Source organism: Manis javanica, chromosome 10, assembly GCF_040802235.1.
Source record: "Manis javanica isolate MJ-LG chromosome 10, MJ_LKY, whole genome shotgun sequence".
NCBI classification, from domain to species: domain Eukaryota; kingdom Metazoa; phylum Chordata; class Mammalia; order Pholidota; family Manidae; genus Manis; species Manis javanica.
In genome coordinates, this window is record NC_133165.1 from 73,543,410 (window position 1) to 73,687,588 (window position 144,179).

The 144,179-nt window shown below is 42.3% G+C and overlaps 1 pseudogene; it reads left to right on the plus strand.

The window, feature by feature from the left end:
- Positions 1-11,518: 11,518 nt before the first annotated feature.
- LOC108408315 (FYVE, RhoGEF and PH domain-containing protein 5-like) lies at positions 11,519-89,958 on the plus strand (annotated as a pseudogene).
- Positions 89,959-144,179: the final 54,221 nt, after the last annotated feature.

Consider the following 144,179-nt stretch of genomic DNA (forward strand, 5'->3'; position numbering starts at 1 on the left):
TTTTTTTTTTTTTGAGAGGGCATCTCTCATATTTATTGATCAAATGGTTGTTAACAACAATAAAATTCAGTATAGGGGGGTCAACGCTCAATGTACAATCATTAATCCATCTCAAGCCTAATTCTCGTCAGTTTCCAGTCTTCTGAAGCATAACAAACAAGTTCTTACATGGTGAACGAATTCTTACATAGTGAATAAATTCTTACATGGTGAACAGTACAAGGGCATTCATCACAGAAACTTTCGGTTTTGATCACGCATTATGACCTATAAACAATCAGGTCAAATATGAATATTTGTTTGATTTTTGTACTTGATTTATATGTTGATCCCACATTTCTCCTATTATTATTATTATTTTTATTTTTAATAAAATGCTGAAGTGGTAGGTAGATGCAAGATAAAGGTAGAAAACATAGTTTAGTGCTGTAAGAAGGCAAATGTAGATGATCAGATGATCAGGTCTGTGCCTGTGGACTAAGTATTAATCCAGGCTAGACAAGGGCAGAAAGACATCCACGGATGCAGAAGATTTCTCTCAAAGCAGGTGGGGTGAGGTTCTGAGCCTCACCTCTGTTGATCCCCAAATTCTCACCTGATGGCCCCCCTGCGACTGTGCCTGTCTTAGGTTGTTCCTCCCTTGAGGAATCTTACCCGTCTCTGGCTAACTAGTCATCTTCCGGGGCCATACAGGGAAATGTAAAGTTGGTAAGTGAGAGAGAAGCCATATTGTTTGCAAAGGTTAGCTTTTTACTTCTTTGCAGATTTATGCCCTGTGGCTTCTATGCCCAGCACTTGTCTCGAGGTATCTTTACCACCTGGAGGAATTATGATACTCGGTAAATTCGATATGAGGCACGAATTCTATTTAAGGGTTGTAATTAGGAAGGAAGAAGAAAAGCTATAGATGTAGCATATGAAGGAAACATGGGAGGATTGATTATTTCTTTGACCTATCTTCTTGTATAGTACCTTAAGTATGTATAGGTTTTAAACTACTAACTAATTTGCACACACATATTAACATAATAGGAATGCGGTGACATAAACAAAGCAAACCTATAATTACCATCCATCTCCAGTGAAGCCAAGAAAACCATTTAGGCACCCTAGGCATTTGTGAAAATTTATCTATGATATGATGGATATTGTCCAACTGTACTTGAACCATCAGACAAATTAAAGCAGCCCATTTCTGGGATCTGTTCACATCCCATATGTTCTTTTAACCATAGATAGTCTATAGTCATGAGATTTTGGAGTGCTACAACTTGCACCCCTCCCAACTCCTGGTTGAGTTCCAACAGTACAGATCCGGTCAAATTCGTTGTCTCACTGTATGCACATGCCAGCCTAGACATCTCCCTCCTCATTCCTATGGCAAGTCCAGGAGATGGTGGGCTGGATGCAGCCACAACCGCAGCATCGTCCGGATCCCTGTGGAGGCTTTTTGATGATCATCCCCCGGCACAAGTCCTCCAGAGAGTGCTGATGCCGGAAGCTCCTCCTCATATCGTATCTTAGTTCATTTTCTGGGTATCCAAGCTAGGCCTTGATCTTCTGCATAGAAACAAACAGACCCTTTGCCCACACTTTGACATGCCCTCTATACCACTGTGCAGAACTCATTGGAGGTCAGCACACAGTAACTGCTTTTTTTTTTTTTTTTAAATTAAGAGAAAGGAATATTATCAGAAAAGAGTACCTCCATAGCTGATCATCTGACACCCTTTAAGTGATCAACATTAAGGATATTTAAAGCATGTGTTGATCTTTGATTTACCAATAGTTTTATCCTGTTAAGGAGTAATCCCCCTTTTCTTTCTTTCTTTCTTTCTTTTTTTTTTTTTAATTTTTAATCTACACTTACATGAAGAATACTATGATTACTATGCTCTCCCCTATATCAGGTCCCCCCTAACAACCACATTACAGTTACTGTCCATCAGCTTAGCAAAATGTTGTAGAGTCACTACTTGTCCTCTCTGTGTTGTGCAGCCCACCCTCCCCTTTCTCCCTCCCCCCCATGCATGCTAATCTTTATACCCCTCTTCTTCTTCCCCCCCCTTATCCCTCCCTGCCCCCCCATCCTCCCCAGTTCCTTTCCCTTTGGTACCTGTTAGTCCATTTTTGGGTTCTGTAATTCCACTGCTGTTTTGTTCCTTCAGTTTTTCCTTTGTTCCTATACTCCTCAGATGAGTGAAATCATTTGGTATTTCTCTTTCTCCGCTTGGCTTATTTCACTGAGCATAATACTCTCCAGCTCCATCCATGTTGCTGCAAATGGTTGGATTTTTCCACTTCTTATGGCTGAGTAGTATTCCATTGTGTATATGTACCACATCTTCTTTATCCATTCATCTACCGATGGACATTTAGGTTGCTTCCAATTCTTGGCTATTGTAAATAGTGCTGCCATAAACATAGGAGTGCATCTGTCTTTCTCAAACGTGATTACTGCGTTCTTAGGGTAAATTCCTAGGAGTGGAATTCCTGGGTCAAATGGTAGTTCTGTTTTGAGCATTTTGATGCACCTCCATACTGCTTTCCACAATGGTTGAACTAATTTACATTCCCACCAGCAGTGTAGGAGGGTTCCCCATTCTCCACAGCATCGCCAACATTTGTTGTTGTTTGTCTTTTGGATGGTAGCTATCCTTACTGGTGTGAGGTGATACCTCATTATAGTTTTAATTTGCATTTCTCTGATAATTAGCGATGTGGAGCATCTTTTCATGTGTCTCTTGGCCATCTGTATTTCTTTTTTGGAGAACTGTTCAGTTCCTCTGCCCATTTTTTAATTGGGTTATTTGTTTTTTGTTTGTTGAGGCGTGTGAGCTCTTTATATATTCTGGACGTCAAGCCTTTATCAGATCTGTCATTTTCAAATATATTCTCCCATACTGTAGGGTTCCTTTTTGTTCTATTGATGGTGTCTTTCGCTGTACAGAAACTTTTCAGCTTAATGTAGTCCCACTTGCTCATTTTTGCTGTTGTTTTCTTTGCCCGGGGAGATATGTTCAAGAAGAGGTCACTCATGTTTATGTCTAAGAGGTTTTTGCCTATGTTTTTTTCCAAGAGTTTAATGGTTTCATGACTTACATTCAGGTCTTTGATCCATTTTGAGTTTACCTTTGTATATGGGGTTAGACAATGGTCCAGTTTCCTTCTCCTACATGTAGCTGTCCAGTTTTGCCAGCACCATCTGTTGAAGAGACTGTCATTTTGCCATTGTATGTCCATGGCTCCTTTATCAAGTATTAAGTGACCATATATGTTTGGGTTAATTTCTGGGGTCTCTAATCTGTTCCACTGGTCTGTGGCTCTGTTCTTGTGCCAGTACCAAATTGTCTTGATTACTATGGCTTTGTAGTAGAGCTTGAAGTTGGGGAGTGAGATCCCCCCTACTTTATTCTTCTTTTTCAGGATTGCTTTGGCTATTCGGGGTCTTTGGTGTTTCCATATAAATTTTTGAATTATTTGTTCCAATTCATTGAAGAATGTTGCTGGTAATTTGAGAGGGATTGCATCAAATATGTATATTGCTTTGGGCAGGATGGCCATTTTGACGATATTAATTCTTCCTAGCCATGAGCATGGGATGAGTTTCCATTTATTAGTGTCCCCTTTAATTTCTCTTAAGAGTGACTTGTAGTTTTCAGAGTATAAGTCTTTCACTTCTTTGGTTAGGTTTATTCCTAGGTATTTTATTCTTTTTGATGCAATGGTGAATGGAATTGTTTTCCTGATTTCTCTTTCTATTGATTCGTTGTTAGTGTATAGGAAAGCTACAGATTTCTGTGTGTTAATTTTGTATCCTGCAACTTTGCTGTATTCCGATATCAGTTCTGGTAGTTTTGGAGTGGAGTCTTTAGCATTTTTTATGTACAGTATCATATCATCTGCAAATAGTGACAGTTTAACTTCTTCTTTACCAATCTGGATTCCTTGTATTTTTTTGTTTTGTCTGATTGCCGTGGCTAGGACCTCCAGTATTATGTTAAATAACAGTGGGGAGAGTGGGCATCCCTGTCTGGTTCCCGATCTCAGAGGAAATGCTTTCAGCTTCTCACTGTTCAGTATAATGCTGGCTGTGGGTTTATCATATATGGCCTTTATTATGTTGAGGTACTTGCCCTCTATTCCCATTTTGCTGAGAGTTTTTATCATGAATGGATGTTGAATTTTGTCAAATGCTTTTTCAGCATCTATGGAGATGATCATGTGGTTTTTGTCTTTCTTTTTGTTGATGTGGTGGATGATGTTGATGGATTTTCGAATGTTGTACCATCCTTGCATCCCTGGGATGAACCCCACTTGGTCATGGTGTATGATCCTTTTGATATACTGTTGAATTCTGTTTGCTAATATTTTATTGAGTATTTTTGCATCTACATTCATCAGGGATATTGGTCTGTAATTTTCTTTTTTGGTGGGGTCTTTGCCTGGTTTTGGTATTAGGGTGATGCTGGCCTCATAGAATGAGTTTGGGAGTATTCCCTCTTCTTCTATTTTGTGGAACACTTTAAGGAGAATGGGTATTATGTCTTCTCTGTGTGTCTGATAAAATTCCGAGGTAAATCCGTCCGGCCCCGGGGTTTTGTTCTTGGGTAGTTTTTTGATTACTGTTTCAATTTCTTTGCTTGTAATTGGTTTGTTTAACTTTTGTGTTTCTTCCTTGGTCAGTCTTGGGAGGTTGTATTTTTCTAGGAAGTTGTCCATTTCTTCTAGGTTTTCCAGCTTGTTGGCATATAGGTTTTCATAGTAGTCATTAATAATTCTTTGTATTTCTGTGGAGTCTGTCGTGATTTTTCCATTCTCATTTCTGATTATGTTGATTTGTGTTGACTCTCTTTTTCTCTTAATAAGTTGGGCTAGAGGCTTATCTATTTTGTTTATTTTCTCAAAGAACCAGCTCTTGGTTTCGTTGATTTTTGCTATTGTTTTATTCTTCTCAATTTTGTTTATTTCTTCTCTGATCTTTATTATGTCCCTCCTTCTGCTGACTTTAGGCCTCATTTGTTCTTCTTTTTCCAGTTTTAATAATTGTGATGTTAGACTATTCATTTGGGATTGTTCTTCCTTCTTCAAGTGTGCCTGGATTGCTATATACTTTCCTCTTAAGACTGCTTTCACTGCATCCCACAGAAGTTGGGGCTTAGTGTTGTTGTTGTCATTTGTTTCTATATATTCCTTGATCTCTATTTTGATTTGTTCATTGATCCATTGATTATTTAGGAGCATGTTGTTAAGCCTCCATGTGTTTGTGAGCCTTTTTGTTTTCTTTGTAGAATGTATTTCTACTTTCATACCTTTGTGGTCTGAAAAATTGGTTGGTAGAATTTCAATATTTTGGAATTTACTGAGGCTCTTTTTGTGAGCTAGTATGTGGTCTATTCTGGAGAATGTTCCATGTGCACTTGAGAAGAATGTATATCCTGTTGCTTTTGGATGTAGAGTTCTATAGATGTCTATTAGGTCCATCTGTTCTAGTGTGTTGTTCAGTGCCTGTGTGTCTTTACTTATTTTCTGCCCGGTGGATCTATCCTTTAGGGTGAGTGGTGTGTTGAAGTCTCCTACAATGAATGCATTGCAGTCCATTTCCCTGTTTAGTTCTGTTAGTATTTGCTTCACATATGCTGGTGCTCCTGTGTTGGGTGCATATATATTTAGAATGGTTATATCCTCTTGTTGGACTGAGCCCTTTATCATTATGTAGTATCCTTCTTTATCTCTTGTTACTTTCTTTGTTTTGAAGTCTATTTTGTCTGATATTAGTACTGCAACCCCTGCTTTCTTCTCACTGTTGTTTGCCTGAAATATGTTTTTCCATCCCTTGACTTTTAGTCTATGCTTATCTTTGGGTTTAAGGTGAGTTTCTTGTAAGCAGCATATAGATGGGTCTTGCTTTTTTATCCATTCTATTACTCTATGTCTTTTGATTGGTGCATTAAGTCCATTTACATTTAGGGTGACTATTGAGAGATATGTACTTATTGCCATTGCAGGCTTTAGATTCGTGGTTACCAAAGGTTCAAGGTTAGCTTCTTTAGTATCTTACTGCCTAACTTAGCTCGCTTATTGAGCTGTTATATACACTGTCTGGAGATTCTTTTCTTCTCTCCCTTCTTATTCCTCCTCCTCCATTCTTCATATGTTGGGTGTTTTGTTCTGTGCTCTTTTTAGGGGTGCTCCCATCTAGAGCAGTCCCTGTAGGATGCCCTGTAGAGGTGCTTTGTGGGAAGCAAATTCCCTCAGCTTTTGCTTGTCTGGGAATTGTTTAATCCCGCCATCATATTTAAATGATAGTCGTGCTGGATACAGTATCCTTGGTTCAAGGCCCTTCTGTTTCATTGCATTAAGTATATCATGCCATTTTCTTCTGGCCTGTAGGGTTTCTGTCGAGAAGTCTGATGTTAGCCTGATGGGTTTTCCTTTATAGGTGACCTTTTTCTCTCTAGCTGCCTTTAAAACTCTTTCCTTGTCCTTGATCCTTGCCATTTTAATTACTATGTGTCTTGGTGTTGTCCTCCTTGAATCCTTTCTGTTGGGAGTTCTGTGTAATTCCATGGTCTGTTCGATTATTTCCTCCCCCAGTTTGGGGAAGTTTTCAGCAATTATTTCTTCAAAGACACTTTCTATCCCTTTTCCTTTTTCTTCCTCTTCTGGTATCCCTATAATACGAATTTTATTCCTTTTGGCTTGGTCACATATTTCTCTTAGTGTTGTTTCATTCCTGGAGATCCTTTTATCTCTCTCTCTCTGTCAGTTTCTATACGTTCCTGTTCTCTGGCTTCTATTCCTTCAATGGCCTCTTGCATCTTATCCATTCTGCTTATAAATCCTTCCAGGGATTGTTTCACTTCTGTGAACTCCTTCCTGACATCTGTGATCTCCTTCCGGACATCATCCCACTGCTCTTGCATTTTTCTCTGCATCTCATCCCACTGCTCTTGCATTTTTCTCTGCATCTCATCCCATTGCTCTTGCATTTTTCTCTGCATCTCTGTCAGCATGTTCATGATTTTTATTTTGAATTCTTTTTCAGGAGGACTAGTTAGGTCTGTCTCCCTCTCAGGTGTTGTCTCTGTGATCTTTGTCTGCCTGTAGTTTTGCCTTTTCATGGTGATAGAGATAGTTTGCAGAGCTGGTATAAGTGACTGCTGGAAGAGCTTCCCTTCTTGTTGGTTTGTGGCTTTTTCCTGGGAGAATAGCGACCTCTAGTGGCTTGTGCTGGGCAGCTGTGCGCAGACAGGGCTTCTGCTTCCTGCCCAGTTGCTTTGGGGTTTATCTCCGCTGTTGCTGTGGGCTTGGCCTGGCTGGGGCTGTTCCTCCAAAATGGTGGAGCCCCGTTGGAGGGGGAGCAGCCGGGAGGCTATTTATCTCCATAAGGGGCCTCTGTGCTCCCTGCTTCCCAGGGGGTTAGAGTGCCCAGAGATCCCCAGATTCCCTGCCTCTGGTCTAAGTGACCTGTCCTGCCCCTTTAAGACTTCCAAAAAGCACTCTCCAAACCAAAACAACAACAGCAACAATGAAAGAGGGAACAGAAAGGAAAAAAAAAAGAAAAAACAGGTGATTTTGTTTTTTTTTTTTTTTGTCCTCAGGTGCCGGTCCCAGGCACCCGCTCCCTGGTCCTGCTGCCCTGTCTCCCTAGCACCAGGGTCCCTGTCCTTTCAAGGCTTCCAAAAAGCACCCACCCACTGGTCCCGCAGGGAAGGAACGCTCGATATTCTTTGTCCTCAGGCACTGGTCCCAGGCACCCGCTCACCAGTCCCGCCGCCCTGCCTCCCTAGCACCGGGGTCCCTGTCCCTTTAAGGCTTCCAAAAAGCACTCACCAAAAAGAGAGAAAAAAAGGGGAAAAACGCGTGATTTCCTCTGTCCTCAAGTGCTGGTCTCAGGCACCCGCCCCCTTGTCCCGCAGGGAAAAACGTGGGATATTCTTTGTCCTCAGGCACTGGTCCCAGGCACCCGCTCACCAGTCCCGCCACCCTGCTTCCCTAGTACCGGGGTCCCTGCCCCTTTAAGGCTTCCAAAAAGCGCTCGCCAAAAAGAGAAAAAAAAGGGGAAAAACGCGCTATTTCCTCCGTCCTCAGGCGCCGGTCTCAGGCACCCGCTTGCTGGTCCCGCAGGGAGAAACGCGGAATATTCTTTGTCCTCAGGCGCCGGTCCCAGGCACCTGCTCACCGGTCCCGCCACCCTGCCTCCCTAGCAATGGGGGCCCGTCCCTTTAAGGCTTCCAAAAAGCACTCGCCAAAAAAAAAAACCACACCGGTTTCTTTCCACCCGCCAGGAGCCGGGGGGAGGGGCGCTCGGGTCCCGCCGGGCCGGGGCTTGTATCTTACCCCCTTCGCAAGGCGCTGGGTTCTTGCAGGTGTGGATGTGGTCTGGATGTTGTCCTGTGTCCTGTGGTCCCTATTTTAGGAAGATTTTTCTTTGGTATATTTTCATAGCTCTATGTGTTTTTGGGAGGAGATTTCCACTGCTCTACTCACGCCGCCATCCTGGCTCCGCCCCTCAGTCAATCTCTTTTTTAATTATGAAATTCATCCCTGTCCTTGAGCATGCACCCCAATGCTGCCTCTTCCCTGGGTCTCCAGGCAGAATTGGTCTGAGGCCCAGATAACTTTGTACTGAAGGTAAGGGCTCTATCCCCTTCCTTTTTGGAAGGGAGCAGAGCTAGAAGCTCTCACATTCCTTTTCTTTGCTCACTCCTTGGCCCTGCTTTTTCCTTTGTCCACCCTCATTCACTGGTAATCTCACCAGGTTTGTGCCTTAAATTCCATCTCTGTGATGGATCCTTCCAGCCAGGCCTCTGCTAGGACCCATCCAAGAGTCCGCTTGACATCTCCACCTCAGTGTGTGACAGGTAACTTGGATTTAATGTGCACATTTCTAATTTTCCCTCCCCAGCACCTGCAGCCTTCCCCAATTCAGTTGGTGGCAATTTCACTTTTTCAGCTGCTCCAATTCAGAACTTTGATGTTGTCCCTGACTTCTCTCTTACACCCCATGTTCAGACTGTCAGCAAATCCCACCAACTTTACCTTCATTTTTGGAATTCTGACACACACCCCTTTTTTTTTAACCACTTCCACTCCTACCAACATGGTCCAAGCCTCCATCATCTCCTGCCTGTATTACTGCAAGAGCCTCCTCCCTGGTCCCCCTGCCTCCATCCTCACTACTTCTGTTTATTTCAACACATTAGCCAGAGTGGGCATGTCCTCCGTCTGCTCATGGTCCTGCATAACCTACACCTTCCCCATAAGTTTCTGACCTCACTCCTGCCTCTCCCCTTCTCTTGCTTGCTCACTTCTAGCCTCTCTGGCCTCCTTAAACATGTCCTGGCTTCCCTCACCTCTTTCAAGTCTTTGCACTCATGTCCCCTCGGTGAGGCCTACCTGGGTCACTCTATTTAAAATTGCAAAAACCTCCAACTCCTAATCTTTTTCCATAGGCTTTGTGAACATCTATGATATGTAATACACTTACCCTTTTTATTGCTTATCTCCCACCAATAGAATGTAAGGCCCACAAGGGACAGGGTTTTTATTGTGTTTAGTGAATGAGCCAAAGAATGTAGATGAGTGTCTGGCACATAGTAGGTGCTCAGTAAATATCTGTTTAATTGAATTGGATACAGGAAATTGGATGGGAGCAAATGAAAGCCAGCCATTCACCTTATGGTCAGTTTGTACTTCTGAGCTCTGGACTCAGCCTTAGGTAAGTTTCTCACATAGTTAGCTGTTGCTGGTCTCTCTGGCCTCAGTTTCCCTGCATTTTACTCTTCTGCCTCACTGGAACCCTGAGTCTCCAACATAGAAGAAATGCTCAGTGGCAACAGGGTAAAGTCAGAGGTTCAAGTGAATGGATCAGGAAGCAGGAAACCACACTAGCTGGGCCTTGCTCTTAATGTGCTGAGTAACCCCAGGCCAGCCTGCCCTCTCTGTGCCTGAGCTTCCTCATCTTTCAGTGAGGGGTGCCACCAGGCCTTTCTGATTCTGGTATCTTCTGATCTCGGGGGAGATGCCAGTGAAGCGCTCTGATCTTCTGAGCTTGGAGCAGGGCATGGATGCTCCGTTGTCATTCCTAGGGGCTCCTGTGGGGAAGGCATTTTCTTGCAGGCTCATGCCTGAGACACCCAGTGTAACCTTTCTCGAGGAGATGGTGCCCACAGATCAATAGCTTGATTGGATGAAGGATGGGGTGGGGATGGTGGGGATGCAGCCAAGGTGACTCTAGTTTTTCACTGTCTCTCTGTCAGGCCTCGTGGTGCCCTTGTGAAATACAACCTCTTAAAGATGAGAAATGAGGATCCCCACCCCAAGGAATAATGTCATGCCAACACCTGACATCTGATGCTGAGATCTTGAAGCTAATGTCATATAATATATGAGTGGAGAGCAAGGCTTATACCAGGGTTGTGGGGTAGGCAAAGACTGACTTTATTAGAGCAATAATAGCTACTGTTTATTGAGTACCCCTATGCAAAGGCCTGCTGCTAAGCACTCTTAATATATTATATATGTTTTAAATTTCATAATGACCTCCTGGGAGTAGGAGAGTACCCATTTTACAGAAGAGGTAACTGAGGCTGGGTTTCATACTTCGTAAGTGGCCAAGACAGGATTTGAACCCAGATCAGCATGCCTCCAAAAGCTCACTCTGTAACTCGGTATTAACAGGTAGCTGAACTTGGCTGTTGAAGCTCCAAACAGTTGTTTGTTTGTTTGCTTTTTACCAATTTGAACAGGTATTTTTCTAGAGTAGGTTGTGTATTTGATTGCCTACAGAAACAAGGAGTTGGAAAGTCCCTCATTATCTCTTGAAGACTCTGGGTTATTATCTGGATGTTAGTGGCTGGCCTTGTTGTTTATGGGGATGAATTAGGTGTAGGTTAGAGGGTTGATGCCCTGGGGGCTTTAGTCTCTAAGGTCTTGACATTGGTGCCTCTTCTCCCTCTTCCTCTCTGTCAGCCGTCACATCTTACAGCTGGCAGTGCTCCTATTCTAACTCAGTTAGAACTCCCCTGCCCTCATTAACTGTGCACTGGGAAACCAGAGAGCCAAGTTCATTAGATTTATGGGCAAAGCCCAAGTAAAGAGGTTCTGAAATCAGGCCCTTTCAGGAACAGAGTGCATGGGTTTTATATACCTGTATTATTGCTGCTCCAGGCTTTTTTATTTCCTTTGGGGCCTCCTCAAAGGAAGTACACAGTCCTGCTAGTTTAGGGGAGCTGATAGTGACTTTGGCCTCAGACATATTGAAATTGGGGTTCCTATTAATTAGAGCTGTGCTAAGTCAGTACACAGCCACCACCCACATGTGGCTGCCCACCACTCGAAATGCAACCAGTCTGAATTGTGAAGTACTGTTAAACATAAAATACACATGTGGGTTTGAGGACTTAGTATGAAAAAGAATGTCAAATATCTCATTAATAAGTTTCATACATTTATTATATGTTGATCCAAACATGATTCATTGATTACATGATGATGTCCAAAGGGATAAAATTCTGGTTATATAAAGTCAAAAAATGTATTGCTGAAATTAATTTCACTTGATTCTTTTTTACTTTTTAATGTGGCTATGGGAAAAATTTAAATTACACATGTAATGATAAACATGGCTCACATTGTATTTCTGTCAGACAGATGTAGATTAGAGATGGCTGGAGTTAGGTGCTGCAGGGACTTAACTGCGAGTCAAATGCAGGGGGGAGAAGAGTTTGCTGATAGACCCCCAGGCCCTCTGCTCCATCTCACTTCTGTCATGCACCAGGCTGGCATTCTGAGGCTGCTCTGTGTAAAACTCCTGCCCTAGTGGGGATGGAACTAGAGATGAGACTGGCTGAAGGGGAAACTCATGCATCCTAATCCATGGGCCGGGATGCCAGGCAGTGCTTTTGAAGCCAAGCTGTCAGGATGGAGTTGTATCCCTGGAAACTGGCATGCCTCACGCTGCCCACTGTGTGCCCAGGGGCTTGGAGGCACAGGCAGGAAGCATGGAGGTTAGGGCTCACTTGTGGCAGGAGAGATGCTGACCTTGGAAGTGGGTGACCATTCCCTTGACTCTTCTACTTGTCCAGTTCCCTCCCAGCAAAATTCAGCTGAAATATCACCTTCTCCAAGAGGTGTTCCCTAGTCATGGCAACTCTTGCTTCTCTAACTCCATTTGTACAACATCTGTTATTTTGCCATGATCCTTAACATCCACAGGGGAAGAGACTTTTGCAAATATCCACATTGGGAAAGACCACATAATTTCTTTGCAGAGCAGTTAGCTGCACACCAGTCTTGAAGCACATAGAATTCAGAGAATCATACATCAGAAGAATCATACATCCCTGCCCAAACCTTTGATGTAGCATTCTTGAGGGAATGAGATAATGCCTATTGAGTCATATTATTCCAAGGGTCTGCAGTTCTGTCCTGCAGTTGTCCTCTTAGTCTTGTCTCCCTAAGTCAACTAGAGGTATTCTTCTCTTCTTGACCCTAGAAGACCGTACCATGTACAGTGCTATGTGTTTACATAGTAGGTATGCAATGAATGACCTGTAGGATGAATGTGAGCTCTGTGAGGACAGCAGGGGTGGTGACTGTCAAGTCCAGCACTGACTTATGGGTACCAGGCACATAGAAATTATTTCATATGTAGATGTTGAAAGGCTGAGCACAATGACCTGGACACCTTTATTTGAGAGGTACAAGGTACCATTCATTTGGGTTTTGTTAGCTGGACTATGTATAGAAGAAAGGTCTGTTCACTTTGTTTACAGAAGGAATCTTTAGTGCAAGGTCAAGGAGTTTTAAAGATGACGGTGGAGGGCAGAAACCTGAGACAGAGCACAGTAGATTGGGTTCTCAAAGGCTGGGAAATCATCTTCTGTGTTCGCTCTCAAAAATGGGAAGTAGGAGACTCTGAGTGGAAATAAAGGTAACTCTACTTTTGTCTCCTTCTTTTCTCCATTTTCATCCCTTACATTCACCAAAACCAACAGTTGCTCCCAAGCCAAGGACTGCCAGTCCTCTCACGTCAGAACAGCACCCAAATTTCCTTGGTCACCCCGGCCCGATAGTCCTCACAGTTGTAACTCCATGTCTAGGGGGCCAAAACCCCTCATCGCCCCTAAACCCAGGCTGGCCGCCCCTGACTAGTGGAGAGCCAGCATCTACTTGATCAACAGCTTGAACAAGTGCAGCAACGGGAAGTTGGCGTGTGTGGACAGGGGGCTTTATGAAAAGCACCTGTCCAACCCAGAGTGCTCTGAATCCGAGGGGGATGAGGATTGCATCGTGGTCCCTGGGGCTCCCCCAAAAGAGGATGAACCCAGGGATGGGGGCCCTGCAGAGAATGCAGTCACGATGCCTCTGGATGCCACTGGGGAAAAAGAGTGTCAGGAGGGAGGTGGGGAGTGTGACATGGAGGGAGCAGGAGCCGCTGAGGACGTCGCAGCCCCAGCTGACCTGGTTCTGAGTGGAGAGGGTGATGAAGCCCTCACTCCTGAGGACTGTGTCCCTGACCTGGGTGCAGAGGAGCAGAAGTTAGCAGTTAAAGAAGAAGTGCAGCTGGTAGAAGGACACAACATGGACAGCCTGGCGGACAGGAGCTCCTGGGATGGAGAGGTGGTGCTCCTGAGCTATATCATCCTGACTCACATTGATCTAGAAGATTCGCCAGCTCACTGGCGAGGAGCCCGGGCCCCCCGGGACACTCCCAGGGGCGGAAGAGGGTGGTGAGGAAGGCTGCACTCATGTAGAGCCAGGGGCGCCAGATGAGTGCGTGGATTCAGACAGGCCAGCCAAGGGGGATGTTGAAGATGCTAGTGAGGCCCCCTCAGAGAATGACGGATTGGCTGTGGGCAAACTGGAGGCAGAGATGGGCACACACAGCCCTCAAATCTCCAAGGAGTGTGAAAATGCCACAGGTGGCAGCAACCACAGTGATGAGGATGAACCACCTGACTGATGTGAGAAAACCAGCCAAGAAGAAATGGCAGCCACCCTGGAGGCGGGAGGAGACCCCTGGGAAGGTGAAGACCCTGTGCAGGAGGAACCTACCAAGGACAGCTGCCAGATCGTTCCTTTTGAGAATGAGTGTGTGGACAACTTTGTGACTTCACTCTCAGCAAGTCCCTATGACTTCTTCCCAACCGAGAGCACCTCCTTCTGTAGCAAAAGCTACTCCCCCTTTCTGGAGTCAGCAAAAGGCCTAGAGTCCGAGCAGGAAGCACAGCCAGGAGAATGTGCGGAGCAGGCCCCCAGGGCTGGGGTGCTGCATAGTCAGCGTGGCTCCCCTGCAGGGTGGCACTGGGAAAGGCCCCTCTGTCCCTCACATGGTGGTCATGCCAGAGGGCAAGGATGCTGCTGAAAACACAATCGCCAGCCCCTATTAGATGAGAGTCAGCCTGCCATGTGGGGCTGACCCAGGGGAGGAAGAGAAGCTGGGCACACAGGCTGCCCAGGATGGTCACGGCACCAAAGAGGAGATGACCTCGGATGCTGAGTGTGGGCTGGCCGCCATCAACAGGAAGAACATGATCCCAAGGGCCAGGCCCCACTCCGGGAAGATGTCAGGCTATGTCCTGGAAACTGTCCCTGAAGAAACCAGACCAGAAGCTGACTTGTCAGCCATTAGCATCAGAGGTGCCACCAAGAAGCATGAAAGACGGTTTTGTCATTGGAGGGGAAGCCGCTGGAAGCTGGCAGGGCCTTGCCAGCAATGCCGAGAGCCTTCACTTTGTACCTTTGGTCATTCTCCATGGAAAGCCGAGAGATTCCAGTCTCCTTGTCCCGGGAGCATCCAGCTTAGAGGACCGCAAGATCAAAAGGAAGGACGACACAAAGAAATAATCAATCTTCCCATGTTTTCTTCTGTCTGCTACTTCTATAGCTTTTCTTCTTCCTTCCTAATTACAACCCTTTAGTAGAATTCGTGCCTCATATCGAAAATTACCAAGTATCATAATTCTTCCAAGTGGTAAAGATACCTCGAGACAAATGTTGGGCATAGAAGCCACAGGGCATAAATCTGCAAAGAAGTAAAAAGCTAACCTTTTCAAAGAATATTGTTCTCTCTCACTTACCAACTTTACATTTCCCTGTATGGCCCCAGAAGATGGCTGGTTAGCCAGAGATGGTAAGATTCCTCAAGGGAGGAACAACCTAAGACAGGCACAGTCGCAGGGGGACCATCAGGTGAGAAATTGGGGATCAACAGAGGTGAGGCTTAGAACCTCACCCCCCCTGTTTTGAGAGAAATCTTCTGCATCCGTGGATGTTTTGTTGCCCTTTTCTAGCTTGGATTAATACGTAGTCTATAGGCACAGACCTGATCATCTACATTTGCCCTCTTACAGCACTAAATTATGTTTTCTACCTTTATCTTGCATCTACCTACCACTTCAGCATTTTATTTAAAAAAATATGGGAGAAATGTGGGATTTACATATAAATCAAGTATAAAAATCAAATGGATAATCATATCTGACTTGTTTATAGTTCATGGTGCGTGATCAAAACCGAAAGTTTCTGTGATATGACTGCCCTTGCACTGTTCACCATGTAAGAACTTACTCACTATGAAAGAACTTGTTCACCATGTAAGAACTTGTTCGTTATGCTTCAGAAGATTGGAGACTGTTGAGATTTAGGCTTGGGGTTGATTAATGATTGTGCATCGAGTCCCCTATACAGAATTTTATTGTTGTTAACAACCATTTGATCAATAAATATGAGAGATGCCCTCTCAAAAAAAAAAAAAAGCAGGAGGCACTTTATCCAACTCCATCTGCAACTAGCCCTACTTCTGGATTTTTCAATCATATGAGACAATAAATTGTTTTTATAATTAAAAAAAAAAAAGGAGGGATGACAGCCTTTCACTGCCTGGTGTGATTGGCTCCTCTGGGAGCTTCCCACAGGTGGCACTCTCCCATCCAGTGGCACCTCCACACTGTCTTCTGTGGTCGACGTCCCGCCCCCTTTCGACCTGGGCTGCATCACCGAAAAGCCCATCACGAAGAGCTCCCACTCCCTGCTGATAGAGAGCGAGCCCCTGGACAAGTACACCAAGAAGAAGAAGTCGTCCTTTAAGCAGTTCCTGGCACTGACGTTCAAAAAGAAGATGGAGAACAAAGTGCACGTGGATGTCAGCGTGTCCTCTTCCAGGTCCTCTTCAGAATCTAGCTACCACAGGCCTTCCAGGCTTCTGGAAATTGACCAGAGGAGCCTCAGCAACTCTCCCCAGCTTCAGGCTCAGACTGGCAAGCTCCGGGCCTCCGAGTCACCCTCCTCCCTCATCTTCTACAGGGACGGCAAGAGGAAAGGCGTCCCTTTCAGCACAACGGTGTCCAGGGTGGAGTCCTTCAAAGACTGATCCCAGCCCCCCTTTCTGCCCTTGCCCCTGACCAAGCCACAGTCCATCTCATTCCCCAACCCTGACACTTCGGACTACAAGAACATTCCAGCCATGAACTCGGACTATGAGAATATCCAGATTCTGCCCCGGAGGCCTGCGAGGGCTGGGACGTTTACAAAGCTGTTTGAAGAGCAGAGCAGAGCCCTGTCCACAGCCAATGAAAACGATGGCTACATGGACATGAGCAGCTTCAACGCCTTTGAGAGCAAACAGCAGAGCGCAGACCAGGATGCAGAAAGGTACTGTGAAGTTCTGTTTTCTTTGTTGTTGGGCAGGTGTAACTATCTGAGCGGCAAGCTCAGGTGCAGGGGACAGTGGACTTGCTTTTCAACCTTAGGCTCTATTCCTTTCTAGCTGTGTGACTTGGGTGAGTGGCTTTACCTCCCAGAGCCTCAGTTACTGCATCTGTGAAGTGGGATTCATGCTCCCTCACAGAGGGTTTGAGAAGATCCAAGTAGATAATTTCTGTAAAGGTGTTATCTAAAATGCCAAATGTGGTACAAATGTAAGCATTTGTGTGGAATTGATGGGGTTAATACATGATTCAAGTAATATAGAAATCAAATGTATAAGTACACATGACTTGATTGTTTTTCCCACATACTCTGTTGATGTGTAATCAAGGACAGAGTGATGAGAACCAAAGCAGTTCTCATGGCTCGGAGCCGCCTTCACACAGTTTTGGTATCCTTGAGAAGCGTCGTGTCCTTGGGCTAGACTCAAGGCTGGATAGTGATGTTTGAGTTCACTGCAAGTTCATTTGCTCAATAAATATGAGGAGTGCCTTTTCGGCATTGCTCTTGCGCTGTTATGCCTTGAGTCGCCTGGCTGGCCCTTTCAGATCTTCCATATCTCATCGAGTCTCCTCCCTTGTCTGCCACTCAGAAGCAGGGAGGGGACCAACAATTTGTATTTCCATTATTTAGGGAACATTTCTCATCTCCTAGGTAGATGGCTTTGCCACTCCCCTCTGGAAAAGTTACCAAGAGAGAATGTTCTGGAACCTTGCCAAGCTTAATATCTTTCACCATCAGGAAAATACCCTAAATTGAGATTGATACCTTTTTATTGTGTAAACATACCCTCTATTCAAGGGAATGAGAAGCAGCAATTTATTTAAATTGTTTGAAAAGCTAAGGGTGCCCTGAGCTAAATTTCTGAATAGAGGTCTTCAGGAGGTGCACCCAAGCTGATTTTGTTTTTTTTGGACTCATTCAGCCTGGTTATAGGAGCGGAACACTGAAATTACTGACAATAGCAGGGATTTTCTGACCCCACCATCCCAAGACTGACTGAATGCCTCTATTGATCATCCCAAATGGATAATTACCAAATCTTGCTATTCCTTGTACGTTGTGGATGCATCTTAAAGGCAACGCTGTTCAGCCTCCACACGGATGCTCTTTGGGGGTGCCTGATCTGAATGAGTGAAAGCCAAACGGTGGTGATTTTAAAGGGTAGCCTGATTCTTTCCCCCATGTCAGCATCATCACCTACTCCCACACAGGCTGTTCCTCCTAAGAATTCCCAGGGCACCTGCAGTAATGGATAGAAAAGAATGATTTGCAATTAGCATTAGCGCGTGCTGGAATATAAGTGCTAAGAAGTGTTTGTATGGTTTATTCTCCTGAGTTTTTTTTACCCGGTTCCGCACCCTGGCTGCATCTGCTCCCTGCTGAAAGGGCTGCAGCAAAGGTAAACACCAGCCCTGCTGGAGGGGTGAGTTTAATTTGGGGAACGTGGACATGTGCAGACTCTAAGGGGGTGAGAGCAGTCCTGCTGACAGTTTATTGCATTAGTAGTTAGCAGCAGGGTTTGACAAGACCCAACCCTAGCTGGGCGCCTGCTAGCACTGATGAAAATGGAACCAGCTCCAAAACCAAACTCTCCAGGCTGGAAAGGACCTCCTCCAGCATATGGCCAAACTTCCCATCTCTAACACTGCCTGGGCTTGAATTCCTCAAGCCATGGGGAACTCACCACCTCCCACAGCTGCCTTGTCTGTTGCTGGGTATTCCGATGAAGTTTTTCCTTCCAACCCAGGCAAAAGCTGTCCCCCTGAAATATTCCTGCCCCGCTCACACTGGCTCTTCCCTCTCAGTCAGGCTAGGGAGCTCATTTCCAGTTTTGAAGGACAACTCTTTAGAAATTGAAATCTGCTTTCTGTAGAGTCACCAAATTTTATAGCAGGAAGGGAACTTTGACAACCTTGGATCCTGTTACAGAGGAGGAAACGGAGGCACAGAGAGGGAAAGGGACTTGCCTAAGGCTTCTCAGGGATTTAGTGGAGAAATCAGTGCTAGGACTCAGATTTCCTGACACCTGGTTCAGGCGTTTGCAGTGAATTACGCTGAGATGTCCGGTCTGCTTGTTTAAGCTGTGCACTGCACAGCCCCAGGGCCACACCCTCTTTCAGTCAAGCCCCTGCGCTGTTTGACCATATGCAAAGGCCTATTGCCTTGATCTGTACTTTGTTCAAAAACCGAAAGTACCTTTGTCCAAATTAACATAACAATAAAGGAATAAAATACTCAAGAAAATGCTAATGCTACCATATCTTGACTACTTACTGTATGCCAGGCACTGGGCTAGTTCTTCCCTTATGTCACCTCTTGGACATCAAACAGTGAGCAAAGCTTTCTCTGTCTTTCTGCATGAAAGAGGTGCAAGCAAATGGGGAGAAAAAAATCCCTGCTTTGGGCTGGAACAGGTCTGGGCAAGGGAGGTTTCAGACACATCAAGCTGAGCATAAGGGACCTCCATGGGGCTGTTGGCCCTACTGCTTCTTCGCCGGAATGGGGACTTGGAGAATTAGGTGGCTTTAGGTTGGATGGGATGGAATAAGAGGATGGGGAGGCAGTTCTCTTTCCTCTTTCTGCTACTTGTCCTACCCCACACCTTGCTTCACATGAGGCTCAGAGGCAGAAGCTAAAATAAACATCAACAGCCCTGAAGTAGGGCAAGACAGGGCATGGGGAAACCTGGATTCAAAGCCCTCATGATCACTGACCTGCTGTGGGGTCTTGGAAAAGGCTAGGACACAGTTTGCTCATCTGTAAAATGGTGAATTGGAGCAGATCTCTAGTTCTCAGTAGCAGTTTGCTTTTCCTGGACCACCTTTGCAATTTCTGTTTGACCACCTGTACTATCACTGTTTTCTTCAATGCAGTCCATCTTTTTTACTTAAAAATATTTAGAAAAGGAATTTTATGTCACAGTTGGGAAGTGGAAAAAACACTCTCAGTTGTACAAATAAGATACAGAGAAAAAAAATAAGCAGGGTAAATTCTCATTTGGGGTTATTACTTGCCAAGGCTGTGAGCTGGAAGCCTGAGCCCTTTGTTAAGCAGGGAGCGGTGTTAAAGACATCCTGGCACCATACAGAGGCCTTTTCCGTGTAATCAGAAGGACTCAAAAGGATTGAAAAGGGAATAACTCTTTCGTGGTGTGATTCAGTGTTATTTAAATCCAAGTCCTTTTTCCACTCAAAGTACCTCCCTTCAAGAAACTGTATATAATAGAGTTCAGAGAGCCCTTAGAGATCCCTGAAGCAGAGCAGCAGCTCAGGGGCTTGGTGGATGATGATAAAGGTTCTTCTATGAAGTTACTTCCTTTGAAAACTGTGCACACAGATAATAACATTTTAGGGGCTGCAATGATATTCTTATTGACAGTCTTCTATCTTATAAAATTGGACTCTTCTGTCTTACATACACCTTTCCCATAGTATGCAGAAAAGGTTTTATCACTCTTTAGGTTAAAGGCTACCCCCAAAGCATTCTTTTTTTCTTGAATTGACCTTCATGCAAAAAACAAAAAAAAAAGGTGGAGAAATGTGGTCCAATCCTCTTACTTTTTTCAAGCAGGATGTTTTAGGTCCTCAGTCAGTACTCATAGTTGGGGGAACCTACTCTTTACTTCTGAATATCCCATGATACCTCAGTATGTTGGTTATGCACTAGGAGCTTAATAAGTGCATGTTGCTGACCAGGGGTTTTATGATCCCATGCAAGCTGGTGGTTTTGAGCTTCACCATGGGGCTGCATATGTCTTCGGCAAGACAGTGCTAGGTGTTAGCATCCATTTACTAAATTCCATTTGAAGCAAAACACTGCACCATCCGGTTTGTCCTAAGATTCTCATTGAGATTCTCATAATTGTGTGGGGGTTTTTTTTTGCATTATGACGAGTCTACTTTAATCACTCAGCACTATACACCAACACAGATCCCTGATGCCTCTTATCCCCATCCCATTATGAAAATATCCAAACTTAGAGGAAAGTTGAGTTGTTAGAGCAAATGCCCATATACCCACCACCTAGATTCACAATGAGTATGTTGCCCCACTGTTTTTGTTCTCATCTCTCTCTAGCATTCTCTCCAACCATTAAGGCATATTGTTTTTGATGCCTTTTTGGTGGCTTTTTATGTTCAGAGACAGAACACTGCAGCCCAGGGAGAGCCTATGAGAGCGTGGTGGATGAGTACACAGGCTTTAGCCAAGCTGCCTGGGTTTTTAGACTGCACTCCTCCACTTACTCTCTGTGTGACCTGGGACAAGTTACATACCTCTTTGTGCCTCTGTTTCTCTACCTGCAAAGGGCAATGATAATAGTGCCTGCCTCATAATGTTTTTAAGGCCAAATGAGTTAATATAGCACATAGTGAAATCATCAGTAAGTCTTAGCTGTTATTAAGTGACATGATCAAGGTCACATAGCAATGGATGCAGGATTTAAATTTGATTCCAGAGGTGTCATGGAGAATCTGGTCCTTTCACTGTGGGGTTCTCTCCCCTTCCTGTGACTGTTCTGCATGTGTTTTATTCAGTGTGGAGGACATCACATCAGCAAAACTGGGACCACAAACTTGCAAGCTTCAGCTATTGAGGGTGGTGTCAGCGTTACCTCGAACTCCCACAGTGGGGTCACAGCTGCTGACAGCAGGCTGAGTGAGACTGATTTGGAGTCATTCACAGCATCTTACACCAAAAACAGCAGTATCAGGAACTTTATGATTCTGTAACCATAGTAGGACAAATGTCCATCTCTGTGACCCGGACTATAGCTGTTATTTCTCTTATAATTCACAATTAGTTAGACATATGAGGAGTTTCCATGCCCCATTTTCCAGGTGAGAAAACTGAGGCCCAGTGAAGTGAAATTAACTTTCCTCTGTCGCACAGGTAGTAAGTGGCCAAACTAAGATTCGAACCCAAGTCTCTCTGACTCAGTCCACTCTTTCCACTACTACATGTTTCCTGTGATTGAAAAGTGCCATGTTTTCTGGTGGTCTTTGTCCAGCAGCTGCAGAGTGTCTGCCATGCAGAAGACAGGCCAGCACAGCCACCTCCATTGCTTTGCTTGTTGGCCCAGAGGGCTCAAGGAAGGGTGGAAGGAGGCTTTGCTTTCCTAATGGCTGCTGGCGGGTTTGTGCATCCATTGACAGCTCATCAGGAAGACTGACAGGCTTTCTTGGAATTGCTAATGAGCTACTCAGACAACTTTCCCTCCCCCAGGGCCATGGTGGGGGACCCTTGCCCTCCTTTGGGCAGCTGTGCCTGCAGAGCCACCAGGAGCTCTGGCTTTGGAGCAGGCCATATATTTGGGATCATACTGCTCGTTAAGGGAGCTTCAGATGGCTCAGCCCACTCAAGAGCTGCAGTTCAGGAGTGCTTGTGTCTTCCAGGGAGAGCTCTGGAAGATGGAGCTCCAACATTTCATGACTCTCTTCTCCCAGCCCAGGATCCTTACAGAGCTGTTTATTGTTGGAATGCAACTCAAATTACACGTTTAACAGTTTGTTGATTGGCCTAAAATTGTATAGCCTGCTAGAGGATAAGGAGTGAAAAGATCCAGGTAACCCCAGTGATTTGGCTAACTGATAGGTGCCATTGGAGAAATGAGTATTCCTGGTAAGGAGTTGCACCAAGTGAAGTGTGGAAGGAGAGAGAGGTAGACCAGGTACCATCACTGACCTTATAGTTGGGAAGTAGGAAAAGCACTCAGACCCAAGTCCCTGAAATCCCAGGTAGAAAATGCTTAGGACCTGAAGAGCAGGCATCCAAAGGAGGGCGATGGCACCATGGATGAGGTGGCATTTGAATGGACACTGAAGGACAAGTAGGATTTTGACATATGGAGGTAGGAGAAAGGTCTATGTGAGAACATGTAGAGAAACATAGTACTGTGGTTTTAGCAGGTAAAGCTGCAATCAAAATGACCTAATCTTGGTTCATAAGGTACCTTGATATCTTTATTTTGGCAGACAGTTCCCATCATCTACAGACATAGAGACTATAGGAAGCAGTTGGGTTGAAAAGCTCTAAGGACTAAACTCAAACACCACTTTTTTCTAATTCTAGTTCTTACAGTAGAATGCTGTTGCCCCAGCTCACATGGTGCACTCACCCTGCCAACATTTGTTCAGCATCTACATGTCAGCTACTAGTCCAGGCACCAGCGGGATGAAGGTGTCTGCCCTTACAATGCCTTTCTGGCTGGCGGGGCGGAAGGCTGGTGGAGGCCACTGGGACCTAGTGTGATGCAGGCTTTGGTAAAGGCCTGTCCAGACAGTTCTGGAGGAGAGGCAGTGGGGAGGCTTTTGACTATCTGGGGGACACTGAGGCAGGTACCGCCAGTGGAATAGGAGTTCCCAATGGAGACAGACAGTCTAGGAGGAGCACGAAGTATGAGTCTGGGAGTCAGAAAGGACCGTGATGTATTCAGATGGAGCTCAGTGCACCGTCTGGGGGATGAAGCTGGAGAGGCACACTTGTTGGCCGAGACAGCTTGCCTTGTACACCAGCCTGCTGAGTCAGGCCGTTCCCTCTGGGGCTGGGGAGGCTCTGGGGGGCTTTCAGCAGGGGTGTGCGTGGCAGGGAGGGGGACTGACACCAGCCACTCCTTGGCTGGTGGAGAGTGGAGGGGCTGGAGAGTTGGGAAGCAGGGAGATTAGCCCAGAGGCCATTGCAACAGCCCCTCCAGAGACAACGAGGACTGAGCAGGGCTGTGGCAGGCAGCATGGGGGGCACTTCCAGAATGTGCACAGAAGCCCAGTTCTCCAGTACTGAGCAAGTCCAGGACTAGCTGGGTCTGCCTTTGCTTTTCTCTTTTTGTCCTTTCATTTCTGTTACAGTCTGTCCAGTCCCAAATACGTAAAAGATCTGAGTGGGTTTCCAGTAAAAGACACAGCAAGAAACAGTAAGAATTCAGTCCTGAAAATAAAGTGGAAGGACACAAGTCATAACAAAGTTGGAAGGCGGGTAATGGAATGGGCAGTCAGACCAAGGACAGCAGCTGCAATTAAAATTTGGAAATGCAGCCCGGAATCAGGCCTAAGAGCCCCTCCCTCTCTCCCATCCCCAATCCCTAGCACACCCCCTGCATCCTTAGAATACCATAAATATTTTGCTGAAGAGATTGCCTGGGAGAGAGAATGAAACCTGACTTATATTTTTTACAACCTTAGACAGTGGTGCAGCAACAAATATATGCATGATTGTAAAACAAAGGTGATTTACAGCAGCTCTAAGTCCTTGGGTGGGTGTACTGTGGAGCCTCAACCGAACCTCCTGCTGACTGATGCCACTGGTGCTGAGAGCTGCCGTGGCTGGAGTTTTGGCACATTTTAGCCATGGTATTCATTCATATCTTCGTATCTGCCTGTAAACTGGGAGCCTTCCTATTATTATGTATTTGATAAATTAACTCATGCAGAGTTTTCATTAAGTTTCACTGAAAGGACCTAGAAATGCCAGAAAAATTATTATCAGCTCAAAACCATCACATTCCTAATGTGTGGCTGTGCTTCTTATTGAAATTGACTGATGAGAATATTCACTTTTTAATTTTCTGACTAAAGACCATCTGCAGCTGTTTCTTTTAGCAGTAATTTTTAATTAAATGCAGTAAAATTTACAGGGAAGGACCCTAATAAGAAAATCATGTCAGGAACACACTTACTGTAACATTTACTAGTGTGATATTAAGGCCCCCAACTATTTTTTTTCCCTTTAATAGCTAGCTGTAATATAGCTGAAATCCTGATTAAGTGTTAATCAGAATGCAGTTTTACCTTCATAAAGTCAGGGTATCCCCCTGTGGGAGGTGTGAAAATAATTCTCACTAATAGAAGACAGTCTTGTTGCATGAGTTGTTTGGTGAAATTTCAGCAGGTCTTCTTGGGCAGCTGTGCCCCAGTGGAGGAGTGAGGACTTTGTTCCAGCCTGGGTTTGGATGGGGCTTGATTCCCTGGGCCTCACCCACTCCTCCCCACCTCAGGGTTGGGCATGAGCACATCACACACAGGATGCAGCCAGAGAGAAAAATCATCTCTGTATTTGTACATTTCTTCAGTGTATCTGCATCAAGTGCCTACTGTGTGCCAGGCGTGGTTCTGTGAGCTTTGGCGACAGGAGGGAGCAGACGGATTAGGTCCCTGCTCTGGCAGAGCTAATATCCCCCTGCGGAGAGGCAGACAGTGAACATACTAATAACTAAATGAGATAATCATAGACAAACAGGTCATTCTTTTGTGGTGAGATGATTCTTTTGTGGAAAAGAAAAAGGAATGTGGTAGAAAGTGACTGGTGGAAGGGACATTTTAGGGTGGTTGGGGAAGGCTTCTTTAGGGAGGTGACATCTGATTGAAACCTGAATGATAATCAGACATCATCAAGGGGAAGAGCATTGCAGGCAGAGAGAACATCAGGGACAAAGGCCCCAAGGCTGGAGGCCCCTGTAGGGTTTGTCGGGGGGTGGGGGGTCCAGAGGCCAGCATGGCTAGAGTACAGAATGCCATAGAGAATGATGGGGTGTGGGGTGGCGGGGCCTTTGTAAAGTTTTTGATTTTACTTTAATAGGCACCATTGGATGGAAGCATTAGGATCCAAAAATGTTTAAATGATCTGAACTCTCCGGACCATTTCATAGGCCTCATACATTTAGTATCAACTCAACAAATAACTTGAAAATGCAGCAGAGTATATGCTGATACTCAAAATGGTTCTGAAAGCTTAAATTAAAGGTTTGAATTTGGTCGCAGCTCTGTCCCTGGTTATGTGAATTTTGAGATCCGGGTCTCAGGTCCCTGTCCCCGCTGTGACTGCTCTGGAATGGCTTAGAGACAGTGGTTCTAATGTTCCATGTGATTGCTCTTTCCAGAAGAGGGTGGTGGCCCAGAGGACTGAGAGGAGACTGACCCAGCCACCTCAGAGGAGGGGAAGAAGGTGATAAGAGTGGGAGGTTCTTGGAAATGAATGTGCAGCCTTTGGACTTGTATTCCCTTGGTGAACTAATTTGATCTGTGAACCACAGGGAGCTATTGAAGGTTTTAGAGCAAGGGAGCAACACGATCGGCTAGTGCTCCAGCAGTCATTGCCAGCTGTGTGGGGTGGAATGGAAGAAAAGAAGCCAGCCCAATGAGGTGTGTAAATGCCCAGGGACCTGGGTATGGCAACAGGTTCCAGCATCTTCATTTCTGTACTGTGATGGCCTCCCAGCTGCAGCTATTGCAGTCACGCAGAGCAGAATAAACCAGACCTCTGGCTATGCTGCAGCTCCCCAGCAGAGGAGTTCTCAGGGTGGTTAATGGCATTTAGGTGGCATGGGTGACAGAACCAGAGAGGCAGCATGGTGTGGCAAGAAGAGACAGTGAGCTCAAACCTGGCTCTGCCCCTTAACCTTGTCATCTGATCTGAGCCTCAGTTTCCTCACCTGTTGAAGGAGCACAGTGTGACCTTCATCACTGAGGTGACATGAGGAGGCAGAGATAATGCCTGTTATAAGGGCTTTGCCAGGTATTAAAAAATCACACTGTCAGTCCTGGACTTGCTGGAGGGAGCTGAAGTGAACATACACAGCTATGCACTACAGCACGTGAGGCTTTATGGAGTGTTCAGTGTATGCCAGGCACTGCTTTACACCCTCTGTATGTATTAACTCAGTTAATCTGAAAAACCACCTTGCCACAAATATACTTCTTAAAAAATCTATACTCAGCAGATGACGAAAATAAGGTTAAAGAAGTTAAGTAAAGGGCCCAAGGTCACACAGCTGGTCAGTGACAGAGCCAGGATTTTAGCCCAGGCAGCTTCCAGCACTTGTGCTCTCAATTATGCTGTGAGGTTTGTTCTCACTTTTGCACATCATTTCATTTAATTTGCTGAATGCCCTTTTGGGAATAGTCACTCAGTTTTGCTTTTTACTAGAAGAGGAAGCTGAGGTTCAGAGTAGTGACAGGACTTGTTAGCTAATAAGTGATAGATCTAGGACCAGAAGGAGGGTGTCTCTAGGTATAGGTTCTTCCCTCTGCTGGTTCACGCCCTTTGAGAACTTCCCAGCTGGAATTGGCTTTCTAGGTGTCAAAGGTGAGGACATACAGTGGGGTCTGAATCTTCAGAATGGAAACGTCCTTGTTATGGACATTCAGAATGGTCAGCCTATAATGACTGTCCACTTGCTTAGATCTGCATGGCCAGGGATGATGTAAAAATTATAAGCAGAGAGAACAGCGCATACTCTTGCACTGAAAATCAAAAGGATGATATTATGCAGGAAGTTGACACTTCCTTAGATTGCCTGGCTAGGCGCAGCAAGGGCCCTTGGGGAATTTATCATCCATGCTCACAATTCTCCAGGTCAACAGGACAAAGAACCCATAATAATTTCTGTGTGATGAATTAATGTGTTTCATCTGGATCCTTGAGGATACCACAAGACTTTCCAGCCTCCGAGAGATGAAGGCAGACACTGAGCCATGTGTCAGGGAATTCTGAGCCTGCAGCTGTGAACTGCAGGGTTTCCCTGTCTTAGGCCTGTGTCTTTGGCTGTTTTTCTGCAAGATGAATGTCTCAGGGTTGGGATTGTTTTGGGGGATGATGTGGCTGGTCTCTATGTAAACACCCATCCTCTCTGTGCATGGGGTTGGCCTGAAGCCCCGGATGGAGCCCAAGAGAAGTTTCCTCCAGGTCAAGGCATGACCCAAACACTTGAAAATTCAGGCTTGCTTGTATAATTTTAATTAAGAAAACAACACACATGCACACACACAGTCCTGCCTTACAGAATCTGCTCTGATGCCTCAAGTTCTGCTCTACTCCGTTATGATGAGGTGTTCTCCCCGAGAGATGTGTCCAACTGGGATGTCCTGTGAGACGGTGAGCTCACCATCTTGGTCAGTGATTTAGCACACGTGGAGGGGATACCAGAATCTATCAGGAGCCGGTTGTGATTTGCCCAGGCAAGGAATTCTGAGCTCTTGGGATCATTTTTGACTGGGAAGATAGAGTTCTGAGAAGGTAGGTCGGCTGCTGTAGGCACCACCTCAGCCCCTGAAAGGTGTCCAGCACCTGAGGCTAGAGAAGCCCCAGAAGACTTTAGGAAGAAATCATTATCCAGAAGATGCCCCCCGGCACAGTGAAACACATTTTTCATGCCTAAAGCCCACTGCATCTGAATCCTAAAGTACTGAAATGCTGAAAGGCTCCCCTGCAGAGAAGGCAGCACTCAGAGGGGTGGTAGTCCCTGGGCTCTGCCTGCCTCAGGAGAGGGTAGATGTCCCCCTTCTTGAGCCAGGGGCCTGGCCACATTGAAGAAGATGGGCAGATTGGTTAGTTGGGGCTCCTTGGGGGCTCCCTCATACATTTAATCTCAGTGGTTTCCAAAGGTTCTGTTGCAGCAGGAACCATTTCAAGTGAAATCTTACTTAGAACCCCCATGTAGAAGGCAAGGCTTTGTTACTCAAATTCTCTCCAATTTTTAATACTTCACAGGAAAACGAATGAGATTTTCATGATGAATGGAAACCATGGAAATTGGGAGTTAGGGATGGTGGTGCTGTTCTTACAGCCTAAGGAGGGGCAATGATTATGCCAAGTGTTATATTGTGGGGGCTAAGAGCATGTTTTCTAGAGCAGGTGGCTGGGTTCTCATCCCAGTTACTAGCTGTGTGTCCTTGGGAAAATTACTCAGCCTCTCTGTGCTTTTGCCATCTCATCTGTAAAAACAGGGAAGCAAACACTACCTACTTCAACCTCAAGAAGTTGTGAGGTTTGAATTTGCAAGGAATGTAGCTGGGGTGCGGTGCATTCTGAATGCCCAGCACTTTAGCTGTCGTTACTAACACTGTAGCAGTGTCTGTGTCCCGGAAAGTCAAAGCAGACGTTTGTGACTCTTTGCCCATGGGAGCCTAGTGTTTCTGAGGAATGCAGTTTGAAAACCCCACTTCATCTCATACAGTCTGGGCAGGCTTCTTTTAATAAGTGTATGTTTCAGGTGTACATATTTATAAGTCTTTTTCACCAATAATTTAATCAGTGGTTTACAAAACCCTGTGCCCTCAGATACAGTAGGGAAGGTGGAGAAATGGTGGTTTCTGCTTATCTTTAAAAAACAGGCCTTTGTTATTTGAGGAGGAAAATGTGTCAGGTTATGAAGCAGTTTAGGGGTAAATAACGATTTGATCCTTAACTCCTAAATTTGTAAAAAACCCCTCACAAGGGGTTTTACAAGAATGGACATGAAATGAATGACATGAATGGGGAAAGGGAGCAATACTCAGTAGGTTCCCCCACCTATGAATATTTTATATACATCAGTACTTGATGTATATTATTTCACTGATTATCACCCCCATTTTATAGGTGAGAAAACTGAGGCTTCAAGGTATAGTGGGGCAGAGGCAGGACAGAGACAGGGTCTGAGAGCTGAACATAATGCCAGGACCTGCAGGGAAGGCACAGGCAGGCAGGTCCTGGCTCCACTGAGCAGTGTGCTCCTGTAGGAGCTGCCTTGCCTTAAGAGGCTGTGATTCACCCTCAGGAGCCATCCTGGGGAGCCCTCTGTGGCCCAGAAAGCTAGACTAGAAAACCTAGAAAGCTCAGAAAGTCATGAAACGTTGATGTGGCAGCCATATACTTGTGCTCTACACTTCACAGTAGCTGCATTGATTCTCCCAACAACCACCATTCAGAGCAGGCAAGACACTGATTCAAAGCAAAAGTTAAGCAAAGACCTTCTGAAGCAAATTTTTCTTGTTTTTTATTTAAGAAGGAGAATAGTAGTAGTGAGGCAGAGTTATTTTCTGTGCGGGGCCTCAGGAAAGCCACTTTCCTGGAAAGCTCCTCCGTTTCCTCACTGTACAATGGCGATAAGAAGTGGTGGCAGGTATCTAATGGCTAACAGTACCCCATGCCGAGGGCCTGGTGTGAAATAGGTTCTCAGTGACTCTAACTGTGGTTATTGCTCTGATTGTACCTATTATGAAGAAAGGGTCTGGGGAAGTACAGCAGGTGAAGGTCCCTACAGACAGAGGATTGGGAAAATACCAGGGGAGGGGTGATGAGGAGCAGGAAGATAACTGGAGGCTGAAGGAGGTTTGTCCACTCACATAGCCTGCAAGTGGCAGTTTGCACATAAGAACTCAGGTGTCTGCTGCAAAGCACCGTGCCAGGGATTTAGGTAGCAAAGCTGGGCCCTGGGACTGAACTGGGCTGGGTGTGGTGGGTCCTGAGCAATACCTGGAGCTGCTCTGGGTGATGATAGGAGAAAAGAGGGTGATGTCATGCTGCTAGAGATTGTTCTGGACCTGCGCTCTCCTCCCAGGAAGCTCCTTGTAGATATTGCATCTGATTTCTAGGGGGGTCCCTGGTCCAAACCCAAGTTTCCTTGTAGGCCTAAGGCCAGAGGTCCAGGCTGGGTTCAGAGCTGTGGAATGAGTCAGTACCTTAGTGGGGATCAGAGTTTAAGTGGCTGCTCAGTGTCTGGCATGAGGAATCCCCCTGCCGCCCTTCCACCCCCAAAGTTCCATTAGTGCTCTGGGTGCCTGGGCAACAGGAGAATTGAGGCAGGTTGATATGAAATGCCTGATTGCACAGTTAATTATTTAAATTCAACTGTGCTAAGCACTCCAAAGAAGTACAGGCAGTTTTAAGAGCTTCTAACAGGTGCCCTGACCTGTTTGTGGCTGAGAAAGACCTCTGAGAAAATGAGATTGAACTTAGTATTGAATATGATGAGGAATTAACTGAGTAGAGGGAGTTTAGACAGAGAGAGAAGATCAGGAAGGACCCTGTGAGAAAGGTACATTGTTCCCATTTTACGAACGAGGAGACTGAGGCTCAGAGCAGGGACGTGACTTGCCTAAGGCCACATGGGTATCAAGAGGAGATGCTGGGATTTACATGCAGATCTGTCAGACTCCAAAGCCTAAGGCAGGAAGTCTGAGCAGGCTGTGATGGCATCCTAGTGCCTGGGGCCAAAGCCCTTCCTTCCGCCTCACTAAGATGGGACTCCACACACTCCCTGTACCCAGGGGCTCACCACCACCAGCTCCTTCTGCTCTCATTCACTCTGTGCCTCGCCTGTCCTGGCATCACTGTGTGACCCGGGTCTCTGTTTCCCCAGCTGTGCAATGAGAGTACCAGGCAACAGACTTTCTCAGGCTCCAGACAGTCTGGGATTTTACTACATATAATTCTGACCTTGGGAAACATTCATGAGCCTCATGTCTAGAAAGAAATACACAAATCAATTGAAGGAGCATTCACTGAGCATCGACTCCATGCCAGTAAGATTGGGAGCTGGGGGAATCACAGATGGAGCTCAGACTTCAAGTCTTGGTGGGCGGTAGATCCCTAAAGAGCTAACTGGATGCTATTATAGGTACAACAGGAAAATGAACCATATTATGGCCACACAGAAGGAGTGGTCAAGAAAAGGCTTCCCTGACAAGTTTGCAGGGTTCCAGTTGGACATTTGACCTGGGCTTGAAGGGCAAGTGAGATCTGCAAAGTGAAGAAGCCTGGGAAGGGCATTCGGAACAGAAGAGATGGCAGGCACACAGTTGTAAAGGACCAGTGGTGTGCAAAGACTGAGGGCGAGCACATGGTGGCCAGACTGTACGTGGCAGTGGGTGACGAAAGTGAGAGCTTAAAGCCACCAGCCTGGGTGAGTGCAGAGGCTGATGGTGCAGGTCAGGTGCAGGGGACTCCCAGGTCTGGGCTCTCCCTGCCCTTGTTTCCTTCATCAGATCAGCCCCTGCCATTTTTCAGCCTCCATTGAAATTATCTGGATTATGTGAGCTTCACCCATCATAAAAGGGGAATGTGTGGCTGTAACAGCGTCTTTTGAGGCTGGGGTATGGTCTGCCAGTTATAGCTGGAGAGGCAGGTACTCAGCACACAGAGCTTCATTTTCAAGTTGCTTCTGATCTGCAATGCCCTGGTGACAGTCATAAATTGGAGTCCTTTTAATAGTCCAATTAGAGCTAATTGCTGGAGCAGGGGGCGGGGGGATGTATTTAGGTGTCTTTGGCCCAAGGACTAGCCTTCTCTAGGTTGAGGCTTTTCAGAATCCTAGTCTCTGAGTCAGCATCTGCTTGTCCCATTCCTATCTCTTTGGCCGGAGGAGCAGCTGGATTTCGTATAAATAAAAGTCTAGCCTGGGTGGACTCCTCCCAGATAGACGGAGGCAGGCTGGGAACTGCTTGCGGGCTCTATTTGAATCACCATGTCTAGAATGATTATGGTCATTCATAAAGGTTTTCATTGTGTTCCATGGTTTAGTGTTGGGCTTAGAGCCCTGAGCCTCCCTCTGAGAGCAAGAAAACTGTCCTGGAACATTTGGACTCTTTTGCTGTGTAATCTTTTTGCTGTGTTCTGCTTTCTGGGCCTCAGTTTCCCCATTTTCAAAACGAAGGATTCAGGGAAGTGATTTCTGAGATGACGTATTAGTTTTGTATTGCTGCTGTAGCAGTTTACTACCCACTTCTATTGGCTTAAAACAACATCCATTTCTAAGTCACAGTTCTGGAGGTTAGAAGTCCAGTGGGCTGGGCTGGGTACACTGCTTAGGGTCTCACAAGGTTGAAACTGAGGTATCAGCTGGCTTGGGTTTTTATCCGGAGGGCTGAGAGGAAGAATTCGCTTCCAAGTGCATTCAGGTTGTTGGCCCACTTCAGTTCCACACAGGACTGGGGCTCTATTTCCTTGCTGGCTGTTGGTGGGAACTGTTTTTTGCTCCTGGAAGCTGCCTGCATTCTGTCTCATGCTTTCCTTGGGGTCCCTGGAAAAAGTAGAGTCTTTCTCACACTTTGAATCTCTGACTCCAACCAGAGAAAGTTTTGTTTTAAAGATCAGTGTAATTTGATTGGCCCACCCAGATAATTCAGGATAATCTCCCCATTATAACATCTGTCACTGTAAATATACCTGCAAAATATCTTTTGCCATATAATGCACAGTTTCCATTCATATGTTCCACTATTAGGGTGTAGACATTTTAGGGCTGTTACTCTGCCTACAATAGTCTGCCCTCTGACCTCCCAAGATTCATGTCTATCCCAGATGAAGAATTCACTCCAAGTCCCCAAAGGTCACATCCCAGCATCAGCTCAACATCAGCCCAGAAATCCCAGATCTCATGTCTAAACCATCTCATAGGGATTGGTGAGGCTCATCCAGCCTGGGGTGTAATTCCCCTCCATTTGTACACATGGGAACACACAGAAATTATCTGCCCCCAGATTCATGGTGGGACCAGTTACAGACATCCTGCTCAAACAGGGAGAAAATGGAAAACAGAGTTAGCCGACGCCGAGGGGACTCATACATACGCCTCTCCCAAAACTGTGGAGAAAAAACACAGCAGAACCAGCCGCCTAGCCCCTCCTCACCTCTGCAGAGAGTGGTGAATATATTCTGGCCTTATCTTTGGGATTTTTGGAAAAACATTTGCACAGCTTTGTATCAGTTAGCTAGAAGCAGTAGAGAATGTGGTTGAGATACAGCAGAAAAGGACTTAGGTAGGACTTAAGATTGATGTTTGCTAAGAAAAGGGATTCTTAGAATCCAGAAAGGAAAAGCATGTGTTTCTAGCACCTTCCCTTCACTTTTCTCACTAGGAAGTGAGAAATGCAGATTTTTTACATTAGGGCTCCCACTTAGGAGCTAGGTGGAATTAGGGAATTCATTTCACCTTCCTGAGCCTTGGTCTCTTTCAGTGTAAAGTGGAGATAGTACTGCACACCCCATGGACTTGTGCATATCCAGTGGGAATAATATGTGAAGTGTTTTACAGATCTGGAACTGTTTGCAAGTAGTAGCTGTGTTTGTGGTCTGAGCCCTTCTGTGCCCACCCAGGGAGGCCCCAGGAGGTTTGCCTGCCATGGCACCTTCTCCTCCTCCTTTGGAATATCGCCCCCATGCTAATTGGGTTAACTGACAAGTATCTAGAGGAAGAGGGAGCAGGATCCTATCTTGGGGGGCACAGCACGAGGTGCAGGAGGTCACTACAATGGCCAGAACTGTAGCCACAGGGGAAACCATGGTATTGGATGGTCCTCTGAGAGAGAAATTTGACCAGTCCATTTTGGTTCAAAAACCACTTCTAAAATGTTTTACGAAAGGCAACATGCACTCCAAAAATTTAGATCTGCAGGGAAAAAAATCAAATTTTGCATGATTAAACTCTTGTTCTCCAGCCCCTTCCCAGGTGTTTATGTGTGTTCAAACACACAGTGATACGCAACATACACACATACATATTCATCTCCTGACCCTCGACTTTTTCTAAAATAAGTGGAAGAGTATTGCATGTGCTCTTCTGGACCTTGCTCTTATCACTGCAGACATTGTCCCCATTCAAAGCATATAGATCTGCCCCAATTATTATTACTTTTTGTATCATTAATATACAATACATGAGCAACATTGTGGTTACTAGATTCCCCCCATTATCAAGTCCCCCCCAAATACCCCATTACAGTCACTCTCCATCAGCATAGTAAGATGCTATAGACTCACTACTTGTCTTCTCTGTGTTGTCCCGCCCCTAAATTATGTGTGCTAATTGTAATGCCCCTTTCCCCCCTTATCCCTCCCTTCCCACCCATCCTCCCCAGTAACTTTCCCTTTGGTAACTGTTAGTCCATTCTTGGGTTCTGTGATTCTGCTGCTGTTTTGTTCCTTCAGTTTTTTTCTTTGTTCTTATACTCCACAGATGAGTGAAATCATTTGATACTTGTCTTTCTCCTCCTGGCTTATTTCACTGAGCATAATACCCTCTAGCTCCATCCATGTTGTTGCATATGGTAGGATCTATTTTCTTCTTATGGCTGAATAATATTCCATTGTGCATATATACCACCTCTTCTTTATCCATTCATCTACTGATGGACACTTAGGTTGCTTCCATTTCTTGGTTATTGTAAATAGTGCTGTGATAAACACAGGGGTGCATATGTCTTTTTGAAACTGGGCTGCTGCATTCTTAGGGTAAATTCCTAGGAGTGGAATTCCTGGGTCAAATGGTATTTCTATTTTTAGTTTTTTGAGGAACCTCCATACTGCTTTCCACAATGGTTGGACTAGTTTACATTCCCACCAGCAGTGTAGAAGGGTTACCCTTTCTCTCTATCCTTGCCATCATTTGTTGTTCTGCCCCCATTATTTTTAATAAATGCAAAGAATTCCAATATCTAGTTACCTATTGATGGATAGCTAGGTTGTTTCCAATCTTATGTTCTTCTGCAAATGCTAAAATTAATAACTTTATACATACATTTGCACATATTTACAAATACATCTGAAAGTTACAAAACAAAGACAATGCCACCATGTGAACATTATCGCTGTTAGCATTGGGTTGTATTTAATCTTTTCTTGTGTGACTGTACCTAGGGGTTACTTAACATGGATACAGTTGTCATGTGCATAAAATCCCTTATGTTGCTTATTTTATTTAACCAGATATTATATTTGCCTGTTATTAAATGACTTACTAAATTAATAAAAATTAGTATGAGAGAATCTCCACGAGGCTTTGCAGATACAGCAGCCCTGAGGGACCGCACATATTCCATTTGAGTGTTTGCACCCAAATTAATGTACTCATTCCCTTGTGTATTTTGGGTGTTTGTAATACCTTGCATTGTAAAGAACGCTCAGGTGGACATGTCTCTAATTAAAACATTTTCAGCATTTGGGTTTATTTCCATAGGAGAGGTGGCAGTGGGAAAAGGGACTCCATGTTTCTCTCCAATGGGGCTGCACCCATAATCACCTGGGACTGCTCAGGGAGTCCCATTAAAACACAAACTGTGGTGTGGCCAAGAGGCAGTGGGGAATAATGGTAACACCTGCTAGTAAAAGCCAAGACAGTGGGAGTTACAGAGGGAAGGTGCTATGTATACAGAGTTAATGACTGCCTACGTTTGGGCAAGCTGGAGTGCGGGCACTTGCAGAGCACCAGGGTCCACGGGGTTGAACTTGTTTGCTCTGCCCTGATTCATATCAAATTAGGGATGGCTGTTGAGTAGAGATGGGTTGGTGTGAATAATTCAAGATTCTCAGACTCTAAAAGGACTGTTGAAGGGAAGGAGAGGCTCAGTTAAGGAGAAGATGTATTTTTTTAAAGGATAAGATTTCAGAAAAGATACAGAAAAAGTTAAACACCAAAGGACATGGATGTAATTGACAGTTGTCCTTTCTCCCTTATCTGGAGAGAACGGCGGGGGGGCCTCTGTGGATCTGGGTGCTTGAGGAAGTGCTGTCACCAGGCAGCACTGACCCCGTGGGTCTGATGGAGAGGTACCTGGCCCCCAGCAGTCCTCTCCTGCTTGCCTCCCCAGCTCCTAGCCACTGCAGAGTGCTCAGGAGCTCCCCACCCAGTGCAGTATGCCGGGTCCCAGACTCTGGCTGTCTGCAGTACTTTTTCCCCAAAGAGGTCTCAGGCAATTGCTAAAATCCAGGCATTTGGCTTCCATCTCTTCTTGGCATAGTGCTCAGCCTGACAGCTAAGTTGGGTGTGCTTTTTTCCTGGGAAGGCATCCCGACTTGGGGAGCTTAGCTCTCTGGAACCCAGAGAAATATAACTATATGCCCCCATGTTGATCCAGCAGTGTTCCTGGCTGGGCCCCTGTTCCCTGTAAGGAGTCTGAGGGGAGCAGAGCCATTACCCGCAGACCTCAGGATCACAGCCGTCCCTCCCCCCTCAGTATGCCACCAGCTGCTGCCTGGCAGCTGGAAACGGCTTTCCGGGAGTGCCGGGCACTTTTCACAGTGGGCGCTTCTCTGATCACTAACCAGAGCAGGTAGGCAGGTCTCAGGAAGTCCACCTAGCCAGGGCATTTGTGAGGCCCGCATGGCCTTTCCTTAGCCCGGCTCTTCCCAGCAGGGCCCCAGAGCCTACCTCCAGGCTGTGCCAGCTTGTTGGGACCCGTTTCTCCTAATCTCTCTCTGCTGCTCTTCCATCCATCAAGCAGAATGCTTTCTGGTCCCCTGACAACGTGCTGAGCTATCTGGCTTCCCTGACTTGTTCACACTCTCCTTTATGCTCAGCTACTCGGTTCCTCTTTCTGCAGGTTCTAAGGCTTCCCAGTGACACTGTTTGGTCCATTTTAAGTACCACCTTCTCCTTGAAGCCTTCATCACATCCTCTGGCTATTAGTGGTACCTGATGTCATCTGAATTTTCCCAGTAGTTTATCTGTCCTCCTCCTCTGGCTGCTGGGACTCAGGCTGCCTTCCCTTGTGCTGTGGCTGTGTGCACAGAATGGTGCATAGTTTTCCCACTAGACCAGACCCCTAGTGAGCAGGCTTTCCTCTCCCCACATTCCCTCCCTATCTAGCAGGGGCACCGCATGTGCATACCTGTGTGTGGATGTGAAACAGGGTGGTGGTGGGTGGGCAGGCACATGGGTAGGTGGGTGGGCAGGCACATGTGTAGGCGGCTGGACAGGAGAGGGGGTGGCACACACTGGTCCCATGGACTGTGGTGTCCGTGGTGTCATTTTGCCCAAGACTGATTGCCCCAGGTCAGCCCCTGCTGGGTTCCTCCCCACCATCTCCCTCCCCACTATGAAGATAGAATTCAAATATATTTTTAAGAGTTTGTTATATTTGTCAAATGAATTTGATGTTTCTTGTTCTTAATTTAAAAATCCTGACAGCAGAATACTTAGTATTTCTTCAAGACAAATAGAATCTACAGTGAGCTGCCTTTTCCTCATGTTCGACATCTTGCCTGATTGGTTTTTGTCCTTTGTAGACTCGGGCTCTCCGTGAAAGCAAGGGCCCCCATCCTAAATTCAGCACAGCACCTGCCACACAGCAGAGTCTCTGCAAATCCTGAACTAAATTGCACGGTGGGTGAGCCGAGGAGCCCTTGGGCCTCTGCCGCTTGGAGAGGGCCCTGTAGGTGTGCTAAAGGGGGTTCTCAGCTGGGCAGAAGAGTGAGGCTGGTGTGCCTACCAGATGTCCCCTCTGCTGTGGCCGCCCCCTTTAGTCTTGCAGTCTGGGACCAGGCTCCCCTCTCCCTCTGCAGAGGCTCCCCTGGGGGCAAGCATGGACTCAGACCTGGTTGCAGATGGCCCTCCCCACTAGGACTGTGCAGTAGGCATCACTGGCAGAGCACCATCTGGGTGCCAGGCAACTCGCCCTGCTGGGGGGATGTGCCAGGTCCACCCTGCCCCCTCTCCCCACCTACCCCTGCTGTTGAGGAAGTCACAGCCAGCCACTCCCCACCAGGGAGTGGTTTCCATGGACAAAGCACCAGTTTGGTGGCTGGAAGAAACCCAGGCCTCTTGGGGTCTACACATGTGTCCAGAGAGTTTTTCTAACTTCCTTTGATCCTCATAGCAACTTGGAAGGAGGGAAGGGGTTCTCACCTGGCAATGGAGAAACTGAGGCTCAGAAAAGAGAAGTGGCTTGCCCAGGCTTGCACATCTAGGGGAGCTGGGATTTGAACCTCAGTGTCTTGACTCTCTTAACTCCAGCATTTCTCAAATATTAATATGCCATAAAAAAAAAACTCTTAAAAATGCAGGTTTCTAGGCTCTGTTCCAAGAGATTCTGTAGTATGGCCCAGAAACCTGTATTTGTAACAGATTCCCCCAGGTATTCCCAGTTCTCTCTTAAAGAAACTCTCCCCTAACCATATGGCTTCTCCTTACATAGCTGCATGGAGAAATTGCCTCCCCCTGGGTCAGCTCCATTCTGGAGGGGAGGCAGCCTCGGAACCAGGCAGACTGGGTATGAGACTCCGGCTCCATGGTTGGGCAGCAGCGTGATGTGGAGTTTGCTGTCTCATGTCTCTGCACCTCGGTGTTTCATTGGTGAAATGGAGCTAATAACTCCAGTCTCACAGACTTGTTGCGAGAACTAAGTTAAATAATGTATATAAAGAGCTGTTTATGTTGTGTTTGACTAAAAAAAGAACCCAAATTTCTCCTAAATAAGTCATGTATCTCTCTTCATGCCCCTTTTTTGTGGCTTTTCCTTCCTGGAAACCCTTTCCCCCATCTCTCCTCGTAACTAAGTGTTGCTGGTCCGGTCAGTTGTAATAGCCCATGACTAGTGTCTCATTACCTTCTAAGGTGTGCAAGGAAGCCCCCACCCTGGGTTTTGGACAGGTGTCTACCTCCGCTCAGGTTCTAACTTCTGTGCCTTCTGGAGTTTGAGAATTAACAGAACTGCCTTAGCTCACTCAGAAAATGCCTAGAACTTCTAGGTTTTGTTTCGGTTTTGGTTTTTCCTTTTCTGTAATTTGTACATGTCAACAAAATCCTCCTGATGCCTCACAACCACCCACCCAGGTCATTTCCTTTGTAGGGGTTCTGAAGGCAGACCCTGTAGGTTGAGGTGGACTGCAGGAGAGGTTTTATCCAGCTGCATCCTGAGTTCATTCTCAACTTGCTGGCTTCATCAACCCATAACTTACTTTGCTGTGGGAAGTCTGAATTCAAGCTAGAGAAGGTAGACACTCTGGGTTGGAAGGAACTTTGGAGATCGGGACACCCTGTGCCTCGCTGGACACTTCAGTTGTCGATGGGCTGGTGCTTGAATTCCTCCAGGGATGGGGTTCTCATCTCCCCATGGGAGGCAGTGGCATCAACTGCAGTTTTATGTGTTGATTCCTCCTGCTGCTCGGAGAAGTTCAGGAAGTTTCTCCGAACCAGGTATTCTGGGAGCAAGTGGAGCAGGCAGGGTGAATGTAGTAGCACATTCTATTTACTGAGGCTGGGATGTGCCAGAGTTTATCAAGATAGGCACGCAGACTCTGGAGTAGGGTTATAATGTGAGCGTGATATCAAACAGCAGATGGGCTCTGGAGTTGGATCACCCCAGCACACTATCTCTTACATAGACTTTACAGTTTGATAACTGCCTTAATGCACTTTACGTTCAGACCCTGCAGGCCTGAATGAAGTCCCCCATTCCTCCCTGACTAATGGCAGAATGAATCCTAGAATCTGGAGAGGAGCTATGGCTGAGGTTGGGAGCCAGGTGGTCCAGTGGGTAGAGAGGAAGGATGAAGGGATGCAGAATTGGGTGCTTGGAGGATAGATTTGGGGCTGGGTGGAGGTACAGAGGTACAGAGGACTCAACTGATCAAGTCCTGTAATTTGTTTCAGTAAAGGTGAGTTGCTCTTCCCAGGTGATGATACTTCCAGCTTGTTTCATATAAGATTTGTCTCCTGAATCACTAACTAGGGACAAACTCATCATTTTAATTGAAGTGGGGTGCACAGAAGAAAATGTTTCAACTGGTTTAGGGGCTCAGGGTTCCTCCATGGGGGTGGGGGCTGAAAGATGGGATTTGGGAGGACTAACTGCAGGAGGAGGACAATGTGCTGTCCTCAGGGGTTCTGTTTTCCAGCTCTTTGCCTCTTTTTCAGCACTTTCTTTCAGCAGTGGAATTGGAAATACTCATAGAATGGCCTGTGTGATGGGTGGTTTCTCCAGCCTGCCACTGTTGTAGACTCTTTCCTGGGCATGTGGGGAGAGGGCTGTGCCAGCTGGCATTACAGCTGAACTCTCAGAACCCACATTTCAAAGCAATCACTGACAAAAAAAATTAGACTTAGCTGCACAGCTCATAAATACTTCCAGATACACGGCCACAGGCCCCCCAAAAATGCTCACACAGTACCCTGGGTCCATGGGTGAGTTGCCATACCTGCCCCCACGCCATCCGGGGTCCTCTGGGGGCATTACCATGTGAAGGGGAGAATTCTCAGCCTGGGGATCAGACACCCAGGTTCTTGTCCTCCATTTCTAATCCCTTCCTGTGGGACCCTGGGCAGGTCACTTAGCCTCTCTGGGCCTCATTCTCTCCTCTTTGTTGGAAGTGATGATGTCTACATTATAGGTTGGTGGGAAGAATCAACTGAGATGAAGTATGCAGAGGTGTTTATAGACTGTAAAGTGCTGGGCAGATCTTAGCTGGGCTATAAGGAAATCCTGTAGAGCCCATTCTTAGTGCCTAAGCCGTCAAGTTAAAGACAAATCAGAGGCTAAACTTAGGGTCTCACTCCCCTGGAGGCAGCATGTGTAGTCTCTCTGGAGACAGAGAGTGGTTCCAGGCCTCCTCCACTGCTTCAGGCCTTGGTTTCATCATCCAGGACATGGGGTAGTACTGCCCCACTCGGACACCTGTCATGAGGAGTGAGCAAGAGATCATGCAGGTGGGTGCTCGGCCAGGGCCTGGTACGCAGGTGCAGCTGTAACACTAACACTGTACCAGGAAGGACTTTGAGAGTTTATCACTGAAGATGAGGTTCCATGATGATTTGTTGGCGACTGCTGGCCCCTGATTTAAACCCTTAACATACTGATTTGCTTCCAGTCTTTTGCTCACACAGACAGTGCTGCAGTGAAAAAGCTAAGTTCACCTTTTGTTTTACGTTGCTAGACGTGGTTGTGGTGTGTCAATTCAGCAATAAATATTGCTATAGGTAAAGATACCTATGTATATTGCTAGATTCTCCCTGTAGAGGTTGCACATCTTCATTCCCCATAGGATGTGTTATCAAACTGTGATCTTTGCTTCTCTGTGCAAAAATACACACACATCTCAAAGAAACAACACGTTTCACACATAGCTAGCTGCTAAAGTGGCAGCAGGAGGCAAATGGACTCAGGGCAGCGATCTCCTAGGGGGAAACAGGACATAGGAGGAAGCTGGGCAAAGTCCCTATCTTTCCTCCCTCATGGTCCTATGGGCTGTTCAGAGGCACATCTGTATTAGTTCCCCTGTATTAGTTTCCTGTGGCTGCTGTAACAAATTAGCACAGATGGAGTTGCTTAAAACAACAGGAACTTACTCTCTCATTTTTTCTGGAGGTCTTCAGTCTTAAATCAAGGTGCTGCTAAGGCTGTACTCCCTCTGAAGGCTCTAGGGGAGAAATCTTCCTTGCCTCTTCCAGCTTCTGGTGGTCCCAGACATTCCTCAGCTTGTGGCTGCATCCCTCCACTCTCTGCCTCTATCTTGACGTGGCCTCTTCTCTGTGTGTCTGTCCAAATTGTCCTCTTCTTTCTCTTAGAAAGACACCAGTCATCAAATTTACAGCCTGCTCTAAATACAGGATGATTTTTAGCTTGAGATCATCCACTAATACATCGGCAAGGACCCTATTTCCAGGTGGACAAGAATTCTGGGGGAAGCAGACATAATGTAGGAGGGGGCACGGGGAGGGCTGTACAATGCAGAGAAGACAAGTAGTGATTCTATAGTATCTTACTACGCTGATGGATGGTGACTATAATGGGGTATGTGGTGGGGATTTTATGATGGGGTGAGTGTAGAAACCATAATGTTGCTCTTGTAATTGTAGATTAATGATACCAAAAAAAAAAAAGTTCTTGGAGGAAAAAAAAAGAATTCTGGGGACACTGTTCAATCAGTTATACAACCCACCTGGACAAGTGCTGCATGGGGAACAGGCAGCACCTGCTTTGTCCCCTCCCAGCTCATCCTGCATCAGTAGCTGTTGAGGTAACTCACTGCATTAGTGTTCTAGGGCTGCCATAGTCAAAGACCATAGACCGGGGTGCCTAGACAACAGACATTTGTTTCTCACAGTTCTGTAGGCTGCAAGCCCAAGCCTAAGGGGTCCCACATTTGGGTCTCCTGAGGCCTCTCTCCTTGGCTTGCAGATGGCTGCCTTCTCACTGCCTCCTCATAGGGCCTTTCCTCTGGGCATACCCATCCCTTACATGGCATCTCTTCTTATATGGACAGCATTCAGGTTGGATTAGGCCCACCCTAATGCCCTCATTTTAACTGAACCACCTTTTTAATGACCTCACCTCCAAATACAGTCACAATCTGAGCTATGGTGTCTCGGGTTAGGACTTGAATATATGAATTTGGGGTGGGTGGGGAACAACTCAGCCCACAATACTCATTATTTGCATTACCTCTGATCTTCCTTGGTGACTGCTTCTTGGAAGACCCCAAACTAACATCAGACTCTCTTCCCCCAAACCCACACTCACCTCTTTTATTCTGTATATTAGCACCATCCCTTTTCCTTAATAGCATTTCCACAATTGTATGTACTTAATTTATTACATTTTTTGTTCTGTTTACCCTATCTGATGGAAAACTGCATTAGGGTAAGAACCACATATAAAATGGATTCACTGTTATGCCTTGATGCCTGGCATAGTGCCTAGTATGAAGTGGGCATGTGACCAATATTTATTGAATGGGAGTATTTTTTCTGCCTCTCAAATCATCTAATGATGCAGATACCACTGTCAGCATGTTTTGTGTCTTGTGATTTTTGGTGGAAGCCAATTATTTGAAACCAAGAAATCAAACTTCCCTGAAAAGACATGATGAGCCTTAAAATCGCAAATAATCAGGACACCCTGGAAATCAGAGTGAAGCCACTTTGAAAAATTCTTAAGACCTGACAGAATGTGACACTTCAGACAGTGCTGATGAGACAGGGGCCTTGGGTGTAGTCAGACTAAGGTGAGGGCCTCCGGAAAAAGTAAGGCAGGATATTTACAGTCAAACCAATGTAACAATATAAAGGATGGCCAACTAGGAATGTAAACATGTTCAGTGAGATCAGTTAAAGGTCAAAAGGCCAGGAGCAACTTGGCCTGGAATGTCTGAGTGTTCTGCAAGGGTACCTCAGCATAACCCATGACTTCACTGTATCTCAACTGTAAACAGCCCTAGCAAAGAGACAATAACCCAGCCCACCTTGGGGGCAGGGCACATGGTACAAGTCTGCACCCCTAGCCCTTTACCCACATTCCTGAAAATCGTCAATGAACTGTAAATACCCTAGACAACGCACCACCCTGAGCTCTCTTGTCCCCTCCTGGTGTAAGGCAGGAGCTCTTTCCTCTCACTTTATTTCTCAATAAAAGCCTCTCCCTGGCTCTCCTACCTTGGGTGTTTGCTAAGTTCATTCTTTGGCTTTGTAAACAAGAACCCCAGCTTCACTGAGAGAAAGCAGGAATTCAGAGGAGCTGATTTTCAAAGGGAATCTTCATGGGAAACTAGCAGAGGACCCCAAGACCTGGCCCAATAAAATTAGCCTTTTCATGCCTATAAGCAAACAAGGCTTCTGAGGGACATTCAGAAATCTAAGTTAGAGGGAGAGAAGAGAGGAAGAACACCTTTGCCTTGGAATCTGCCATTGCAGGACTCACTCAGCAGGGTTTCCTAGCTGTGTACTTCTTTAGATCCTGGCTCTGAGCTGTTTTATCTCCTCCAACACCTTTAGCACAAGGCCAACTTCCCCACACTCTGGTTTAAGTGAAAGAAGAAACAAAACTGTCTTCAGCTTATGGGTGAGCTAAAGGGCCAATGTACCTGGCTTGGTGTTTGCTCTTCCTTTGTGTTGTTAATTTTGTGTTCTTTTAGGTTTCTTTCATTTTGGACTGCAGTACACTATACAGGACTTGTTCAGTAATATTAAGTCTCATAAAGATGTTTCTGGTGGCAGTGAAGAGGCAGTATTGCACAGTGATTAATCCATGGTTTCGGACGCTATATTGGTCAAGATAGATGAGGTCATGGTGCAGTAACAAACACCACCCAAATTCCATTCATGCAATTTGGTGGTCATAGGCTGCTCAGGCTGCTAGAACAAAATATTGGAGGCTGAGTGGTTTAAACAACAGAAACTTATTTCTAACAGTTTTGGAGGCTAGGAAGTCCAAGGTCAAGGGACCAGCAGATTTGGTGGCTGCTGAGAGCTCTCTTCCTAGCTTTCAGTGGCCAACTTTTTAATGCATCCTTCCCATGGCATAATAGCATTCAAGAGAAGAAGTTCTTGGGTGTGTTTTCTTATAAGCACATGAATTCTTCATGAACCAGCATAAACTTAATCACATCCCAAAGGCCTCACCTCCAAATATCATCACAATGCATTTTGAGGGGACACAGACATTCAACCTGTAACAGTGCCCCTCCTTGGTCACCTGGGGCTATGCTCCGATCATTCTCCCATTGCAACCCAGGCTCACAGAGCCATAACCATCTGGGACATTGCCATTCAGCAGAGCAGAGGGAAAAAGAATGTTTTAAGCTAAGCACTGACCTCTGCCTTCAAGAGGCACATGTCCCTTCTGTAAACAAACATTTCCTTGAACAAAAGCAAGTCACAACAGTGGAATTTAGTCAGAGCAGAAAAATGAAAAAAGGGGAAGATAGCTTCAGGGACATATGGGATAACATCAAACAGACTAATATTTGCATTATAGGGCTCCTGGAAGGAGAAAGAGGGAGAAAGGGGCAGAAATCTTATTTGATGAAATAATGGTTGAAAGCTTCCCTAACATGGTGAAGGAAATGGACATCAAGATCCAGGAATCCCAAAGAGTTCCAGAAAAGGTGAACCTAAAGAGATCCACACCAGGACACATTAATTAAAATGTCAAAATTTAAAGACAAGAAGAGAATATTAAAAGCATCAGGAGAAGAGCAACTTGTTATATATAAGGAAACCCTCAAAAGACTACTAAGATTTTTCAGTGCAATTTTGTAGGCCAGGTGGAAGTGACATGATATATTCAAAGTGCTGAAAGAAAAAAAATTTCAAGCAGCAATACTCTACCCAGGAAAGTTATCATTCAGAATTGAAGGAGAGAGAAAGATTTTTTCCAGACAAGCAAAAACTAAAGGAGTTTATCATGGTAAACTGCCTTACAAGAAATACTAAAGGGTCCTCTTTAAACTGAAAAGAACGGGCAATAATTACTAACAAGGACGCATATGAAAAATACATTTCACTGGAAAAGTAAATATATAGTAGAGGTAGTGGGTTAATTACTTATAAAGCTACTATGAAGGTTAAAAGACAAAAGTTGTAAAAATAATTATCACAATAATTAGTTAAAGGATACACAAGATACAAAGATGTAAACTGTGACATGAAAAATATAAAATGTTGGGGGAAGGAGAGTAAAAATGTTTTAGAATGGGACCAAACTCAAGTGGTTATCAACTTAAGATAGGTGGTTATAGAGGTAAGTTGTTACATGTAAACCTCATGGTAACCACGAAGCAAAAAACTATAGTAAAGACATAAAAGAGAAAGAGAAAGGAATATAAGCGTACAATTCAAAGAAACTCATCAAACCACAAAAAAAGAGAGCAAGATGGTGTTGGCAAAACTGGACAGCTACATGTAAGAGAATGAAACTGGATCATTGTCTAACCCCACACACAAAAGTAAACTCGAAATGGATCAAAGACCTGAATGTACGTCATGAAACCATAAAACTCTTAAAAAAAAACATAGGCAAAAATCTCTTGGACATAAACATGAGCAACTTCTTCATGAACATATCTCCCCAGGCAGGGGAAACAAAAGCAAAAATGAAGAAATGAAACTATATCAAGCTGAAACGCTTCTGTACAGCAAAGGACACCATCAATAGCACAAAAAGGCATCCTACAGCATGGGAGGATATATTCATAAATGACATATCCAATAAGGGGTTGACATCCAAAATACATAAAGAGCTCATGCACCTCAACAAACAAAAAGCAAATAATCCAATTAAAAAAATGGGCACAGGATCTGAACAGACACTTCTCCAAATAAGAAACTCAGATGGCCAACAGGCACATGAAAAGATCCTCCACAAGGCTAATCATCAGAGAAATGCAAATTAAAACCACAATGAGATATCACCTCAGACCAGTTAGGACGCCATCATCCAAAAGACAAACAACAACACATTCTGGCGAAAATGTGGAGAAAGGGGAACCCTCCTACACTGCTAGTGGGTATGTAAACGAGTTCAAGCATTGTAGAAAGCAGTATGGAGGTTCCTCAAAAAACTTAAAATAGAAATACCATTTGACCCTGGAATTCGTCTCCTAGGAATTTACCCAAAGAAAACAGGATCCCAGGTTCAAAAAGACATATGCACCCCTATATTTATTGAGGCACTACTCACAACAGCCAAGATATGGAAGCAACCTAAGTGTCCATCAGTAGATGAATGGATAAAGAAGAGGTGGCACATATACAAAATGGAACACTATTCAGCCATAAGAAGAAAACAAATCCTCCATTTGCAACAACATGGATGGAGCTAAAGGGTATTATGCTCAGTGAAATAAGCCAGACGGAGAAAGACAAGTACCAAATGATTTCCCTCATTTGTGGAATATATCAACAAAGCAAATCTGAAGGAACAAAACAGCAGCAGACTCACAGACTCCAAGAAGCGACTAGGGGTTACCAAAGGAGAGGGGCGTGTGGGAGGGAGAAGGGGATTCAGGGTGTTATGATTGGTGCACATGGTGTGTGTGAGGTCACGGGGAAGACAGTGTAGCTCAGAGAAGACAAGTAGGGACTCCATGGCATCGTGCTATGCTGATGCACAGCGACGGCAATGGGGTATGGGGGGACTCGATAATATGGGTGAATGTAGTACCCACACTGTTTCTCTTGTGACACCTTCAGAGCGGTGTATATCAATGATACCTTAATAAAAAAGAAAAAAAAAGTTCACATTATACCAACTGACTTTTATGAAAGACTTAAATGCTTTTCCTTTTCCTTTTTCTTTTTTGCTGTCTCGCCAGAGGGTCTCGTGCTGAGTACCTGGTGTCCGCGGCGGCCGCGCTGGCCGAGCTGGCTGGGGGGCCACCGCGGCCTGGGGGGGCCCTGAGCCGCGAGCCCTGAGCTTGCCATTCGCGCGCCGTCTCCCGGCAACTTCGGAACGCGCGCCGCCAGCACACAATGCCCGCCCGCCTCTAGCCCAGGCGCGCTAGCGAAGGCAGGCAGTCTGGCAGAGGGAGCCACGGAAGCCGCTCGCCCGCCGGACAGAGTTCCCTGATGGCTCCCGATGGGAGGTTTTATGAGCAAGCTCCGCCCCCCGCAGCCCGCCCTCGTCCCGGAGGCCAGGAGCCGGCGGAGAGGCCGTGACCGCCGCCAGCCCGCGCGCCCGGCCTTCCTCGCAAGCCCCGCCCTCCCCGCAAACCCCGCCTCGCCTACTCCCTGGACCCACCAAGATTCCATTCAGCCCTCAGTCCCCACTCGTTTCCTCGGGTCCCCTCGGAGGCCTTCCCGCCGGTAAGACGCGCTGACCCTCCCCAGACCGAGGACTTGACTTTGAAAGTTTTTTTTTCTTAAGTCCTAAGTGGTGGGTTCTGTGCTGTTTTCACCTCTTCAAACACCTTGGTGCGCGTCCGCCGTGTCCTGCCTCCCTTTAGCCTTTACTATGAGATGTGCTGCCAGAACTGTTCCCTTCTTTCAGTTCTTTCTTTTGGGGTCATTTTTCTATTCCTTTTATTTTTAGTTTTTAATTTTTTTGGTAATACTAGTGTACAGTTACATGAGCAACATTGTGCTTACTAGACACCCCCATCAAGTCCCCCCCACATACCCCATTACAGTCACTGTCCATCAGCATAGTAAGATGCTATAGAGTCAGTACTTGTCTTCTTTGTGTGCTATACTGCCCTCCCCGTGCCCACCCTCCTACATCATGTATGCTGATCCTAATGCCCCTTATTCCCCTTCTCCCTCCCTCCCCACCCACCGTCCCCAGTCCCTTTTCCTTTGGTATCTGTTAGTCCATTCTCGGGTTCTGTGAGTCTGCTGCTGTTTTGTGTCTTCAGTTTGTCTTTGTTCTTATGCTCCACAGATGAGTGAAATCATTTGATACTTGTCTTTCTCTGCCTGGCTGATTGCACTGAGCATAATACCCTCCAGCCCCATCCATATTGTTGCAAATCCTTCTTTCAGTTCTTAAAGCTCTGAACTTTAATACAGTATGGGTTTAGCAGAATACTTGGTAAATCACTTAAAATATCCCTGCTTCAGGTGAGAATAACTTCTGTCTGTAAAGTATAGTACTCTAATAGGTTTTGTTACTTTTTTATCTTTGGACCGATAAATTATATCAACTGAGCTCATAGAGGTGTACCCAGGAAACCTCCTTGATGGATATAACTTGGCTGATAAAGATGATTAGATTAAAAAGACTTGTGTTTTTGTTTAGTCCCAGTAGCTGAGTGATAACAAAATTCAAAACTTCGGTGACAACACTAGATCCTTGATAAGTACATTTATTTGAAAAGGTGAGCATTCAGGTTTTTAAAATGTTTGACTTTGGATGTATGTTTCTGATGACTGAACATAAGAGATTGAAGGATTCTAAAATTTGTCCCTGCACGTCCTTATGCACTCTTTTCTTCCACTGTAGTTTTACTAGTGTGGGCAGTTTTTCAATTTTCCCCTCAAAGTTGTTGAATCCATTGCAGGGACAGCTGTTAAGTACCTGCCACTTCCTGCCCTTAGGTGAAACGGGGAAAGTTGCCATAAAAATGCCGTGTTTTGTATTGCTTAGAGGCTTAAGCTCTCTGGAAAGTAACTGAACACACATGGTTCTTAAGGAATTTAAATTTTCTGTCATTCTTCTAAGCTGCTTTGATTCCATAATGTGTCTCCCATTCTCCACAGGGACTGTGGGACTTCACCACACCACTTTGGCATAACACCTCCAAGACGATACCCAGTCCAGCAGGCCCAGTATTCCTGTGTGCTTCCCACGCTGTGCCGGAATGGCGGTCACAGGAAGCGTGTGCTGTCTCCTGGTAATTCCAGAGTGGTGTGCAGGCCTTCAACAGTGAGGATCGCTCCTCCCGGGAGCAACCTGGCTCGTTTTCCAATGTGAGCATTGCTGGAGGAACAGACTCCCAGTGTGTCCACTTTATTCTCCTGCAGTTGTTCATCTGAGAGAATAACTAACTCAAAGAAAGGAAGAAGCTCCTTATGTGAAGGAGAAATCTCAAGTTCTAGTTATTGAGCCATTTTTTATTTTTTGGGTTTTTCCCAAGACTGTAGCTTTAACAGCTAAGGGCAATTTGTGTGAGTGTATAAATTACTCTTTTCCTTTTTGGATAGCTTCTGATTTCCAGCACCTGAAGTTCATGCTATGTAGCATGATGATCAGAATATCTTAATGCTAGAATCCTGTTTTCTGTTACAGAGCACTGCAGACCCCAGACCCGTGGTCAAAGGAGGCTGTTCTGCTTGCCCTGGAACATTGGAAGAGGAAGAGAAGGACAGTGGAGGAGGAGGAAGACCAAACATCTGCTGCTGGTCAGGAGGAGAAAAGAAGGTAACATGCCCTGCAGAGTACTCAACGTGCCTCCCACACGGGCTCCTGGGATTTGTTGAAAGAAGAGATCAATCCCCAAAAGAATCAGAGGCCACCTCCTGGGTGTGAACAGCAGGTCCCCTTCTTTGGGTTTCATGGAAGAGCTTGGTAACAAGAGCTTTAATGCTATACCTTTCATTAGGCACAGGTTACGTACATTTTATAATATACCTCTTCCATAAGTAATAGAGAAAAGCCGACAGTTACTGGCCACATCAGTTTCATACTTTTGATATAAATGTGTTAAATTTTATTTTGAGAGAATGCTGAAAGTCTTCCCCTTGTGGTGGTCAGTTATTTGGGTGACCATCAGCTTAGGTGTCATGTTTGTGCTGAAGGAAATTCTTAGCAAAGAACAGTGAAGACTGGAATATGGTAACTTTATGAGTAATGAGAGTAAAACCCGTTTCATTATTTGGATTTTGAAAATGTAACGAAAATAGAGGAAGCAGTCTGTTTCCTCGATGGAAAGCCAGGAAGTTGAACGTGCTGAGCAAGCTGCAGAACTGCTTGTGGCTTTCCAAGGAGTCAGTTAAGGATTCCACTCATTTTCTTGTAACTCAGCAAATTCCAAGACCCACCATGTGCCAGAGCCTACTCCAGGGACTGTGGATAGAGCAGTGAGCAAGAAAAAAGTCTCCTGGGACTTGGGTAATCAATGAAACAGGGTAATTATAGATTGTAAGCATATAAAGATTTTTAAAAAGCAGTGCTATAAAAGGGTCATGAGAAAGGGGGAGCTCTGTATATACGGTGGTCAAGGAAACATGCTCTGAGGAGACAATGGGCCCTACATTTGAGAAATAGAACCAGTGTCCTCAGGTTCACAGCTGGCCATCTTTGATACTGTAGATGGCAAAATTAGGTAAGGAAATACTAATAATTGCAAGTGTGTTCATTGGAAGATTGGTTGGAAGTAACATTGGAAGATCAGGTAATGAATACTAGGGATATGCTTTACAAGTGAGCAGTCTGAGCTCATGTCAGCCAACTAAGCAGGAGTGGCAGAGGGAGATGGTGTGTTGGAGGTCAGAGAGAAAATAACTATTCTTATGGTCAAAACAGGTTTCTCATGTTCTCCAGGTTGGTGATTTGTCTAGACCCCAGTGAGCCTGTAACTGAGGGCTCTGTATTGTCTTGCCCATAATTGGAATAAGCAGTGATTATGTGCACCATGCGCAGGCCCTTATCTGTGACCTGTGAAGTTCTTCTCTTACAGGCTGAACTAAGTGAAAGCACTGGGGGATGTGTGTAGGTGGGTCGCTAAAGTGTTTTTTTGTCTTTAGTTTATGGATGGTAGGATATTAAATTTGTGATTGAAGTGCTTTGGTGAGAAGTTAGCAAATAATCAGTACACCTGAGTAGTTCAAAAGGTCTTGATGCATTTTTATACTTTTCTTATTAGATTAGGACAGTCCTAGAATAAACTGAGCTTCCCGAATCTTAGAGATCTGAAGCAACCTTTTCTTGTCTAGCATGAACCTATGTTTGGTAGAAAGAGTATAAGATCCCAGGAATATGAGAGTATGCTTTGAAGAAGAAGAAGTATCATCTAACTGAGGGATTGCGATTTGTCACAGGTGCCATGACAGCAGTGGGAGTGGCCATTCAGCTTTTAAGCCCAAGGTGGCCAACGGAGTCTCTGCTGCTTTTGTGTCTGAGTAAGTGAGAATCCATCTGGGTGAGGTTTCCTGTTTGGGAAAAGGTCATTGTCAGACTTACTGACCTGTAAGTTTTCCTCTTTGAAATCAGAGGGGAACATTCTGAGTAACTTGCCACAATAACTATTTTCTCTAATTCCTTTTACTATTTTTCATTAATATGCATAAAATATGCTAAGGCTAAGAGGGTTTGTAGATACACTGAATAACCAAGTATGTAACAAAAAGATCACAAGGTTTGTGCAATGGATAGAATGTAGCAGTACGAAATTTAAGAAAAATGTGAGATTTCTGCATTTGAGCTTGATTATATTTGAGGAAGAATTGGCTGGGAGGGAAAGAGGCTGGAAATGTATGTGAAAAGACTTGGGGTAACTTACATTTTTTAAAATTTTGGTATCATTATTCTACAATTACATGAAGAACATTATGTTTACTAGGCTTTCCCCTTCACCAAGAGCCCCCCACATACCCCTTCACAGTCACTGTCCATCTGTGTAGTAAGATGCTGTAAAATCACTACATGTCTTCTCTGTGTTGTACAGCCCTCCCCGTGCCCCCCTCGCACTATACATACTAATTGTAATGCCCTTTTTCTTTTTCCCCGCCCTTATCCCTCCCTTCCCACCCATCCTCCCCAGTCCCTTTCCCTTTGGTAACTGTTAGTCCATTCTTGGGTTCTGTGATTCTGCTGCTGTTTTGTTCCTTCAGTTTTCGTTTGTTCTTACACTCCACATATGAGTGAAATCATTTGGTACTTGTCTTTCTCCACCAGGCTTATTTCACTGAGCATAATACCCTCTAGCTCCATTCATGTTGTGAATGGTAGGATCTGTTTTTTCCTTATGGCTGAGTAATATTCCATTGTGTACATTTACCACATCTTCTTAGTCCATTCATCTACTGATGGACATTTAGTTTGCTTCCATATCTTGGCTATTGTAAATAGTGCAGCAATAAACATAGGGGTGCATCTGTCTTTCTCAAATTGGAGTGCTGCATTCTTAGGATAAATTCCTAGGAGTGGAATTCCTGGGTCAAGTGGTATTTCTATTTTTAGCCTTTTGAGGAACCTCCATACTGCTTTCCACAATGGTTGAACTAATTTACATTCCCACCAGCAGTGTAGGAGGGTTCCCCTTTCTCCACAACCTTGTTGTTTGCCTTTTCAATGATAGCGATCCTTACTGGTGTGAGGTGATATCTCATTGTGGTTTTAATTTCCATTTCTCTGATGATTAGCAATGTGGAGCATCTTTTCATATGCCTGTTGGCCATCTGGATTTCTTCTTTAGAGAACTGTCTATTCAGCTCCTCTGCCCATTTTTTAATTGGATTATTTGCTTTTTGTTTGTTGAGATGTGTGAGCTCTTTTATATATTTTGGATGTCAGTCCTTTACTGAATCTGTCATTTATGAATCTATTCTCCCATACTGTAGGATACCTTTTTGTTCTATTGATGGTGTCCTTTGCTGTACAGAAGCTTTTTAGCTTGATATAGGCCCACTTGTTCATTTTTGTCTTTGTTTCCCTTGCCTGGGGAGATATGTTCATGAAGAAGTCACTCATGTTTATGTCCATGAGATTTTTGCCTATGTTTTTTTCTAAGAGTTTTATAGTTTCATGACTTACATTCAGGTCTTTGATCCATTTCGAATTGACTTTTGTATATGGGGTTAGACAGTGATCCAGTTTCATTCTCTTACATGTAGCTGTCCAGTTTTGCCAGCACCATCTGTTGAAGAGATTGTTATTTCCCCATTGTATGTCCATGGCCTCTTTATCAAATATTAGTTGACCATATAGTGTAAAGTGGTTCAGGGAAAGGGAGCTAGTGTCTTAGAGGAGTGTAAGATGGCCTGATCTACAAGATGTGGCTTTTGTAGTAAAAGAAAACAGTACTTTTATCATGGAACATGAAAGTAGGACATTAGTTACTGAGAATGAGATAAAATGAGTGTTTATTCACAGAGTAAAAACAGGAGAAAAATTGGGGTGTAAGGAGCAAGCCTGTGGAAAAAGCTAAATTAAGGAAAAACACCCAATTTTCTTTCAAACAGCCCCTTAAATCCCCCCACCTGCCCCAGATGGGACATGGTTGTATTGAAATCCTTATGCAGGAGCACCAGTTAAAATAATTTGAACAAATACCTCAAAGGAATGAAAATAAGCTCAAATCCTAAAATGAAAATTACATATAGCATGCAGCTCTTTGGTTTGTATTTAGGAGTTATATTCAGCAGTGTATTGAAAACCTGAAATTTTCATGCGAAGTATATGTGAAAAATGGAAGCAAAAATTAGACTTCTGCCCTAAATTTTCCCCCAAAAGGAGCAAGCCCTATATATAACCTTAATTATTGAAGATATAAATATATTTGGAACTCATTTTGTATCATTATATTCTACAGTAGTTTTTTAAAACCAGCCTTATTGAGATACAATTAACATGATGAACTGCATGTATTCATAATACACACTTTGATAAGTTTTGACATTTATATATACCCATGAAACTATCACCAAAATTAAAATTAAATATATCATCCCTCTCAAAAGTTTTCTCTTGCATGTAATTTTCCTCCTGCTCTAGCCCCTCACACCCATGCAATCACTAGCCTGGTTTCTGTAACTAGACTATTTTGCATTTTGTTTTTTTATGTAAATGGCATCATATATCATGTGCTCTTTTTTGCCTGAGTTTTTAAAAATTCAACGTAACTATTTTGAGTTTCTTTTTTTTTTTTTTATTCTTTCCTGAGTAGTATGTCATTGTGGGAATATGTCAAAGTTTATCCAGTCATCTGCTGGACATTTGCGCTGTTCCCAGTTTTTAATGAAATAAAGCTGCTAGGAAGATTCATGTACAACTTTGCCACTTCTAGAATTCTTGTGATTTTTTAGAGTATAGCTGGTCAGCTGGGAAAGTCAGGATGAAATAGTGAAAAAAGCAGTTCAAGAGAATTGTAAAATATGTGTGGCCTCAGTGGAACATTAATATCTCTTCTCCTCCATGACTGCTCACTATATTCCATCAAAGCAAAGACCCATGGTCACAGTCAGGATGAATATGTGCCTAAATAAGATTCTATGATATAGTAAAGCATATTGAACTAAATTCTCTGTTGTTTGAAGTTCTAACATCATCATTAATTTCTTTATTCTCAGAGTTCCCATCTAAAACATTGTAGGGAAGATGCCCACACTTCATAATTGTGAATTTTGGAATATAATCATCTATAAATTATTTCTAATCAAAATTTAAAAGTTTCATGTAAAGGGAAGTCATACCCATATGCTTTGGTTTCTAAGATTTTCTGTAAGAAAATCTGTAAGACCAAATTTTTTAGGTCTAAAAACATTTAAGATTCATTACATATCTTTGTATGCTGACAGATGGTAGCTACACTTATCATGGTGATCATTTAATAATGCATATAATTGTCAAGTAACTTTGTTGTGTACCTGAAATCAATATAATATTCTATATAAACGGTAATTCAATTAAAAATGATTTACTACAAACTTCCCTTCAAAACAATGATAATGGAAAACAAATAAGAATATGAAAACTACATTTTCTCAGGGACCTAATAAATACCACAGACTAAAATCATAGGAAAAAAGACTTGGTTGAAAGCTTAACCATCATCTAATCAAGGCTACTTATTTTACACACCTGGAGGTGACACGATTTGCTTTTAAGTAACAAAAGAATATTTGTTAATGACTAAGTAGGTATTCAAACCAGTTTCCAGATTTTTCTGATGTAGTTTTATTTCCATTTATTCCTGTTGCCTTCTCAGTTTTTAAAATGGCTTTGAAATTTGGGGAGATACACAGCATTTTTATGCTAAATTTTTCATGAAAATAGATTTGTATTTTCTTTAGCCAAAAGGTGTTATTTTACCAAGACAAGCTGTCATCACTGTGAAAGCTACACACTTCTATCCATGGAGAAAGAAGTCCAAAGTCTATACTTTCGTTCTTCCTCTAAGTAAAATGTTCTATTTATTTACTTTAATTTAGAGCTGCTCTTGCTGGTAGAAATAACATCAGTTTGCTTTAGATTAAGTGTTCTTTTAAAATGTCATAGCTCTTTTACTTCCTACCTAAACACCCCATTCTCATCCAAAGAACTTTTCTCCATAAAACCTCTTCTGCAGTGTAATAAAAAGAGAAATAGGTTCTTTTAAGTCACATAGTGGAGTATATGCCCTGAAGCAAGAATATTATGCCACTTAGTAAATGTACAGACTTGTGTATGTGAATTTAACTTCCAAAGCTCCTGTTTCATTAGAAAATATACATGATATTCTCTTCTGTGTCAAATTCAAAAGATTTTTGTGAGAAGGAAATGAGATAGATACTTTATGGGAAAGCAGCTTGTAGAATGTAACATGCTATAGACAATGTACTTGTAATTTTTTTTATTTTGGTATCATTAATCTACAATGACATGAAGAACATTATGTTTACTAGGCTCCCCCTTTCACAAAGTCCCCCCACATATCCCTTCACAGTCACTGTCCATCTGCGTAGTAAGATGCTGTAAAATCACTACTTGTCTTCTCTGTGTTGCACAGCGCTCCCCGTGCCTCCCCCACACTATACATGCTAATCGTAATGCCCTCTTTCTTTTTCCCCGCCGTTATCCCTCCCTTCCCACCCATCCTCCCCAGTCCCTTTCCCTTTGGTAACTATTACTCCATTCTTGGATTCTGTGATTCTGCTGCTGTTTTGTTCCTTTAGTTTCCTTTGTTCTTATACTCCACAAATGAGTGAAATCATTTGGTACTTGTCTTTCTCTGCCTGGCTAATTTCACTGAGCATAATAGCCTCTAGCTCCATCCATGTTGTTGTGAATGGTAGGATCTGTTTTTTTCTTATGGCTGAGTAATATTCCATTGTGTATATATACCACATCTTCTTTATCCATTCATCTACTGATGGACATTTAGCTTGCTTCCATATCTTGGCTATTGTAAATACTGCAGTGATAAACATGGGGGTACATCTGTCTTTTTCAAACTGGAGTGCTGCATTCTTAGGGTAAATTCCTAGAAGTGGAATTCCTGGGTCAAATGGTATTCCTATTTTGAGCATTCTGAGGAACCTCCATACAGCTTTCCACAATGGTTGAACTAACTTACATTCCCACCAGCAGTGTAGGAGGGTTCCCCTCTCTCTGCAAGCTCACCAACATTTGTTGTTGTTTGTCTTTTTGATGATAGCGATCCTTACTGGTGTGAGGTGACATCTCATTGTGGTTTTAATTTGCATTTCTCTGATTATTAGCAATGTGGAGCATCTTTTCATGTGCCTGTTGGCCATCTGAATTTCTTCTTTAGAGAACTGTCTATTCAGCTCCTCTGCCCATTTTTTAATTGGATTATTTGCTTTTTGTTTGTTGAGGTGTGTGAGCTCTTTATATATTTTGGTTATCAATCCTTTATCAGATCTGTCATTTATGAATATATTCTCCCATACTGTAGGGTACCTTTTTGTTCTATTGATGGTGTCCTTTGCTGTACAGAAGCTTTTTAGCTTGATATGGTCCCACTTGTTCATTTTTGCCTTTGTTTCCCTTGCGCAGGGAGATATGTTCATGAAAAAGTCACTCATGTTTATGTCCATGATATTTTTGCCTATGTTTTTTTCTAAGAGTTTTGTGGTTTCATGACTTACATTCAGGTCTTTGATCCATTTGGAGTTTACTTTTGTGTATGGGGTTAGACAGTGATCCAGTTTCATTCTCTTACATGTAGCTGTCCAGTTTTGCCAGCACCATCTGTTGAAGAGACTGTTATTTCCCCATTGTATGTCCATGGCTCCTTTATCGTATATTAATTGGCCATATATGTTTCGGTTAATGTCTGGAGTCTCTATTCTGTTCCACTGGTCTGTGGCTATGTTCTTGTTCTGTTCTTGATTACTGTGGCTTTGTAGTAGAGCTTGAAGTTGGGGAGCTTGATTCCCCCCCCCCCCACTTTATTCTTCCTTCTCAGGATTGCTTTGGCTATTCAGGGTCTTTGGCAGTACCATATGAATTTTTGAACTATTTGATCCAGTTCATTGAAGAATGCTGTTGGTAATTTGATAGGGATTGCATCGAATCTGTATATTTCTTTGGGCAGGATGGCCATTTTGACGATATTAATTCTTCCTAGCCAGGAGCATGGGAGAGTTTCCATTTGTTAGTGTCCTCTTTAATTTCTCTTAGGAGTGTCTTGTAGTTTTCAGGGTATAGGTCTTTCACTTCCTTGATTAGGTTTATTCCTAGGTATTTTATTCTTTTTGATGCTATTGTGAATGTAATTGTTTTCCTGATTTCTCTTTCTATTAGTTCATTGTTAGTGTATAGGAAAGCTACAGATTTCTCTGTGTTAATTTTGTATCTTGCAACTTTGCTGAATTCTGATATTAGTTCTAGTTTGCTGTGGAGTCTTTAGGATTTTTTATGTATAATATCGTGTCATCTGCAAATAGTGACAGTTTGACGTCTTCTTTACCAATCTGGATTCCTTGTGTTTCTTTGTTTTGTCTAATTGCCGTGCTAGGACCCTAAGTACTATGTTGAATAACAGTGGGGAGAGTGGCATCCCTGTCTTGTTTGTGATCTCAGAGGAAAAGCTTTCAGCCTCTCACTGTTCAATATGATGTTAGCTGTGGGTTTATCTTATTTGGCCCTTATTATGTTGAGGTACTTGCCCTCTATGCCCATTTTGTTAAGAGTTTTTATCATGAATGGATGTTGAATTTTGTCGAATGCTTTTTCAGCATCTATGGAGATGACCATGTGGTTCTTGTCCTTCTTTTTGTTAATGTGGTAGATGATGTTGATGAATTTTTGAATGTTGTACCATCCTTGCATCCCTGGGATGAATCCCACTTGGTCATGGTGTATGATCCTCTTGATGTATTTTTGAATTCGGTTTGCTAATATTTGGTTGAGTATTTTTGAATCTACATTCATCAGGGATATTGGTCTGTAGTTTTCTTTTTTGGTGGGGTCTTTGCCTGGTTTTGGTATTAGGGTGATGTTGGCTTCATAGAATGAGTTTGGGAGTATCCCCTCCTCTTCTATTTTTTGGAAAACTTTAAGGAGAATGGGTATTATGTTTTCTCTGTATGTGTGATAAAATTATGAGGTAAATCCATTTGGCCCGGGGGTTTTGTTCTTGGGTAGTTTTTTGATTAGTGATTTAATTTTGTTGCTGGTAATTGGTCTGTTAAGATTTTCTGGGTCAGTCTTGGAAGGTTGTATTTTTCTAGGAAGGTGTTCATTTCTCCTAGGTTTTCCAGCTTGTTAGCATATAGGTTTTCATAGTATTCTCTAATAATTCTTTGTATTTCTGTGGGGTCCGTCATGATTTTTCCTTTCTTGTTTCTGATTCTGTTGATGTGTGTTGACTCTCTTTTCCTCTTAATGAGTCTAAGTAGAGGCTTATCTATTTTATTTATTTTCTCAAAGAGCCAGCTCTTGGTTTCATTGATTTTTTCTATTATTTTATTCTTCTCAATTTTATTTATTTCTTCTCTGATCTTTATTATGTCCCTCCATCTGCTGACCTTAGGCCTCACTTGTTCTTCTTTTTCCAATTTCGATAATTGTGACATTAGATCATTCATTTGGGATTGTTCTTCCTTCTTTAAATATGCCTGGATTGCTATATACTTTCCTCTTAAGACTGCTTTTGCTGTGTCCCACAGTAGTTGGGGCTTTGTGTTGTTGTTATCATTTGTTTCCATATATTGCTGGATCTCCATTTTGATTTGGTCATTGATCCATTGATTATTTAGGAGCGTGTTGTTAAGCGTCCATGTGTTTGTGAGCCTTTTTGCTTTCTTTGTAGACTTTATTTCTAGTTTTGTGCCTTTGTGGTCTGAAAAGTTGGTTGGTAGGATTTCAATCTTTTGGAATTTACAGAGGCTCTTTTTGTGGCCTAATATGTGGTGTATTCTGGAGAATGTTCCATGTGCACTTGAGAAGAATGTGTATCCTGTTGCTTTTGGATGTAGAGTTCTATAGATGTCTATTAGGTCCATCTGTTCTAGTGTGTTGTTCAGTGCCTCTGTGTCCTTACTTATTTTCTGTCTGGTGGATCTGTCCTTTGGAGTGAGTGGTGTGCTGAAGTTTCCTAGAATGTGAATGCATTGCATTCTATTTCCTCCTTTAGTTCTGTTAGTATTTGTTTCAGATATGTTGGTGCTCCTGTATTGGGTGCATATATATTTATAATGGTTATATCCTCTTGTTGAACTGAGCCCTTTATCATTATATAATGTCCTTCTTTATCTTTTGTTACTTCCTTTATTTTGAAGTCTGTTTTGTCTGATACCAGAATTGCAACACCTGCTTTTTTCTCCCTATTGTTTGCATGAAATGTCTTTTTCCATCCCTTGACTTTAAGTGTGTGCATGTCTTTGGGTTTGAGGTGAGTCTCTTGTAAGCAGCATATAGATGGATCTTGCTTTTTTGTCCATTCTATTACTCTGTGTCTTTTGATTGGTGTATTCAGTCCATTTACATTTAGGGTGATTATTGAAAGGTATGTACTTATTGCCATTGCAGGCTTTAAGTTTGTGGTTACCAAAGGTTCACGGTTAGCTTCTTTACTATCTTACTGTCTAACTTAACTCGCTTGTTGAGCTATTATAAACACGGTCTGATGATTCTTTATTTCTCTTCCTTCTTATTCCTCCTCCTCCCGTCTTCATATGTTGGGTATTTTATTCTGTGCTCTTTTTAGGAGTGCTCCCATCTAGAGCAGTCCCTGTAGGATGCCCTGTAGAGGTGGTTTGTGGGAGGCAAATTCCCTCAACTTTTGCTTGTCTGGGAATTGTTTAATCCCTCCTTCATATTTAAATGATAATCGTGCTGGATACAGTATTCTTGGTTCGAGGCCCTTCTGTTTCATTGCATTAAGTGTATCATGCCATTCTCTTCTGGCCTGTAGGGTTTCTGTTGAGAAGTCTGACGATAGCCTGATTGGTTTTCCTTTGTAGGTAACCTTTTATTTCTCTCTGGCTGCCTTTAGTACTTTGTCCTTGTCTTTGATCTTTGCCATTTTAATTATTATGTGTCTTGGTGTTGCCCTCCTTGCATCCCTTGTCATGGGAGTTTTGTGTACCTCTGTGGTCTGAGAGGCCATTTCTTCCCCTAGTTTGGGGAAGTTTTCAGCAATTATTTCTTCAAAGACACTTTCTGTCCCTTTTACTCTCTCTTTTTCTTCTGGTACACCTATAATATGGATATTGTTCCCTTTTGATTGGTCACTCAGCTCTCTTAGGATTCTTTCATTCCTGGAGATCCTTTTATCTCTCTCTGCATCAGCTTCTCTGAGTTCCTGTTCTCTGTTTTGTAGTCCACTAATGGTCTCTTGCATCTGTCCATTCTGTTCTGAAGTCCTTTCAGAGCTTGTTTTATTTCTGTATTCTCCTTCCTTAGTTCTTGCATATTTCTCTGCAAGTCCATCAGCATGGTTATGACTTTTGTTTTGAATTCTTTTTCAGGAAGACTGGTTAAATCTATCTCCCCATGTTCCTTCTCAGGGGAAGATGTTTCAGATGCCGAAGCTGTCTGGGTTAGTCTTGTCTGGATCATATTTTTTTGCCTTTTCATGTTGATAGGTGCTATTGAGTGTCAGCTTGGGGGGCCAAGCTTGCTACTGGCCTTTCTTTACTGGGACAACTTTTCACTTGCTACTGGCCTTTCTTTACTGGGACAACTGCAACCCCTAGTGGCTTGTGTTGGGTAATTGCATGTAGATTGGGTCTTTGTGTCTTGCCCTGCTGGTGTGGAGGAAGCCCCCTTTCTGAGGGCGGGGCCTGCCTTAGGCTGCTTCTCTGCTTTCACAGCGCCCAGAGGGGTAATGGACGGTGGGGGGGGGGCTGTTTGGCTGTTTACCTCCATGAGGGGTCTCAGAGCTGTTGCCCAGGGGGTTAGTGTGCCCGGTTTTCCCTGTAATTTCCAGCCACTGGGCTGTGACCTGTGTTGTTTCCATCCAGCTGTTACATCCCTGTTCCTTTAAGACTTTGAAAAAGCACTCGCTTTTCTTTGTCACAGGGGCGTCAGCTTCGGAACCTGCTCAGAGGTCTTGCTGCCCTGTTTCCCTAGTTTCCAGCCCTCCACGCATGCACTGTGTCTGCGCTCTGGTCCGGATGGCTGCGGCTGGGTGTTCAGCAGTCCTGGGCTCCTTCTCCCTCCCGCTCAGACCTCTCTCCTCCCACTTGGAGCTGGGGTGAGGGGCACTCAGGTCCCACCGGGCCGGGGCTTGTATCTTATCCTTTCACCAGGCGCTGGGCTCTCGCACGTGTGGATGTAGTCTGGCTGTTGTCCTGTGTCTTCTGGTCTCTCTTTTAGGATTAGTTGTATTTGTTGTATTTTCAAAAATATATGTTTTTGGGAGGAAATTCCCACTGTCCTACTCACGCCGCCATGTTGGCTCTGCCTCCACCTTCACTTTTTTTCATTGTTAGAATTCAACTTGAACTGAATTCCTTAAACAATCCTACTAATAAATGTAGATAAATTCCCTTCAAAAAAATATATATATATAACCTAGAGACTTCCAGCTCCATCTGGAAGGTTCTGGCTCAAGAGTTGGGGATTCAGGCCAGAGAGATGCAGCAGTTGCTACTTTTATCTTTAGTTAATAATTGATAGGGAAACTTAAAATAATCTTAACCTGTTTCATTTTTTTAAATCTTACCTGTTTCCATCAAAATTATAAATATATTTACCCATGAGCCTAATAACTCCACTTTTAAGGATATGTCCTGCAGATATTATTGCATATGATTAAAATACATTTGAGAGTTTAGCATTGATACTTACTCATAATCCCAAAGGACTGGTAACACACAGGTGTTTATTAAGATGGGACTGATTTAGTCAACTGTGAAATATCCATGCTCTGGAACTTTCTGCAATTGTTGAAAACTTTAAGGAAAGAAAAGGCAAATGAGGAAATTCTCCATGTGCTAAAGTGAATAGATTTCCAAAATATTAGGTTTTGCCATATGAAATTGATGAGTCAAATGTAATAGTCCTTGGGCAGTTTTATGTGGTTCATATTACTAATCCTAAAACAAGCAAACAAAAAACAAGATGTAGACAATGCATACGTCATGCTAACTTTTGTGGAAAAAATGGAAGAACTGTGTGATTTCTTGGATATGATATGGTCCTTTCTCCTTGGAAACAGAGACATTCATAAAATTAGTTACTTAGGTAGGGGAGAAGGAGGGGACAAGGTGAGATAATTTTCACTGTAAACATTTGTATATTATTTCATATTTTACCAAGTGAATGCATTACTTATTTAAAAGAACCACTTTATTTTTGCATTCATTATGCATGGTGAATTTTAGCTCAGCCTCCTACATTTTTTTTGGAGAAATTTGTGCTATAAGTCCTCAATAAATTAGATAAAACAAGAAAAAAAAAGACAGAGTGGCTGAATGGATAAAAAACAAGACTTATCTATATACTGCCTACAAGACACTCACATGAGAAGTAAGGACACATGTAGACTGAAAGTGAAGGGATAGAAAAATATATCCAATATATGACAAACCCATAGCCAACATCATACTGAACAGTGAGAAGCTGAAAGCTTTTCACCTAAGATTGGGAACAAGACAGGGATGCCCACTCTCCCCACTGTTATTCAACATAGTACTGGAGGTCCTAGCCATGGTAATCAGACAAAACAAAGAAATACAAGGAATCCAGATTGGTAAAGAAGAAGTCAAACTGTCACTATTTGCAGATGACATGATATTGTACATAAAAAACCCTAAAGACTCCACTCCAAAACTACTAGAACTAATACTGGAATTCAGCAAAATTGCAGGATACAAAATTAGTACACAGAAATTTGTTGCATTCCTTTACACTAACAATGAACTAGCAGAAAGAGAAATCAGGAAAACAATTCCATTCACAACTGCATCAAAAAGAATAAAATACCTAGGAATAAACCTAACCAAGGAAGTGAAAGACCTATACCCTGAAAACTACAAGACTCTCTTCAGAGAAATTAAAGAGGACAGGAACAAATGGAAACTCATCCCATGCTCTTGGCTAGGAAGAATTAATATTGCCAAAATGGCCATCCTGCCTAAAGCAATCTACAGATTCAATGCAATCCCTATCAAAATACTGACAGCATTCTTCAATGAACTGGAACAAATAGTTTTAAAATTCATATGGAACCACAAAAGACCCCGAATAGCCAAAGCAATCCTGAGAAGGAAGAGTAAAGCTGGGGGGATTACACTCCCCATCTTTAAGCTCTACTACAAAGCCACAGTAATCACGACAATTTGGTAATGGCACAAGAACAGAGCCACAGACCAGTGGAACAGAATAGAGTGCCCAGATATCAACTCAAACATATATGGTCAATTAATATATGATAAAGGAGCCATAGATATACAATGGGGAAATGACAGCCTCTTCAACAGCTGGTGTTGGCAAAACTGGGCAGCTACATATAAGAGAATGAAACTGGGTCATTGTTCAACCCCATACACAAAAGTAAATTCAAAATGGATCAAAGACCTGAATGTAAGTCATGAAACCACAAAACTCTTAGGAAAAAACATAGGCAAAAATCTCTTGGACATAAACATGAGCAACTTCTTCATGAACATACCTCCCCGGGCAAGGGAAACAAAAGCAAAAATGAACAAGTGGGACTATATCAAGCTGAAAACCTTCTGTAAAGCAAAGGACACAATCAATAGATCAAGAAGACATCCTACAGTATAGGAGAATATATTCATAAATGACATTCCCGATAAAGGATTGACATCCAAAATATATAAAGAGCTCACGCACCTCAACAAACAAAAAAGCAAAAAATCCAATTAAAAAATGGGCAGAGGATCTGAACAGACACTTTTCCAAAGAAGAATTTGATATGGCCAACAGGCACATGAAAAGATGCTCCACATTGTTCATCATCAGAAAAATGCAAATTAGAACCACAATGAGATTATCACCTCACACCAGTAAGGATGGCCACCATCCAAAAGACAAACAACAACAAATGTTGGTGAGGATGTAGATTAAGGGAACCCTCCTACACTGCTGGTGGGATTGTAAATTATTTCAACCATTGTGGAAAGCAATATGGTTCCTCAAAAAACTCAAAATAGAAATACCATTTGACCCAGGAATTCTACTCCTAGGAATTTACCCTAAGAATGCAGCACTCCAGTTTGAAAAAGACAGATGCACCCCTATGTTTATAGCAGCACTATTTACAATAGCCAAGAAATGGAAGCAACCTAAGTGTCCATCAGTAGATGAATGGATAAAGAAGAGGTGGTACATATACACAATGGAGTATTATTCAGCCATCAGAGAAAACAAATCCTACCATTTGCAACAACATGGATGGAGCTAAAGGGTATTATGCTCAGTGAAATAAGCCAGGTGGAGAAAGACAAGTATTAAATGATTTCACTCATCTGTGGAGTATAAGGACAAAGAAGAAACTGAAGGAACAAAACAGCAGCAGACTCATAGAACCCAAGAATGGATTAACAGTTACCCAAGGGAAAGGGATCGGGGAGGATGGGTGGGAAGGGAGGGACAAGGGGGAAAAAGGTGCATTACGATTGGCAGACATAATGTAGAGGGGTCATGGGGAGGGCTGTACAACACAGAAAAGACAAGTAGTGATTCTACAGCATCTTACTATGCTGATGGACAGTGACTGTGATGGGGTATATGGTGGGGACTTGATGATGGGGGGTCTAGTAACCATAATGCTGCTCATGTAGTTGTAGATTAATGATACCAAAAGAAAAAATTAAAAAAAAGTAAAAGATATCCATGGAAATGGAAATGAAAAGAATGCTAGTGTATCAGACACTTTGTATACTTGTATCAGACAAAATAACCTTTACTATGAAGACTATAATAAAAGACAAAGAGGGGCACTATATAATGATAAAGTGGTAAACACAGCAAGAAGATATAGCATTTACAAATATCTTTGCATCCAACATAGTACTACCAAAATATTTAATGCAAATATTAACAGACCTACACAGAGAAAGTGGCAGCTAAATAATAATAATAATAATAGGGGATTTTTAACTCCCCACCTATATCAATGAATAAATTGTCCAGACAGAAAATTAATAAGAAAACAGTAGCCTTAAATGACACACTAGACTGGATGGGCTTAATAAGTATATAGAGAATAGTCCATGCAAAAGCAGAAGAATACACATTCTTCTCAAATGCAGGTGGAACATTCTCCAGGATGAATCACATGAGATCACAAAACAAGCTGCAATAAACTGAAGGAGATTGAAATCATATCAAGCATTTAATAACCATGGCATGAAATTAGAAATCACTGTAATAAGAAAACTGGAAAAACTACAAACACATAGAGATTAAGCAACATGTTACTGAACAACTACTGAGTCATGGAAGAAATCAAAAGAGAAATTAAAATATACCTAGAGATAAATGAAAATAGAAATTTGTTTCCACTATGGAAAGCAGTATGAAAGCAAAAACTAAAAATAGAAATACCATATGCCCAGTAATTTCACTTCTGAAATTTACCCAAAGAAAACAAAATCAATGATTTGAAAAGATATATGAACTCCTTTGTTTATTGCAGCATTACTTGTAATAGCCAAGATATAGAAGCAACCAAGTGTCCATCAATAGATGAATGGATAAAGATGTAGGACATACATACAATGGAATTTAGTCAGCCATAAAAAAGAAAGAAATCTTGCCATTTGCAACAAAATGGATAGACCATGAGAGTTTTATGCTAAGTGAAATGAACCAGGTGAAGAAAGACAAATACCATATCATTTCACTTACATGTGTAATCTAGAAAAACTAAACAAAAGAGAAAGTGACTCATAGACACTGAGAAATGACTGGTGGTTACCATGGCGGAGGGGTTGGGCCAGATGGGTGAAATAGGTGAAGAGAATAAAGAGGCACAAAAATCTCAATCATATATAAATTAGTCATGGAGATGAAAGCACAGCATAGAGAATATAGTAAAAAATTATGTAACATTATTCTATGTTGACAGATAGTAATTATACTAGTTGAGGTGAGCATTTAATAAAGTAGATAACTGTCAAATCACTATGTTGTATACTTGAAACCAATATAATATTATGTATAAACTGTGCTTCAATAAAAAAAAGACATATCCCAGTCCCCAAACCTAGAGATAAATGAAAACAGAAATATACCATACCAAAATCTATGGGATGCAGCAAAAACAGTTCTAAGAGGGAAGATAGTAACAATACAGGCCTACCTTAAGAAATAAGAGAAATGTGAAATAAACATTTACCTTTACATTTAAGGAAACTAGAAAAAGATCAAATGAAGCCAAAAATTAACAGAAGGAAGGAAATCATAGAGATCAGAGTAGAAAGAGACTAAAGAGACAATAGAAAAGATCAGTGAAATTAAGATCTCATTCTTTGAAAAGATACAAGTTGATGAACCTTTAGCCAGATTCACCAAGAAAGAGAGAAGCCTCAAATAAATAAAATGAGAAAGAAACAAGTAGCTACAAATGATACCACAGAAATACAAAGGATCATAAAAGACTATTATGAACAATTACACACAGAAAAAATTGGACAATCTAGAAGAAATGGGTAATTCCTAGAAATGTACAATCTTCCAAGATTAAGTCATGAAGAAATAGAAAAACTGAATAAACTGATACAATAGTAAGGGGATTAAATTAAAACTTTCCAACAAACAAAAGTCCAGAACTAAACAGTTTCACTAGTGAATTCTACCAAACATTCAAAGGAGATTTAATACCTATCCTTCCCAAAATTTTCCAAAAAAAATTGAAGAGAGGGAATACTTCCAAAATTTTAAGAGGCCAGCATTATCTTGACACCAAAACCAGAATAAGGGCACTTGAAAAAAAAAAAAGAAGAAGATAAAGAAAGAAAAAAGAAAAAGAAGGAAAGAAAATTATAATCCTGTAACTCTAATGAAAATAGATGGAAATATTCCCAACAAAATATTGGAAAATTGAATTCAACAATACTTTAAAAGGATTCTACATCACAATCAAGTGGGATTTATTCCAGGGATGCAAGAATGGTTCAACATATGCAAATCAATCAGTGTGATATGCCCCATTAATAAAAAAAGATAAAAATCATATTATCATCTCAATAGATGCAAACAAAGCATTTGACAAGAGTCAACATGAATTTATGATAAAAACTCTCAACAAAGTGGGTATAGAGGGAATGTATCTTAACATAATAAAGGCCACATATGAGAAGCCCATAGCTAATACCATACTCCAATGGTAAGAAACTGAAAGCTTCTCATCTAAGACAAGGATCAAGATGAGGATGCCCACTATCCCCATTTTTATTCAACATTGTATTGGAAGTCCCAACCACAGCACTTAGGCAAGGAAAATAAATGAAAGTCATAAAAATTGGAGAGGAAGAAGTAAAACTGTAACTATATGCAGATGACATGATACTATATATAAAAAACACAAACACTAAAGACTCCACCAAAAAACTGCTAGAATAAATGAATTTACTTAATTTCTAGGATACAAAATTAATATACAGAAATCTGTTGCATTTCTATACACTAGTATTAAACTATCAGAAAGACAAATCAAGAAAACAATACTACTTACAATTGCATCAAAAAGAATGAAATATCTAGGAATGAACTTAACTAAGGAGGTAAAAGACCTGCACACTGAAAACTATAAGACACTGATGAAAGAAATTGGATAAGAGACAAGTATGTGAAAAGATATTTCATGCTGATGGATTGGAAATATTAATATTCTTAAATGCCCATACTACTCAAAGCAATCTACAGATTCAGTGCAGTCCCTATCCAAATTTCAATGACATTTTTCCCAGAACTAAAGCAAATTATCCTATGATTTGTATGGAAACACAAAAGACCCCAAATAGCCAAAATAATCTTGAGAAAGAAGAACAAATCTAGAGGTATCATGCTACCTGATTTTAAACTGTATTACAAAGCTATTGTAATTAAAACAGTATGATATTGGCATTAAAACAGACACATAGATCAATGGGATGAGACAGAGACCCCAGAAATAAATCCACCCATTTATGTTAAATTAATTTATGATAAAGAAGACAGAATATACAATGGAGAAAGGACAGCCTCTTTTATAAATTATGTTGGTAAAACTGGACAGCTACATGCAGAAAATAAACTGAACTACTATCTTATAACATTAACAAAAATTAACTAAAACTGGATTAAGGACTTGAGTATAAGATCTTAAACCACAAAATTTCAGGAGGGAAACATAGGTGGTAAACTCCTTGACATCATTCTTAGCAATGTTTTTTTGGATCTGACTCCAAAGGTAAGGTAAACAAAAGCAAATATAAACAAATGGGACTAGATCAAACTAAACAGCTTCTGCACAGTGAAAGAAACCACCAACAAAATGAAAAGGCAACATACTGAATGGGAGAATATATTTGCAAATGATATATCCAATAAGAGGTTGTTACCTAAAATATATAAAGAACTTATAAAACTCAGAAACAAAAACACAATCTAATTAAAAATGAGCAGAGGACCTGAATAGACATTTTTCTAAAGAAGACATACAGATCACCAAAAGGTGCAACGTCCCTAATTATGAGGGGAATGCAAATCAAAACCACAGTGAGATATCACCTTACAGCTGTCAAAATACTATTATGAAAAAGAAGAAATAACAAGTGTTGGTAAAGATGTGGAAAAAAGGAAACCCTTGTGCACTGTTGGTGGGAATGTAAATTGGTGCAGCCACTATGGAAACCAATATGGAAGTTCCTTAAATATTAAAAATAGCAGTACCATGGCATATAGCAATTCCATTACTGGGTATCTTGCCAAAGAAAACAAAAACACTAATTCGAAAAGACATATGCACCCCTATGTTCTTGTAGCATTATTTATTAATAGCCAGGTTATGGAAACAAATACCCACTAATGGATGAATAAAAATGTAGTACATATACAGAATGGAATATTACTCAGCCATAATACATGAAATCTTGCCATTTGTGACAACATGGTTGGACCTTGGAGGTATTATGCCAAGCAAAATAAGTCAACAGAGAAAGACAAATTCCACATGATTTCACCTCTAGGTGGATTCTGAAAACCAAAACAAATAAACAAAACAAAACACTGACTCATAGATACAGAGAACAGATTGGTGGTTGCCAGAGGGGAGAGGGTTGGGGTAGTGAAATAGGTAAAGGATACTGAGAAGTATAAACTTCTAGTTAGAAAATAAATAAGTCATGGAGATGTAATGTACAGAGTAGGGAATATAGTCAATAACATTGTATTAACTTTATGAAGTTACAGATGATAACTAGACTTAGTGGTGACCATTTTGTAAATCTCTGTTGCACACTTGAAACTAATATTCTATGTCAATTATACCTAAGATAAAAAAAATGACACTGCCTTTCTTGAGGGAAATAACTTTGTGTTATTAATTAATGCTAGTAAAATAATATCAAGTATGTGTATATATAGTACTTTGTGAAGGGAGAGTTAGGTTACCATTAGAGTAGTAACTGCACTCATGATGATCTCTTCTTTTTATAGGATCCCAATCATTCCCAGAACTAATGATTTAAAATAAATTTTTAAATGCATTATTATCCCAAATGACTTCATTTTATTTTTCTATCTCCCTAAACATTTTAACTACAGATAAAAAAGAATTTTTTTTCAGCAAAAGTTTCTTGTCGATTTTCAACCTAATTACCATTTCCCATTTTTGTTGATATAACCAAATTTAATAATTTTGTTAAAATCCAGAGTGAATCAGTTCCTTTGGTACTTAAATGACAATTACTGGAAACAAAGGAAAGAAACAATGCCATTTCAATAAGCTATAAATCCAAATCTGTTGAATTTAAACATCTCAATTCCACAAACCCTAAAGTTCTGATACAATGAGCTAAAATAATGATGATGATAATAATAATAATAATAAATATCTTGGTTTGAAAAATATCACTTTAAAGCTAGTCAAAAATAACTACCTTTTCTCCCTGCTTTCTTCCTTCCTTCTGGTCCATTTTCCTTATTAATCTACAAGTTACTTAGATACTTGATATGTTATTTGATTAAGGCAGAGTTAGTGGGAAAGGAAAGAGCCCCGCCTTGTCTATTGCCCATTTTGATAAACAGGGTTTATCTTGTTTTCATGAAGGTTCACATGATCAATATTTAACCCTTGAGGAAAGCAATACTCTACCTGTGAAAATCAGTGAATGGAATTAAGGAAATAAGGGTATATTTCCTTCTTTTTAACCACCAATGAATTTTTTTATACTGCTCATTTAATAGCTATTCCCATATCTTATTTTCATTTATTCTGTAAAGCAGAGATTATTTGTGAGAAGACAGGAATAGGAGAGTGAATTAAGACATATTTGTATATTTAAAGGAAACAGCCTAGGTAAGTCCTATGCATTAAACAAAGATCTGAGTCATACAAGCGAATATATTATTTGCTGATATTTAGGAAATACCAGCGTGAGATAGCAAAATGATTTTTTTAAAATTACAAAACAGTTCCAAGTGCACAGGGATAAATTTTAAGTTGCCCTCCTTAGCAAATCTTACTTGAAATGGATAAAATAATTATTTTGGGGGATATTATTGACTGCCATAGGACATAATAATACTTTGTTCAGCAATTAGCCACCCAGAAAGAAAGCAAATCCTAGTTTGGTAAATTGACATTGAATACATGAGCATGGAATCTATCAGAACTAAATATTACTGATTGAGAAATTTCTTATATCTAGATTTTTTATATTCCTGTCTTTTTAAAAAAAATATGAGAAACTTTCCTTCTGCTGGTAATATCAGATGGAGCAAAGCCAGGATACAGTTGCTTTAAGCCCTTACAATACTCCAAACATCACTTCTCTCCACTTTCAGATAGCAACTCTTTGAAAATTAAATCATGGGTATACTTGTCAATATCCATCAGAAACTGAAATGGAAGACATAGTGTAGTCCCTTACCCTTTGGCTGAGGTTTGGAATAGACTGCTGCTGCCTTCAGTAGTGATCATGAAAGAAAGAAAGACAAAAAGACTGGAAGGTATAAACACAGTGCTTTAACCAAGTCCTGAGTGTTCTGCATGCATTATCTTTAGAAAACAATGACATGCTCACAGCTGGAAAGCCCAGCAAGAAAAACCAGGGACATCTTGATTACCTTCATAGATAATGACAAATCAGAGCCAGCTTGAGACCCACCCCCCCTCCCCGCACACACACAAATGCATCCTCAAAAGAGAAAAGCAGTCAGCGATGTTGTAGAGGCATTATTTAGCATTTCCAACCAGTTGCCAAACCTTGATGGGATATACAATTCAAACTGTGCCTTGTACCACTGGGAGGCTACTCTTAAAAGCTTTCTACTGGAAAAGTGACTGCCACCTTCCTCTAATATTTTTCCTCATCAGTATCTGTACAGGGAGAAGGGGTGTGAGAATCTATGACCAAGGTGAGGAGAGCAGGTCTGAGACAAACTTTACCTAAGGTGAAAGCAGAATGAGCGAGAGGGACTTACGTGTTTTCTGGAATGAATGGGAAAGGGACTCGAATGCTAAGTATTCCCCTGTCACAGAGACTCTTCCTTGTTTCCATTAAGAGAAGTGACTCCTCTCAGTTTCTTATCCCTGCAACCTTGGAAATGAAGCTGCCCTGCTCACATGCTGGCTTGAAGATACAGTCACTGGGTCTTATCTCCCTTCTCTGGGGCTCACCAGCTCTGCTTGGAAGTCTGTCAGGTCTGGACTAAGCATAATCTATTTCTTTGCTCTCTAGGGTCTCAGGTCCCCTAGATAGAACTCGGTCGACCTGTTCTGGCCGACTAGGGGACTCCCATAGCGTCTTTCTGCCCTCTGAGCCCAACAACAATAGTTAGGAGAGTGAGAAGGTGAGGAACAAATGGATGCTTTTGAAGTCAAAGGGACTGGATGGAAACGAGCCAGCTTTTCACGGGGACTGATCAGGAGCGTGTGGGTGTGGGTGTCCCTGTTCTTCCATGAGGACAGGATCTTTCTCAATTCTCAGTTCAGCCCGAATCTTTTGTATTCAGTGTTCCTGATTTTGAATAGTTACTCTGATGCACCGCCATGCATGAAATGGATGATTTGCAAGCCTCTCTGTCCCAAGCAATGCCGGGGATAATCAGATATCCAGATCGTGCAAGGGCTCAAGGGAATGTTCCTTTGTAGAAAGTGATCGCTCCCGCCACCAAAGAAACAGGGCAGCCGCCGGAGGTGGGAACCCCGGGCCGGTGCTGAAGCCGGAACGCACTGCCCGAACTCCCTCAGACGCCCCTGGGCAACTTTTGGGAGGTGTGAGGGCACCGGCCAGTTCAGGCGCCCCCCTCGCGGGTCGCCGGCAGGAAGCCCAGCACAACCGATGCTCTGGGACCCTCCACAGGGTACGCGGCTGGCTTGTTCCTTTGCCTGGAGCTGGGAAACTTCTGTCCAACGTGTTTTTTTCTTTCTTTTTTCTTTTTAAACTGGGGTGGCCTTCTCCCCTCCCACCTGGGTTACCATTGAGACTCGAGCTCTTTCTCTTTCTCCGGGCAAAATGGGCAAAGCTTTGCGCCTTCGCTATAGCAAGCCCCGTTTTCTTCCTGAGCAGCTCCTGGGCATTCCCCTCCTCCGTTTTTCAGCAAAAGAAAGGCATGCAGGGCACGGTGCTAGTGGGAATGTGGCCCTGCGCCCTGCGCCCTGGACAGTGCGGCTCTCTGGGACCATCAGACTTTGGATAAAAGCAAGCAGGGAACACTCTAAACACATAATGACTCTCCAACTCCCAACACTAGAGTTTTGACCCCCCTACCCCCTTTCTTTTTTTGGGAGTGGAGGCGGGATTCTTCGGAAAATTCTGGTATTTTGTTTCTCCATTAACCTCACACCGTTTCTGTGGCTGTTTCTATTAAGATAACGATTCTTTCCTATGAGTATCTCCATATGGAGGCTGGTACAAGAGATATACCTGTGGATCAACCCAAGGTCTTACTGGGTTTTGGGAATACGAATGTTATTTCTGCTAAAAACGAATCCAAGCTTAATGTCTTAGTGCAAATGAAAATGTACCCAGGAGGAAGCAAGTCAGTGGATTCATCCAACCCCCTAAATAATGCAGTAAACATCTCATTTTATCTGAAGGGTTTTTTTTTTTTCTTTCAATTCTGAAATAATTCAGTTTACTTCTAGGGAGAGCTTCCTGCTCCCTGTCTGTAGTCATCATATCCCATCTCAGGTTTTATTGATTGAGAACAGTTAGGAGTTATTGCTTCCCATTCTTTGACTGTTTGTCCCCACCCCTCACTTTTCCTTCAATGCAAAGAACAAGGATACAGCTTCCTACAAAGACAGTGGGCTTTTCCCAACTGTAAATGACTACACCGCAAGCCACCCCTGCCAGTTAATAGGTGCCGTTCTTCTTAGCGAGCAGATGTTGAAATGATGTTTGCAATAACTGACCCCATGGGTTTCATCAGGGCATGCAGACCCCTCCTCTCCCCGCCCCCCGTGCGAGTTTTCAGTTGCTAATGCAAACCGTATGAAACAGATTTCCCTTCTGTTATGTAACCGGCCTCTCGCTAGCCTTCCCTTGACTTGGGCATCCTGTTTCTCATCAGAGTGGAGGAATGCAGCTACGGCGGCGAAGACTGGGGAGGGGGAGCAGGGGATCCGAGGGCACGAACGTCTTGCCCAGACTGATGCCAACTTCTCGCCTTCGAGCAACTCAGGGCACCGCTTACCTTGTCTCGGACAGGGTGGTTTCACTCAATCATGATCTCCTATCTTGGAACGGAGCAAGATTTAATAATTCACTATACGATGGATGGCGAGGGGGTGGGGGATTTAAAAAAAAAGGAAAGAAAAACTGGAATCAGATGGTCAGATTTCACATGGGCCCCGGGAGGCTGTTAGGAGACTCCATTCCGTTCGCGGTACATCCAGCTCGGGGTACAGCTGCCCGGTCCCCGCGGCTCCCCAACCCTCCTTCCGCCCGACCCCTCCGGCCAGGTGCGGCCGTCTTCAAACTGTCTCCCTCTGGCCGAGAGCGGAGAGGAAGGCTGCGCGCGGGGGCCAGCGGAGGGGCGGAGGGTGTGCTCTGGGGCAGGGGCGGGGTGGGAGACGGGCGGAGGGAAGGGGGGAAGGCAAAAGGGGCGGAAAAGGATAATCCTCGGCTGGGAGGCAAGTGATGGACCACGCAGGGAGACGTCATGAAAGCCGCAGATTCAGGGAATGCTGCTCGGTTCCGGAGGACTGGCTGAGCCGCGCTTCAGCTCCCGGACCGCCGCGGCCCCGGGGATAGAAGTGAGCGCAGCGCCGCGCGCCGAAGGAAAGCGGCCGTGCAGCCCGCTCCGGAGGGGCTGCGGGCGGGGGCGCGGGGGCGCCGGGGACGCCCCCCGCCGGGTGGATCAGGCTGGTGGGGCGGAGGGCCCTGCCCTTGACCCCGTCCCGCATCCGAGCCAGACCCTCCGCTCCCAAAGGAAGCCGGAAACGTGGGGCGCTCCATGCTGTGGAGACCTTTTGGGTTTAGCCTCCCGGTCCCCACCTTTCCTTCTTCGTCACTAAGTTAAGTTATTCCCGGAGAAAAACCTGGAAAGCAGGAAAAAGCCGAAGCTCTGGAATCAGTTTTTGTCTGCTGGATGGAAGGGCTCCGTCTTCAGGGTTTTGTGAGACCAGGAGAAAGAGGTCTTGTCACTGTCTCCCTCCGGGCCGAAATCAAGGAGAGTGACGCCCGGCGAGCGGCAGGGACCTGGAGCGCTCACTGTCCATGTGGCCAGACGACGGCAAGCGGCCGGTGGGAGTGGAGGCGCCGCGCCCCAAGGCTTTGCTTGCACCCCGCGGTGGCCCAGCCCCCTGCTCCATTCGGTCCGTCCTGCAACTGGGACCCGATCCCACTGCCTCTTCACCCATGTCCCCGCCCTGATGTCCCTGTTCAGGGGCACTGGAGACGAAGAAAGGGACTATGGCGTTTTTCATATGTAATTCGGGTTACCTTCAAAGTTGACTTTGTCAGGGTTTGGACAGCCGCCTACCTAAAATCCTGTCCTATGATTTTAAACTTGCTTAGCCTGTTATTCCAGGGAGCATCTCACAGTGCTCCCCCTGCATGCTCCCATTTACTTTCTTTTTTTTTAATTTTGGTATCATTAATGTACACTTACATAAGCAACATTGTGGTTACTAGATTCCCCCATTATCAAGTCCCCACCACATATGCCATTACAGTCACCGTCCATCAGCGTTGTAAGATGCTATAGAGTCACTACTTGTCTTCTCTGTGATATACTACCTTCCCCATGCCCCACCCCTTACATTATGTGTGCTAATTGTAATGCCCGCTTTTCCCCCTTATCCCTCCCTTCCCACCCATCCTCCCTGGTCCCTTTCCCTTTGCTAACTGTTAGTTCATTCTTGGGTTCTGTGAGACTGCTGCTGTTTTGTTCCTTCAGTTTTTTCTTTGTTCTTATGCTCCACAGATGAGTGAAATCATTTGATACTTGACTTTCTCCACCTGGCTTATTTCACTGAGCATCATACTCTCTAACTCCATGTTGTTGCAAATGGTAGGATTTGTTTTCTTCTGATGGCTGAATAATATTCCATTGTGTATATGTACTACCTCTTCTTTATTCATTCATCTACTGATGGACACTTAGGTTGCTTCCATTTCTTGGCTATTGTAAATAGTGCTGCAGTAAACAAAGGGTGCATATGTCTTTTTGAAACTGGGCTCCTGCATTCTTAGGGTAAATTCCTAGACGTGGAATTCCTGGGTCAAATGGTATTTCTATTTTTAGTTTTTTGAGGAACCTCCATACTGCTTTCCACAATGCTTGAACTAATTTACATTCCCACCAACAGTGCAGGAGGGTTCCCCTTTCTCCACATCCTTGCCAGCATTTGTTGTTTGTCTTTTGGATGGTGCATGCCCCCATTTTCTTATGATCATCACACACAATATTTCCATATTTCCCAAGTGTTTCCACAACTTGCTTTTACCTCTGTACAGTCCATTCTTTTTTTCTCTCTGAATCTTTTATTTATTTATTTATTTAGTTTTATTTTGGTATCATTAATCTACAGTTACATGAAGAACATTATGTTTACTAGGCTCCCCCCTTCACCAAGTCCCCCCCCCCCGCCACATACCCCTTCACAGTCACTGTCAATCTGCGTAATAAGATGCTGTAAAATCATTACTTGTCTTCTCTGTGTTGCACAGCCCTCCCGGTGCCCCCCTACATTATACATGCTAATCATAATGCCCTCTTTCTTTTCCCCCACCCTTATCCCTCCCTTCCCACCCCTCCTGCCCAGTCCTTTTCCCTTTGGTAACTGTTAGTCCATTCTTGGGTTCTGTGATTCTGCTGCTGTTTTGTTCCTTCAGTTTTCCTTTGTTCTTATACTCCACATATGAGTGAAATCATTTGGTACTTGTCTTTCTCCGCCTGGCTTATTTCACTGAGCATAATACCCTCTAGTTCCATGCATGTTGTTGCAAATGGTAGGATCTGTTTTTTCCTTATGGCTGAGTAATATTCCATTGTATATATCTACCACCTCTTCTTTATTCATTCATCTACTGATGGACATGTAGGTTGCTTCCATTTCTTGGTTATTGTAAATAGTGCTGCAATAAACATAGGGGTGCATATGTCTATTTGAAACTGGGCTCCTGCATTCTTAGGGTAAATTTCTAGATGTGGAATTCTTGGGTCAAATGGTATTTCTATTTTGAGCATTCTGAAGAACCTCCATACTGCTTTCCACAATGGTTGAACTAGTTTACATTCCCACCAACAGTGCAGGAGGGTTCCCCTTTCTCCACATCCTCGCCAACATTTGTTGTTTGTCTTTTGGATGGTGCATGCCCCCATTTTCTTATGATCATCACACACAGTATTTCCATATTTCCAAAGTGTTTCCACAACTTGCTTCGACCTCTGTACAGTCCATTCTTATAAGCCATCTTTTCTCTAGGCATAAATGGATTGACAATTAAATTTAAAGAGCAGCAAATACCTTGATAAATAATTTTGTAAAAGTCCTTTCATAACTGGCTATTCTTGTGCCACTTTATCAATGTGGCTTTCCTTCCACAAAACAGAATCTCTGTCTCCAAGAAGGTGACCTTACTCCAGAGAAAGGACTTACTGAGATCTCTTATTTTCAAGATTATTTTATTTTATATTCATACATGCTAATTACACAGCAATGCACCCCCTTAGATTACTGTCTGATTTCTAAAGATGACTTTGGTATGGAGAGGTGTTTGCCTTAATTGGCATCATCATTTATATACGAATCAACCACGCATACAGCCTGTGAGCTCGTGTTTGTAGCTGATTTTCCTTGGGAGGCTGTAATCTCACATGCTTTTACTTCTGAGTCACATATTTCATGTACAGAAGATATTGGTATGTATAATATGTGATTTTCATGCTCCATAGTGCTTACTGGATCTATAACTGTCAGAGATAAAGATAAACAAAGAATAACTGGACTCAACAATTCCTGAAGGACTGTGGAGTAAGAATGCAAAATGCAGGATTTTGGTGGAAACAGCCCCATAACATTAAAAGAACAACTCACACTGACTGTAGTTGTCCAAAAGAGCATTCTATTTAATCTGTGAAGCTGTTTGAGTATGCCCATTGATTTTGATTATATATGTTTCCACCAGAAGAAGGATTTCACAAAGTTTCTTCCTTACAAGATGCGAGACTAATTATGTCAAGAGAGGCTGATAACCTACTTGTCTCCTTTGAACTTTTCGAAAACTCCCCTACCTTGAAACACTGGCCAGCATGATATGGTCTGCAGCTCTTTGTGAGTGGTATAGGAGCTGGTGTTGAGTGAGATGGATAATATTAGTGTGGTATTGGATTTGAGTAACATCGGAGACAAGATAATTGGTTTAACTGAGGTAATTTGTTCTTCAGTGACCGGAGAGCTCAGTGACTGGCATGGATGCTGCTGAGAGAAGCCTTGTTGACATCTGGAACTCAGGCAGGCTGGGCTTTGGCACTGTGTGCTCTAGCTCCTTTGAGCCTAAGAAGCCTGTCTCTTGGGCCACCCTGTGTTTAGCATATCTGGAACCTCACTTATATATGCATTTTATGATTTCAGATTAAGGCAAGGCCCTCATGAAGGGGTAAGGGGTGCTTCTAAGCCTTAGGTCTTTCCAGCTCTGGCTAGGTCAGTACTGCAAAACTGATGAATATGGTGGCTTCTCGGATTGATCAGTTCCTCTATACAGATGGGGCTGGATGCTCCCCCACATGCCAAATGGTAATGGAGGCTTATTCACTAACAAAATGGACAAACTGAATTATCTCCACTGGGTGTCATGTTTCTCCATCATTGAGTGTGGCAGTTTACAACCCAGTCTTTCTCCCTCACCCACATGTAGAACCAACTCTGCTTTGGACAGATTGACACTAGAACTGTCATGGCAGGTGATTTCTGTTCTCCATCTTGTCCTGTCTTGTTTTATTTCTGTCTATTTGTTTTATATTTAAGCCCTCACTTCTTTCATTTCACTTCCTCACCTACTTCTTTCCACAAGGGGAAAAAACCACAACACAAACAAATCTTCAAAGTGCAAAGATGGTTGTACTATTTTTATATAATTTATTTTAACTATAAAAGGACATCTTAAAGAGTAGCAAGAAAGAGACATTTTAAAGTTATTCTATTCTATGACTACTTCAATGGACTAGATGGATTTCATCAATGTTTCCTATATAGGTAAAGAGTTATTGTATTTCCTTTTTGGATTTTGATTATAAATTTGGAGATGGACTATTAAAAAATAATCTCCAGATATAAGAAATTAGGTACTTTTCTAAGATGGGGGTTTTAGATGGTTTTTAGCTCTGTAGCAGATATGCATGTTAGTGCTGAACCTTACATTTTTATTCTCCAATTATTCAGGTATTTCTTCTCTTTTTGGGACACACATTCATCTCCTACACATTTACTTTACTTTGGAATTCCATCCACTATTCCTACTACTCTTCAATTGTAAGTGCTTGTAAACATTTTGAAATTATTCATTTTTGTTTGTGTTGCATGACTTGATAAACGAGTGTAATCTGAAGACTCATTTGATAAAGTCTTTCTTACAGAGTGTTTTATTAGTTCATCATTTAGTAGGTATCATGCTTTTTAATCACAGTTTCCCCCAAGGAATTTATTAAAGTGCAATTTTAAAAAGTCATAATAGCTTCAAATATAATATTTCAAAAGACCACAGGAGGTGAGGATTACAAACAATTGTATAAATTAGTCTTCCTGTAATTCTTACTGTAAATAATTCTAGTTAACATAAAATCTGCACAACAGAAACACTGAAGGCCAAAATAAAGGATATGAATTTGTAAGATGCTTTCTGTGGTTAACCATTTGCCAAAATGCCCAAATTCTTTTTTTTTTCTTTTTTTAATCGACTCTTAGCAAAGAGGGTATGAGTTGCAGAGAATGAGATAAAGTTCTCTTTTTGTATGCGGTTGCAACTTCCTGTGGATCATTTCCTACAGTCACCCCAGACACCAAGCAATCATTAACAGAATGGGTCTTGTTTGCTTTTGTTAAGGGTGGAACTACAGCCCAGCATCCTCAGGTTTCCATGGGTCTCCCACCTTCTTCCCTAGAGATACAGCTCAGAGTCCAGTTCCAAATGCCAGATCAGCTTTTGTGGTCTTATGGAAAATTTACATATTTAAACAGTCTTGGCCCCAGTGTCCATGCCTAGTGGTGGGTTTAGCCAGGGGTCTCCTGCTTTATCATTTCATCTGTAAAGTGGTTTGTAAGTGGGTTCTTTGGCAATCAGACTCTGAAACGGAGTTTAGTAGGCTGGATGTTTACTGGGGACATTTCTAAGGCTCTTATGTCTGTGGGACTAACACCTGTGGGTGGGAAGGAAAGGAAGTGTGAGTGGGCAGAGGGAGAAGCAAGCTGACACTAGCCTTGGAAGATCCTACAGGGATCTCTGTAGCTCCAATGGACCAGTAGACTTATTCGATATTGTGCTGAAACAGCCCCGGCTAATCAGCTCCTGGATGTGAGCCATCCCGGGAAAGCAGTGACTGGGCAAGGGGACTTCTTATATCTGAAAGCTGTCTACCAAAGCCTTCTTGCAGCTGGGCCAATACATCCTTTCTTGAAGGTGGATGTTGGTGTCACATCTGTTTTTACCGCAAGTGGGGATGATAGCATTACCTACTCCATAGAGTTCCTGTGACTATTTTATGACATCATTCATGTAAAAAGTGGAGTCCTGGATCTGACATAGAGTAACTGCTTAATAAATGTCAGTTATTTATCAATGATTTTGCTTGTCATTTTTATGATTAAGCAAACTCATGATTTTCAAGGAACTCCAGATTTACATCCACCCAGTTTCAAGTCACCCTATGAGTAACAGTAAAATACTGAGAATGCTTCTTTTTGTCTCTGATTAGTTAATGAACCCATACCTGTACCAATTACTCTGTCTGGGAGAGTGCTATCCTAGCTGTGATCTGTTGGCACCCAGCATCTATTTTCACCCACTTCTGGTATCCTGATTTGTGAAAAGGGCACATAAGTAATGTTCAGAAAGGGATTTATATCAAACTGGAAGTCAAAACACCCACTTTGTAGCACTTCCTGGAGTAGGAGGAACCCAAGGCTCCAGCATCAACTGCTTCTCCTTAAAAAGGGGGTCTAGAGAAGGGAAGAAGTCTGGAGAATAGCAAATGTTCAGTAAATGTCATGTAACTCCCTAACTGTAATGCAAGGAATTTGTGTTCTCTCTGTCTTTGGGGAAAACAGATGCAGTAAGGATTATCTTTTTGTAGGCTCTTAGGAGACTTCAGTAACACAGACAGTGGGTTCAGTTTCCCTTGCTATAGCAATTCTCAACACTCAGTAATTTATTTAGGTAGCTCTTTCCTCCTATTTTCTCTTTATTTAGAACTAAAGTGGAAGAAATGGAGTATAGAGTCAATAAAAATTCCAGAGAGTCCACAAGGAAAACAAACATGCCAGCCTGGAAAGTATAGGGATGCAGCGATTTAACACTGGGATCCGTGACATTGATTGCTGGTGGTGGACAAAGCACAGATCTTGCTTGCAGCTTCAAGTCTCCCAGTTCCTGCCACCACTTGTATTTATCTGCTGACTCAAGGCCCTCCTGGCAGTAGGCGGGAGAACGCTGGTAAACATGACAATATGAAGGTGATAGAATGGCCAGACATAGAATGTTGAAGTTGCCTCAGAGATCACCTGGTTCCTTTCCAATTTTCATCACCCTTTCTCTGATCCAGTTAAAATCCTCCAGGCTGACTTTTCCACCTAAATGTCTTGATTCATTTCCACTTCCCAGCGCTTAGACCTTCTGACTCTTTTTGACCTCATCAAAGCCTTGAACACCAATCCTCAGATCTTTGGTTTATTTCTTACCTTGAATTGCCCCCTGAATAATTTGCCCTCTCTTTGAAGCTGTAGGTTCTCAACTTTGACCCCTATTGACTTGTTCTTTGTCGAGTTCAATTTTGTCTCATTCATTCAACTTATCATTTATAGCACCATAAACATGAAAGGCATAAACTTATTTCCCATAGTTATGTTATCCTTTTCAAACAAATATAATTCCAGAAAGACATGTGATAAAAGATAACAAGGTAACAGGATGGACTGTTGCCAGATGTTTCATGGGGTGACAAGATAATAATAGAGTCTTTAGAAATTTAAATAATCTTGGGCAAATTACTTAACTTTTTAGGCCCTCTAAAATAGGAATAATAATAGCTCCCTGTGTTAGTTTTGCCCATCAAAACTACCATAGTTGATGCCTACCAAATTACCACAAACTTAGTAGCTTTAAAATATACCCATTTATTAGCATACGGTTCTGTAGGTCAAAAGTCTAGCTGGATGTCGATGGGTTCTCTGCTTAGGATATCATAATGCTGACATCAAGGTGTCAGCCAGGCTAAGCTCTTGTCTGGAGGCTTTGGGGAAAAATCCATTTCCAAGTTTATTCTTGCTGTTACCAGAATTCACTTTCTTGGAGTTGTAAGACTAAGGTATCGATCTCCTTATTGGCTGGTAGTGAGATGCTGCCCTTTGCTCCTGGATTCCTTGGCACATGGCCACTCTATCTTCAAGCCAGCAAGGGCACATAGAATTCTTCTCGTGTTTCAATTCTCTGACTTCTTCTTCTACCAGCAGAGAAAACCCTGGAAGGTCAGTGTGATTAGATCATGTCCACCTAGATTATCTCTCTATTTTAAGGTCAACTGATTTGTGAACTTAATTATGCTTGAAACATCCCTTTATGGCAGCACTTAGGTTACTGTTTGATTAAGTGACTTGGAGAAGGTGTGTGTTATACCAGGCATTGGAAAACTTGGGGACCCTTTTAGAATTTTACCTACCACACATCTACTTCATAGAATTTTAATTAAATGTGATAATATGTGGGTAAGCAATATGTCAAAAATGAAGTTTTAATGGAAACACCAAGAGACACACATGGCTTTGCTGATCTGCTGATTCCCTTCATGGGCATGGAGCAGCAGGTTGATAACTGATCTGTGATTGGTCTATAATTGATCTACCTTTCCCTGCCTGCCCCTCCAGCTTCTCTGACTTCTGGGTCTAGCATATGTATTTTTAGCTCTGTCATGAAGGACTCCTGTAGGACACCCTTGTCACCAAGGCTAGAGGCAACAAGAACTGATAAGAAGTTCCATTCATCCATGTGGGGCTCAGCCTATGCTTGGGGGTTCCAGCCTGTGTGTACCAAATTATGTCACTGCTAGAGTCACCACATCTCCAGCCCATCCTAAAGGCTAAGGTTATAGTAGTGGATGACTTATTCTATCCCCATCTCACCCTCTGTTAGCATATCAACAGGATGGACTTCATTACCTGGACAGGTAACTCCAACCTTTACTGGTTAGAATGGGAGACCTCGGCGGTATTATCATTCTTAGTGCCATGGTTTTCCATGATTATTGATCAAGGGAGTAATAAGAGGTGCCCCAGTGAATTCCCAGATTCAAAAATAGGACTCCTTGCCCATACTATGGTGTGGCAACTCAATTTATCTCTGGTAATAAGGATTGATCACAAAGTTCTGGGACTCCTTTTCTGTCTGTTGGTTTAGTAGCATAAAAAGTCCCAAAGGTTCAGGGTACAATCTCAGCTTCCAATACATCAGAACCATTATTATATTTCTTGGTAGATGCCTTTATCTCTTGGATACTAGGACCTTCAAATCCATCAAGCCAAGGCAGTAGGGATGAGAAACAAGTATTACTTGGTAAAATAGTGATGGGGCCAATTCCCCAATCACCCCACTGTTTTTTTGTTATGTGTTTCCTATATTCTGGCTATGGTGCTAGCTTTAATGGAGCTTGGAGTGAATCCCAATCACTCTATAGGAAGCTCACATTATTTTTTGAAGGGTTTTTCCAATCTGAACTAAAAGAGACAGAGTCAATTCAAGATGCAAAGAGGCTCTGGATTCCTCAAATTTCTGTGGGCAGGAAACAGGTTGAGAGAGCTACTCATGTGCAAACATGAGACATTTCTTATGGGTAAAAAGGACCTGAAAGGGCAAAGCGAAGACCTGCAGTGAGGGTCCAAGAGCCAAGAAAAATTACCAGGGAGCAGAGCTAGACTTTAATCAAGGAACATTTTCTGCTTCTAGGAGGTCTTGACAACATATGTCTGGATGTGTTTAGAATCTATGGGCCAATGACTGGTAGATGCTTCTCCTTACTTCATTTTTGAATGGGAGTACTAATTGAGAACAACCTGTTCTTGTCTCACCATTGTATGTCAGGTGTATGGGGGCAGATAACTCGACTTTTTTTTGTTCATGGGTTTCTAGATTAAGAGTTGATGGTCCCAAGGAACCTAGTCTACCTCTGAATTGATAAAGGGATCATAGGCCTCTAGCCTGATGACATGATTGGGTGAGACTTCAGCAGTCTTGGGGAGGGGTGAATATATTTTGGATATATGGGAAATATATGGATCATTGAGTTAGAGGGGGTGGGGCTGTGGTAGACTGACCATATGGAATTCCCCATGAAGCCATGGGTGTGGGCTGATGGAGAAGAGGTGTGGAGTGATGTTAACTATCATAGCAGTCATGGCCATTTGCTTGGGCTTTCTAGATCTGACAGGACCCATCTTTTACATACACATGGTGCACTGTTACACCAATATTCCCCAGAGAATCACACCATGCCCATATGAGCCAGGCAAAACCAGCAGAAAAGCACAGCAATGGTTAGTTCATACAGTCCACTTTCATTTACAGTGGAGTGCTGTTAACATCCAACTTTGGATTACCCAGTGTATCAAATAACACCCAGTTAATGAGGAGTGGTTTGAGAGGCATGGTCAGCATCTGTTCTGTAATTCTCCTAGAGGAACTTTCCTGAGCCTCCATCTTCTTCCCTGTAGCCTTCCTTCCTCAGAGAACCTGACCTCTAACTACTGCTTCAAGGGGCTCTGGGTCTGGAGCTTAGATCTAGGAACTAGGCCAGAGGCTGTGAATCCCCACAAAGGCAACTTGGGTTAGCATGAGACCCGCCCTCCAGATTAGAATTTTTCTGAAATTATAGGCAGAGCAGGACCCTTAGGAGGAAGCATCCCTAGGGAATCCCATCACCAATCAGATCCCTGCAGGTCAAGCACTGACCCTACTCCTTTCCTGAGGTTTATAATGGAATGAAGTTCAGGTTATGACTTCCAAAGCACTATTATCTCAATGTAGTATATGAATTATTTGTTTTATTTTGGATTTGTTATTATTAAGGGATTCTGGAAACTCTAATTACCTGACTATCTCAGTATGAACAGAAGGAATCCTGGAAGAATCAATTCTTAATTATGAAGTGACTAACTCAGTAGAGAGAGAAAGAGTTACAAACACCAGGAGCCCCTAGGTTCTGAATTCTATTACAGCAACATTGGGAATGCAGAAGGTTTGGGGGATGTTGGATTCATGCAGCTACAGAAGCAGTTACACCTTTTCTCATAGAAGGGCAGACTTCAAAATTTGTTTATTTATTTGTATGTTTACTTATTTTTGTTTTGTTAGACTTTATGCCTGGGAATGGAGAGGAATAGGATACATATCCTGCTTCTTTTCTATGACCACATTTCTGAAATCAGAGTGGGATACCAACGGGTACTCAGGCCATAATTACTAACTAATACATTCAGACAAGTGAGAATACCTCATAATGATGGAAATAATTTTGGAGCCTATTTATTTGAAGGAAAGTGAGAAGGAAAAAGAAACCAGCCTTTTGGCTGTTTATAAGCCAAATAAAATGTGAAGTAAATTGTTAGAGTGTAGCACTGTAGACACAGGCTCACATCATTAAATGACTTGCTCATTGCTAGCTTGCAAGGATCCAGAAACCAGCACTAAGTCAAGTGTGCCTTTTTGCAGTGATACCACAGCTGAAGTCTTCAGACTCCAGACTGTCATTGTCACAGGGCCACAGATTCTGACTGTCCAGCTCCTGGAGGAAGCATAAAGTTATCTTTCTATATTGTTATTTCTCTTCTGATTTATGCCTTTTTCTTTTAAACACTGACTTCACAGCTGGGGTTGTAAGATTTGATTTGAAACAGTGTTAGGCATAAAATCCATAGAAATGGGAAGGTCTAGCTTATATTTCCTTTTCCTTGAAATGAAACAAATCACACTCTTTATGTATAATGATAAATTCTGTGAAAACAGCAAAGGACCTAGAGCTATTAATTTGTCTTTTAAAATATTTATGGTGTTTTAGGATGAAAAAGTATATTTGGATATATATTTTTTTAAGCAGCTCTGTTTTCCAGGTGATCAAAAAAAGCAACACAGTTAAGCATACATACACACACACACACACACACACACACACACACACACACACACACACACAGATGTATCAGAAAATTCTCCACCCTTCTCAAGCAATTGACTGCAATCTATCAAACAATTCAGGTGGAATTTAGGGGCTGTTGAAATGTTCTATTTTTTAACTGAAATAAGTCATACGTTTTCCTTTCCTCAGATTATGACCATGGAGAACCAAGGTCTCTGGATAAGAAGATGAAGCCTTTATTAGAAAGGTCCCTTTCAGAGGGTCTTTTGCGGGACCATTCTCACCATGCAAAACTCTGGATGAAAATCAACTAAGTAACTTCAGAAAAGGGAATCTTTCAGGTTGCTGGAGAGTTTCCTTCCTCATTGTATAAATAACATTACCCCTGCGAATATATGTTTGTTGCAGAAAGGTAGGTGTGCATGTGTGTGTGTGTGTGTGTGTGTGTGTGTGTGTGTGTGTGTGTGTGTGTTTGCAGCTGGTGGGGAAAAGGCTGCACTCATGGCATTGTCTTTCCCAACTAATACTCACCTGTGAAAAAATAAACCTTGACCTGTATCTCGTACCAAACACAAAAATTAATTCAAATGGATAACAGACTTAAATGTGTAATCCAAAATGATCAAGCTTCTGTAAGAAGATATAGAAGAAAATGTTTGTGACTTTGGATTGGATAAAAAAATGAAATATTATGCCAAAAATCATGATACATTAAAGAGAATATTGATACATTTGAATCATTAAAATTAAAATCCTTTAAATAAATCCATTTCAAAGACACAGTAAACAAAATGAAAAGACAAAACCTAGACTGGGAAAAATTCTTGCAATATATATGTATATATACATATACAATAAAAATCTGTATCCAAAATATGTCAGAAAATCCAGGACTAATAATAAGAGAACAAGAAATCTTTTGTTTTTTTTAAAAGGGCAAGTTTAGATAGAGACTTCACCAAAGAAGACACATGATATTAAACTCACATAAAAAGGTACTCACATAATTCACTAGTCATTAGGTAAGTGCAAATGAAAACTGCAATGAGATGTATGTGTAAATCTATTTTAAAAAACTGACAAAACCAAGTCGAGAAATCAGAAGACTCATACATTTCTGTAGTTATGCAAAAGATATAACCACTTTGGAAACCAATTTGGTCATTTTAATATGGTTAAACATAATTTTACCTTTAGGCCCAGTAATCACACTAGTAGTATTTACCCAAAGAAATGAAAACTTATATTCATACAGGAATCTGTATGTGCATACCTAAAGCAGCTTTACTTGTAAGACCCCCAAATTGGAAAACAGTACAAATGTCCATCTACAGGTGAATAGACAGCTGCTGTCTTCCATACCATAGACACTTCACAACAATATGAACAACTTGGAACACACAAAACAACCGGAAAGAAGCTTAAATGTGATGTGCTAAGTGAAAAATGCAAGACTCAAATAGCTGCCTGATGTACAGTTCCATTTATATGACCTTCCCAAAAAAGTGAATCAGAAAATGACTCAGTGTTTGCCAGTGCCTGGGAATTGGAGGAGAGAACTACTGCAGGGAGGCGTCAGAGAACATGAGGAGTCAGAGAACTGTCCTACGTGTTGATTTTAAAAGGTTACAGAACGGTTGGTGTTGGTCAAAACTCATAGCACTGTACAAATGAAAAAAAGATATTTTTAATGTCTGTAAATTACACCTCAGAAAACCAGACTTAAAATAAATGAAGTCAAAATTAAGATATTTCCAGATAAAGAAAAAACATTGAAATAAATGACTGGTAACACACTTGTGTTATATTCAGGAAGGGAAAATGACACCTCAGATCTACAAGGAGGAATCCAAAGAACTGGAAATAGTGAGGGTGCATTGATACATTTTGTTTTCTTAATTTCTAAGACACATGACTTTATTTTGGGGTTTATACTACATCCATGCATAATACATAGGACTACAGTAATGTGGGAGGATAATCTGTGCTAACATGTGGGCACAAAGTTTCTATATTCTACTGGTAGTAAGTTAATATAAACTTGAAGATTGTGATGTGTTCAAGTGAATATTTTAATCAGGTGATTGACAACTAAGAAGAAAAGAAGGCAAAGAAGTATAACTAAGATGTCACTGGAAAAATTAAAATTGCATACTAAGCAACATCTGTTTAACACAAACGAAGGTGAAAGAAGAATGGGACGAAAAAAGATGAGGCAAATAAAAATTGTTGGCAAATGGCCTAAATCTAATCACATCAATAATCATATTAAACATGAATGCACTAAATACTGTAATCAAAAGGCAGACATTGTCAGTCTGAGTGAAAAACTTAAGGTCTGCCTATAAAAGATGTACTTTAAATTCAAAGGTACAAATTGGTTGGAAATAAAAGGATAGAATAAAGTATGTCATATAAACAGAAGCATAGGAGGGCTTAAATGGCTGTTATCAGACAAACTAAACATTATTATAAAGAATATTTCCAGATACAAAGAGGGGCATTTTATCACTATAAAAGTTTCAATACAGAGGCGGGAGCCAAGATGGCGGCGTGAGTAGAGCAGTGGAAATCTCCTCCCAAAAACACATAGAGCTATGAAAATATAACAAAGAAAAATCTTCCTAAAATAGAGACCACAGGACACAGGACAACATCCAGACCACATCCACACCTGCAAGAACCCAGCGCCTTGTGAAGGGGGTAAGATACAAGCCCCAGCCCGGCGGGACCCGAGCGCCCCTCCCCCCGGCTCCCGGCGGGTGGAGAGAAACCGGAGCAGTTTTTTTTTTTGGCGAGCGCTTTTTGGAAGCCTTAGAGGGACGGGCCCCCGTTGCTGGGGAGGCGGGGTGGCGGGACCGGTGAGGAGGTGCCTGGGAACGGCGCCGGAGGACAAAGAATATCCCGCGTTTCTCCCTGCGAGACCTGGGGGCGGGTGCCTGAGACCGGTGCCTGAGGACGGAGGAGGTCGCGCGTTTTTCCCCTTTTTTTTTTTTTCTCTTTTTGGCAAGCGCTTTTTGGAAGCCTTGAAGGGACGGGGACCCCAGTGCTAGGGAGGCACGGTGGCGGGACTGGTGAGCGGGTGGCTGGGACCGGCGCCTGAGGACAAAGAATATCCCCCGTTTTTCCCTGCGGGACCGGTGGGCGGGTGCCTGAGACCGGCACTTGAGGACAGAGGAAATCGCGCGTTTTTCCCCTTTTTTTTTTTCTCTTTTCTGCGAGTGCTTTTTGGAAGCCTAAAAGGGACAGGGACCCAGGTGCTAGGGAGGCAGGGTGGCGGGACTGGTGAGCGGGTGCCTGGGACCGGCACCTGAGGACAAAGAATATCCCGCATTTTTCCCTGTGGGACCGGTGGGTGGGTGCCTGAGACCAGCACCTGAGGACGGAAGAAATCGCGCGTTTTTCCCCTTTTTTTTCTCTCTTTTTGCCAAGTGCTTTTTGGAAGCCTTGAAGGGACAGGGACCCCGGTGCTAGGGAGGCAGGGCGGCGGGACTGGTGAGCGGGTGCGTGGGACCAGTGCCTGAGGACCAAGAATATTGAGCGTTCCTTCCCTGCGGGACCGGTGGGTGGGTGCTTTTTGGAAGCCTTGAAAGGACAGGGACCCTGGTGCTAGGGAGACAGGGCAGCAGGACCAGTGCGCGGGTGCCTGGGACCGGCACCTGAGGAAAAAAAAAAAAATCGCGTGTTTTTTCTTTTTTTTTTTCCTTTCTGTTCCCTCTCTCATTGTTGCTGTTGTTGTTTTGGTTTGGAGAGTGCTTTTTGGAAATCTTAAAGGGGCAGGACAGGTCACTTAGACCAGAAGCAGGGAATCTGGGGATCTCTGGGCACTCTAACCCCCTGGGCAGCAGGGAGCACAGAGGCCCCTTACGGAGATAAATAGTCTCCTGGCTGCTCCCCCTCTAACGGGGCTCCACCATTTTGGAGGAACAGCCCCAGCCAGGCCAAGCCCACAGCAACAGTGGAGATAAACCCCAAAGCAACTGGGCAGGAAGCAGAAGCCCTGTCTGCGCACAGCTGCCCAGCACAAGCCACTAGAGGTCGCTATTCTCCCAGGAAAAGGCTACAAACCAACAAGAAGGGAAGCTCTTCCAGCGGTCACTTGTACCAGCTCTGCAGACTATCTCTATCACCATGAAAAGGCAAAACTACAGGCAGACAAAGATCACAGAGACAACACCTGAGAAGGAGACAGACCTAACTAGTCCTCCTGAAAAAGAATTCAAAATAAAAATCATGAACATGCTGACAGAGATGCAGAAAAAAATGCAAGAGCAATGGGATGAGATGCAGAGAAAAATGCAAGAGCAGTGGGATGAGATGCAGAGAAAAATGCAAGAGCAGTGGGATGAAGTCCGGAAGGAGATCACAGATGTCAGGAAAGAGATCACAGAAGTGAAACAATCCCTGGAAGGATTTATAAGCAGAATGGATAAGATGCAAGAGGCCATTGAAGGAATAGAAGCCAGAGAACAGGAACGTATAGAAGCTGACATAGAGAGAGATAAAAGGATCTCCAGGAATGAAACAACACTAAGAGAAATATGTGACCAATACAAAAGGAAAAACATTCGTATTATAGGGATACCAGAAGAGGAAGAAAGAGGAAAAGGGATAGAAAGTGTCTTTGAAGAAATAATTGCTGAAAACTTCCCCAAACTGGGGGAGGAAATAATCGAACAGACCATGGAATTATACAGAACCCCCAACAGAAAGGATCCAAGGAGGACAACACCAAGACACATAATAATTAAAATGGCAAGGATCAAGGACAAGGAAAGAGTTTTAAAGGCAGCTAGAGAGAAAAAGGTCACCTATAAAGGAAAACCAATCAGGCTAACATCAGACTTCTCAACAGAAACCCTACAGGCCAGAAGAGAATGGCATGATATACTTAATGCAATGAAACAGAAGGGCCTTGAACCAAGGATACTGTATCCAGCACGACTATCATTTAAATATGATGGTGGGATCAAACAATTCCCAGACAAGCAAAAGCTGAGGGAATTTGCTTCCCACAAACCACCTCTACAGGGCATCCTACAGGGACTGCTCTAGATGGGAGCACCCCTAAAAAGAGCACAGAACAAAACACACAACATATGAAGAAGGGAGGAGGAGGAATAAGAAGGGAGAGAAGAAAAGACTCTCCAGACAGTGTATATAACAGCTCAATAAGCGAGCTAAGTTAGGCAGTAAGATACTAAAGAAGCTAACCTTGAACCTTTGGTAACCACGAATCTAAAGCCTGCAATGGCAATAAGTACATATCTTTCAATAGTCACCCTAAATGTAAATGGACTTAATGCACCAATCAAAAGACATAGAGTAATAGAATGGATAAAAAAGCAAGACCCATCTATATGCTGCTTACAAGAAACTCACCTTAAACCCAAAGATAAGCATAGACTAAAAGTCAAGGGATGGAAAAACATATTTCAGGCAAACAACAGTGAGAAGAAAGCAGGGGTTGCAGTACTAATATCAGACAAAATAGACTTCAAAACAAAGAAAGTAACAAGAGATAAAGAAGGCCACTACATAATGATAAAGGGCTTAGTCCAACAAGAGGATATAACCATTCTAAATATATATGCACCCAATACAGGAGCACCAGCATATGTGAAGCAAATACTAACAGAACTAAAGAGGGAAATAGACTGCAATGCATTCATTGTAGGAGACTTCAACACACCACTCACCCCAAAGGATAGATCCACCGGGAAGAAAATAAGTAAAGACACACAGGCACTGAACAACACACTAGAACAGATGGACCTAATAGACATTTATAGAACTTTACATCCAAAAGCAACAGGATATACATTCTTCTCAAGTGCACATGGAACATTCTCCAGAATAGACCACATACTAGCTCACAAAAAGAGCCTCAGTAAATTCCACAATATTGAAATTCTACCAACCAATTTTTCAGACCACAAAGGTATGAAAGTAGAAATAAATTCTACAAAGAAAACAAAAAGGCTCACAAACACATGGAGGCTTAACAACATGCTACTAAATAATCAATGGATCAATGAACAAATCAAAATAGAGATCAAGGAATATATAGAAACAAATGACAACAACAACACTAAGCCCCAACTTCTGTGGGATGCAGCGAAAGCAGTCTTAAGAGGAAAGTATATAGCAATCCAGGCACACTTGAAGAAGGAAGAACAATCCCAAATGAATAGTCTAACATCACAATTATTAAAACTAGAAAAAGAAGAACAAATGAGGCCTAAAGTCAGCAGAAGGAGGGACATAATAAAGATCAGAGAAGAAATAAACAAAATTGAGAAGAATAAAACAATAGCAAAAATTAACGAAACCAAGAGCTGGTTCTTTGAGAAAATAAACAAAATAGATAAGCCTCTAGTCCAACTTATTAAGAGAAAAAGAGAGTCAACACAAATCAACATAATCAGAAATGAGAATGGAAAAATCACGACAGACTCCACAGAAATACAAAGAATTATTAAAGACTACTATGAAAACCTATATGCCAACAAGCTGGAAAACCTAGAAGAAATGGACAACTTCCTAGAAAAATACAACCTCCCAAGACTGACCAAGGAAGAAACACAAAAGTTAAACAAACCAATTACAAGCAAAGAAATTGAAACAGTAATCAAAAAACTACCCAAGAACAAAACCCCGGGGCCGGACGGATTTACCTCGGAATTTTATCAGACACACAGAGAAGACATAATACCCATTCTCCTTAAAGTGTTCCACAAAATAGAAGAAGAGGGAATACTCCCAAACTCATTCTATGAAGCCAACATCACCCTAATACCAAAACCAGGCAAAGACCCCACCAAAAAAGAAAATTACAGACCAATATCCCTGATGAACGTAGATGCAAAAATACTCAATAAAATATTAGCAAACAGAATTCAACAGTATATTAAAAGGATCATACACCATGACCAAGTGGGGTTCATCCCAGGGATGCAAGGATGGTACAACATTCGAAAATCCATCAACATCATCCACCACATCAACAAAAAGAAAGACAAAAACCACATGATCATCTCCATAGATGCTGAAAAAGCATTTGACAAAATTCAACATCCATTCATGATAAAAACTCTCAGCAAAATGGGAATAGAGGGCAAGTACCTCAACATAATAAAGGCCATATATGATAAACCCACAGCCAGCATTATACTGAACAGCGAGAAGCTGAAAGCATTTCCACTGAGATCGGGAACCAGACAGGGATGCCCACTCTCCCCACTGTTATTTAACATAGTACTGGAGGTCCTAGCCACGGCAATCAGACAAAACAAAGAAATACAAGGAATCCAGATTGGTAAAGAAGAAGTTAAACTGTCACTATTTGCAGATGATATGATACTGTACATAAAAAACCCTAAAGACTCCACTCCAAAACTACTAGAACTGATATCGGAATACAGCAAAGTTGCAGGATACAAAATCAACACACAGAAATCTGTAGCTTTCCTATACACTAACAACGAATCAATAGAAAGAGAAATCAGGAAAACAATTCCATTCACCATTGCATCAAAAAGAATAAAATACCTAGGAATAAACCTAACCAAGGAAGTGAAAGACTTATACTCTGAAAACTACAAGTCACTCTTAAGAGAAATTAAAGGGGACACTAATAAATGGAAACTCATCCCATGCTCATGGCTAGGAAGAATTAATATCGTCAAAATGGCCATCCTGCCCAAAGCAATATACAAATTTGATGCAATCCCTCTCAAATTACCAGCAACATTCTTCAATGAATTGGAACAAATAATTCAAAAATTCATATGGAAACACCAAAGACCCCGAATAGCCAAAGCAATCCTGAAAAAGAAGAATAAAGTAGGGAGGATCTCACTCCCCAACTTCAAGCTCTACTACAAAGCCATAGTAATCAAGACAATTTGGTACTGGCACAAGAACAGAGCCACAGACCAGTGGAACAGATTAGAGACCCCAGAAATTAACCCAAACATATATGGTCAATTAATATTTGATAAAGGAGCCATGGACATACAATGGCAAAATGACAGTCTCTTCAACAGATGGTGCTGGCAAAACTGGACAGCTACATGTAGGAGAATGAAACTGGACCATTGTCTAACCCCATATACAAAGGTAAACTCAAAATGGATCAAAGACCTGAATGTAAGTCACGAAACCATTAAACTCTTGGAAAAAAACATAGGCAAAAACCTCTTAGACATAAACATGAGTGATCTCTTCTTGAACATATCTCCCCGGGCAAGGAAAACAACAGCAAAAATGAGCAAGTGGGACTACATTAAGCTGAAAAGCTTCTGTGCAGCGAAAGACACCATCAATAGAACAAAAAGGATCCCTACAGTATGGGAGAATATATTTGAAAATGACAGATCTGATAAAGGCTTGACGTCCAGAATATATAAAGAGCTCACACGCCTCAACAAACAAAAAACAAATAACCCAATTAAAAAATGGGCAGAGGAACTGAACAGACAGTTCTCCAAAAAAGAAATACAGATGGCCAAGAGACACATGAAAAGATGCTCCACATCGCTAATTATCAGAGATATGCAAATTAAAACTACAATGAGGTATCACCTCACACCAGTAAGGATAGCTGCCATCCAAAAGACAAACAACAACAAATGTTGGCGAGGCTGTGGAGAAAGGGGAACCCTCCTACACTGCTGGTGGGAATGTAAATTAGTTCAACCATTGTGGAAAGCAGTATGGAGGTGCATCAAAATGCTCAAAACAGACCTACCATTTGACCCAGGAATTCCACTCCTAGGAATTTACCCTAAGAACGCAGCAATCAAGTTTGAGAAAGACAGATGCACTCCTATGTTTATCGCAGCACTATTTACAATAGCCAAGAATTGGAAGCAACCTAAATGTCCATCTGTAGATGAATGGATAAAGAAGATGTGGTACATATACACAATGGAATACTACTCAGCCATAAGAAGTGGAAAAATCCAACCATTTGCAGCAACATGGATGGAGCTGGATAGTATTATGCTCAGTGAAATAAGCCAAGCGGAGAAAGAGAAATACCAAATGATTTCACTCATCTGAGGAGTATAGGAACAAAGGAAAAACTGAAGGAACAAAACAGCAGCAGAATTACAGAACCCAAAAATGGACTAACAGGTACCAAAGGGAAAGGAACTGGGGAGGATGGGTGGGCAGGGAGGGATAAGGGGGGGGAAGAGGAAGGGGGGTATTAAGATTAGCATGCATTGGGGGGTGGGAGAAAGGGGAGGGTGGGCTGCACAACACAGAGAGGACAAGTAGTGACTCTACAACATTTTGCTAAGCTGATGGACAGTAACCGTAATGTGGTTGTTAGGGGGGACCTGATATAGGGGAGAGCATAGTAAACATAGTATTCTTCAGGTAAGTGTAGATTAAAAATTTAAAAAAAAAAAAAGAAAGAAAGAAAGAAAAGGGGGATTACTCCTTAACAGGATAAAACTATTGGTAAATCAAAGATTAACGCATGCTTTAAATATCCTTAATGTTGATCACTTAAAGGGTGTCAGATGATCAGCTATGGAGGTACTCTTTTCTGATAATATTCCTTTCTCTTAATTAAAAAAAAAAAAAAAAAGCAGTTACTGTGTGCTGACCTCCAATGAGTTCTGCACAGTGGTATAGAGGGCATGTCAAAGTGTGGGCAAAGGGTCTGTTTGTTTCTACGCAGAAGATCAAGGCCTAGCTTGGATACCCAGAAAATGAACTAAGATACGATATGAGGAGGAGCTTCCGGCATCAGCACTCTCTGGAGGACTCGTGCCGGGGGATGATCATCAAAAAGCCTCCACAGGGATCCGGACGATGCTGCGGTTGTGGCTGCATCCAGCCCACCATCTCCTGGACTTGCCATAAGAAGGAGGAGGGAGATGTCTAGGCTGGCATGTGCATACAGTGAGACAACGAATTTGACTGGATCTGTACTGTTGGAACTCAACCAGGAGTTGGGAGGGGTGCAAGTTGTAGCACCCCAAAATCTCATGACTATAGACTATCTATGGTTAAAAGAACATATGGGATGTGAACAGATCCCAGAAATGGGCTGCTTTAATTTGTCTGATGGTTCAAGTACAGTTGGAAAATATCCATCATATCATAGATAAATTTTCACAAATGCCTAGGGTGCCTAAATGGTTTTCTTGGCTTCACTGAGATGGCTGGTAATTATAGATTTGCTTTGTTTATGTCACCGTATTCCTATTATGTCAATATGTGTGTGCAAATTAGTTAGTAGTTTAAAACCTATACATACTTAAGGTACTATACAAGAAGATATGTCAAAGAAATAATCAATCCTCCCAAGTTTCCTTCATATGCTACATCTATAGCTTTTCTTCTTCCTTCCTAATTACAAACTTTAAATAGAATTCGTGCCTCATATCGAATTTACCGAGTATCATAATTCCTCCAGGTGGTAAAGATACCTCGAGACAAGTGCTGGGCATAGAAGCCACAGGGCATAAATCTGCAAAGAAGTAATAAGCTAACCTTTGCAAACAATATGGCTTCTCTCTCACTTACCAACTTTACATTTCCCTGTATGGCCCCGGAAGATGACTGGTTAGCCAGAGACGGGTAAGATTCCTCAAGGGAGGAACAACCTAAGACAGGCACAGTCGCAGGGGGGCCATCAGGTGAGAATTTGGGGATCAACAGAGGTGAGGCTCAGAACCTCACCCCCCCTGCTTTGAGAGAAATCTTCTGCATCCGTGGATGTCTTGCTGCCCTTGTCTAGCCTGGATTAATACTTAGTCCATAGGCACACACCTGATCATCTGATCATCTACATTTGCCTTCTTACAGCACTAAACTATGTTTTCTACCTTTATCTTGCATCTACCTACCACTTCAGCATTTTATTAAAAATAAAAATAATAATAATAATAGGAGAAATGTGGGATCAACATATAAATCAAGTACAAAAATCAAATGAATATTCATATTTGACCTGATGGTTTATAGGTCATATTGCATGATCAAAACCGAAAGTTTCTGTGATGACTGCCCTTGTACTGTTCACCATGTAAGAATTTATTCACTCTGTAAGAATTCGTTCACCATGTAAGAACTTGTTCGTTATGCTTCAGAAGATTGGAGAGTGACGAGAATTAGGCTTGAGATGGATTAATGATTGTACATTGAGCATTGACCCCCCTATACTGAATTTTATTGTTGTTAACAACCATTTGATCAATAAATATGAGAGATGCCCTCTCAAAAAAAAAAAAAAAAAAAAAAAAGTTTCAATACAGTAGAAAGATACATAATTATAAACACTTGTGTACCTGATAATGAGCTATGAAATACATGAAGTAAATACTGACAGAATTAAGAGAAGAAATAGACAAATTACAGTTATAGTTGGGGATTTCTCTATTCCTGTCAGTAATTGTTGGAACCTGTAGACAGAAAATCAGTGAGGATATTGACTGCTTGAGTAACATTATCAACCAATTTGACGTAAGTAACAACTATAAAATACTTCACTGAGCAACAGCAGAATATACATTCTTTCAAGCACACAGAGTGGTCACCAGGGTAGTCCATGAAAAAATATCTTAATTATTGTTGCAGGAAGTCATTGAGAAGATGTGACTTCTGGTTGACCCATGAGCTGGTTGACCCTGGGCAATTAGAAGCTCCTCACTACCTTCTCTGTCCTGGGAATGTATGTTTTGCCCATTGTTCCCACAGTGGGAGTTATTCCAAGGACATAGCCTTGAGAGGGTAAAGCATTGTTGAGGCCATGTGGATGGTATTTGTGGCTGAATCCCGTAAGGTTTCTGTATAAACTTTTAAGATTCTGATGGGTGGGTGTGGAGACCTACTTACCTTGTGGCCATCCAAGACAAGCCATGCAAGTCAGTTCCCTTTCTTATTAGACCTGCCACCTACCAATCTGGAGTGGCCTGCCTCTTTCTTTGGTCTCTCCTTGCCCTCCATGAGTACAGAGGCCAGTCTGAGAACCAACAATTATACAGAGTAATAGGTCTGTGGTTGCAATATAAGTTACAAATCAAGAAGAGAAAGAGAGAGTGAAATGGGAAAGCCCTGAGTACATGCAATAATAAAATAAATGGATATGTAAACATAACAGAACAAAATCTGTGGGGGACAACTGAAGTAGATCTTAGAAATGTAGTTTTAGAAGAGAGGACCCAAAATCAGTGCTAAAAGCTTTCATTTTCTTAAGAAGCTAGAAAAAGAAGATTGAATTAAATCCAATGAAAAAGGAAAAAAATCAGAATGGAAATTAATGAAATAGAAAGCAAGTGACAGAGAAAATCATTAATACCAAAATAGTTTCTAATGATTAATCAGATATAATAAATGAAAAGGCAAATTGATATTCAACAAAAACTTACATCAAAAATCCCACTTTTAGGACTTAATAATAATATACAGAACACGTGATAGAAAGAAAGGGCTCAAGACCTGAGCAGTACTTGGTCATTAAGGCAATGTCACTTAAACCACTGAGATAAGTAGCTGAAATTAAGGAGATCATCACCCTAAGTGTTGTTGATATGGAACAGCTGAAACTGTTTATATCATAAAGCTGGAGTTGGTAAAGTTTTTCTTAAAGGGCCAGCTAGTAACTATTTTCATCTTTGTGGACCCTATAAAGGCTTATAGACATGAGTATGTCTCAGTTATTGAACCCTTTCATTATATGGTGAAAATACTTATTATATGTTAATCAATAGTTGTGTCCGTGTTCTAATAAGGCTTTATAAAAACAGGTAGACTGAGCCATGGGCCATAGTTTGCCCACACTTGAATAAAGTTCTGTTTATCAAAAGCAGTTGAGGGCTGTTGTGTTAATCATGTACATTATTAGAGACCAGGGTATTAGAATTTAATAAGATAAACTTCTCATCATAATTATGCTGAATATGATGAATACAGTTTATTTGATGGTTCATAAGGTACCCATTTTGCCTCCTCCTCACATGAAATTTCTCACTGAAAAATGCAGTGGCTGTAGATGCAAATATGTGAAGATTGATCTAAATCAGCACCAGATGCAGGGCAGTCTCTACAAACTTGTTATATTTAATAACTGTTTGAAATTTTATTATTTACAAGGCTTTGGTTTCTTTCTCATAAATATTTAGACTTTGGGTCAGAGTTGTCACACTCATAGTGAAAATATGACTTTAAAGAATCACTTACTTGCCTGAGGACTCAGTTTTGAGAATTAAAGAATTCAGCATTTCTTTAATAAAAGCATTTTTATTATAAAATTCTCAGAGATTTTTGTCATTGTTACATTCCCTATATTCCATTTATCTGATATTAATATTCCTTTCTCCCTTCCTCTCTAGAACCCAACCATAAATGTGAAAATAGAAGGACTTTAATTATGGGAATAATTTCCCAAGGCCTTTGGTGTTAAAAGTCATGAACTTGACTACTTATTCCTTATTGACTTGACTTTATATTCAATTCAAACAAACTTGATTATTTGCACTTGCAGAGTATAGCAAGTGAGAGCAAGTGAGGTCTGGGGATAGTATCATTAACAGAAGAAATACTGATAAAAAAAAAACCCATGGTATTTATTTAATGTGCATTAAATAGCCATGATTCATCAAGAAAATTTTAATTTATGTCCATTGTTCTTTTTTTAGAAGGGAAACCATGCTGCGCCCTTTAGGATAATTTCCACTAAAATAGGATGGTTATTTAAATCAATTCTTATGCTACATGAAGTTTTGATTATCTGGAGATAATTCACATATAAATAGCTGCTAATAATGCCAAATGATCAAGATATTAACATAGGATATGTGTCTCTTTTTCTTTTCTTCTCTGTAAACATTTTATTCATGCTCTTTGATTTCTTTGCATGACATATATATTCCTTTAGAGCCAATATTCTAGGAAGTATATTATAAAGACCTAAAGTCTTTAGATCTTCTGTAGAGAACTTCCTTAGATAGTGTATGGATTTTGAAAAGAAAGGGTTCATAAAGAACATTAATCATACTCCTGATTATAAAATTCCAGCCAGAGCAGGGGTTTTGTTTAGGAAACAGAAAGGGAATTAAAGATGCTAATTGGAGGAATCAGCCTGTATGTGAGTAGACACCATCCTCTAAGGTAATGAATGGGGGACAAATTGCAGTTAATCTTAGGTACTCTGTGCTATAAACTGCAGGCTGGGCTGACAGTTTGTTGAGGAAAGCAGTAAACTATACTTGACCTGCTGCAGAACAGCAACTTCAGTGGTGCTCTGGGAGGCTCAGAGCCTGGCCTTGGTCCAGACACCTCCATTGTGTACTAGGAGTTGGCACCCAGCAGTGAAGGAAAAAGAGGCAAAGAAGCTCCTGGTTTCAACTGACTGCACTTCTGCTGGGAGCAAGATCCCTGAAATGCATAGGAGGCCAGCAGGAGAGAGAAACATCCAGGATGTGAAACCTGCTGGGGGAATTTTTAGGTCCAATTCTGCAATAGGCTATGTGCTGGCAAAGTGGGAAGGGAGACTGGGCCAATCCCTCTCTAGTCTTTGAGAACAGGTAACACCTACCTGCATGTATATAGATGATTTCAACATCATGAGGTTGAACACTGAGGCAGATACATGCATGTTGATTTAGTTATCAACTATGGTCTAGTTCCTTCGCAGGTGGTTAAAAACATAGATTTTACATTGGAACCAAGCTCTGCCACTGTACCTGGGTGACTCAGACAAGTGCATTCATATCTGTGATTCTAGTACATTCATTTATAAAATGTGGTTCATAGTAATTACTCATAGGGTTGTTCTGTGAGATTAAAAGAGAGAATTTTTTTATCGTGTTCAAGCACTTAGTCCAGTGTGTGACACAGCATAAACAGTGAAACATGGTGGGAGATGTATGTTAATATGTGGGGCTAATTCTGAATTCTCTATTCTCTAATATGGCTTTACTTGTCTTTATACCAATACCATACTGCTTTGGTTACTATCATTTTACAATACTTCTTGAAATTGGGTTGGTCCTTTAACTTTATTCTTGTTCCCAGTTGTTTTCACTATTTCGGGTTCTTTCCATTCCCAAATGAATTTAAGATCAGTTTATCAATTCCTGCAAAAGAGCATTCTGGAATTTTGATTGTGATTGCACTGACTATAGATCAGTTTGGGGAAAACTTACATTTTAACAACATGGAACAAACAAGAATTATCTCTCCATTTATTTATGTCTTTTATTTCAGTCAGCTATATTTTATCATTTTCAGTATAGGTCATTCATATCTTTTGTCATGCTTATCCCTAAGTATTTGTTGTTGTTCATTGCTAGTATACAGAAATGCAACTGGCTTTTGTATATTATTCTTTTATGCTGAAGCCTTACTGAATTCACTTAATAACCCTCACAGCTTTTTTGTATGTTACAGAGGGTTTTCTACATAAATGATCTTGTCATCTGTGCCTAAGGACAGTTTGCTTCTTCTTTCCAATCTAAATGCCTCTTGTTTCTTCTTGTCTGATTGCAGTGGCCAGAACCTCTAGTACTTCGTCGAATATGAGAGGTGAGAGTGACCATCTTTGTCTTGTTTTGTATCTTAGGGATAAATATCTTATTTCACCATTAAGTGTGATGTTAACTGTGGGTTCCTCATAAATGCTTTTTTCAAGCTGAGGAAGTTCCCTTTTCTTCCTAGTTTACTGAGATTTTTTATCAGAAATGGATGTTGGAGTTTGTTAAATGCATTTTCTTTATCTATCAAGATGGTTATATAGTTTTTCTTTCTTTTAACTTGTTAATAGGGTGAATTACATTGCAATCATCACAATATATCATTATATATGATTGAATTTGACTTGCTAAATTAAAAAAATTTGCCTATTTATGAGGGATATTGGCCCATAGTTTTCCTTTCTTGTGATGTCTCTGGCCAGGGTATTGCTGGCCTTTAAGAATGACTTGGGAAGAATTCTCTCCTCTTCAATATTCTGGAAGAGTTTGTGTAGGACTGGCATTCTTTTTTCCCTAAATGTTTGATAGAGGTCATTAGTGAAGCCATTTGCGCCTGGAGTTTTCTTTGTAGGTAGTTTTAAAACATAACTGCAATTTCTTCATGGGCCATTCAGGTGGATTCCCGACCTTCAAATTATTTCCTAAAGCTTCCTGCATCTTGTCCCTTGGGCCCAAGGGCAGTAGAAGATTCCAGTTCTCCCAGAGTGAGGGCTCTTTCTCTACAGTACACTTTTATCTAATTATCCCTGGTTCTCTTTGGCTGAAATCCCCAGCTACTGTATTTGAATGCCTTTCCTAAGATGTCGTATTGCAAACTTTCTATCATTCAGTAGTTTTCTCTTAATCTGCAGTCTTGCGTCTTGTCCTGATCACCTCCGATTGGGTGTCTGGGGTTCTCTGATGAACCTAGCGTGCTTCATGTAAACTGATGTTTTCCATGGTCAAAAGAGCCAAGGAGAAAATTGGAGCTCCCTTATGATGGAAAGCACTATCCTTGGGGATGGAGAATCATGATTAATCCAAAAAGGCAAGAAATAAGTGGTGGTTAATAATTTTGTCTGGTCTACTCAATATACAGGAGAGTGGCTGGCCTTGAAAAGTGAGCAAAAGAGCCTTTGCTGCCTCCCTCATTATCTTCATTATCTTTAGCATTTTTCCGTTTCAAGGACTCTGTTTTCTGATCACTGTAACAGGCCTCTGACAGCCAGCAAGTGAAGGGGATATTATGGTTGGCTATCTTGCAATCCAGTGAGTCTCACACTTAATAGCCACCAGAATTGTCTGAAAGGCTTGTTAAGATATAGATTGCTGAGCCCACTCCCAGAGTTTATGATTTATTGGGTCCAGGGTGGGGCCTTACAAAGTAAGGAAGAGAACGCTGCAGAACTGCCACATTCTGAGACCTTCAACTTTCACAAGCTAGGATTACCTAAGGAACAATATCTCACATAGGTGAACCATGCAGACTTCATGCTTGGTACCTGTGGTTACCATGGCCTCTTTGCCCCTTTCATGATAGCACAAGGAGAAAAGCTTCAAGCCCAAGGAGTGAGCAGTAAATATTAAGGGTGAAGCAGCCTCCTTCCAGCCACCTCACAGGATGTCCGGGCAGAGCATGGAGGGAGAGTCAGCCAAGTATGCAGGGATGTATTTTGAGACTATGAATTAACAACACGGTGCTGAGATGCAGGCTTAGTATCTCTTTGTTATTGCAGGCCTCTTATATCAATACCCTGTTGGTGATTGGTATAAATATATGAAATGGCTCATCCATGAATATTGCCTCCCCTGATATCCTGGTGGTGGTGGAGGAAACCCCAGTAACCAGATCCCTTCTTCCATGTGGGGACCTCAGAGAATTGGCTTGGGTGGTTAGCAATTGTTACAGCCTGCTACCCCTGGTTCGTGCTGACACAGAGGGTGGAGCCCACTGCAGGGGTTTGGATGGGCAGGTGTCTGACCAGAAGTTTCCAGCTCTTGGCAAATTCACTCTGGATTCAGTGAGACCAAATAATGACAATAGAACATTGTGTGTCAAAGTTCTTATACCAAGCTTTATTCTTGTGATGGCAGGTTGAGTGCTAGAATCATGTCTTCACCTAGCAAGTCTGCAGTCTGTCTGCCTTTACCTTCACCAGCTGCCCTTTCCACACAGAGGACTGGGCAGAGGTTTTTATATAGCAACACAGTTAATAATGGCAAGAACTGCCAACATGTGTGCAAACCTTTGCTTGCGAGCATTGCACATATGCAGTAGCAAGTAGATTAGGGTCAGGTGAAGATCCTGGCCACGGGAACTTCCATTTTCCCTATGGCAGGCAGGGGAGCCACCAGAATACCTTGTCTGGGTGGGAAGACTCTTGGACCATCTCACAGTCTTTCCATAGCAAGTCTCACCAAGGAGGACCACACAAGGCCCCAGAATGTTCCACCTGGCCCAGGCCATGATGCTATATTTGGCTTGTTCCCTTTACTGTGAAGACACCACTTGTTCCTGCCTTTATGACCTGGCTACCAATTTCTGAATTGCCTTCCACCTTGAGAGATATTGGAAATCTCTCAAAGGAGATATTTGACTTTTTGTTCTAGAAATAACTTATTCTATATACTTAAAAGAAAATATCTTTTACTCTGACAACAAAAATCAACCTGGCCACTGTCCCAGATTACCTTGAGTTCCTTAAATTTTTCAATTATTTCCAGGTTCATTCAGGAAGCACGGAATGAATGTCTCCTGGATCTTGGACACTATAAAAAAGGCCCATGACCTCAGGCAGCTGAGATAACTCACAATCTAGCCAGAGAACTGGTCATGAGCATATAATATTACTAGAATATGTAAGAACTCTGACAGAGTAAGTTCAGGGTGGTCTGAGAGCACAGAGGAAAATCTAACCCAGCTGGGAAGGCTTCTTAGAGAAGATGGCCTCTTGGGAAATATAAATAGGATTAGCCAGTCTATAATGGGGGACATTCCAGGGAGAGGAAAAAGCATGAACAAAGCCATAAAGGCAAGAAACATCAGCATGTGTAGTGTGTATGTGTGTGCACGCATATTTATGCAATTGTGTATGTATGTATATGAGTTTGTGTGTGCATGTATGTTCATGGGTGTGTCTACATGTGCATGCATGTGCACAGGTGAGTGTGTGCTTGTGGTTTCTGCATGTGTGTTTGTGCACTCATGTGGATATGCATGCACATGGCTTTGTGTGCATGTGTGCAAGTGTGTTTATGCATGTGTGCATACATGCACATGTATGAGTGCATGTGTGTGAGCTCATGAATAGTTTATGTGGTGGAATTGGCAAGGGTGGGGTGGGGGTAGGGAATATGAGTAATTCTGCTTTTCTGAAAGGTCAAGGGGAAAGGAGTGGCAGGAGGATGAAGGCAGGACCAGATCATGGAACACGTTGAACAACACACTGAGGAGACTGGCTTTGGGTCATCCTTCCAGGGACTCTCCCCATGATATCTAAGGGATGAGGTGCATGAAGGGAACAGGTCAGGACAGTTATCTTCTTATACCTTTGGTAAAGTTGGGTTTCCCAGAGGCAGAGCCTGAGGCAAGGATTCAGAAGTCTGTGTCTATAGATTCAGAGCTCTCAGAAGGGGTAAGTAGGGTGGGACAGGGAAGATGCTAAGCAAGGCTTTGGGCTCAGCTGGAGGCCTGCTTCAGCCTGATTCTGTAGAATGAGATTGCACATCCTGGAAAGGAAATGCCTTTTGATCACTTATCAGTCAGGCTGTGGAGGGTGGATTCATGGCCAAGGCTCATTCTCCAGAGCGGTTGGCTGTGAACACTTTCTGGTCCACACCTGAGGGACAGGTGCACGCCGAATGATGAAGATCTAGGCAGAGCACCAACAGCATCCATTATAGGATGTAACATTTCTATAAAATCTCAGAGCAGTTCTAGAATTTTGGGGGCTGCTTTAGTTTGATGCTGGTAGCTTCAGTTGGAAAAATTTCCTTTTTCAGTATCCTCTGATAAGTCTATTATTCTTTTTTGCAGACTATTTCTCATTTCTACATTGGATCACTAAATTCTTACATTACTGATTTTGCCATTGGTTTGATACCAAAACTTGCTTCTTTAACATTCCAGATAAAAACTGACCTTCATTCTGCCAAAGCCCTAGTATTTTTTTCCAAATTTAATAAGATAGGTTTGAATTAAGAAAACCTCCACCTGAGAAGCTGGCTATACCCTCATAGTGGCTCTTCCATCTGATATTGACAAGGTGAGAAGAGGGACTGGATTGGATATCAAGGGTAGAGGGATTCTCACTAAACTGACTTAGTAGTTATATTAATTATATTTTTAAGTTTTCTGTATCTTATGATGTTTTAACATTTCTCAGGGGTCTTATAGACCTGGGAAGAGACTGTCCCTCCAGGCTTCACTGATTCTTGGGGATGGTAGACTGCTTGTCTGAAACATGCCTTTCATGGGCACACCAGCTAATCAAAGGTTGTGCCTGTCTCTTTCTTATTCAACTGTCACACACCCAGGCAACATTCCTCCTGCTTCAAGTCAACCCAGAGGCAGCTACCGGACAACAGAAACCATCCCTATGGCCCAACGCCTGCTGAAATTATCCAGACGAACAAATCCTGAACTGTTTACTTAGCGCTGCCTCGCTTTTCCTGCAGAGACCCCGACAGAGGCTACAGCCTAGGTCTTACCCCTACTTCTGTTCCTTGACCCAAACCCGGTGTCGCTCCTGTGGCTCTTTATAGCAAGCTGTGCCTCTTGTTCATGGAGGAACTGTGAATCACAGTAAACTTTTCTTTCAATGGCACTGACCTTTCCATGTTGTCAGTCAACACCTTTATAAATTAAGACCCAGCACAGGACAGCTGGGTGTTTTGCTATAGCTGGGATCTGAAAGGAGAGACATGGAAGGCCTAGGTTGGACTTAGTTGAGAAGAGGGCTCAGAGGAGCCTGACTATTCTGTGGTCAAGGACAGTGAGCTTGCCATCAGCTTACCCCACTGCAAACACCTCCAAAAAGGTGTTTCTGAGTCTTAAAGCTTAAAAAACAAGAGGGCTAGTAAATTATTATAAAATGATAATTATTCATAAAGTGAGTTAGCCTGGAAACATAATATAAGGCAGACAAAACCTAAATGAGTAGCAAGCCTGGCCCAAATGGCATTGATGAAGACCAGGATTCAGACAGTCTTCATGAGTACCAAAGATGGCCCTTCACTCCAGCACTGTTCAGAGTAAGAGGCACCATAAGAAATGAACATCTGAAGAGGCTGAAATACAGTAATGCCACCTTTCAGGTGTATGTGATCTTAACTTAAACATTTACCAGTTTTAGTCCTGTTCTGTTCTCTGTGTACTTGGAGAAGCAGAGGTGGCTGGTTAAGTAGAGCCTGGGGCATCGGTGGCCAAGGGGCAGCCATCCTATCTTGCTGTGGAGGAGGAAAATGCATTTCAAGAACCATGCAGCTTTGTTGAAAATTTCCAGGGAAGGCTTAACATTGAACAGTGAGAAAATAGTATGTTTTAAATAATACCTACCTCTTTCCTAAATCTATTAAAAAAATTACTGAAACCAAACTCTGTCTTAATCTTCAGGTCTTTTTCAGAAATTCTTCTCCTCAGGTTGCACTAGAAAAATAGCTTATCCTGCACTTAGCGCATCAGAATAAGAGCCTGTGGTGGTGTTTATTTCTTGTTTTCTGTCAGACATATTATCACTTGTGCACCCAAGGCCTCCTGTGGTCAGGTGAGCGATCCCCACTGATTCATGCTGCTGGTGACTGAACAATGTTGAACTTCAGCATTGATATTTCCAAAATGTATGCAGTGATGCATATCCTAAGTGAAAGAAGCCAGTCTGAAAGGCTTGTTATTATATGATTCCACCTCTATGACATTCTGAAAAAGGCACAACTATGGAGATAGGAAAAAGATCAGTGGTTGCCAGTGGTAAGGGTTAAGAAGGGATGAATAGATGGAGCACAGAGAATTTTTAGGGCAGTGAAACTACTCTATGAGACCATAATCAGGGAGACATGTCATTATACATTTATCCAAACCCACAGAATGTCCCACACCCAGCATGAACCTAATGCAATCCAGGGATTTGGGACAATGATGACATGTCAGTGTAGGTCCATTGATTGATTGTACCAAAGGTACCTCTCTGGTGGGGATGTGGATCATGGGGGAGGCTGTGCATGTGTGGGGCAGGGATATATGGGAAATCTTTGTGCCCTCTGCTCAGTTTTGCTATACACCTGAAACTGCTCTAAAATAGAAAGTCTGTTTTTAAAAAAATGTATTGAGTGTACTTTGTCAATGGACTCATGGGCTGTGGAAGAGACTGAGACCAGCCTTGGCTGCAGACCACAGGAGATTCACTTGTTCCCCGCCTCCCATGTTCTCCTGCGTGGAGTCAGTGCCCAGCCCGAGGCTCTCCCCGTACAGCCAGTTTCCATTACCCCTGTACCCACTGTAGTCCTGTTCTCTATAAAGTTATCATATAAGTGAAAGTTGGAATAGTGAATTATTGCTTCTACGGGAAATACAAGGTCAGCTTCCTGTGAGCCTTTGGTCACAACGTTTTCTTCAAACCATCGATACATCATCTTGCTTTATGTGTGTGTCTGTTTAAAAACACTTCATTTACTACATATTTTTGATTCATTAGCATTGAACTCATGGCCGACAGCACTATAACTTTTGTTTGAATGAAGCTTATTTAACCCACTTATTCTCCAGAAGGCACATCATGGCTTTTTCACTTCGAGGTGCTAGACAGTACTTCAGCTGTGCATGGGGGGGGGCCATTTTACACAGCAAAATCACCAAGAAAAAGTACAAAAATGCAAAACAAAAACCTGGCTCTAAGTAGACTGAGAAAAAGACACATGTGTACAGCGTGAGAGCTGAAAGAAAGCAGAGTGGTGCCTTGCAGCCTCCACCGGGAACAAGTGTGTGGTGTGACTCAAAGTTTTTTTTTGCTACTCTGTGCATGTCCACAAATTACCACTAATGCTCCAGGAGTATTACTTTCGGGGCTCCAAATAAACTTACTGGAGTGGATGAATTTGCAAATACTTAATGCACATAACAAGACTAGACTGTGTGTGCTTTTGACCCGAACATGGGTGTGCAGCTTCTCTACTGCCATTTCATGTTGGGTGTCCCAAGAACACTGGCATGGCTCTGGCTTGGAAGACCTGAAAACGTGTTGGTAGCTTGATGCTACAGTGTTGTGTGAGGGTTGATTTGGAGATGAGAACATTTTGCCTCCATCTCTCTGTGGGCTGTGGGGAGATATCCAGCCTCCAGCCTGCAAAGGCCAAGGCACACAGCTTGTGTGGACCCGGACTCCTCCTCACTGCTCTCCCTGGTCAGCATGAGCATCCAGATCAGGGGTGTGCTGACGGGCCATATGCTGCTCTGAGTTCTCCTTGGCCTTTCCATTCCTCACCCTCATATCTCCCCTACCTCCTGCCCAAAAATACTTTTCACTTATTGAAGCCTGTTGTTCTCTTGACCACTGGAGTGCTTTCTTACACACCAGCGACCTTTGTCTTGCCTGGAGATGTGATTATAATTTGCTGCCCAGATTCCTCTGATCATCGGTGGGGCCAGCAGAGCCCATCGATAATCCTGGCATCCCAGCCCACACTGCCATGCAGGACGACTTGAATGAATACACTAAATTAAATTGAGACTTTGTATAATCTACCTTTTAGATAATAAGTTTCAACCAAGCTAAGGGACGCAAGGAAACCTGTGGAGGTGATGGATATGTTTAATACCTCAATTGTGGTGATGGTATCATGGGTGTATGCATATGTCTAAACTCATCAAGCTGTGTATATCAATATGTGCAGGTTTTTATCATGTCAACTATACCTCAATAAAGCTATTAAAAGTATCATTCAACAATTTTTTAAGTATAAGTATGTCCCATAGAATATCTGAGACATAATTATACCGAAGAATGAATTAATATTTATCTGAAACTTAAATTTAACTGGCTGTCCTGTATTTGTATTTTCTAAATCTGGCATCCCTACCTCTCAGGAGCCCTGTGGTACACTGGCCAGAGCTGGCAGGGGTGTGAGAACTTGGGAACAGTCTGCCAGGGACCAACTGTGAGGTCTTGGAAAGTTACCTCTCTTCTGGGCTTCAGTTTCCCCATCTGTGAAATGGGTATAATTTCTAGTATCTACAGCTCTCTCATCTCATGAACTTGTCTCTGGGAACCAGAGCTTGGGCCCTGATTTTCACATTCTTTCTTCCTTCCTGGTAATTTAACAGATGATACATTCCCAAAGGGACCTTGGCAAATAAATGTGAATGTACATACCTATTTTTGAGTAAAACTTTCCTGTTGCTGAAAGGAAGCCCACCCATCTGGGCCAAAATAACATGTTGCCTTGGTAGGAAAAGAAATTTATTGAACATCATTAAAGCACTTTCTACCTCACCTCCTTGCCAGGCCCTGCTGCACAGACTATTAAGAGCATGTCTTCTGAGAAAACAGGCTGGTGTGGTTCAAGTTCAGGGTTGTAAATCACTCCTCTCAGCAGAGTAACAAGCTGAGTGGCCGAGCTCCGTGTCCTCACCAGGCTGTGCTCCTGGGCACCCAGGGTAGTATGTGAACTGGGCCCCTGGGCTGTGGAGATTTAGCATGGCAATAGCAAACAATTGGTTCTCTGCCTCTGGCAGAGCAAAGCAAGACCTGGGTCATGCTGCTGTATGTCTTCTCAGCAGTGGGATTTGCATTTCCCCACCACTGTATTCACAAGAATTGGCCACCTCAGAGATGAGCTGTGTGTTCTTCCCATGGAGGTGGCTGGGGGCCCTGGGAAAAGCTGCGGTCTTCACAATGAACAGAGGCACCCATGCCAAGGAGCAGGTGGTAGCAAGGGAGGAGTGGCACTTAAATTGGGGCAGGTAAATGCTGTGATGCATTTGATCTGTCTGCCCATTTCAGAGCCTCAGACAGCTCCACCCTCCTGGTCTGACCAGAGGTCCACCTCCTCTGGGAAGCTTTCCCCATAGCTGTGGCCATGCAGCGCAGCCTCATCCTGCAGGGAAATCTTCCCATCTGTGGGTGGGGGTGGGGGCACAGCCACCACCCAAAAGTGGGCCCCTGGCTCTGTGTCTGTTGGCCTGGAACCTAGTTCCTGCCAGGATCTGAGGGGCTCGGGACGCTGCATGCTGATTTATGAATGGTCTTTGAGATCCTATGACTCTTGCTCATCTTAGGCAGAGGACAGGTGGGGTGAGATAAACAAGTTTGGATAAACACATAGTTTTTTTAGTGTAAGTAGGTCTTGTGCAATATTTGGGACATACACTAAATTTTTTGTTGTTGATTGTTTTTTTGTTGATAAAAAGGTCAATGAATTATTCCCAGAAATTTTCATCTTGATGAAGTACAATGATCAATATGTTCTTTTTTGTTGTCTAATCTAAGAAACTTTGCCTCACCCACAGTCACAAAGATCTGGATTATGGGTATAGGTCTGAGATCTGTTTTGAATTAATTCTTGTGTGTGGGCAAGGTACACATTGTAGCTTCTGTTTTTGCATATGGAGATCTGATTGTTTCAGCTCCATTTGGAGAAAGACTATAATCTCTTCACCAAATTGCCTTTGATTCTTCATCAAGAACCGGTTGTCCATTTATGTGTCGGTCTAATTCTGGACTGTCTGTTCTGTTCTATTGTATGTCTAACTGTATACCAATACCATCCTGTTTTGATTACCATTGTTCTATAAGATTTTTTGAATTCATGTAGCATTCACCCTCCAACTAACATGGGGAACTGAAACCCTCAGGGCCAGAGAGGGCTAAACACCTTCTGGTCCTGTACCTGGTGGTCTTAAGAATTGAAAGCTGAGCCCATTTCATATTTAAGAGAACAGAAACCTAACAGAGTGGAGGGACTGGCCCTTGGAGCTCATACATAATGGAGAAGAACCTCGAATTCAACTCTTAACTTTTAGAACCTTAGCAAAATGCTCTTCCAATTATAAAATAGTGGGGGTAATTATAAAGAGTTGCCATTTAAAAAATTTTTAGTGCAAGTTATGTCATCAAGCCTTTTACATTTAGTATTTCTTATAACTGTGCATGTCTCAGATGCATTACTGTAATTATGTATGTGTTGCAGGTGAGATTAAGTGATGAGTGTAAGGTTGGCAGCTCCTAGGTGCTGGGCTGAGATCCAAATGCCGGCCAGCGCGTGGCAAAGCCTGTGCTCGAAACCAGTGGTTTTCTCTGTGTGGTTCTTGAACCAGCAGCATTAGCTTCTCCAGGAAGCTTATTATCAATACGAATGATTACCCTGATATTTTTCTAATTCAGACTAATATCTGAGAACTACTGATGGAATTAGTCCCTGTCCTGTCTGTGCTGGCAGGTGGCTCCTGCCTGAATGTTTCAATCTTGATTGAAGAACCAGCAATTTCAGAGACTGGTTGTGTGTATCTCTATCTTGGTCACACTCAGTGGCAATGACTTCAGGGTCACAGACGGATTAAGTGCATGGCCTGGGCGGACGGGCTGGAGCGCAGGACATTGGAGTTTGTCCCTTTACACTTTCCTGTCCTCCTCTGTGCAATGGTGACAATAATACTTATCTCCTAACAGGGCTATAGGGTTTAATCAACCAAATCAGGGAAAGTACTTAGCATAGGATCTAACCCATAAAGACCGAGACTCAGTCAAATTATATGTCAGGTCTTTATTATTTAAGTCCCTTTGGAACTGACTGTGGATTGCAGCTCTTTGGTGGAATTCCTCAGGTAGGTTTAGGCATCTTGCCTTGGTAGGGCTGCCAGATTACTTTATCTAGGATGCCTAGTTCAATTTAAATTTCAGATAAACAAGTAATTTTTTTTTAGTACATGTCTCATGCAAATATATGAGACATAGTAAAAATTCCTTTTGTTGATATCAGAAAATTAAACTGGGCATCCTGTAACTTTATTTGGTAAATCTGGCAACCTGCTACCTGGGCAGCAGTGACTCTTCCAGTGGAAGGAATTCCCTGGAGTGGAGGAATGTCTCCTGCATGGGTTCTGAGTCCTGTCCATTTGCTCTCAGGAGGGGGTTTTGGAATGTGCTTTTGCCTCCTAGAAAGAGGCAACATGGCCAGAGACTAGCTGAAGGGCTCTTACTTCATCCACTTTTATAATATTCAGCCCTGTGGTATGAAACAATAGAGGGAGATTGAGAGGAACAGGACTGTCAAGGGATCTGTTAAAAGTGTCTACAATTTTGCTACTGCAGCTGGAAAACAGAAGAGAGAAGCAAGCAGCTTTGTTCTGGGAGATAAAGAAAACAAAAACAAAAACATCACCAAAACAAGCCCACAGAAACATTTAACCAGGAGTTTATTTATTTAGTCCTCCAGAATGGCTTAATAGGGGGCTAGATGTTGTGTTTTATAAATCAGTAATTACAGGTAACTCGTGTTGCACTGATGATAAAATTGCAGGATATGTACGTGGGGATTCAATGGCATTAATTGGAGAGTGGAGCCCTGGGTATAACCTAATTAACCTGAGACTATGGGCTTCCATTAAAAATCTAGCACTTCCAGATAAGCCTGTGTTCCAGGAACAGTACAGTTTGAACATTTAAAGGCTGTCAATTACTGATGGCTGTAGTCAGTGCTACTGACAATCAGCAAACTGGGTCATTAGGTGCCAGAAAGTTGAAAAGCATTTGATCCATGTAGGTTGAAAATGTTCAGAGTAAAAATAGAGTTGTGGCAAGTTCTTTTCCACAACCGTAAAACTGTCTGGGAAAGACACATATTGCCAGCTCTCCCCTCATCTCCTGGTACCCTTTCTCAATCCCCTCCCTGCATGCCTCCAGACTGTGTTCCTTAGTCCTTTGCTGTGGTCACTGGTCACCAGATAGAAGGAGATAAACCAGGCTGAAGAGTTGAGCAGACATCTGAGCAGAAGCCATTTAAGGCAGAAATGAAGATTAACAAAAGAACCCTTGCATTCCACCCCATCTTTTCTCTTCCCTTCCTGCTCAAATGAGGATTTTATTTTTAATGCTGACTTCTCTCTTCCTTGCTTGAACTGCTTATTGTAATTTTAGCTAAGAGAATAGTTGAACTTAATTTGATGAAATGTGCCTTTGCTTTTTTACAAAGAATGAATGTTTGCCATTTTTTATTTATGAACACAATAAACCAGGCTCTACTAGGGAGAGAAGTGAAAGGAAAGCAGCAGATGCATAAACAGGACATAATATTTATAACGTTGTGAAGGAAACATTAAAAATGGGCAAATTAACACAATCCTTCAGCAGAAGGGACATATGTATTGCACAAAACTCATACACACATATTCCAGCCTCTTTGGAATTGTGCTAAATGTGAGCTGCTTGGTAATAGGAGACTTAGATGTGAAGCTTGGGTTTTTTAAAAGAATCATCATATGTGCTCATATATGAGTAAAATGCAAGGGAGGAGACCATGCAGCATCTCAGTTCTGGAAGCTTTTTAATCAGAAAATGCTGTCTTCTACCTGTCTCACAGGGTAGACACAATAATCAAAGGAGAGGTCAATTTGACTTTGCAATATAACATGAGTCACCCAGCAATTCCACTCCTAGATATTTAGCCAGAGCAATGAAAGTACATGTCCACGAAAAGACTTGCTCAGAATGACCATAACAGTCAAAATAAGAAACAATTCAAGAGACCATCAACTGGGGAATGGACAAATAACTTGTATATTCATACAGTGGAATACTACTCAAAAATAAAAAATAAGCCATGGATACATGGAAAAATATGGTCGAATCTTAAAAACTGGACAGGTGTCAAATAAAAAACAAATCTGGACTTTGTGTGGAGACTTTATTCTAGAAGATATCATAAAAGGGGAGGAGCCACTACAATAGGGAGGTGGTTCTTTTGAAACACCAGCAAGTATATTTATAAGATCAATATGAGATCAGCAAGGTGAAGCAGAATTGCTCATTCTCATTAGGCATCATTTTCTCCACTAGGCTTTGTCTTTATAGAGAGAAGTGAGTAAGGGAGAAGCAGTGTGGGGTAGTGGAGGGAAAGGCAGTGTATGTGGTAAACCCTCCCCTGAAGCCAGCCTGTTTATAGGAGGGGCAGTGAAAGTGGGGCTGTTTTTCTGGAAGGGACAGTCTGCTGGTGGGCCAAAGTTTACAGTCCTGGGGAAGAAGAGACTCTTCATTCAAGAATTATTCACAAATATTTTGCTCTGATTGACTGGTGGGGAGAAGCCAGTCACCCAAGCAGAAACTGGGACTGTCTCAAGAAAACAGAGATGTTTGGTTACCTGTATATAAAGGGCCCTGGGACTAATCTTCACTCACAAATGCCTTTTAAAAATAAATAAGGTCCCACTTGAGGGAGCTTTTAAAAGTATCCACCATCCCTGGATTTCAAAGTTAAGATAACAAGTCTTGCCTTTGGGCAAGTGTTCAGAGGCACCTTTGTTAAACAAGATCTACTCACATCCCCAAAACTGGGACTACAGTCCTCTTCTGGACTGTGAACAAAGTCACCTACTGTCTCCTCAGCAAGTTTCTCCACCTGGAGAAACAAATATCTCTCAGGAAGTCTCCCTTCCTGAGACTAGGCAAGGCCTGGGGTCCAGAGGCCCAGAGGTCCAGAAAGAAGCCTGGGTGATCACTGCATTTCCTTAGTTATTTAAAATAAATTAGGAATTCTATTGATGAAAAAGTGTTGTTATAAAAATCTTGAAAATGGGCAAAGGAATGGATTAAAGATGGTGGCATGAGAGGAGAGACAGAGGCTTCCTCCTAAAACTGGACACTAGAAAATTTAATTGGTGCAACTAATCCTGAGAGAGCAACAGGACAGAGGATGGTGTCAGACTGCACAAACCTGGAGAAAAGAGCAGACCTCAGTGAATGGGGTAATGTACCAGCGCTGTGGCTCTGCGGGACCCGAGCCCCTCTCCCACCCCAAGCTCACCGGCAGGAGGAAGAGAAATGGAGCAGGGAGTGAGTGGAAGGCTTGGGACTGCTGAATACCTAGCTCCGGAGATCTGCTCTGGGAGCACAAACCTACATTTCATGGTGCTTTATGAGACTCGTATGACTACCAGGTTGGAAAGTTAATACAGGTAGAATTCCTGGCGAGACTGGGATTCCGACTGCTTGTGGAAAGCAGGGATCCATATCTGGCTGCTCTGGGACAAAAACATACCTGTGTAACTGGCCCACTGGCTCAGGCAGTGGAGACAGGCACAGCAGCAGGGAGGCGGGAAACAGCTCTTTCCTCCCCCCAGGCACCAGTACCACTCTGCTGCAACCCCCAACATTGCTTCAGGGGCTGAGCAGCTCCAGAATAGAGCTTCTGGACACTACAGGGCACCATATGCAAACATGAAATGCCAAAGGAACCTTCTCCAGAGTAAAATTATTAATACAACTCCCAAGAAAGACTTAAATGACATGGACCTCATGACTCTTCCTGAAAGGGAGTTCAAAATAAATATCATCAACATTCTAATGGAGGTACAGAAAGACATCCAAGAACTCAGGAGTGAATTCATGTCAGAGATCCAATCATTGAATAGCACAATAGAGAGTATTAAAAGCAGGTTGGATATGGTGGAGGAGACAATAAATGAAATAGAAACTAGAGAAGAGGAATACAAAGAAGCTGAGACACAGAGAGAAAATAGGATCTCTAAAAATGAAAGAATATTGAGAGAAATGTGTGACCAATCCAAGCGGAACAATATTTGCATTATAGGGATATCAGAAGAAGAAGAGAGAGAGAAAGGGAAAGAAAGTGTCTTTGAGGAGGTAGTTGTGGAAAACTTCCCCAATCTGGGGAAGGCAATAGTCTCTCAGGCCATGGAGTTCCACAGATCTCCCAACACAAGGGACTCAAGGAAGACAACACCAAGACACATAGTAATTAAAATGGGAAAGATCAAGGATAAGGACAGACTGTTAAAAGCAGCCAGAGGCAAAAATAAGATCACATACAAAGGAAAGAAAGCCCATCAGGCTAACATCAGACTTCTCAGCAGAAACCTTACAGGCCAGAAGGGAGTGGCATGATGTATTTAATGCCATGAAGCAGAAGGGCCTGTAACCAAGATTACTTTATCTGGTGAAATTATCATTTAAATTTGAAGGAGGGATTAAATAATTTCCAGATAAGCAAAAGCTGAGAGAGTTTACCTCCCACAAACCATCTCTGCAGTCTATTTTGGAGGGACTGCTATAGACGGAAGTGTTGCTAGGGTTGGATATCTGTCACCAGAGGTAGTAAAACCACGGTAGAGAGGGTGGAGCAGCTGACTGTGAGGCAAATGCAAAATTAAATTGACTATCCCCAAAGTCAATCAAGGGATAGACAAAAAGTACAGAATTTGATACCTAATATATAAAGAATGAAGGAGGAAGAAAAAGGAGGAGAAATAGAAAAGAACCTTTAGGTTGTGTTTGTTACAGCATACTAAGTGAGTTAAGTTAGACTCTTAGATAGTAAGGAAAGTAACCTGGAACATTTGGTAACCATGAATCTAAAGCCTGAAATGGCAATAAGTACATACCTATCGATAATCACCCTAAATGTAAATGGACTGAATGCACCAATCAAAAGATATAGAGTCACTGAATGGAAAAAAAAAGAAGACCCATCTATATGCTGCTTACAAGAGACTCACCTCAAACCCAAAGACATGCACAGACTAAAAGTCAAGGGAAGGAAAAAGATACTTCATGCAAACAATAGGGAGAAAAAAGCAGGTGTTGCAGTACTAGTATCAGACAAAATAGACTTCAAAACAAAGAAAGTTACAAGAAATAAAGGACATTACATAGTGATAACGGGCTCAGTCCAACAAGAGGATATAACCATTATAATATATATGCACCCAACACAGGAGCACCAGCATATGTGAAACAAATACTAACAGAATGAAAGGAGGAAATAGAATGCAATGCATTCATTTTAGGAGACTTCAACACACCATTCACTCCAAAGGACAGATCCACCAGACAGAAAATAAATAAGGACACAGAGGCACTGAACAACACACTAGAACAGATGGACCTAATAGACATCTATAGAACTCTGCACCCAAAAGCAACAGGATACACATTCTTCTCAAGTGCACATGGAACATTCTCCAGAATAGACCACATACTAGGTCACAAAAGGAGCCTCAGTAAATTCAAAAAGATTGAAATTCTACCAACCAACTTTTCAGACCACAGAGGTATAAAACTAGAAATAAATTGTACAAAGAAAAAAAAAGACTCACAAACACATGGAGGCTTAACAACATGCTCCTAAATAATCAATGGATCAATGAACAAATTAAAATAGAGATCAAGGAATATATGGAAATAAATGACAACAACACAAAGCCCCAACTTCTGTGGGATGCAGCGAAAGCAGTCTTAAGAGGAAAGTATATAACAATCCAGACATATTTAAAGAAGTAAGAACAATCCCAAATGAATAGTCTAATATCACAATTATCAAAATTGGAAAAAGAAGAACAAATGATGCCTAACGTCAGCAGAAGGAGGGACATAATAAAGATCAGAGAAGAAATAAACAAAATTGAGAAGAAGAAAAGTAAAGAAAATATCAATGAAACCAAGAGCTGGTTCTTTGAGAAAATAAACAAAATAGATAAGCCTCTAGCCAGACTTATTAAGAGAAAAAGAGAATCAACACACATCAACAGAATCAGAAATGAGAAAGAAAACATCACAATGGACCCCACAGACACAGAGATACAAAGAATTATTAGAGAATACTATGAAAACCTATATGCTAAGAAACTGGAAAACAGAGGGCAGAGCCAAGATGGCGGCATGAGTAGGACAGTGGGAATCTCCTCCCAAAAACATATATATTTTTGAAAATATGACAAATACAACTAATCCTAAAAGAGAGACCAGAAGACACAGGACAACAGCCATACAACATCCACACCTGCAAGAACCCAGCGCCTGGTGAAAGGGGTAAGATACAAGCTGCAGCCCAGCGGGACCCGAGGCTCCTCCCCCCAGCTCCTGGTGGGAGGAGAGGACTCAGAGCGAGGAGGGAGAGGGAGCCCAGGACTGCTAAACACCCAGCCCTAGCCATCCACACCAGAGCGCACACACAGTGTATGCGTGGGGTCCTGGATACTAGGGAAACAGGACAGTAAGACCTGTGAGCAGGTCCTGAAGCTGGCGCCCTGGGACAAAGAAAAGCGAGTGCTTTTTGAAAGTCTTAAAGGGACAGGGACCCCATAAATGGACAGAAGCATCCCGAGTCACAGTCCAGCAGCTGGGAATTCCAGGGAACTCTGGGCACACTAACCCCCTGGGCAACAGATCTGAGATCCATCATGGAGGTAAACAGCTGAACAGCCCCCCATCCATTACCCCTCCAGGGCCCCGATAGCAGAGCAGCAGCCTGAGGCTGGCCACGCCCACAGCAAGGGAGCTTCCTCCATACCAGCCCGGCAAGATACAGAGACACAGTCTACATGCAATTGCCCAACAAAAGCCACTAGGGGTTGTAGTTGTCCCAGTAAGGAAAGGCCAGGAGCAAATGGAAAGTCTTGGCTCTCCCAGCTGACAGACAAGTCAATAGCTCACCTTGCATGTATCAACATCAAAAGGCAAAAAAAATTTGATCCAGACAAGACTAACCCAGACAGCTTCAACATCTTCTACATCTTCCCCTGAGAAGGAACCTGGGGAGATAGATTTAACCAGTCTTCCTGAAAAAGAATTCAAAACAAAAGTCATAACCATGCTGATGGACTTGCAGAGAAATATGCAAGAACCAAGGAGGGAGAATACAGAAATAAAACATGCTCTGGAAGGACTTCAAAACAGAATGGACGAGATGCAAGATACCATTAATGGACTAGAAAACAGAGAAAAGGAACACAGAGAAGCTGATGCAGAGAGAGATAAAAGGATCTCCAGGAATGAAAGAATTTTAAGAGAACTGTGTGACTAATTGAAATGGAACAATATCCGCATTATAGGGATACCAGAAGAAGAGAGAGAAAAAGGGATAGAAAGTGTCTTTGAAGAAATAATTGCTGAAAACTTCCCCAAACTAGGGGAAGAAATGGCCTCTCAGACCACAGAGGTACACAGAACACCCATGACAAGGGATCCAAGGAGGGCAACACCAAGACACATAATAATTAAAATGGCAAAGATCAAAGGCAAGGGCAAAGTATTAAAGGCAGCCAGATAGAAAAAAAAGGTCACCTACAAAGGAAAACCAATCAGGCTATCATCAGACTTCTCAACAGAAACCCTACAGGCCAGAAGAGAATGGCATGATACACTTAATGCAATGAAACAGAAGGGCCTCGAACCAAGAATACTGTATCCAGCACGATTATCATTTAAATATGAAGGAGGGATTAAACAATTCCCAGACAAGCAAAAGTTGAGGGAATTTGCCTCCCACAAACCACCTCTACAGGGCATCCTACAGGGACTGCTCTAGATGGGAGCACTCCTAAAAAGAGCACAGAATAAAATACCCAACATATGAAGAAGGGAGGAGGAGGAATAAGAAGGGAGAGAAATAAAGAATCATCAGACCGTGTTTATAATAGCTCAACAAGCGAGTTAAGTTAGACAGTAAGATAGTAAAGAAGCTAACCGTGAACCTTTGGTAACCACAAACTTAAAGCCTGCAATGGCAATAAGTACATACCTTTCAATGATCACCCTAAATGGAAATGGACTGAATGCACCAATTAAAAGAAACAGAGTAATAGAGTGGATAAAAAAGCAAGACCCATCCATATGCTGCATACAAGAGATTCACCTCAAACCCAAAGACATGCACACACTTAAAGTCAAGGGATGGAAAAATATATTTCATGCAAACAATAGGGAGAAAAAAACAGGTGTTGCAATACTAGTATCAGACAAAATATACTTCAAAATAAAGAAAGTAACAAAAGATAAAGAAGGACATTACATTATGATAAAGGGCTCAGTCCAACAAGAGGATATAACCATTATAAACGTATATGCACCCAATACAGGAGCACCAACATATGTGAAATAAATACTAACAGAATTAAAGGAGGAAATAGATTGCAATGCATTCATTTTAGGAGACTTCAATACACCACTCACCCCAAAGGACAGATCCAACAGACAGAAAATAAGTAAGGACACAGAGGCACTGAACAACACACTAGAACAGATGGACCTAATAGACATCTACAGAACTCTACATCCAAAAGCAACAGGATACACATTCTTCTCAAGTGCACATGGAACATTCTCCAGAATAGACCACATACTAGGCCACAAAAAGAGCCTCCATAAATTCCAAAAGATTGAAATCCTACCAACCAACTATTCAGAACACAAAGGCATAAAACTAGAAATAAATTGTACAAAGAAAGCTAAAAGGCTCACAAATACATGGAGGCTTAACAACATGCTCCTAAATAATCAATGGATCAATGACCAAATCAAAATGGAGATCCAGCAATATATGGAAACAAATGACAACAACAACACAAAGCCCCAACTACTGTGGGATACAGCAAAAGCAGTCTTAAGAGGAAAGTATATAGCAATCCAGGCATATTTAAAGAAGGAAGAACAGTCCCAAATGAATGATCTAATGTCATAATTATCGAAATTGGAAAAAGAAGAACAAATGAGGCCTAAAGTCAGCAGAAGGAGGGACATAATAAAGATCAGAGAAGAAATAAATAAAATTGAAAACAATAAAACAATAGTAAAAATCAATGAAACCAAGAGCTGGTTCTTCGAGAAAATAAACAAAATAGACAAGCCTCAAGCCAGACTTATTAAGAGGAAAAGAGAGTCAACACACATCAACAGAATCAGAAATGAGAAAGGAATAATCACAACGGATCCCACAAAAATACAAAGAACTATTAGAGAGTACTATGAAAACCTATATGCTAACAAGTTGGGAAACCTAGGAGAAATGGACAACTTCTTAGAAAAATACGACTGACCCAGAAAGAAACAGAAAATCTAAACAGACCAATTACCAGCAATGAAATTTAAGTGGTATTCAAAAAACTACCAAAGAACAAAACCCCCATGCCAGATGGATGTACCCTAGAATTTTATCAGACATACAGAGAAGACATAATAACCATTCACCTTAAAGTTTTATAAAAAATAGAAGAGGGAATATTCCCAAACTCATTCTATGAAGCCAACATCACCCTAATACCAAAACCAGGCAAAGACCCCACCAAAAAAGAAAACTATAGACCAATATCCTGATGAAAGTAGATGCAAGAATACTCAACAAAATATTAACAAACTGAATTCAAAAATACATCAAAAGGATCATACACCATGACCAAGTGGGACTCATCCCAGGGATGGAAGAATGTTACAATATTCAAAAATCCATCAACATCATCCACCACATCAACAAAAAGAAAGGCAAAAACCACATGATCATCTCCATAGATGCTAAAAAAGCATTCAATAAAATTCAACATCTATTCATGATAAAAACTCTCAACAAAATGGGTATAGAGGGCAGGTACCTCAACATAATAAAGGCCATATATGATAAACCCACAGCCAGCATCATACTGAACAGCGAGAAGCTGAAACCTTTTCCTCTGTGATCGGGAACAAGATCCCCACTGTTATTCAACATAGTACTGGAGGTCCTAGCCACGGCAATGAGACAAAACAAAGAAATACAAGGAATCCAGATTGGTAAAGAAGAAGTTAAACTGTCACTATTTGCAGATGACATCATATTGTACATAAAAAAAACCCTAAAGACTCCACTCCAAAACTACTAGAACTGATATCGGAATTCAGCAAAGTTGCAGGATACAAAATTAACACACAGAAATCTGTGGTTTTCCTATACACTAACAATAAACTAATAGGGAAATCAGGAAGACAATTCCATTCACAATAGCATCAAAAAGAATAAAATACCTAGGAATAAACCTAACCAAGGAAGTGAAAGACCTATACCTTGAAAACTATATGACACTCTTAAGAGAAATTAAAGAGGCCACTACCAAATGGAAACTCATCCCATGGTCCCGGCTAGGAAGAATTAATATCGTCAAAATGGCCATCCTGCCCAAAGCAATATACAGATTCGATGCAATCCCTATCAAACTACCAACAACATTCTTCAATGAACTGGAACAAATAGTTCAAAAATTCATATGGAAACACCAAAAACCCCGAATAGCCAAAGGAATCCTGAGAAGGAAGAATAAAGTGTGGGGATCTTGCTCCCCAACCTCAAGCTCTACTACAAAACCACAGTAATCAAGACAGTTTGGTACTTGCACAAGAACATAGCCACAGAACAGTGGAACAGAATAGAGACCACAGATATTAACCCAAACATATATGGTCAATTAATATATGATAAAGGAGCCATGGACATATAATTGGGAAATGACAGTCTCTTCAACAAATGGTGCTGGCAAAACTGGACAGCTACATGTAAAAGAAAGAAACTGCATCACTGTCTTGCCCCATACACAAAAGTAAATTCGAAATGGATCAAAGACCTGAATGTAAGTCATGAAACCATAAAACTCTTAGGAAAAAAACATAGGGAAAAATCTCTTAGACATAAACATGAGTGACTTCTTCATGAACCTGTATCCCCAGGTAAGGGAAACAAAAGCAAAAATGAACAAGTGGGACTACATCAAGCTGAAAAGCTTCTGTACAGTGAAGGACACCATCAATAGAACAAAAAGGTACCCTACAGTATGGGAGAATATATTTATAAATGACAGATCTGATAAAGGGTTGACATCCAAAATATATAAAAAGCTCATGCACCTCAACAAACAAAAAGTGAACAATCCAATTAAAAAATGGGCAGAGGAGCTGAACAGACAGTTCTCCAAAAAAGAAATTCAGATAGCCAACAAACACGTGAAAAGATGCTCCACATCGCTTGTCGTCAGAGAAATGCAAATTAAAACCACAATGAGATATCACCTCACATGATCGCCACCATCCAAAAGACAAACAACAACAAATGTTGGCAAGGTTGCAGAGAAAGGGGAACCCTCCTACACTGCTGGTGGAAATGCAAATTAGTTCAACCATTGTGGAAAGCAGTATGGAGGTTCCTCATAAAGCTCAAAATAGAAATACCAGTTGACCCAGGAATTCCACTTCTAGGAATATGCCCTAAGAATGCAGCACTCCAGTTTGAAAAAGACAGATGCACCACTATATTTATCGCAGCATTATTTACAATAGCCAAGTAATGGAAGCAACCTAAGTGTCCATCAATAGATGAATGGATAAAGAAAATGTGGTACATATACACAATGGAATATTATTCAGCCATAAGAAGAAAACAAATCCTACCATTTGCAACAAAATGGATGGAGCTAGAGGCTATTATCCTCAGTGAAATAAGCCAGGTGGACAAAGACTAGTACCAACTGATTTCACTCATATGTGGAGTATAAGAACAAAGAAAAACTGAAGGAACAAAACAGCAGCGGAATCACAGAACCCAATAATGGACTAACAGTTACCAAAGGGAAAAGGACTGGGCAGGAGGGGTGGGAAGGGAGGGATAAAGACAGGGAAAAAGAAAGGGGGCCTTACCATTAGCATGTGTAATGTGGGGCGGGGCATAGGGAGGGATGTACAACACGGAGAAGAGAAGTAGTGAGTCTACAGCATCTCCCTATGCTGATGGACAGTGACTGTAATGAGGTTTGTTGGGAGGGACTTGGTGAAGGGGGAGTCTAGTAACCATAATATTCTTCATATAATTGTAGATTAATGATAATAAAATGAATTTAAATAAAAAAAATGTTTAAAATTGTTTGCATGTAGACGGACTTCTTAGAGACTGATTTGGGCAAAAATCATCCACGGATGCTAAATTTATGGGAGAACAAGTACATGTTTCCATATGTGTCCTTTTTGAATGTTGATTAATTCCAAAGGTAGAAGTAGAAACTGTGTATTGGAGAAATTTGACAGCTCCTTGCCTGGGTGATCAGAATGAGCCTCCCAGTGAGCAGCGGTGACCATTCTGAGCCTCTGGACGTGACCTAGCTGGGTAGTGGGGATGAATCACCACCACATAGAGTTCTAGGCAGGACAGATTGCCTGAACTAATCACAGGGAAATACCAAAGAGACCCACTTTGAACCAGTTCTTTCCAAAACAAATGACAAATTTCTCCCCAGCTGGGAATGTCATGATAAAGAAAGGCTGAGGAAATATTTCAGCGAAAAACCTAGAGAAGTTATGAATAAACACTGCATGAGCATAAACTGAATCCTCTCTTGGATGGGAAAATTGTAAAAAGGGCAATTTGGGACAATTGACAACATTGGAGTATGGTCTAAATTCAGATAAAAAGTGTGTTATCAATGGTAATTTTCCCAAATTGATACCTGAACTGTGTTCTTAAGAAAGTGAGTATTCTTATTTGTAGGAAATACACATTGAAATATTAAGAGATAAAGAGGCCTGATGTATGAAATCTACTTTTAGAAGGTTCAGAAAACATATAGGGTGTGTGTGTGTGTGTGTGTGTGTGTGTGTGTGTGTGTGTGTGTGTGTGTGTACAAAGTCATTTCCTATGAGACTTTTAGAGAGAGACTCAGAGAAAACAAATGTAGCAAAATATTAAAAATGGATGAATCTGTCTAAAGGGTCCATGGGAGCACTCTGCTTTTTTCTTGCAGTATTTTTGCAAATACAAAATTATTGTGAAGTAAAACTTTTTTAAGATTCAGGAAGGTGCTAAGAGGCGAGGAGAAAGGAAAGACCCCACATTTGGAACCACAGGCCATAGTGAAAGGCCAGAGGGAAGTGGAGCTGCTGCAAGATGAGCTGGGGACAGACACTTCCCTGTGGTTTAAAGGGACAAGGAGAAGAGGAGGACGTGGATTTCTCTTTTGCTGCTGCGGTTTGGGCTATGCAGGCTTCAGTGAGGCTGGCAGCATGGGGGGTAAGAAGCACAGAAGCATTTAGGGCCCAGAAATCCGACTCTTCTCAAACCTGAGCTCCTGGGAGGCTGAGGTTGTCCAGGAAGGGGTCATTGCCTCATCAAATTGGAGTGCTTCATGAATTATAACACTAAATCAAAATGTCATATTGTTATTACAAAGGAAGGAATCCTCTAACATGATGGAGTGATGGTCTCCCCAAAGCCACATGCCAGTCCCAGTATCAGACAAAGCTTGGAAACAGCAGAAAACTTCACACCTAAAGCATCTGTTGAAGTGCCAGATACCAAGGTGGTCAATTAGGACAATGAGCTAATCTGAAAGTAACAAGTCTTTGTTCCCTTACTGTGACAGTGCAAGCAAGAGGCAGAGAGAGGTGCTGCTACCCCCGCGTCCCATTTACCCCACAGAGCAGCACCAGGTGGGGGTCAGGTGAATGCAGAGTGATGGGACAATTGTCTCATTGCTGAGGAGTCCTGAGCTAAGGGCTGCTGCTTCCTTATGGACACAGGGGCCCTCGGGTAGGAAGAGGGAAAGGCTAGGGGTAGAAAGGTACTCAGAGTGCAGATAAGTTTCTTAGCCAAGGACCCTGGTGAAGAGGTTTTGGCAGAGGGTCCTGTGCTAGGAATGCAGGTGTGTGCATGAGCATGGCTTGTCTGGGGGGGCCTTGGCACTCGACTGCAAACCTATCCAGAAAACTACAGTGCACTGCTCTGCACCAACCCTTGTGTGGGAGGGCAGCTTCCCCTCTGAGGCCTACCAGGCAATGCTTGTACTAGTCAGAGTTCTTCAGGAAAAGAACCAGTAGGATGATGTATGAATAGACAGAGAGATAGAAAGATACATGATGGGTGATAGGTGAATAGATAGATAGATAGATAGATAGATAGATAGATAGATAGATAGATAGATAGATAGATAGATAGATAGGTAGATAGATAATAGATAGGTAGATAGAAAATAGAACTTCCTACACAGTGTTGTTGAGAAGATTGGATGATGCTTATAAAAGCACGAGGCTTTGGAATCACTCTGAATACTCAGTGAATGCTAGCTGTTAAAAATAGATATATATTTACATACATACATACATATATAATGTTACACATGCATGTAAATATACCATATATCATATGCATATATAATGGTGAAATATATTTGTGGTCAGAGCAGAATGAATCTATTCTGCATGTTAGACAGCGGTGACCATTTGGCCAAGCTCTAAAAGGAATTGTCCATTGAAAAGTAACTTTTGTTTAATTGGGGAAATGGACTGCTTTTCCTTCCCAAAAGACATACTTTCAAGATAGAAGCCAGTGTTAACTTACTGTGGAGTTAGAAATGGACTTCCCTAATGTGAGGATGTGAGAAATGGAAGGTTGTCATACTTGATGTTCCTGACTTCGGGTGCTTGCACACACACACACACACACACACACACACACACACAAAAGAATCCTGAACCACGTGACGTGGGACCAGGGCCATGATTTTTTTTATAAGGGCTCCTCTCTTCCAGGCTTCTCTTCTTACCTACATTCCTTTCTCTGTCTCTTATGTTCTTCTGGAATTTTCTTTTTTTCTACTTTGTCCTTCTCTTGCCTCTTGCTTCCTTGGTATCTACATTTATTCATTTGAGAATCTGAAAGGAAGTGAGAAGAAAACTAGTTTGTGACCCAAGCATTCTTCTTCCCTGGTAGAAACATCTGCCCTTGCGCAAAAATAGCCATGAAACTTGGTTCGTACGAAACATAGGAGGACTTGGAAAAGCGTATTTCTACTAAACCTGTTGCTGGTGACTCTTGAGGTCACCTGCATCAATGAACCGCTAAAACAGAAGCATCAGCGGGGGGGCATGGGGCTGCCACTCTCCATCTGAGAGGATTTCTGGCATGTTCCATGACCACAGCCTCCATCAGGGTACATAAGACTCTCTGATGCCCTCACCCTGCCCTGGAGGCTGAAATGTCATCCTCCCACCAGCAAGCTCTCAAGAGTTCACTCCAGCCTGTGCTGGAGAATTCTGTGCACAAAGATTCCCACTCACGTTGACTTTATAAAGAACTCAGTCCCATAAGATAAGAAATGGATCCTATTATAAGCTGATAGTAACAGACGTGGGAAATTTTGTTTTTTTCCCAGGAAATCTTTGCAATCTTAACATCAGAGTGTTTTATGAGCCCTGAGACACAGTGAAATGATGGAACCACAAGCATTCTTGTTTTTGCTTTTTTTTTTCCAGAATGAGTTTAACATAAGGTGTACTTAAATAAGTCAGTAGATTTGTTTGGAGAAAACATTCTATGTGCTAGTTAAAAAAAAAAACCTAGAAATGAACATGGAATGCAGGGAGGAAGAAGTAAAAGAGGCATTTATGACCATTTGATTCTAGCAATTCATGTTTTGTACATAAAAGAGAACTGATTTTTATTTTCTTCTATTCTTTTATTTTCAAACACTGATGACAAAGAGGCAAGTTTGATGGATTTTACTGTGGTATAGAAAATGAAAATCTAAGTATCTTATTCTTCCTATTTATTCAGTTGCTGCTCATTTAAATTCACAGCTAAAGAACTAATTTTGGAGTCAACTGAATATGACACTTGAGTATCCATAATAATCATCATTACAGCATAAAACCAGTTAATGCCTATTATTCAAAACACTGCAAGAAAACCAATTATTCTGCAGCATATAACTGTGTTAACTGTCTTCACGGGAATGTCAGTCCAAGTCTAGTGGTTTTCAGATGCAGTTGTAGTGACATCAAATGCTTATGTTTGGGAATGAGATACAACAGCTATTGTTTTCTTGGAAGTGCTGGGTTTCCTTCCATTGTCTTTCCTGAAGGGTGTTCCAGAGTCCTGCTCAAAGTTTTTGGTTCCCCAGGTGTCCACCCTGAAACCGACTTTCTCTTTATCCCAACTTTATAGCAGCAGCTGATGAATTAATACATTATTGAATGGCTGGGGCTGGAATACCCAGCACCTGTTGTGCCAGGTGACTTCTCAGGCACTAAATATCTCATCAGGAGACATATCACTCACAGCTGGAAGTTGAGAAGACATCCTGCCTCTCCGGCTCTTCACACCAAGTCCCCTTGTCCTTATACTGTGGATGGTACCTGAGTGTAGTAGGGACTACTCGGCCAGATGGGACAGGAGGGTCAAGTCTGAACAGCTTGGCTGGAGATAATTATGACAGCTCTGGGTTAAACTCTTTCTATTTTAGTCTTATTTAATACTCACAAAAACCCCATGAGGTAGGTTCTGTCATTACACTAAGACCGCAGGCAAGCCAGAGATTGAGAACCAGGTAATGCACAGGGCTCGCAGGTTCAGGCAAGAGTCTGGGGCAGCTAGGCAGATGGACATGGTGACCTGCCTCAGATCTAGAATGTCTCGGTTCAAAGAGCTGCTGGGAAGAGTCAGGAGCGGTCCAGGGATGGTGGCTCACTGTGGGTGGCTTCAGAGGATGGAGCTGGGCATTTTTTCCTGTGGTGTATTTCACCTATGTGACGCTACATGGTGAAATCGGCAGGCCACTGGCTCACCTGAGGGGTGGCCAGGATTTTCAGGGTTGTGCACCCCCCACCCTGCACCCCGAGTTCTGGAGCAATAGACCTTCCCAGGCCTTCTCCACGACTTTGATGTGAGCCATCCTGGGACTGCAGCTGATTCATCTGCCTGGCCTCTCGGAGGGGTCAGTGAGCAAGCAGACACTGGTTTCTGCAACTTGCTGGCTCAGCACATCACTGCAAAGCAGGAGCTAATGTCCTCAGCATTCTCTTTAGCTGAGGAGATGGCTGAAGTCTTAGAGGAGCAATTATGCTGTCAGTTCTGCTTGGCGATGATGCCCTAACTTCTTGTGGATCAAAGTACTACATTTCAAAAGATCATGTGCTTGTGCAGCTGGTTTTAATTTCTGAATTGCCTAGGGAAGTGATGACACGTGTGGAGCATGACACCCCTGCTTTTACAGTCAACTGGATGACATGACTGAATGGTGATGTCACCTATCTCAGCCTCAAAATCTTCCACAATAGAAGACTCTAGACAGACTCTTGCAGCTTAAAATGGATATAGCCTAAAGTTTCTTAATCCTCTTCACAGCCACCCTGAGTTCCTTCAGTCCCTCCCCACCTAAAATAAGCCAGAGCACCTTCCTTGGCCTGAAATACAATACAGTGTGCGTGCCTCGGAGGAAGGAGCAGTCAGGGCTTCCCAAGGCTGCATTTCTGTTGCTCCCCCAGCCTCTGTTTCATAAGGTACCTGTTCCACCTGCCTCTTGCTCTGCTGGGTCTCTCTGTGCCAGTTCTGACCCAGCCAGCTGGTGGAGTTCTGGACCATCCTGAGGACACCTTGCTTGCCAGAAGATAGGAGAACACTCTGTTCTCGCACACGGCAGAGGGTGTTACCCACTCTCCTCTTGAAGCACAAGGAATAAGCTCTTCAGTCCACTGGGTTTCGGATCATAGAACAAATCATGGGTGTTGGAGTCAGATGGACTGGTTCCAACCCTGCCTCTGCCGTCTGTGGTGTGACTCCAGGGGAGTCGTACAGTCTTTCCAAGCCTCAGTTTCCCCATTTTTGTCAACAAAGATAATACTGTCACCTATGTTGCAAAGTTGTTGTGAAGAATAAATGGAAGATAGATTTTGGAATACAAGACATTTACAGCATCTGAATTTAAGGAAAATTGTCCATCCACTCCTCCTGGCTCAAAATGTTGTGTGTGTGTGAATGTTAAAAAAAATCAGTGTAATGTAATATAAGTGTTAATATCCACAATAAAAGTTAATGTCTGTGAGGCTGTAATGGTCTAGGCTCTCTCCCCTTTTTTTAATATTGACATCACTTTAGCCTCAGAAAAGTTATTAACTTCCTCATCTGCCATTGGTGTGGCAAGAGGAATAAATCCCCTTTTCCTCCGGTGGTAAATTCAGCTTTTAAAAACAGAATAGACAAGACCCTGCAATATACATGAACAATCCCAAATACTATGTGGTCACTGCCTTGGCCAAGAAACGAATATTAATGAAACTGTGTCCTGGCTGTTAATACAATCCTGAGGGGTTCAGGTGGAATTACCATTAATGATCTGAGTTATAAGCTTGGGTTGGAAACAAAGAATTTTTCTCAAAGCCTTATTGCAGAGATTATGAGGAGAATTCTTCATTTAATTTAGGGCATGTGGACAGCCCGAGGAAAGATTTGGGGCACTTGCCATTTTCCCCATTTGATTTGATGGTGATCAGTGCCTGACCTGGGCATTTTCTTGGTCTGGTGGCCAAGGGCCAGTGTGCCCACAGGCCTGGCAGAGCTGTCAGGGAGAAACAGTTGTCAAGTATCTGAATTTTACTGTGGTCCCTGAGCAAGAAAAAGCCCTTCAGCAGGGCCTGGGCCAGGAACCGTGCCATCTTCTCAGTCAACCCTTTGTTCCCAGAATCTCTGCTAATGTGCAGTGGTGACCTCAGATGAGCACATTAGGTGCTGGTCAAACATCAGGGACGAATTGCTCCTTCTGGGCTAGACCTGATTGTTTTTAATCCTAGTTTTTGTACACACCTCGGTAGCATTTCTAGGACACCTAGAGTCCTGGCGAATATGAGAGTGTTCTCTGCTCCAAAGAGCTCGATGTTCAGATATGGTTAGGTTAATTGTGGTGCTCTGCTTGAGAGATGATTTTTTTCAAATGTGTGGTTGGATATGTAGCCATCCTACAATGCTGGGGTGGTGGATGTGGATGTTTTTGCCTGCTAGTGCACAGTTGCTTCAAAGGGAGATGCGTCGACTCTGTCTTTGACCTGCCTTTGGGCTAAGGCATTGATGCTATAGCTCCACTTCCTCCTAGAAGCTGGTTCCCCCACAGAGCCTTGCCTGCTCTGTGAGATGCACTGTTGTAATAAGGGGACAACGAGCACCATTTTTTAAAGCAACATTGAAGCTGTATGTGCTTTATGTGTAGTAGAGGATGTAACCTATCTTCTGGAGATGTATTCACTTATCTCAGGGCTATTTAAGTACAACTGACAGCTTGCTGGTTCCTGCAGTTCCCCCAAAGAGAGAGGAGAACAATTGCTAATTGTGCAGCAAAGATTAGGGAGCTCTGGAACTAGGAAGGGAATTTAAGCAGGGATCTCCTGGTACCTCGGGCCAAGTCCTATGTTGTCTAGGTCAATAAAATGACAAATGAGAAGCATTTGTCAAGATGGGATTAAACGTGCGTGGGTTTGATGAGGGGATATGACCGTATGAGAGAAAATGGGGAGAGAGTCTGGGAAGGTTGGGAGGGCCCATGCAGGCTGGCAGGCTCAAGCCTCTGGAAAGTTCTTCAGGGCTATGCTCTTGCTCCCAGGAGCAAACCTGCCTGCATCATGGGCTGGGAGCAGCCAGGGGAAGTGTGTTGTCATGTAAACACAGTGATGATGGATTTCAGGGCATCATCGGGAGGCCTTGGGCAGTTATATCCCTGCAGCTGGAGGCCTGTGGGGCGCTGTCCAGTAGTTGCCAACAGTCCATTTCTTTGAGCTTTTGTTTCTTTTTTCTTAAAGTGGAGAACATTCTTTCATTAAATACCTGCTTTGTTCCAGATGCTGGACACGTCCTGGAGTCACAGTGGGCTGCCAGAGGGAAACAGGAGTGGCCATGTGCAGTCCAGCACAGAGGGGCTTCCCCTGCCAGCCTCCCTCTGCAGACTAGAATTTCCCAGACTTGTCAGCAGGTGAGTGGTAGAGCCAGAGTTAGAGACCAGGCCCAGAGATGACAAAGCCTGCCATCCTATTCATGTCCTCTGTCCCCTGCTATTGGTCAGGATCACAGATTGTGGCCAAATGCCAGCTATCTCAGCTGCCATCACTTGGGGACAGCTTGTCTCCATTGTTACCTCCCCTGCAGAGTGGTGCGCTCATCCTCTCTTGACAAGGCGCACTTCAGGCATTTCATCTTACGCTCCTCTGCCAAGTATGCAACACGAGGGAACAGATATGCACACCCTGCTTCCCGAAAGGGACTATCCCACTCACTGTTTGGATTTGTGCAATAGCGCTCCCAGCGTCTTTTCTCTGCATAGTGAGGGTCTCTTGTTCTTGAGAGGCAATGCCGTGCACTGGGGGTCTGCAGTCAGCCTTCCTACCTGCCTCTGCATCTGCTCTGCCTTTGCTTTCTGGCTATGTGACTTGGGGCTCACTGTTTGAATTCTCTGTGCCTCTGTCCTTATTTGTAACTGGGGCACAGAACCTGTGTACTGGGACTAGCTTCTTCCGGTCCAGCAAACTCTCCAGGTGAAGGATCTGGTTCTCCAGACATTTTTGTATCCATTCCAGACATTTCCATGCCTCCAGCCTATTTCTCATTTTCTCAGGGCCCAAGTCTTTCTGTGGAATGAACACAGCAACAAAGAAACAATAGAAGAAAAAGAATCCTAAGGAATTATCCAGAACAGGATCCACAGGTAACCATTTGGGCTGAGCTTTCCTCCACCATTTCCATTTTCCCCATTTCCTGGGTGGAATCTCTAACAGACCATGGCCCACCTCCTAGCTGTGCTCTGGAGTCATGGACTTGGAATTAATTCTTCAAAAACACAGTTCATGAAGGAATTTAAACTCATCATTCAGAAATGGTTTTGGGGATCAAGTACTGTTGCCATCCTGCCTTTGGTTCAAAGCTCTTAGGTTATTGATGAGGTTCCAGGGAGGTAAGATGCTAGCACAAAGCCACAGAGCTGAGCCAGAAATAACTTAATTCTGCTGTTTAAATCTGGTGCTTCTCCCCACTATATTATACTGCTTCTCATGTGAAAATGTAGTGGTATTTTAACAGTGGCTTTGAGAAGTAAATGTTTTGACTTCAGGGAGTACATATGATTTTACTCATCCCAGTAGAGGTGAGGGAGGGACTTCAGCCAACTGTCTGAGGACATCTCCTCACTCACCAGGCAGCACCTGCCCACATGCTGACCTGAGCTGGTTCTCAGAAGTAACATCTCTTGTTCCATGGCTAGCACTAAAGGATTCCCATGGTCTCCTAGAAAGACAAGATATTTTCTACAAACAGACTGAACTAAATCAAGATCACCACAGGTAAGTCTACCTATATCATGATGGCTCATTTTGTGTGTCAACTTGACTTTGGGCCATTGATATCCAGACAGTGGGTTTAACATAATTTTTGAATGTGTCTTTGATGGTGTTTCTGGAATATACTGGGGATCTCAGTCAAACAACCACAAGGAGGTAAGTTTTGCCAACAACCTGGCTGAACTTAGAAGCAAATTCTTCCCAGTCAAGTCTCAGGATTTCAGCCTGGTGAGACCTTGAGCAGAGGACCCAGCTAAGCCATCCTGAAACCCTGATCCAGAAACTGTGAGCTGATAAATGTGTGTTGTTTAAAGTCATGAAGCTTGTGGTCACTTGTTATACAATAAATAACTGAAACATACGTGTGAAAGTATGTTTAACTTATACTCTCTCAGAGTAAAGAATGGAAACCTATATCTCAAAACACCTTAAAAATACAAGAGTAAAGGCAGTTAGCGTATTTAGTGTCCTTAAGTGTATTTAAAAGAATGGACTTATTATGCAAATGGTTGGGCCACTGTTTCACCTCCTGTATTTCACCCTCTAAGGAATACTTTCTCTCCTGAGCAGGTTTTCCTTTGCTGTCTACATTCTCATTACTTGCCTGTGAGGGAAGGTGGCAGCCGGGGGAGTATCTGGCCTCCTGACTCAGCTCACAGTTGTCACCAATATCATCTCCCTGGAGTGGGAAGAATCTCTAATTACACGCTGACTATTGGACCCATTCCAGTCGTAGGGCTTTCCAAATTATCTGCATCAGAACACAACCCCTAAGAACCATTTCCAGGTATATGGCACCATAAAACATAAGCTAAATTAACTTGGCCTACAGCTTCATACCCTGTAACTGAATATTTGCAAGCTAATATTTGCACAACTCATTACTAACCATTTTGTGTGTTTAGACAACTTACTGCTCATTTCTCCCAGTAATTAGCATTTTATTTAGATGCAATCATTGCTGCTATCTGGCACAGCCCCACAGGCAGGGGCATGGGGCAGTCACTTGCAATGTACTTGTTTATGGGGTGAATGACTTGCCCGTGGCTGCCTTCTGGGTTGCCTAAGGCAGTGACTTATATTCTGAAATGAGCCATAGCTAGCAGTTTTTTGTTCTCATAAGACTGCCTCTGCCTGCTTGGGAGAATAGTAAGCACCTCCTTTTCAGTGTTTTTTTTTATTTTATTATTTTTTAATTTTTTTGAAGAACATTATGTTTACTAGGCTCTCCCCTACCCCAAGTTCCCCTGACAAACCCCATTACAGTCACTGTCCATCAGCATAGTAAGATGTTGTAGAATCACTACTTGTCTTATCTGTGTTGCAAAGCCCTCCCCTTTCCCCCACCCCCCCACATTATACATGTTAATCATAATATCCCCTTTCTTATTCCCCACCCTTATCTCTCCCTACCCTCCCATTCTCCCCAGTCTCTTTCCCTTTGGTAACTGTTAGTCCATTCTTGGGTTCTGTGATTCTGCTGCTGTTTTGTTCCTTCAGTTTTTCTTTTGTTCTTATACTCCACAGATGAGTGAAATCATTTGGTATTTGTTTTTCTCCACTTGGCTTATTTCACTGAGCATAATACCCTCTAGCTCCATCCATGTTGTTGCAAATGGTAGGATTTGTTTTCTTCTTATGGCTGAATAATATTCCATTGTGTATATGTACCACATCTTCTTTATCCATTTATCTACTGATGGACACTTAGGTTGCTTCAATTTCTTGGCTATTGTAAATAGTGCTGCAATATACATAGGGGTGCATCTGTCTTTTTCAAACTGGAGTGCTGCATCTTTAGGGTAAATTCCTTGAAGTGGAATTCCTGGGTTTCAGTTTTTTTTTTTTATCGTTTGCAAGGGCAGCATCCGTGTCAATCTGTCCAGCACTGTCATAAGAGATGCTACATGAAAACATAGCATAAAGCTTCTTTTGCCTACATGAAATTCTCTATATCCTTACTCTCATTCCACAGAATCAGTTCCAGAGAAGGCATAGGGCAGGATACATGTTCAAGAAAATGCTGAGTGGGCCCAAGCCTACGTGGTGATAAAGGCCATTTTGCAGCTATTTATTCTCTGCGCTAAGCCTCCGACACCTGTATTTGTTTGCAAGGGCTATCATGACAAAATATCACAGACCAGGTGGCAGAACAGCAGAAATTTATTTTCCCATTGTTCTAGGGGTTGGAGGTCTGCAGTCAAGGTGTGGGCAGGCTTAGTTTGTCCTGAGGCTCCCCTCCTGGCCTTCCCGATGACTGCCTTCTCACTAGGTCCCCTTGATTATTTCCTCTCTGTTCGTCTGATACCTAGTGTCCTCTTATAAAGACCTCAGTCACATGTGGTCAGAACCCACCTTAATGACCTCATATTAACTAAATGGCCACTCTAAGGCCCCATTTCCAAATTCAGTTGCATTCTGAGATCCTGGGTGTTAAGGCTTCAATACATGAGTTTGGGGAAGCGGGGCACAATTCAGTCCTAAGTTGCCCCCGCTCTAAGTGCACTCTACCAGGGTAGTGAAGAATGACTCGGGGTGAGGAGTGCCTGGACACACCCAATATGACAGATGCAGACAGGCCTGCTGAGGCCACCACAGTCTTCCTTGGACAGTGACCCCCGCTCCGTGCCCAAAGGCTGCATCATTGGAGACAAAGCCAGTGCCAGTTTCCTCAAAGACCCAAGAAGAGGTGCTGGAAACCCAATTCAGACTTCCTCCTAGGATATTTCGGGGGTGGGCTCTTGTCCAAGAGGTTGGAAGCTTTACCCTGGGAAGGTGGATGGGAGGCTCTTACAGTGACCTGCAGATGGAGCACGGGCCCGAGACAGGGCCAGCCCCTCAGTTCCAGTACTTGTGTAGGGAGGCAGGTGGCAGGGATAAAAGTCACCAGACAGCTAAACAGTGAGGAGACAGCAGTACTGCAGGCGTGGTGACTCAGGGCTGCACAGCTTCCTGGCGGGACTCACCTGAGGTCTCCAGCAGGTCTGGATGCCCGAGCGTGACAGGGCAGGCCTCTCATTGAAGAGGAGAGACAGATGAGTGGTCTGGAGGGACCCCAGACAACTCATGCACAATGTTAAATACTGAAAAGAATTTCAATTCACCACCAGCAAGCCAATCTTCTATCAGAAAGGGACTCAGAGAACAGGAAGAATAAATATTATGCATAGTCCAAGGTGTTACCTAATCGCTGATAGTTCTGACTGGATAATGTTAGGTCTGTTTTGATTCTTTTTAAAATGAGAATTGCTTTTCCTCAGTTATCGAAAACCTGAAGCATGCTTATTGTGGCTTATCTGAGAAACTTTTTAGGATGCTCCTGAGGACACGTGGTTTTGGTGGTTTGTGGCAGTTTTACAATGTCTTTGTGATGCAGGGCTGTTTCTGCTCTTTGGAGTTTGTTTCAAAATGCAAGGGTTTAGGAAGGAAGCCTTTTCCTCTAAGACATGAGACTGTATCCCAGGCTAACATGTATGATGTCAGGGCAGAAGAATGTCAGGATGCCTCGCTCTTTCCCAGAGATAGTACTTCATTTATGGACTCACAAAACTGAGCAAGTTAACCTCTCTGGATTAAAAGCCCCATAACAAACAAACAAGAAAAGAAAAAGGCAAGCCCCTATCTGTTCTGATATTTTCCACCTCTCATATTTATTCCTGTTAGAGTGGGGATACAGTTAAGGCATTAAAGGGGATCTTCTTACACTAGTAACTTAAGGAGCCCTGTAGCATGTGTTCAAGAGAACACACATCCGATAGAAGTTCATGAATGTAATGGACCAGAACCTGAGGATGGAGACCTCCTACATCAACATAACTTTACTTTTCTTCCAGAAAATTCTTTCTCTGGAAGATAAAGCAATACCATTAAATAATTTCATTATTTGTTTCAGGAACTTCGCCCAAATCAATTTTTCTGAAAACTAGCTGATTCAAACAGCCTCCTTTCTGGGGGTTGGAACATTCATCTGGACAAGTTGCTTACTTATCATCCCGTGGATTACTTCCCAAGACTTGCTTCAAGACTGGCTGAGCTGTGCTTCCCAATACTAAATGAATATAGTACAGACTTTGCCCAATCCCAGTTAAATCCCTGCCTAGAAAGACCTGCCTTGAACCTCTGGAGTCTAGACTCCCACACCCTATAAATATCCACCATGATTTTTCCCTTTTGTGGCACCATTTTACTCCATTAAGATGGACCTTCTTCACTGCAGTTGGTTATGAAGTTGGCTTTGTTTGATCAACAGGTTGTTTGGGTGGTCTTCTTGGAGAGTTGGCAGTTGAAATGCTCCCAAATTGGATTCTAATGAAAGTGAAGACCGTGTATGGTTTCTTAGGTCCATTTTCTACCTGAACACTGTGACAGAGTATAAGATACCTCATAAGAAGTATCAGAAATGCAAAACAACTCTTTTTTTGTCTTTCTTGGATCTGTTGCTATAGACAGAACTGTCTTCTTAAAAGGCAAACAAAAGCAGATGGCACCTTCAGGTACCTCCCAGTGTCCTTAGGATTCCTCATGCCCTGCTCTCAGCCCCTCACAGCGTTCATGCTGAGGGCTGAGGGACTGATGTGGGCTGAGGCACCTGTTGCTGTATGCTCACCATGGTCTGAGGTCAAGTCTGAGGGGAGGTGTGGCCTGTGTGGATCCACTGAGGGTTTACTCACTGGGTGTTGGCAGCATGGGGTGGGGAGAGCTCATCCATCCATTTCCATTGCTGGTCACAGGGGCCTCAAAGGGGGCCTGAATCTCCTAAACACCACACACACTGCCCCCCACTCACCTCTGACCTCTGGTCTCCTATGATTCAGGACTTTCCTTAAGTCACAAAATTTGGGAGGTTTGGTCCACTTTTAGTGATGCTTTTCTCAGAGTTCAAAGTGACTCTCTGAGTACTCATTAAAAATAACAAGAAAAATAAATGAAGGAAAGAAAAGAAATAGAAGAAATTTTTCTGTAATTTTATATGAATTAGGATGCTATTTGCCTATGGATACACATATCCAACTAAAAGTGGCTTAAACAAATAAGGAGATTTACTTTTGGTGGTAGAAGCCTGGGAGTGCCACGAACATTACCTATTGTGGTTGCCAGATGGCTCCTCCAGCCCAAGTATCATGTCCTCAAATGACTATCCAAAAGTAGAAAGGTACACATGGGGAAATAAAACTCCCCTGGATTTCTTAGTGGTCCTTTGAAAAGTCTTGGCCTCCTATGACTCTTCAAAAACCAGAAGAATCAGATCTATAACCATCTGGCTAATGTCCATTGATGATGAATAGATAAAGAAAATGTGTTAAATACCTAAAATGGAATATCATTCAGCCTTCAAAAAGAAGGGCATCCTGCCACATGTTATAGTAGGGATGAACCTTGAGAACATTACACTAGGTGAAGCAATCCAGTCACAGAATCACAAATACTGCATGATTCCATGTAGATGAGGTATGTAAAGTAGTCAAACTCATAGAAACAGGGAGTAGGATCCTGTTTACCCAGGCCTGGCAGCAGGAGGAAGCGGGGAGCGGCTGTTCAATGGTTACAGAGTTTCAGTTACCCCAGAGGAATAAGCTCTAGGGGTCTGCTGTGTAGCAGAGCATCTATAGTACTGGATTGCACACTTAAAATTTGTTAAGAAGATGAATTTCACATTAACTGTTTTTACCTAAGTTAAAAAAATAAAAGAAAGAAAAAAAGTAAGATATTTCTAGTTCCAGAAGCAATCTTGCTGCCCCTTCCAGTCAATACCTTCCCACTATCCTGAAACCATAAATTAATTTTTCCTGATATGCCCTTCATATGCATCGAATTACAAAGAATATAGTCTTTTGCTCATTTTATATGTTTGTTCAACATTATACATGTGAGGTCCTCCATACTACTGCATGTTTCATTCACTCTCTTTGCTGTCTATTATTCCAATTGTATAAAGACGTCAAGCATTACACATTCTACTGTTGAGGGGTATTAGGCTGTTTCCAGCTTTCGGCTACTACAAGTAGTGCTGCTGTGATTGTTCTTGCAAGTATATGTGATAATTTTGATGAAAAAAAAAATAATGAAATTGTTAAAACCCAAATGGGTATCAAAGCTTTTCTTCTCCCCACAAAGGTCCAAGTGGTTTACAGCCTAGGGTAAGAACTGAGGCTAAGACCCCCCTAGGTGCTGGGGAGCCTGGGACAGCTACCTGCCTAGGTGTTTACATTTCGAGGGGGAATGGAGCTAGGAGCACCTCCAGTTCTTAAAATGCTGAGACCCACCTGGGGCTACGGGCTTCCAGGACAGATTTTATTTACATACCAGAAGCCTAAAGCAAGAGGCATCCTTTAAGCTGAGAGAAATCATCTCTCTTTGTCTCTTGCCTATGGAGTATCAGGCCACCTGTGTAGGAAAAATTCCCATTGACTTTTATGCTGCCTCTTGGGTAAACCCTGGGGCAAGGAAGCAGATGTGTACTTTCTCCTGCAAGGTATTTAGTAAGAAATCTGAGTCTGACCCAGAACATCTTGTGCACACATTTAAGATACAATAAAAGCAAATATTAAATCCCAGCAGTGGGGCACACTCTCTACTCTTTTTCATTCTCTTTCTTCTCATGGAGGAAAGCCTTTTAGAGAAACTTCTCCTGCAGAATTGCCCTTAGATCTCATTGGTCAGAGCAACTGGTTTATAAACCCAGTCCTAGCTGAGCAGGTGAGCCTCTGGTATTTGTAACCTGTGTATTGAGGAGGGGTGCACCAGAAAGAGGGAGCCACTGAGAAGCAGCTTCTATGCAGGCAGTCAACACCATGTCCATGCAATACTGATATTAGCAGTGACAGATGTGGTCTTTCAACAAAGGCTATGTTTTTAGCCAATTTTAGAAAGAATCATTACTTTTTGTCCATTGTTCAATAATACTAAATTTTATTTCCCATTCCAATTTAATTTGCATTACACTGAAAATTACATGAGGAAAGGTTGCTCTGACAGAAGAGTACCATACTGATGGAAATATTGGCCACATAATTATTTCTCCTGAAAAAAAAAAATCCAGGGTGATTGCAGCCCCTCCTGAACCTGAGCTTGCAAAGCCAAGCCAAGGATATGCCTTCTCTCATGGCAGCTGAGTTCTGCCTGTGCTTAAGGTCACGTTACTAACCTGAGATAAACTTCTAGCAATTAGAAGACCATTACTGTGTAAGTGAGACATGTCCCCCCATCAAAATATACTAATTCACCCAATAGATTATGCATGTCAGAAAGGGCTCAGAATGGTGCTATAATTTAAGGATCTCTGAGAGCTCCCTTGGTCTTTGATTGTGATCAGAGGTTCATGCAAATCATTAGGTTTACACTGTCCTTGGCAATGCCCTTGTTTCTGCCAGGGAGACCAGAGGAAGTTTAATATCTCCTCCAAAGAACTAAAACAGACTAGTCACTGAGGAAGACACGCAGTCACATGCATTCTCTCTCATACATGCACACGGACACTCTTTTTCTCTCACCACATTCTAAGCCACCGAAGAGAAGGGCAATGCTGTGGCCTGATGTATTCAGCTTGACTATGTTCTAAAGTTCTCCAGCTTCTTTTTCCCTCATTACTCAGATCTGAATATAGTATACCAACTGTAATTTGGACAGATTAGATGAGAACAGAAGTATCATCTCCCTTTTCTTGAAAACATAATTCTGTTTGTACAACTTAATTTAACATTTATTCTTGGGTGCTTCATACGGTGTCTGTGCTCCCCTAAGACCTTCAGGCTTTTTTACCCTCATTGCTGATGTTAGCCCTGGTCTTGCCAGTGAAATTCAGGTAGGTAGGTGGGCTTCTGGATTTGGCGTAGCACATTCTCCCAATCTCCCCTCACCCCTGATGTTTAGCTGGTCTCCTTGGTCTTGACTATGCTCTGGACTCAAATTCACCTGCTACAATAGCAAGCTTGTGTTGTGTTTCAAACTGGTATATGCAACATCACAGTTTGTAAGAATAGCTGACCAAGTATTATGTGCATATTTAGATGGAGCTCCGGACCCAATGTGTTGAAGGAGGAGGTAATGGAAATCAGTTCCAGGCCAATGCTTCCAAATGCTGGTGCCTGACCTTACTGCTGTCCCTACCAAAGTGACTGTGGGTGCTTCCCTTGTCTTACAGAAGGTGTGCAAGGTTTGAGGACTGGTGATATAATTAAGTTTATCATTGTTTGAATAGTTTTATGTGCATCTTAGAGTGAAATATACTAAAATTCTTTATACTGAGCTTGACTGCTAACCATCATGAGCCTATCTAGTCTTTTAATAGTTATGCAATGTGATTTATTCTAAATAGAATAGTTTAAATTAATATTGATATTTGATTAACATCAAAGGTAGGTTTCTTCTCAAAATTGAAATATTTCTGGTATAAGGGTTAGATAAATATATTAAGCAGGAAATGATTTCTTTGATTTGTTTTTGGGTCTCCTCCATTGTTGTTAGAATTCTACTTAACATTTCTGGCTGGGTATAAAGAATCATCATGGGTTATGAGAGCTTAGGAATTAGCCTCTTTCAGTTGCAATTATTCATTAATAAAGATGTGTTATAGTAATATTTTCTAAATTGATTACCATCAATAAGAGACCATATTAGGCTGTGATTGTCTATGATTACATCCTACAATTTACAGTTTTCTCAAATCATTGAATGATATCCTTTCACCTAAATAATTGCTATCTATGTTGAGGGAAAACTAGGAAGAAAAGACTCATAAAACAGCTTACTATCCACATTTTCATGGTCATATTTATTTGTGGTTTGTCTATGAAATGTTATTTTTTTAATACCCAGCCTATCAAAGGTGATAGTAGTGAATTTGCTGTGTTGATTGGGCAGATGAAATATGAAAAAAGTAAACAATGACTTCTCTAAGTTGTCCTTGGGTATCTTCATTGGCCATTGCATCATGGCTGAAAACTGGTTAGGAATAATATTTTGGAAGATTAAAATTTGTAAGGCAGCCAACAGAGTACTCTATTTCCATCTTACTTACTGTATTAGAATAAATTAATAACCTTATTGACCAAAGTAAGAAAAACAAACACTTACTGAGTGTTTAATCACTCCTGATGCATGAACTCATTATTCCCCATCACCCTTTGGCTCTGCAGCCAGTCCCGCCCCACACTGCCAACAATTGCTCCAGCTCCTTCCTGTGTTACACCTGCCTTTTGTGCATCACCATTGTTACAATGGCAGAGCTGAGTTGTTGTTGAAGAGATCGTATGGTCTCAAATTCTAAAATATTTGTCATGTGGCCTTTATAGAAAAGGTTTGCCAATCATTGGTTTAAATAAAATTCATAGGATCTGGAATGAAAATTGGTAGTATTAGAGTCATTGTATTTCCTAGTTTTTATGAGATGATAAAAGCCTGCCTCCCATGAATTTCTGCTTCCATAAATCTCAGTCCAAGAAAAATAATGCTTCTTACCGTGGAGCATATTGTTTCCTAGTCATTCAACCTTACTTCAAGATAAGAAAAGGGATGAATATTTAATTACCACTGGGATGAATACTATGGGAATTCTCAAGAGCATTCAGTAAAAATACTATCAGATGAGAATAAGTGTTTTAGATTTTAAGTGTGTAAATCTGGGACCAGAACAGGGGAAGGAGTTTTGATGCATATTCTTGGAAATGGGTTTTGAGGGTATCTGAGTCCCATGGTGGGCATCCCACTCTGCCATCACCAGAGAACAGTGAGCACTGCCAAAAAGCTCTCTGGATCCCCCACCTCTTTTCCCATACAAATTTAGCCTGATTAAAGTGGCTTGATTCCCACCTCTACACTCTTACTTCCCAGCTTTCTGTCCCCACTATGAAAGCAGAGTAGTAATTGTTTTGTTTTGCTATAGCTTTAAAAAATGAGTCTGAGGGCAAACTCTAAAACAAAATCATTTTCTTCCCTTAAAGTCATTTATAAATTATTTCATCTTATGATTACACATTTTGTATTAGGCTGCATATTGGATATTAGCAAATACATGGATTTAAAAGGCATTTTGGAAAGCCAGGAAAAGTTCCAGGGACTTCAACCACCTTGATAGAAGGCCAGCT